Here is a 101,902-nt window from a genome sequence, read left to right as displayed (position 1 = left end):
GTTCAACCTAATCACGTGCTCTTGCACCAACTTACATCTAAAGACAGGCCTAGCCGGAATCCGATCCCACGCCCACGCTGTTGGGATGATCATGATTTGAGTTGTCCTTCAATCCCTCTCCTGTACTCTCCATTTGCTTCTTTCTCACTTGTGTATACAGTTTTACTGGTGCCTCTCCATCAAGCTCACCAAGTTGCCTGCATGGGGAGGCTAGTAATTGGGTTGTTGCTGAGTGGAAGGGGAGTACTTGGTATCACCTGCTGTGCTGTATGAGAGACTGTGGTGTCAACTCTGTCCAGGGTCCCCATCTTAGGAAGAAACTACAGGAAGAGAAAAAGACGATTAACTACAATGCATTCCCAAGATAATATCTTCAAAGTAAAGTAAGATAATACTTTGTGCATAATACAGCTACTTAGTATGAGTAGCCCAAAAGGAGGGGGCAAGCAGGGTGTGTTGGGAAGATAGTTGCAGAATGTTGGCATTGCACCTCCAAATTTGGCCTTGCGGATGCTTTCCACAGTTTCCCTCACGGAATGATGGCCATCTCTTTATGTGGATAATAATCCTTCAGGACTACAGGGCACAGCCCTTGTTATGGCCCATACTCCAAACAGGACACAGATAATCACCAGAGCAACTTCCCTAGGATATCATTTTGGCCTTTGCCATTCAGCGAGGTGCTGATCTGCTGAGTATTTCCAGTATTTTCCGTCTTTTATGCCTAGTGCCTTGCATTGCATGCGAGAATGCTGTGGAAAGGCTAACATGGTGTTCTATCCTGTATCCCCGAAGGGCTAGGGGAGTCTCGATTCCTGTGTGCACTAGGGTCATGGAGAATGGGAAAGAGAATGGAGAAAGAGAATTTCACTTCGTGTCATTGCTCATCTGAAAAGCCAAGCAAGCTGCACCCGTATGTCTGCCCAATGCTGAACCAGTGCTGAGCAGACACTCAGAGGCATATCAAACATGCAGTAGGTGAGTGAGTAATTGAAAAGAGAAAAAATACATTATGAGTTTCAGGTGAATACCGGGACATTTGAGTATCAGAGAGCGTGTAACAGTGGTGACAAGTAACTCGCTTACACATTTTCTGTTCTGTAAAAAAAACTTCCACCATTGAGATAAGGAGGTCACGAGGGGAAGAAAGTGGGAGGGATTTGCACCATGCTGTGCCATGGTGCGTGTTTTGATTTTTATATCCTGCCTCACCAGTTTTGGGTTTAGAAAGAGTCTCTTTGTCTCAATAAGCAGCCAGAGATGGCCCTCATTCTGTGAGGAAAACTGTGGAAGGCATTTGCGAGGCCAAATTTGGAGGTGCGATGCCAACACTCTGCAACTACCTTCCCAACACGCTCTGCTAGCCCCCTCCATTTGGGCTACTCATACTAAGCCACTGTATCATGCACACAGCCTGGAACAAGCTCCCTGAAAGGTGGAGGCGGATTCAATTGAAGTATTCAAAAGGGAATTGGATTGCTACCTGAAAAGAGAGAATGTGCAAGGTTACAGGGATAAGGCAGGGGAGTGGGACTAGGTGGAATGCTCTTTCAGAGAGCCAGTGCAGACTCAATGGACTGAATGGCCTCATTCTGAACTTCAACGATACTGTGATACTGTTATAGTAAGCAGCCACTCACTGAAACCTCTTTGGGCTGTTATGTGATAAGCTTACAGCCCAGCAGTGCAAACTTTCTCGACTCTTGAAGATAAGCAAAAAGAGTGTCTTGCCCCTTTAATTTTAAGCAAGTTTCCTTCGAATGTTGCCTGCTTGGACACTGTGGCGCCTGTTTATATTATTGCATTGCTGAATGACTAATCACATGCTAATATAACATAGCATTTAAATATACCCTGTCTACTCCTGAAACTCAATCTGTCAAACATAATATTGAATTCATCTACTATTTATTGGAACTCGAAGCTAACAAATTTCTCTCAATGTCTTACCATCAGCCTCACTCCATATGGAGTCACTAGGAGCATAATCAGTCCAGTTTACATTTCAATTTAGCAAGATCCCATTAACTATAAGCAAATTCCTCACTATGAAAACCTTCACTGCCATGTCCAGGGTATAATCAGCAGACATTGATGCCAAACTCAGAAGACTACTACTTGCAAAGTTGTTGGTATTTTTAACAATGCCAAATGGGTTTGGAATCTGGTAGTTATTGACATTGTCTGATTAATACAGCACATAATTTATGCATTATGAAATTTCAATCTGACTGTAGACTGGGTTCAAGCTTCACCAGTGACAAGTCCATATCGGTCGACGATTGCATCTTAAGCACAAGGCTTCCAAAAAATGTCAAATCCCCACCTAGAGATCTTTTATCCCTTCCCCCTTTACCCTATTATAGAGGAGAGATTGTTATTTATACTTTACTCCTAAAATAAATGAGGTTCTAAACATTGAAGCGAAGAGATCACAATTTTATTAAGCATTTAGTACATGTACTATATACCAAAACATACGCTGACAAAACCTGCCTAACTTAGCTGAGGTATTCAAACGCATCACAGTTTCAAGGTCGATCAGATGTTACCAAATTCAAATACTTAATCACAAACAGCCAATTTTTATACATTTCTTGCACTACCTTCGTGTGGCAATCTACATAAATCTGCATTGCAATGTTGGCTAGATTTGTACAAGTTAAAACCCAATTCCTTATAAGTAGAATTTAATTCTCAGGGCTCTTGGATTTGGTTTCTGGGATGTAGTGTTTTCTCATGAGTGATTATACCGAAGCCAACCAAGGCTAAATAAACCTGTACAAAGGTACCTGGTTAAGGAACAGGTGCTAGAAATTTTCATTGTATTTTTAGTGTTTCAGGACTGTAGTAGCCCTTTGGTCCAAGCAATAGCTCTCATGGGAGCAATATTAAACAAGTTATTCCAGCCTGTGCACGGACATACCAGAAGCTGTTAATCTAGCTGGCAGGACGGTCGCTTCGTTCTGCAACTTGGCAGACGCACTTTGTCCTTGATTAGGAGCAGCTATCAACTTCTGTAAATATCCTAATCCGTTTTAGTGACTGTCTGGAGCCGTGTAGTTCACTATGTGACCAGATTCTCCTCAATGGGCCTAGTGGTATGTCAGCACATCCATTTGAATTGTTGGATAGGAATTGCCTCTCATAGTGGATCTTCCTTGCCAGGTGGGGACTTAAAATACCACCGTTGGGTTCCCTACTGGTACAATATAGGCCTTTCGCTGATTGATAGTTACTCAGCACTAGCTGTTGATAATTTCCATACGTCAGACCAGAACCTTAGGATCACTAATGACTATTTCTATAGCACCATGGCTAGGTTTCAACGTAAAACTGATGCAGATCAGTTATATGTAAATTCCCTTTAAAAAGCATAAAGCCATTTTTATGCCCTAAAATCTTCCAGGAAACTCTGGGCCATTGTACAATTGACCGTTATGGGCTACAATTAGCTGTGTCTTTGTGTGCAGGGACATAAATAAACAGGCAGAAAGCAAGTATCTGGCATAAAGCGTTGAGGAAATTAAGATGTGTACGTAACATGTGCAATTAAGATATGCCCGAATTTTCTCCATCATTTGCATCCATTTATTAATCCCAGCACCTGAGCCCAATATAATTGCTCTATCCCAATGCCAAGGAGCCATACCCACAAATTACTTTGGTGAAAATGGAAGCATATTGTATTAATTCAAATGCAAATTAGATAGATTTATTTCAGAAAATAATAATTTGCATTATGTAATTTGGGCCATGCCATACACTAGGTGTAGCATGCTCAGGAGGAATAGGTGACTTTGGACCTATAGCTCCCAAAGCTCTCCCCAGTGCGATTGGCCTCACATCATGTCAGGATCTGATGTTCAGAAATAAGAACAAAAAACTGCGGATGCTGGAAATCCAAAACAAAAACAGAAATACCTGGAAAAACTCAGCAGGTCAGGCAGCATCGGCGGAGAACAAAGTTCTTCAAAACAGAGGCCCGAACAATCCCCATCCACCACTACTTTCCTCCGTCTGGCTGAACTTGTTCTCACACTGAACAATTTCTCCTTTAACTCCTCTCACTTCCTCCAAATAAAAGGTGTGGCTATGGGTACCCGCATGGGCCCCAGTTATGCCTGTCTCTTTATGGGGTATGTGGAACATTCCTTGTTCCAGTCCTACTCCGGCCCCCTCCCACAACTCTTTCTCCGGTACATCGATGATTACTTCGGTGCTGCTTCATGCTCTCGTCGGGACCTGGAAAAATTTATTAATTTTGCTTCCAATCTCCACCCCTCCATCATTTTCACATGGTCCATCTCTGACACTTCCCTTCCCTTCCTTGACCTCTCTGTCTCAATTTCTGGTGATAGACTGTCCACCAATATCCATTACAAGCCTACCGACTCGCACAGCTACCTCGACTACAGCTCCTCACACCCCGCTTCCTGTAAGGACTCCATCCCATTCTCTCAGTTCCTTCACCTCCGTCGCATCTGTGCTGATGATGCTACCTTCAAAAACAGTTCCTCTGACATGTCCTCCTTCTTCCTTAACCGAAGTTTTCCACCCATGGTCGTTGACAGGGCCCTCAACCGTGTCTGGCCCATCTCCCACGCATCCTCCCTCACGCCTTCTCCTCCCTCCCAGAAACATGATAGGGTCCCCCTTGTCCTCACTTATCACCATACCAGCCTCCGCATTCAAAGGATCATCCTCCGCCATTTCCACCAACTCCAGCATGATGCCACCACCAAACACATCTTCCCTTCACCCCCCCCGTTGGCATTCCGTAGGGATCGTTCCCTCCGTGACACCCTGGTCCACTCCTCCATCACCCCCTACTCCTCAACCCCCTCCTATGGCACCTCCCCATGCATACACAAAATATGCAACACCTGCCCCTTCACTTCCTCTCTCCTCACCATCCAAGGGCCCAAACACTCCTTTCAAGTGAAGCAGCATTTCACTTGCATTTCCCCCAACTTAGTCTACTGCATTCGTTGCTCCCAATGCGGTCTCCTCTACATTTGGAGAGACCAAACGCAGACTGGGCGACCGCTTTGCAGAACACCTTCGGTCTGTCTGTAAGAAAGACCCAAACCTCCCTGTCGCTTGCCATTTTAATACTCCACCCTGCTCTCTTGCCTACATGTCTGTCCTTGGCTTGCTGCATTGTTCCAGTGAAGCTCAATGCAAACTGGAGGAACAGCACCTCATCTTCCGACTAGGCACTTTACAGCCTTCCAGACTGAATATTGAGTTCAACAACTTTAGATCTTGAACTCCCTCCTCCATCCCCACCCCCTTTCCGTTTCTTCCCCCTCCCTTTTGTTTTTTCCAATAATTTATATAGATTTTTCTTTTCTCACCTATTTCCATTATTTTAAAATCTATACCTTTTATGCCCTTTTAGTCTTATTTCACCCCACCCCCACTAGAGCTATCTGTACCTTACGTGTCCTGCCATCCATTCTTAATTAGCACATTCTTTTAGATAATATCACCACCTTCAACACCTCTTTGTTCTTTTGTCTGTAACATCTTTTGATTATCTGCTCCTATCACTGCTTGCTTATCCCTACAACCACCCCACCCCCACTTCTCTCCCCCCACCCTCCCACCTTAAACCAGCTTATATTTCACCCCTCTCCTATTTTTACTTGGTTCTGTTGAAGGGTCATGAGGACTCGAAACGTCAACTTTGTTCTTCTCCGCTGATGCTGCCAGACCTGCTGAGTTTTTCCAGGTATTTCTGTTTTTGTTTCTGATGTTCAGCAATTGTTAGACATTGATTGTTTAGTCGACAACTCCATTATTGTTGTACCATGTGACTACCAGGATGGTAGAAGGAGAACTAGATGGACACATCCTATGGAGGGAGGCAGTGGCGTAGTGCTAATGTCACTGAACTAGTAATCCAGGGGCCCAGGCTAATACTCTGGGGACATGAGGAATGAATACTCAAGGGTAATTTTAAACTCAAGGGATTAAAAGATAGTCTCAGCAATGATGACCATGACAACTACTATTAATTGCTGTAAAACTCCATCTGGTCTATAGGGAAGGAAATCTGCCATCCTTACCTGGTCTAGCCTAGCCTTCATGTGGTTGACTCTTAACTGCCCTCTGAAATGGCCTAGCAAGTTATTCAGTTGTATCAGACCACTACAAAGCATATAAAAAAATAAATGAAACCAGATGGACCATCTAATATTAACCTAGGCACTGGCAATGGTAAACCCAGCCCTGTCAACACTGCAAAGTCCTCCTTACTAACATCTGGAGACTTGTGCTAAAATGGGGAGAGCTGAGCTGTCCCACAAAATAGTCAAGCAACAGCCTAACATAGTCATACTGACCAAATCATACTGTACAGACAATGCCCCAGACTCCATCACCATCACTAGATGGGTCCTGCCAGACAGCACAATCATCACTTCTGACTGAGCTGGCCAAATCCTAAAGGACATAGCTGCTAGACTGGGTCTGCAGCAGGTAGTGAGAGAATCAGCAAGAGGTAAAAAGCTACTTGACCTCGTCCTCACCAATCTACCTGTCACAAATGCATCTGTCCGTGACAGAATGGATAGGGGTGACCATCGAACAGGCCGTTTGGAGATGAACTCGTGTCTTCACATTGAGGATACCCTCCATCATGTTGTGTGGCATTACCACCTTGCTAAATGGGACAGATTTCAAACAGATCTAGCAATTCAAAACTGGGCGTCCATGAAATACTGTGGACCCTCAGCAGCAGCAGAATTGTACTTGAACACAATCTGTAGTGTCAAGGCCCTGCATATCTCCCACTCTACCATTACCACTAAGCCAGGGGATCAACCCTGGTTCAATGAAGAGTGCAGGAGGGCATGCCAGGGGCAGCACCAGGCATACCTAAAAATGAGGAGTCAACCTAGTGAAGCTACAACACAGAACTACTTGCGTGCCAAACTGTGGAGGCAGCAAGTGATAGACAGAGCTAAGTGATCCCATAACCAATAGATCAGGTCTAAGCTCAGCAGTCCTGCCACATCAAGTTGTGAATGTTGTTTGGACAATTAAACAACTAGCAGGAGGATGAGGCTCGAAAAATATCCCCATCCTCAATGAGAGGAAGCCCAGCACATAAGTGCAAAAGAGAAGACATTTAGGGGGAGGCAGTGGCATAATGGTATTGTCACTGGACTAGTATTCCAGAGGCCCGGGGTATTGCTCCAAGGCAGATGGTGAAATTTGAATCCAGTAAAAATCTAGAATTAAAAAGTCTAATGATGACAATGAAACCATTGTTGATTGTTGTAAAACCCATTTGGTTCACTAATGCCCTTTAGAGAAGGAAATCAGTTGTCCTCACCTGATCTGGCCTACATGTGCACCCATAGCAATGTGGTTGACTCTTAAATGTCCCCTGAACAAGGGCAATTAGGGATGGGCAATAAATGTTAGCCTGTAACGCCCAATGAATGAGCACAGAAGTGCTGAGTAGATGATTCATCTCAACCTGAGGTCCCAGCATCACAGATGCCAGCCATCAGCCAATTTGATTCACTCTACATGATATCAAGAAATGGCTGAAGGCACTGGATACTGCAAGGGCTATGGGCTCTGGCAATAGTACTTGTGCTCCAGAACTAGCCACGCACCTAGCCAAGCTGCTCCAGTACAGCTACAACAGTGGCATCTACCTGGCTATGCGGAAAATTGCCCAGATATGTCCTATCTACAAAAAGCAGGACAAATCCAACCCGACCAATTATCTCCCCTTCTGTCTACCCTCGATCATTAGCAAAGTGATGGAAGGGGACCTCAACAGTGCTATCTAGTGGCACTTACTCAGCAATAATCTGTTCACTGATGCTCAGTTTGTGATCTGCCAGGGCCACTCATCTCCTGGCCTCATTACAGCCTTGGTCCAAACATGGACAAATTAGCTGAACTCAAGAGGTGAGGTTAGAGTGACTGCCCTTGACATCAAGGCAGTGTTTGACAGAGTGTGGCATCAAGGAGCCCTAACAAAACTGGAGTCAATGTGTCCTGTGGAGGCAACCACTCCACTGGTTGGAGTCATACCTAGCACAAAGGAAGATGCTTGTGGTTGATGGAGGTCAATTATCATCAATGACCTTCTCTCCATCACAAGGTCAAAAGTGGGGATGTTTGCTGATGACTGCACAATGTCCAGAACCATTCACGACTCCTCAGATACAGAAGCAACCTGTGTGCATATGCAGCAAGACCTGGATGATATTAAGGCTTGTACTGATAATTGGCAAGTAACATCATACCAGGCAATGATCATCTCCAACAAGAGAGAATCTAACCATCTCCCCATAGCATTCAATGGCATTACCATTGCTGAATACCCACTATCAACATCCTGGGGTTAACCTTGACCAAAAACTGAACTGGACCAGCCATATAAGTACTGTGGCTACAAGAACAGTTCAGAGGCTGGGAATCCCACAACTCACCTCCTGACTCCCAAGAGCCTGTCCATCATCTACAAGGCACAAGTAAAGAGTATGATGGAATACTCTCCACTCGCTTGGACAAGTGCAGCTCCCACAACACTCAAAAAGCTCAACACCATGCAGGACACCCCATCCACCACTCTCAAAATTCACTCCCCCCACCACTGATGCACAAGATCTACAAGATACACTGCAGTAACATACCAAGGCTCCTTCGACAGCACCCTTCAAACTCACAACCTCTATCACTCGAAGGGCAAAGGCAGCAGGTGTATGGGAACACCACCACTTCCAAGTTCTCCAAACCACACACCATCCTGACTTGGAACTATATCGCCGTTCCTTCACTGTCGCTTGGTAAGAATCCTGGAACTCCCTTCCTAACAGCACTGTGGGTGTACCTACACCACATGGACTGCAGCGGTTCAGGAAGACAGCTGACCACCACCTTCTCAAAGAGCAATTAGGGATGGCCAATAAATGCTGGTCCAGCCAGCAACACTTACATCTCATGAAAGAATAAATAAAAATGTTCCTCTCCAGCTTTCCTCTTGCGCCTGCTTAACTATTGGCTTCTCTAAACAAAGAAGAATTATTTAAACAGATGTAAACGATTTAAGCAAGTGTTTTGAAAGGTGAGAAAGGATCCTTCAGTCCTCAGCTAGTTCTGAAATCACAGTTCATTAATCAGGCTGTACATGACCTAGTTTCACAGAGCAATTAAAATGACAAAACACTTTATTTAATAGCTAGGGACAATCAATCACATTTGGCCACCGCTATAACCTCCGCTGTGGGCTTGACTTTGTGATTTGCATGGAAACATGATATTACAGCACTTTTAACACTACAAGGTATCACAAGTCAAGTTATTAAATTCATCAAAGAGAGAAATCTGTGAATAACTTTATACGATCCCTCAATTACTATTTTTGTTTGGTGTGTGGGGGGGGGGCAAAGGGGAGGGAAATGTATCTTTACTTCTCTCTCATTTCCAAATGAGATTCCCTGCTCTCACCCCCACCTAAAAGTGCACACACTGGAAAATGTAATCCCATCTCTTTATAAACCCTTGGACAACGCCTTGAGCCATCAGTTACGAATACTGAACTGTTTTTTCCAGCTGCAATGTCTTCTTCTAAAGAACAAATTCTCTAAGTACGATATGCATTAGCTTACAGTCCTACACAGGACTTTTGAGTAAGGACAAATATATATATATTAACTGCAGTCAATTTTTCAACACCATTTTCTGTAAAATCAGATCATTTATAATACTGACTGGACACTAGAGGGTGCACATGACATGCAATCCATTTACCTCATGCAGTATATAACGCACAGCCAGTTGAGTAACCTGTCAGTGGTCTATTCATAAGAAAGAATCACTTTGTACAGACATTTCAAGGAGGAGAAAAAAATTAGATTCCGTCATGATCTTGCCCGTTCTAACAATGGCTCACTGGGACCAGGGCTTGGCAACCTTAATAACAAGAAGGGACATTTTTCAATTTAGTCAAAAACACAATAGACTGCAATCTCTCAAATCTGGAATGCTTGGAACTGGAATTTGGAATTCTTTTGGATTTCTGAATAATATTCGAGATGTACAAGATTGAGGGGCATGGACAGGGTGGATAGGGAGCAGCTGTTCCCCTTAGTTGCAGGGTCAGTCACGAGGGGACATATGTTCAAGGTGAGGGGCAGGAGGTTTAGAGGGGGATGTGAGGAAAAACTTTTTTACCCAGAGGGTGGTGACGGTCTGGAATGCGCTGCCTGGGAGGGTGGTGGAGGGGGGTTGCTTCACATCCTTTAAAAAGTACCTGGATGAGCACTTGGCACGTCATAAATTCAAGGCTATGGGCCAAGTGCTGGTAAATGGGATTAGGTAGGTAGGTCAGGTGTTTCTCACGTGTCGGTGCAGACTCGATGGGCCGAAGGGCCTCTTCTTCACTGTGTGATTCTGAGATTAGAATGCTTAACCATGAGTGTGTGAACCGGACATAAATATGTACCTGAGACATAAAACAGTGACAAAACATTATAAAGTAGCAATAAAGATTGTTTTATTTTTCCAAAACAGTGATGAATCATTATAAACCAGTTTCAAATTTCAACACTGTTCATCGCCCACACCAGGCCCAGCCAATGATCCCCTTCTATATTAACTATTCTTCTTACATTTGGAAGTTATTTCCACAATTATTTATATAAAATACTGCAAGCCTGTGTAGTACAAATATGTTTGTTCTATAAAGGGGGCTGGATTACAGATCTTGAAATATGACAAATCTAGCTAGGCTAGAAAATGCATTTTTTAACACTAAGGCTAACCATTGACTGAGCTTCCTTTAATGACTCAAAGTGTTATTACATTTCCTACTGTCAGCTGCTGATCTGAAAAGCATGACAATGTGTCTACTCCTCCTGGCCTCATTCAGGTGCATGGAATTCTAAAATGTCTTAGTGCAATCACCAGAAGGCAATGCTGTGATGGGATAATTCCTGCTACTTTGCACATTACAGTGCTACGAGTGGGCCGTCCTGGAGTTGCATGTGTGCAATTGTATCTTAAGAGCCACAGTGCTGTTATTCAAAATGCCATTAATAATGTAAAACAAGGCAGAGACGCATTTCAACAACAATTCAAATGTTTTTACAAAAAAACTTTTTATTAGACGAAAAGCATTGTTAATTAACCTGATACCTTCTCACAAATACAATGTTTATAATAATTTTAAAAAAACAAGCCATTTAATTACAACCAAATTGGGTTCAGTCGATCAAGGTTGGAGGCTGCACAAGTCCTTAATGAGTCACAGGTTACAAACGCTTCCACTGGGGCAATGGGAAATAACGTATTGTGACAGGCAAGGACTGGGAAATAAAATCAGAGACTCCCAAAGCAGCTGGCTTCATTGTCAGTCAACTGCAAAGCTAGCAAACTTCTCATTTCCCTCTTTATACCTCACACTCGGCCTTCACACTTCCCATTGTGTCACGGTCACCTTCAACCTTCAATGATCTTCTAAAGGAGACACAGGTTTGTGCTGAAAAACTATTACTTTTACCATTTTGATTGGATGAAAAACAAGACGGGTTTGTTAATGATTACATTTTTTCATTCCTGTCAAACTTTAAAGAGAATATATTATTGAATGAACCAATTCTAACTTTCGTGTAGGTTTTTCATAAAATGAATTTTGAATTCCTTTTCGATTAACGTTGTTTCCTGAATTTCATGCGATCTCATCCTTTAGTTAGAACCTTGGACTCCTGTTGCAGTTAATTCCATTCAGTTTCTATGGGCAGAATCTTGCTGTCTGGAGTAGAAGTGGGGAAGCGGGAGCGGAAATGAGAGTGATTGCTGCTCGGGGACAGAACGTCTGGCCGCGCGCCATCTCGCACTTGTCAGCCTATCAGAGATGCACGTGTGAGGAGCACGGCGAATCTTTGTGGGGGCGTGGGCAGGAAGTCAATGCCCCCTCTGCTTCCTCCTCAGCTGGACCATAGCTAGTGGAAGTGCAGGGTTTGCCTGATGCCTGAGGTGAACTGTGGACAAATTGCAGTGATCCATCTAGTCAGCATATTCTGTGAAGCTTTCCCTGCGGCCCTGGGTGTTTCACTCAATGGGAAGCCCTGTACCTATCATCAGTCTACCCCTGGTCTTCCCCTATTCCATGATAGGCCCCAGTTTGGTGGAGGAACACAAATGAGTTCTTCTCTTGTTCATACATCTATGTGCATGGAGATTGCAGCATTGACCAAGATAATGAAAGCCATGTACACACACCCTCCTTCGAATACTATTGTGCTTCTCTCCATCACCCTTGAGACACATTCAAGAGACCCTTGCCTTGCCATCATAGATGTACCACACACCCCATTATCAACCATGACCATCTACCCAGGACTCTCGAGGTTCTAAACCAGCACATTGTTGTCACCCCACCCCCTCCACTCCAGGCCCTGGGGAGCTAACCCCTCCCTCTAACCCTCCCTCTGTGACCCACCCCCCCGCTACTTGAGTTTCCCTTCAGCACAGACTTCACTGAAGCTCCTGACCTTGCTGAGATCTCGTTGTTATGAGACCCATGAGTCAGGGAGCAAACCTTCTGCCATGTGGGCTTCACCAGAGAGAGGGAACACAGCTGAGCACGGTCCTCATGCAGTTAACTCATGGCTATTGGGGTGTCCCTTTTCTCAGCTAGTTGTGCTCACCTTTAACCCCATCCACCCGAAAAGATCCTCCTCCCACCTGGAGGATTCACATGTACAGAACAACTGTGTTGTGAAGAAAACTCTTGAAAAAATAGTGCATGTTAACTTTCCAGGCATGCTCCATCACCTTCGACCCTGCCCCTGTCACCCACCAACTTCTCCCCATCACCCTTGACCCACCCAGTATAACCATTCCTCTCCCCTTCGTTACCCTTGAACCTTCCTCCATTACTCTTGAGCTTATCATCATCACCCTCCACATGCCTTCTTTCCCCTCTGAGCCTACACCCATTACCGCCCCCATGCCCACCCTGGCCCTGACCCCTCCCATTATCCACACCACCTGTTTTGCCTGTTTGCCGCCCGTGACCACCCTCATGAGACCATCTGCTACCCGACCATGACCCTGGACCTGCCACCCTACTGCATTCCACTCCCCCCTCTCACTGTGACTGTTCCGTCTGCCGCTCAGTACCCTCACTACATCCCCAGGACCCCACTGTAGAACACTGCTCTCGAGGACCATCTCTCTTCCACCATCCCTGCATGGAACCCACCGCACCCCCACCCATTTACAGGACCCTCACACACAACATGCAAGGTCCTTCCTTCCCTCCTACATCCCTCCACCCTCACCTTCTATCCCTAGTTCTGTCCTTGCCCCAGGCTCCTTCCCTCCATAGGCCAGCCTCCCCGGCCCTTAGACTGCCACCATCACCTCATTGAACAACGCTCCCCAAAGAGGGAAAAAACAGTGGCTGCTCACTCTAACTCCAGGAAAGTTGACTCCCATCTCTGCTGCTCATGTGCAGTTATAGTTCCTCAAGGTAGTGTCCTCAGCCCAGCCATCTTCAGCTGAATGAAAAGGGCAGAGAGAGAGGCGGAGACTTCAGTTAAAAAGGATGCGGACAGCGGGAGAGACTTCAGTTTAAAAAGGACACGGAGAGCGGAAGAGACTTCAGTTTAAAAAGGATACGGAGAGCGGGAGAGACTTCAGTTTAAAAAGGATACGGAGAGCGGGAGAGACTTCAGTTTAAAAAGGATACGGAGAGCGGGAGAGACTTCAGTTTAAAAAGGATACGGAGAGCGGGAGAGACTTCAGTTTGAAAAGGACGAGGAGAGCGGGAGAGACCTCAGTTTGAAAAGGACGCAGAGAACAGTGGGGACTTCAGTTTTAAAAAGCACAGATAATGGCTGGGACTTTAGTTTGGGTGCCTTGCTGGGAATCTGTGCAGAGCGGACATGTGGGAGACAGTCAGGGGCTGAGCAGTACCTATAAATACAGACCGGGGATTGGAGTGAGGAGCGCCTATAAATACAGACCGGGGATTGGAGTGAGGAGCGCCTATAAATACAGACCGGGGATTGGAGTGAGGAGCGCCTATAAATACAGACCGGGGATTGGAGTGAGGAGCGGATATAAATACAGACCGGGGATTGGAGTGAGGAACGGATATAAATACAGACTGGGAATTGGAGTGAGGAGCGGATATAAATACAGACTGGGGATTGGAGTGAGGAACGGATATAAATACAGACCGGGGATTGGAGTGAGGAGCGGAGCTGAGGAGCGGATATAAATACAGACCGGGGATTAGAGTGAGGAGCGGATATAAATACAGACTGGGGATTGGAGTGAGGAGCGGATATAAATACAGACCGGGGATTGGAGTGAGGAGCGGATATAAATACAGACCGGGGATTGGAGTGAGGAGCGGATATAAATACAGACCGGGGATTGGAGTGAGGAACGGATATAAATACAGACTGGGGATTGGAGTGAGGAACGGATATAAATACAGACCGGGGATTGGAGTGAGGAACGGATATAAATACAGACCGGGGATTGGAGTGAGGAACGGATATAAATACAGACCGGGGATTGGAGTGAGGAGCGGATATAAATACAGACCGGGGATTGGAGTGAGGAGCGGATATAAATACAGACCGGGGATTGGAGTGAGGAACGGATATAAATACAGACCGGGGATTGGAGTGAGGAGCGGATATAAATACAGACCGGGGATTGGAGTGAGGAGCGGATATAAATACAGACCGGGGATTGGAGTGAGGAACGGATATAAATACAGACCGGGGATTGGAGTGAGGAGCGGATATAAATACAGACCGGGGATTGGAGTGAGGAGCGGATATAAATACAGACCGGGGATTGGAGTGAGGAACGGATATAAATACAGACCGGGGATTGGAGTGAGGAGCGGATATAAATACAGACCGGGGATTGGAGTGAGGAGCGGATATAAATACAGACTGGGGATTGGAGTGAGGAGCGGCTGCTTCATGGTTCCAGCTGCTGTCCGGGAAAAAGGTAAAAAGTAACTGTGACATCACAGTAAGCTCGTAAGTTGATTGGCCGGTAAGTGCTCAGTCTAAGGGACAGTGTGTGAGAAACCAGCTTAGGACAGGTGAGTTCAAGTAGATCTATAAATAAAAAGAACTAAAGCTTTAAAATAATAAACCAAAATTTGAAAACTTTAAAATTAAATCAAACAATAAAGATTAAAAGAAAGCAATAAAATTAAACTAATTTAAACAAGCATCTCAAACACACATCTTGTAGTTAAGAAGCATATAACCTTTAGTTGTCAGTGCTACAATCATTCAATAAACACAGTAAATTGTAGTATACATAGGAAGAAAGTAATTAAAGTAGATTAAGTAAATAACAAGTTAGAATGGTGGGACAGGTGTTCTGTTGCAGCTGTGAGCTGTGGGAGCTTTTGGATGCCAAGTCGATCCATGACAAACACATCTGCAGGAAGTGTAAACAGCTTGAGGAATTCCGGATCAGGATTCTTGATCTGGAGCCGAAATGCAGACACTGCGCAACATAAGGGAGGGGAAGAAATACCTGGATACTTTGTTCCAGAAGATAGTCATACCGCTTAGAAGAGGGTAATTTGTTTTGGTCAGCAGTGAGGGACAGGAGGATGGGACTGTCAGTGAGACAGGTAAAGGGGCAGAGCAGACAGTAGGAAAGGAGCTTTAGGCTTTGCAATTGTCAAACAGGTTTGAGCAGCTCACAACCTGTGCAGATGAAAGCGAAGTCTGCAAGGTGGATGAGTTGACTGGCTATGGCACTGTGGTACAGGAAGCCGTTTAAGCAGGGGGAACAAACAGGAATGTAATGGTAGTAGGCGATAGTATAGTGAGGGGGATTGACACCGTTCCCTGCAGCAAAGAGCGAGAGTCCAGACGGCTGTGTTGCCTGCCCAGTGTCAGGGTTTGGGTCATCTGCTCAGGGCTGGAGAGGAGCTTGCAGTGGGAGGGGGAGGATCCAGTTGTCATGGTCCATGTAGGTACCAATGACATAGGTAGAACTAGGAAAGAGGTTCTGCAAAGTCAGCATGAGGAGCTAGGTACCAAATTAAGAAGCAGAACCTCAAAGATAATAATCTCTAGATTATTACTAGAGCCACGTGCAAATTGGCAAAGGGCAAGTCAGATTAGAGGGATGAGTATGTGGCTCAAAGACTGGTGTGGGGGAAGTGGGTTCCGGTTTGTGGGGCACTGGCATCAGTACTGGGGAAAGCGGGGGCTGTACCGTTGGGATGGTTTACGCCTGAACCGTGCTGGGACGAGTATCCTCGCAAATCGCATAACTAGGCAAGTAGAGAGGGCTTTAAACTAAACAAGAGGGGTGAGGGATCAAGCTTGGGCAGAGGTAGCAATTCAATGTGTAAAGTCAAGACAGGAGACCAATATAGTAATATGAGAAATTAGGTCAGAGAATGGCAGGAAGGGACAGAGTGAAAAAACCTAAGAATACATCAACAGTCAAGACTAGATGTTACAAAGGTAACAAAAAGACAAAACTGAAGGCTCTCTATCTTAATGCATGTGGCATTCATAACAAAGTAAATGAATTGATGGCCCACATTGAAGTAAATAAATATAATCTGATAGCAATTACGGACACGTGACTGCAGGACGACAAAGATTGAGTCCTTAATATTGAAGGGTACATGACATTCAAGAAGAATAGGAAGCTAGGTAAGGGTGGAGGGGTAGAACTGTTAATCAAAGAGGGCATTGGTGCAATAGTTAGAGATAACCTTGGTTCAGGAGATCAGGATGTAGAATCGGTTTGGGTGGAGATGAGGAATAGTAGGGAAAAAAGCCATTAGTGGGAGTGGTCTACAAGCCCGCTAACAGTAGCCACAGTGTAGGACAAAGTATTCAAGAGAAAATATTGTGTGCTGGTGATAAAGGGATGGCAATAATCATGGGTGATTTTAATCTAAACATAAACTGGAAAAATCAGATTGGCAGTAGCCTGGATGAGGGGAGTATGAGAGGAAGCTAGCTAGAAATGTAAAAATGGGTAGCAAGAGTTTCTACAGGTACTTAAAAAAGAAAAGAGTAAGTAAAGTGAGTGTTGGTCCCCTAGAGAGTGACATTGGGGAGTTAATAGTAGATAATAAGGAAATGGCAGAAGAAATAAACAAATATTTTGCTTCTGTGTTCCCCATAGAGGATACAAAAAACATTCCAATAATAGCTACAAGTCAGGAGGTGAACAGGAGAAAGTAACATGGTGAAATTGAAATCACTAGGGAAACATTACTGAGCAAATTGATGGAGCTGTGGGCTGGCAAATCTCCAGGTCCTGATGGACCACATCCTAGGGACTTAAAGAGGTGGTTAATGAAGTAGTCGATGCTCTGGTGTTAATTTGCTAGATTCTGGAAAGGTTCCATCAGACTGGAAAGTAGCAAATATAACCCTTCTATTCAAGAAGAGAGGGAGGCAGAAAACAGGAAACTATAGGCCAGTTAGCATGTTCTGGAACCAACCAGAGAGCAGGTTATATTATATTTGGTCTTGTGTAACGTGACAGGATTAATTAATGAATGAACTCAGAGTAAAGGCACTCCTAGGTAGCAGTGACCACAATATGATTGAATCTTACATCCAATTTGAAAGGGAGAAGTCAAGTGGCTGTCAAGTCTGTGATGGGGAAGTTATTAGAATCGATCATTAAGGAGGTTATTGCTGGGCACTTAAAGAGCTCAAGGCAATTGGGAAGAGTCAGCATGGTTTTGTGAAAAGAAAATCATGTTTAACCAATTTATTGGAATTTTTTGAAGGAGTAACATGCATAGTGGATAAAGGGGAGCCTGTAGATGTACTGTGCTTGGATTTCCAGAAGGCATTTGATAAGGTGCCACATCAAAGATTATTACGGAAAATAAAGGCACATGGTTTAGTGAGTAACATATTAGCATGGATAGAAGATTGGTTGGCTGGCAAAAAGCAGAGGGTATGCATAAATGGGTTTTTTTGATTGGCAGGATGTGACAAGTGGCATCCCGCGGGGGTCTGTACTGGGACCTCAACATTTTACTGTTTACATCAATGACTTAGATGAGGGGAGTGAAGACATGGTAGCTAAATTTTCAGATGACACAAAGATAGGTAGGAAAGTATGTTGTGAAGAGCACATGAGGAGGTTGAAAATGGATATAGATAGGTTGAGTGAGTGGGCTTTAGGGTGAAAGGGGAAAGGTTTAGGGGGAACATTAGGGGGAACTTCTTCACTCAGAAAGTGGTGAGAGTGTGGAACGAGCTACCATCTGACGTGGTAAATGCGGGCTCACTCTTAAGTTTTAAGAATAAATTAGATAGATACACGGATGGGAGAGGTCTGGAGGGTTATGAACTAGGTGCAGGTCAATGGGACTAGCGGAATAATATTTCGGCACAGACTAGAAGGGCCGAATGGCCTGTTTTCTGTGCTGTAGTGTTCTATGGTTCTATGGTTCTATGGACAAAGATCTGGCAAATGGAGTTTAATGTGGGGAAATACAAAGTTGTTCACTTTGGCAGGAAGAACAAAAAAGCAGGGTATTATTTAAATGGAGAGCGACTGCATTATTCTGAGGTACAGAGGGATCTAGGTGTTCTATGCTAGGAATCCCACAGTGAGTAACTCACCTCCTGACTCCCCAAGGCCTGTCCACCATCTACAAGGCACAAGTCAGGAGTGTGATGGAATACTCTACACTTGCCTGGAAAAGTGCAGCTCCAACAACATTCAACAAGCTCGAAACCATCCAGGGCAAAGCAGCCCACTTGATTAGCACCCCATTCACAAACATTCACTCCCTCCACCACCTCAATGTACAGTAGCAGCAGTGTGTGTACCATATACAAGATGCACTGCAGAAACTCACCAAGGCTCCTTAGGCAGTACTTCCAAACTCACGACTGCTACCATCTAGAAGGACAAGGGCAGCAGATAGATGGGAACACCACCACCTGGAAGTTCCCCTCCAAGCCAATCACCATCCTGACTTGGAAATATATCACCGTTCCTTCACTGTCGCTGGGTCAAGATCCTGGAACTCCCTCCCTAACAGCACTGTGGGTGTACCTACACCACATGGACTGCAGTGGTTCAAGAAGGCAGCTCACCACCACCTTCTCAAGGGCAATTAGGGATGTGCAATAAATGCTGGCCTAGCCAGTGATGCCCACATCCCAGGAATGAATAAAAAGAAAAATCTGAAGGCACGTTTTGCTCACTCACCGACAACTTAATTGGGAAGGGAACTCAATTCTGGTGAGCTGGTCTTTTAATGAGCATGCATGATATGCAGATGCATGCAAATGCACGTCCAAAAGTTTGCTGACAGGAAGTACAACTTGCCTTCAAACATCACTGAACTTCATTGCAAAAATACATCCCGCCATCGGGAAGCTGACTTTTGGCCTCCTGCTCAATTATGTTCCCCCGCCCAACTTGTTTCCCGCTCTTGGGAGCAGCACAAGATTCCGCCCTATAAGTGAGATGGGGCTGGTCTTTTCCCTTCCAAGTGCTCCACCTAATGGCCAAGCAGGCAGAGTATAAACCTCTGACTTTTGTACGTGCTTAGGAACATTATCAATCCATTGGTTTACTACAAGCTTTCCATGTGAAGGTCCTTCAACAGGTTTTCCTTTCCTCTGTGAAGCTCAATTGCTTGGTCTTGAGTTTTCTTGTAATTCAACAGAGTTTGCTTGGCTTTGTTCTCCACCATTCTGCTGTTCTAGGTAGTCTTCATTTCTTCATGCTGCTGAAGGGTTATGTATTCTATTTGCCTTGGATCTTTAAGGACAATCAGCTGTTCTTTCAAATGTTTATTTTCTTGTTCAGCTTTTGCCTTCTCACTCTGTGCTTCAGTACATTGCTTTGTTACTACTGCTAGCTCCAGCACAGCTTTTCATGAAGTAGTATAAGTAGTATTCAACATCTTTTTTTAAATTCCTCATGTTTTTCCAGGGGCATGTATGATGTGACTCTCTACATCATACTGTGGGCATACTGTTCTCCCATCCCACCTTAACCCTTGCTATGCTGAACACTCTTATACTACAGTATCAAGCACAGTTGGAGTCCTGTACTGTTAAGAACAGGTTGCTGGGGCATAACATATTTTTTCATAAACACAGATAACAGCAGCTGCAATTAGCAGCCCTCAAAGTTGCTCTGACTGCCTTTAGTGTTGTTGAGTGGTTGAGAAATCAAATCTTTCAACTTCTCACCCTCTACTGCGAGGGTAGGTTAACCTGAATGTGAATCCTCTCAATTGGATGACTGACTCCTTCCCTTTCTGAACGCTTATCGATAGTTCAAAGCCCCACCACTTTTTAAAGCACACCAATAGGTGAAAGAAGAGTTACTGCCAAAAGGTTGCAATTCTCCCAGTTATTGGCAATAAAATATTACACCTACATTCTCAACAGGTGCGGTCATCTTTGCACAAGACAGTTATAAACCAGTCTTCCATCCACATTCCCAGGTTACACCATGTACAAGGGGCCTCCTCCTCAACTCACTTCTGTCTTGGGAACTGAATTACAAAGAGCGCCTTTTCAGAGATGCCTTTTATGTCAAGCACAATTCACAGCACTTGGGCCAACTGGTCTATGCTGGCGTTAATGCTCCACATGATCCTCTACCCACTCGATGTCACCTCACCCCATTTTCCTCCTTTTTATTGAACAAGCCTCCCTAAGCTGCTCGCAAAATAGCCATCATAAGTCATGAAAGTAATGTGAAAATATTTTATGTACAATTAAAAACAAAGTAATGCACGAAGTCTGCCTTTTTTTGGATTGGAGGTGGCTCCCCTTAAATAAAATTGACAAATCATAAAACTGAATCCTGATCAAACTGAGGAAATAACTGGGGAGCAGGGAAGTATCTGGATGGAAGCAGCCTGGAGCTGGATTATATATTTTGTAAAACAGTTGCTGCAGCTGGTGCTGTTTGTGCTCGGAAGTAAGCAGTATTCTTGTTTATCGAAACAAGGAGTAAATTCTGGAAAGCGTAAAGCATTATTCAAGCTTGATGGGAGGTTTTGAAAAAGAGTTCTGATTTAAATAGGTAAATTTAAGTAGAATACCTTTGGTAACAAAAAAGAGCTAATTGCTGTTCCAAAGGTACTTAGTAAAGAATCTTTAGAGTTTTTCTTTCAACATTTACTCTGACACATCAGCAGTAAAAATGGTGCTGTTTCCCCAAATGACATGCAGAGTTGTATTTAATTATCTACATATAATCTACCCTCAAAAAAAAAACACTTAGCACATTGTCTCCAAATCCTAATTCCTGCAGTGGAGATGTGCACTCCCCTTTAGCATTTACCAAGCTTCTCAACAGTGAAACCTCTGACTCAGCAGAAGCATTGCCATTTTTATTTATGGGTTTGAACGTTTTCTACCTTTCTCCTTGGCATCATAACCTTCAAAACTTCATGCATTGATTGGACTTAAAAATAACTACACAATTATGGAAAATAACTGGATTTACCTGTAGGATGGGGGCTGTTTTAATGATAGAACTTCCAGGAGTCAGCGTTAGTCACGTGACTGCTCCTTTGTCTGAAGGTTAAGCCTGAAATGCCGCCTAGGAACTGAGGGCAAATTCTGTGTCTGTGGAAGTGATGCATTGTGATAGTTGCACTTTCTATCTTGCTCCTATGGGACTACAGCACCCAGGTAAAATTTAGGCTACAATTTAAACTGAACTATACACAGAGGACTGGAATACAAGGGGGTCGATGTCATATGACAACTATTCATAGCCCTAGTTAAAGCACATCTGCAGTTCTGGCCTGGAATTTATGTGCCCCTTTCGGGCATGTTTTCAGCAGGGTATGGGGGGGGGGTGGCGCATAAAATAGGGTGGGTGCCCGGCCCACCACCACCTTCAGCCCACGCCCGAACTCAGCCTCATAGCAGGGTAGGTGGGCAGGCACTGAAACTGGCAACCTGTCCGCCATATGTAAATAAATAGCTAAGGGTCAATTGACCCTGATAACGCACTGCCCATGCGATGATATGGTTAGCGTGGGCAAACAGGTGGGAGTGGACAGGCCGTTTCTGTAAAAATGTTTTTAAAAGGGCGGGAAGTGGCAGGGTTCTATCTTCAGGTTTGGGGGGATGTTTCGCTTTGCACATCAGAAGCCAGTGCCCCTAAGATAGTTCCACCCCCTCCCTCTCCTTTCTTCCTACCCACCTGCTCTCCAAAACCTACCAAAACCTACCAAAACCACCTCCCAAAGCTGGCCAAAACCTCCCCAACCAATACCCCAGACTTGCCTCACTCCGGGATCCATTGGGCCTTCTTGGGACTGGTTGCAGTCCCGGCTGTGCCCAATAAGGAGATCTTGGCGCTGCCGGGACTGCTAGAGCTGCCTCATTCGGGAGGGATTTTCCCCAGCGAGAGACTGAGGTCCCGCTCTCCACCAAAATGTCGTGGCTGCAGGGTGGGCTGGCATGGTGTCAGTCTGCTTCCTGCTGACTTTCTGTCCGGTGGGGTCAAGCCATCTGCCCCTCTGTAAAATGCAGCCCACTGTGTTCAGCTCCGGGCACCACAACTTAAGAAGGCTTATATTTGAGAGGTGCAACACAGGTTTATTCTAAAGCTCCCTGGACTCCAAGCGTTAAATTATAAGTCAAGAGTACATAAACTGGGGCGATTTGATGATGTTTTCAAGATATCCAATGGAATAGATAGTATGGACAGAGAGAAATCATTTCTGCTGGTTGCGGAGCCTAGGACTAGGGGGCATCGCCTTAGAGCCAAGCCTTTCAGGAGTGCAGCTGGGAAACCTTTCTATGTGCAAAAGGTGGTAGAAGCTTGAAACCCTTCTTCCATAATCCGCAGTTGACACTAGGTTAATTGTTAACTTTAAGTGATTGATACTTTGTTAACCAAAGGTGTTCAGGGTTATGGGGAAAATGCAGGACCATGGAGTTAGGTCATAGATCAGCCATAAACTCACTGAATGGTGGAGCAGGTTTGAGGGGTTAAATGTCCTGTGCCTGTTCCTAATTCCCTAAGCCATTAAGTAAAAATTCTGAGTTAATTTGTTTTTTGTGCGTGACTAAGAACGGCTTTGCATCAACTTCTGAGGGAATGTTTATGGAGTGCTCTCAGGCTGATGTGGGGTATTACAGCTGTGGTCAGCCAGGGATTCAGGCCTTGCTGAATGGGTTTATCTTATTGGGTCATTCCATCAGAAAGAGCTACATCAACCACAACTTCGGCAACAACTGCAGTTCCATCAGGGAAATGAGGGAGAGGCAAAATATCATAATCATGCAAATAATTGAAAAATGTGGCAAGATTTAGAGAGAAGTATTTCCATCTCAATCAAGGAATGCAAATCCAACCTAAGGAGAGCAGCTTAAAATGTTAATATAAATAATTGTAAGTAAATGAGGGACACAGAACAAAAAGAACGCCCATATCATAAGCAAATTTTCTAAAATGGTTGGCAAATGGTATAAATAATGTTAAATTGCCAATGATAATGTTCATATTAAGTTGATCAATAAAGGTTTAATGTTTTAAAATGTTGAGGTATTAAGAGGGAGGTCTTGTGGCACAGTGGTAGCTTCCCTACCTCTGGATTAAGAGCTCTGGGTTCAAGTCCCACTACAGAAGATGTGTCCATAACATGGGAACAGGTTGATTATCAATCTGAAAATCTTTCCAATGCACCTATGGAAGGCAATAAGATTGGGAGAGAGAAGGCAACAGCAAACCACTGCAGTTATGGTCATGGACCAAACACATGGAAGTCCATGGTTGCCTAATACCCTCTTAGGGCAAGGTACCTGAAAAGAGAAAGGGGCATTAAAAGAAAGGCTTTAGAAATGTGCGTCACAAAGCCACCTATTGGCCAGGACTACACTGACAGTAAAACTGAATGGGAATAAAAGCAAAGAACTGTGGGTGCTGGAAATCCAAAACAAAAATAGAAACAGAAATACCTGGAAATACTCAGCAGGTCTGGCAGCATCGGCAGAGAAGAGCACAGTTGACGTTTCGAGTCCTCATGACCCTTCAACAGAACTAAGTAAAAATAGGAAAGGGGTGAAATATAAGATGGTTTAAGGGGGGTGGGGGTTGTTGGGACATGAAGCCAGTAATAGGTGGAGATAACCAAAAGATGTCACGGACAAAGAGGTGTTGAAGGTGGTGATATTATCTAAAGGAATGTGCTAATTAAGGGTAGAAAGCAGGACAAACAAGGTACAGATAGCTCTAGTGAGGGTGGGGTGAAGGAGTACATAAAAGGTGGAGATAAAACAATGGGTAGAAATACATTTAAAAATAATGGAAATAGGTGGGAAAAGAAAAATCTATATAAATTATTGGAAAAAACAAAAAGGAGGGGGAAGAAACGGAAAGGGGGTGGGAATGGAGGAGGGAGTTCAAGATCTAAAATTGTTGAACTCAATATTCAGTCCGGAAGGCTGTAAGGTGCCTAGTCGGAAGATGAAGGAGGAACAGCACCTCATCTTCCGACTAGGCACTTTACAGCTTTCCGGATTGAATATTGAGTTCAACAATTTTAGATCATAAACTCTCTCCTCCATCCCCACCCCCTTTCCGTTTCTTCCCCCTCCTTTTTGTTTTTTCCAATAATTTATATAGATTTTTCTTTTCCCACCTATTTCCATTATTTTTAAATGTATTTCCACCCATTGTTTATCTCTACCTTTTAGCCTTTTTAGTATTCCTTCCCCCCACCCCAACCCCACTCGAGCTATCTGTACCTTGTTTGTCCTGCTTTCTACCCTTAATTAGCACATTCCTTTAGATAATATCACCACCTTCAACACCTCTTTGTCCTTTTGTCTGTGACATCTTTTGGTTATCTCCACCTATCACTGGCTTCTTGTCCCAACAACCCCCACCCCCCCCACAACCAACTTATATTTCACCCCTTTCCTATTTTTACTTACTTAGTTCTGTTGAAGGGTCATGAGGACTCGAAACGTCAACTGTGCTCTTCTCTGCCGATGCTGCCAGACCTGCTGAGTTTTTCCAGGTATTGCTGTTTCTGTTTTTGAAACTGAATGGGAATGTTGATATAGCAATTTACAATGGTAAATGTTGGAACAAAAGCAGTCTGAAAGTTGTGATAAATGCAAGATTTATGGATTGGATGTTATTTTCACAAGATTTTTATAGGTCACATCTGAGGGAGTTGTATTTATGTTTATTATTTCATGGGATATGGCCATCGCTAGATAGGCCAGCATTTATTGCCCATCCATAATTTCCCTTGAGATGGTGGTGGTGGTGAGCTGCCACTTTGATCGGCTGCAATCCATGCTTCACCCACAGTGCTGTTTGGGAGGGAGTTCCAGGATTTTGACACAGCGACAGTGAAGGAAGATATTGAAGAATCTTTCAATAACAGTAAGATGTCTAGTGGCTTTGAGTCAGTCATGGTGATTATTACTTAAGTTTGCTGTCACATTTAGGCTTCAATGTAGGCACGTACACACATGCACTGATGAAGGTGAGGCGTATCTTCCAATGGCAGAAGTTATATCACTTAATTGACCATTACAGATATTAATGCAAAGGCCATTCAGCCCAATTGGTCCATGCCGGTGTTCAGGCTCCACACAAGCCTTCTCCCACTCTGCTTCATCTCACCCTATCAACTCATACTACATTCCTCTGTGTATTATTTTTAGGGTGGCATTAACCTGCTTAAACAGATTCTAACCCTGCCTGAAAGTGATAGACAGAGGAGCATAGTACAAGCTTATTAAAAGGCTGTAGCAGAGCTTTGCTAATAAGCCCAGAATCATTTGAAACAATTGATTGACTGGCTTCTCTCTGCTTTGCCACCACCAGATATTGCTGTTGGGAATTTCAACTTAATGATCAGAATTTGTGAGAAATATTAGCATTGTGATAAGCCTGTCCTCTGTAACGTGATCAAGACTGTCCCTCATGAATGATACTTTGGGAGCTAAAATGCTGATTTTCGTTTTAAAATTGTACATTTGGCTCAGAGATTTTAAATTGTTAAAATAAATTGCGACAGTAAGGAACATAGTGATGCAAGAGAATTTGATTTCAGCAGGGTACAAGTATATTTATTGCAATGGGCAAATTACACAAGATGTGAGTGATATATTAACACTTGCTGTTTTATTACAGTGAAGAACACAAATTTTGACATGCTGCATGTATCTTGTTTGTACCACTCAATACCACACTCTTCCTAAAAAGACATACTTTTGTGACCAACAAAGTAATGAAGCATTTGAAATACTGGAGCACTAATAGATGATATCAGGGTGTGGAGGGATACGGGTTTCACTGCTCCAGACCATGGAGTTTCTGATCTTAGCTGCAGCGATAGAGGGGTGTGGATGGAGTAAGCGAAAACGAGGGAGAAGATAGTGAGATTATAAAAGCAAGAAAAGGAAGATAGTGAGATTTGCATTACACAACTCTTCGTATTTCTCATTTAGAATAGAATGGGAGAAACCAGATATCAAAATAATTACTGATCAAGCATCAAGACATCAAGAAGTTATTACTTCACCCTAGTCAAACAGCTAAATAGTGAACCTAGCTTTTCAACACTGTTCGAGGTCTTTTGTTAGAAAATGAGTAATGTTGAAAGCTTCAAGAATACATTCACATATCCAGTTTCTTTAGCCATTTAAAGACTAATTTTAAATCCTATCTAATCACAGGAAAATAAAACTACATTTCAACATTTCTAAAAAAAAATTTCTATAAGCTTAAAATTCAGGTGTCTGAATCTATCAAAGCTCATTTCGTTAGCTTTAAAGGCAAGATCAAAATAACAGGATACTCAGAATACTCCTAATCTTAACATTTTGAGTGTCATTATATATCTCAGCTTGTACCTGAACTCATTGAATAAATATTAAAATATATTAATTGCAGTTGAACTAGCAAGAAACCTTGTGAACATAACCCTCTGATTTATATGTGTCTAATCTTGTATTAAATTTTAAGCAAGCTATAGATCTATGGTATATATTATTTTATAATTTGTCTCTGTAATACTGTATGAATGCACTAATGGGCCATTAATGCTGTTAACTGACCCTTGCTAATCAGAAACACCACCACCCAATAAAGTTGCTGAGAAAATAAAATGTTAATTCACTTTTGACTGCCTGGATAATAGCTCCACCCCCAACACCACTCAATCCTCACCCATCCCCAACTCTTTGTTAATCTTCGCTCATGCCCTCTGTACCTGACCTCTGCTCCCTGGCACCATTCCTTTCCCTTTCTTGAATACTTCATTTTAGCACCTGCCGAGGCCCAAAATACATCCTTTCGCATCGAGCCTGATGGTCCACCTCCATTAATCCCCCCTTCACAACATTGCTGCCTCCAATCTGAACGCTCCATCTCTCTCATACCCACTCCCTCCTGCTGCAGCCAACCTTTCTCCAAAAGACTCCATAATATCCCCAAGCCCAATATATAAGTTATTTAAAAAGGAAATTACCATCAACCTGGTTAAATCAAGGTGAAATCCCAACAGCTCTGATGGTTTTACAAGTGTGCTAACCTGTACTTGGCATTTGCCTACATAGAACATAGTGTATTACAAGAAATTTCCCCTTAAACTGAAGCTCAAATGTGAGGTCTGTAGTAAAATTTAAGCCAGGATTTGAGAACTTCAAACTGTGAAGAATGGAATGTATATTTATTGGTTAAACATACTTTAAAGGCCACAGATAGTTAATTGATCTTTGCTAGAAGTGGTTTCCTTGCTATGGGCCACTGTGGGCTATGGTCAGATGAAGAATAGCCACTTGTATGAGGTACCAGAGGGTGATCATTGCACAGAGAACCAGTGTGAGGTATGTCTTGAGGGAAAGGGGGAGGGATTGGGCCGAATACCAGCAAAATAAAAACTCAATGAGTTGATGCTGTTGAGATTCCTTTGCATTCTCCAGCAGGCAGGAAGAGGAAATGACTCGTCTCCTGTAGAGAACAGGGTCGCTGTTCCAAGTACCTTTTCTTTTTAACTCACTTATGAGATGCAAGGGTCGCTGGAAACCAGCATTGTTGCCCATCCCTAATTGCCCTTGAGAAGGTGGTGGTGAGCTGCCTTCTTGAACCTCTGCGGTCTGTGGGGGTAAAGGGACCCACACAGTGCTGTTTTATTCTGATTATACTCACTCATGGCAGTTTGATACAGCTGAATGGGCTACCAGGCCATTTTAGAGAGCGGTTCAGATTCAACCACGTATAGGTCAGATCCGGTAAGGATGGCAAATTTCCTTCCCTAAGGGACGTTAGTGAACCAGATGGGGGTTTTGCAACAATCCAATACATAGTTACATGGTCACCATTGCTGATATTAGATTTTTGTTCCAGGTTTATTTAATTAACGGAGTTGTAAAGGGATTTGAACTCGCATCTCCAGATGATTCCTACCGACCTCTGGATTACTAGTCAATAAAGTATCTACGATGCTACTTCCCCCTTCTGTTGAGCTCATCAAATCAGTCAGCCTGAAATATATTCATTGCCACTCTAGTCACATACTTTATGGGCCGCGGGCAGGGTGGTGAGTGAAGAATAGAAAGAGAGGGGTTAGTAACTACAAAAGACAATATACGCAAGAGTCCAGCTGGATTGGCCAACAGTTAGCACAAATGTCTATGGAATGAAAAGAGAAAATGAGATGCCAGGATAATCAAACTATGTTTTAACAGGACACTTTTTGCTATAGCTTCGCATCAAATTTGTGAAGCTGCTGAAAGCACGATTGTGAAGACTGCAGTGGTTTGAATGGCTTCCGCCGTTCCCGAGCTCTGCCTCACCTTTAATTGGTCCCATAATTGTGCGCAACAATTTTTGCTCTCGTCAGATATTCTGGAGTCATGCAACATTAATAACGCCAGCGCTGGGAGAGCACGCAACTTATTTATACACACTAATAATTTAACGCAATGGGTGTACTGGTTTGATGGATGTGTAGCCAGCATCGGGGACGGGGGAGCGGTTTAAAGTCAGCGATGAGAATTTCATGTTCTGAGAAGAGACTTGAGATAGTGAAGTTATTTCCAGTGGAGCAGAGAAGGGTAAGAGGAGATTTATTAAGAGTTCTGATAGACAGAATACAGGAAGATTATGACGGAGCACAGAATGCCTTGCCACAGGGAGTGGTTGAGGCAAAGACCATTGCACCATTTAAGGAAAAAAAAAATCAATTAATTATTCAATGCAGAGGAAGATGCGAGTCTATGGGTACACAGCTGGGAAGTGGGATTGGTTTCGGATTGGTCCAGCAAAGATCCGACACAGGCACAATGGGCTGAGTGGCCTCCTCCTGTGCTGTAAACATCCATGGATCTGATTCTTCTACAAGGCCTTTGTTCAATCACGATCTGAGTGAAGACATTGTTGCCAAAAGCAACGTTGGACCACTGCCTGGACCTCAACGGAGAAAAATACAGCAGCTTCCATATTCCTGTAGACCCCTGTTCCTTTATATATGGGATATAAATTGTCACTGTACAAAATATCTCTACAGTATAAATACAGTATTCATAGACTTTTTAAAAACAGTTGCAAGGTCAGCAATTTTAACAAAAATAGATTTTTTTTAAGGCAAAATTATTAATTCTACCAAAAATAATATACCTTTTTCCCCAGATGAATTATACATATCTATAATTTAGAAATCAATTTCAAGATCTAAAGACAGCTAGAGGTGAGTGATACAGACACTAAAATACTAACACAGATGTGTACATTATTTGTGGATTAATAATATCCTGAAACACAGACTGAGGACACTTTTCAATATTAATCATCTTGCAGAACAACAAATGGCCAAGCCATCGGATGAACAATGTTACTCCCTTGGATAATTTACCAACGACAACAGGTTGGAGGCAGAAGATAATAATCTGGTGTCACTTTCCACTATTATTAGGCCTGAAATACAAAGGAACTTCTTTTCTCACACCCAAGTTCAGCTGAAGCACTTAAATTGTCAAAGGACTGTATTTGCACCCGAACAAAAAAAGGAATTTTACTTTGTTTCACTTCTTCAAAGTTGCCAAGGCATCTTAACCATCCTCCCATCTATCAGAACAGAAGACCCACTTACTGGGAGATCATAGGGTTGCATGAGCCAGCAGAGTCCGTAAGGATGGCCTACCAGCTTGGTGGAGCAACTTATCCAGTGGTTTATTGGCTCGGTAAAGAAGGTAGATTGGGGTCTTGGTGACATGACAGAAGTGACTGGTAAGAAGGCCCATCAAAAGAGGTGAAAGCAGTCAGGTGGGACATTACACCATGGACTAGGAGATGTCATGTTTAAAAATGCCTGCTTCTGCTACTATTGAATTGCCAAATTTGGGCTAGAGCAACACAGTATTACTGCGGTTCCATATGGTGCACTGCCGTCCCTGGAGTACAGGCCATACATGCCCTCAGAGGCTCTAAAGGGGGGCAATTACAATAAAAGTGGAATTTTTTTAAAAAAGGACCAGATGTACAAAATTGATAACTTGAGAGCATTCCTGTCTGAAATGTATATTGTGTTTTGAAACTTTTTGGAGCATCAGCACAGGAGTGTGATACTCGTCTACAACAAGGTCCTCTACGAGTGATCTAAAATCAACAAAAAAAAAGTGGTTGCTGCAATTAATACTAAACTTCCAAAGCTTTCCAAAAATGCATGACCCCGTTTACAAGACAGTGCACTGGTGCATCTCAAACCTTACAATGTGCCACAATCGAGCCATGTACTGGAGTACAACAAGGCTGCTGCCCATGGTTGGCATTGAAAGAGCTGAAGAAATGGTTAAAACAAGGCACATGTTACTGGTGATGAATCCCTACTGAGATTGGAATCGATTCAGAACAGTATGGCGTTGTGTTATGATTATGGGGTTAATGACTAAACATTCAGGTGTTTGGCACATCAACAGAGCACTTGCACCATAATCAATACTGGTTATTCGTCAACTTTCATCTGATTTTTCTTTCTGAATTGTTTTCCCGCCATTTAGAAAGTACAATTGGGGTTGAGACAAATGGACGAGACAAAGCCATGTTGTGTTTGCAATCAAAACTTTTTCTCTTCCAATGGGGGAATTCTGTGACAGGCCTAGTACCCGGGTCATTGCCAGCCGCACACTCCAGTTTTGAATGTGGGTGAGGTTCATTTGTGTGTCTCAGTGTATTTAGCTCTCGCCTACTCCTCCAAGCAGCTGGTAATGCACAGCAGCAGGCATACCCTGCTACCTCACCTCAGCTGATGAGCTAAACTAAGTGAGGGCATCATCGGCTTCGTCTGGTGTCGACAGGGGACGTCACCCCCTGCTAAGTTTGGAATGATGGAAGAGACAGAATCCTAGCAAGAGGACAACGGCTCTGAAGGCGGACACCAGCAAGATGTGTCACACATCCAGGGCACTCTGCTGATGGACAGGGCTTGTCAGTGACCTCGGCAAAAAGATTGGGGCCTTACTGAGTATCATCCCATAGTTAGGAGTGAAACCTAGGCGCAAAAAATGCCATTGCTTACAGAGAAAGCAACTGTGCAACATTGCACTCCATCCTTGGGAAGAGGAAGGAATCTGAAGAGAAAGGAGGATGATATTTTCTCCTTGTTCTTCCCAACTCACTCGGCGAGATGACCTAAGTCTCATGTTTCCGCCTCCTTCAGTTCTGTTGCTCGGACCAAAGTTTACAGAGGTGTGTGACAGGAGCCTGGGGATTTCCCCTTTATTTTCCTTATTCCTCGTAAGCAGATGTTAGACGACATATCGGCGAGTCACTGGAGAATAATACCCGGGTTCCCTGTTGGCGTGGGGACATGTTACACCATTGAATATTGTTAAATTTTTTAAAAGCTGCCTTGTCATTGCAAGTGCAAACAAAACCTCTCCCTCAGCAAGCAGGCTGGGCACAAAAGCTTGTGCAAGTTCACCAGTAGGTTATGGTGCAGACTTAAAAGGGCTTAAAAATACGGGCCCATAAAAATAACATTGTCACCCCCGCCCACTCCCACACATAAAAATCCAATACCAGATATTTTAGTAGAACATTTGGATACACCACTTTTACTACTACATTCATTTGGACCGGTTCCCAATGCAGGTCTTTGAAGATGCCAGGTGGCATTATTATTGCCCTTGGCCAAGTTACACACTACCATGGAGGGTGGGGTGGGGTGCAGCTGTAGACCTCCATGGGAGAATGGGCCACCTTGACCAAATAGCCTCCCTCACCTTTGTGATCCACACAGCATGGAGCTGGACTATGGCTGGCGATTTGGTGATATGCAGTGAAGGAGTTTGTTTAGGGGAATCCAAAAGCTTTACTCTTCTTCCACCTTGCTGAAATGGTTGCAGAGTTATACTTTCAGAAATATGAGCTTTGGTATTTTTCTTTTTAAAACGGTTATAGATTCAAATCTTACATAGGGGCTAGATAAGGAACCTATTTTTGAAAGACACATTAAGGAACAGGTATTCGAGTCCTTGTGTAAACAATGCAGGTTAGCATTTGAAAGGCTTTAAAACCCAAATTAGGATACTGTGAAATAGTTCTGAAATTTTGAGGTGTATGAATGGATTCAATTAGAAATTGGAATAGTGACAGGACTTGATAAGCAACAGATGTTTGTACATCAACACTAAATGAAAGCCATACAGTCTCCAATCAGTGGAGTAGATTCACAATCAGATCTGAGAGTTATAAAGCAATAAGAAAATCAACGACCCAATTATCTCTCCAGGTATCTGTATAAGTTTCTTTAACTCTACATTCTGGTCTTGGTTGACAATTGTTGTGCTTATAATATTGTGGTAAAACTCAATATCACTCACCTCCAACTGTTACACTACCCCATAGTAGAAAGAGCATCATCCCTTCATTACATCACACTAAATACTTTTCTAAATCATTTTTATCAAAAACTATTTTGGTTGCAAAATAAATAGCCACTGTCCCAAAGAAGGCCGCAGAGATCATGTAAGCAGTTACTGTCTGTGTAAACTGTACAATTGTTCCCATGAGTAGTGAGGGAATGACCTGAGAAAGAAGGAAGGCACTGTCCAGAATAGCTAGGTCAAGGCAAATCCCCCTCCCCATAGTTGACTGTTCACTGTCAGTAGACCCGGCAGCCACGACAATCTCACACTGAGAGCCACGACTCTGAGAGACGTTGCTTCTCTCTGGCAGCGGGCCTTTGGAAGACAGTAGAGGGGCAGATGTAATTAAATTTCCATTTTGATTATATGACTTATGATTCAAGATTCCATTTTGCAACGATGCCTTTTTCTCAATCTGGCAACCGCCATCTTCGCGTTCAGTAAACTTGTGTTTGCAAAAATATACCTAAACAGGAGGAAAAAAAACACAAAAACATGAGCAATATCGATCAGTGATGGAACACCTGTATAGAAACGGATGTACTGCAAACGCTGAAAACTGGAAATAAAAATTAATACCAATCACGCTGCATCTGAAAGAGAAAGACAGGTGATGGTTTCAGATGGGATACTTCACCAGAACACTTTGAAGGAGGGTTCACCCCAAAAGGTGAACTTGTTTTCTGTGTCTCCGTAACTCCTTCAACCCTACAACCCTCCCAGATTGTTTTGCTCCTCCAATTCTGGCCATGTCTGCATCCCTCGTTTTAACTGCTCCACGATTGGTGTCCATGCCTTTAGCTGTCTATACTCTAAACTCTGAAAATCTCTCCCTAAACCTCGCTGCCTCCATGTCTGCAAGTACATAAGAACACAAGAAATCGGAGCTGGAGTAGACCATACGGCCCATCGAGCCTGCTGTGCCATTGTGGGGTGGATCATGGCTGACCTTGGGCTTCAACTCCACTTTCCTGCCCCTTCCCCATATCCCTCGATTCCCTGAGACACCAAAGATCTGCCTATCCCAGCCTTAAATGTATTCAACAATGGAGCATCCACTACCCTCTGGGTAGAGAATTCCAAAGTTTCACAACACTGCCTCTTCCTTTAAGACGCTCCTTAAAAAAAAAACTCTCTCTGAACAAACTATTGGTCACTTGTCCTAATACCCGACTATGTCAAATTTAATGATCCTGAGAGTGTTTTGGGTGGCCTTGCAATGTTAAAGGTGCTTTATAAATCCAAGCTGCCGGTGTCCTTTTACCATGTATTGAATGGCCTGATACTCATTTCCAGTCTTTTCAGTTCTATACTGGAATAAAATTCATGAGATTAAAATTCAATAATCTGACCAAGGGGCATAAACGGCCATAAATCTGAAACCTAAAGTTGGATTCTGGCCTGGTTAGCATGAAACTTGGACCTGGAGATTCTGCTGTTTTGGGACTGTTGAATATTCCATGCCCTTGTCACATCACAGCATGTATTGAATGATTAAACTGCATGTTCAGTTGAAAAATAATCTGCAGCTCACTACTGGGAAATTTTATCTCTAGTTCAAGTTCCCTCCGTTAGAAAACTCTTGTCTACACACTCGTATAATCAGCCGACAGATCAAAGAGTAAGCAGTGTACATAACTTTTGCAATTATTGTCTAGACTCATCCCAGTCCTTGTGCATTACCTTTATGCATATTTCCCAATGAGATTACGTTGATGTGATCACGGTATAGAGTGTAAGGGAAGGGTTAAGTCTGCTAATATTATACTGAAGCCTGAAGTCTGCCAATATTATACTGCTATTTATTGGTCTTTGTATTGTAACAATAGTAACTTTCAGCCTTTGCCTGTTCAGCAGGGACATCTAAGTCAGTTTAAAGTATCACTGGGCCACTGATCCAGGGCTAATCTTAAAGCAATGGCCATGGTAACTTCAGTGACTCTAATTAAAAAACACGACACTGCAAACTGCAGAGAATTTCTGTCAGTTGACAGCACATGCAGGAAAAACAGTTTGTTTTGCAAAGGAAAACGCTTGGGTCGACCTGGTACCAAATGGAACTAAATCAAAGACACACTTATAATTAAAAGTTTCACTTGGTGGAATGGCAATTATATCTAACAAGAGTGAAACCAATTGATGAGGTACGAAGTAGGGGAGCCATGCTACACTGGAGAAAAAGGTCTAGCTAGAACTAAAGTTACTGATAAGGGATAAGTCAATTAAATGCTCCTCAAATGGAGTTGTATTTTAATACGTATATAATTATGCAGTGGAGTTGTGTGAATTTGTCACATGACAGGAGAAAGGGTAATGTATAAAAAATTGGTGTGAAGAGCATTTTGATTCATAATTTCCAAAGCTACCAAGGCAGAATTTTCACACATTTAAAACAATGAGCAACCTATTAAGTGAGTGTTTATGTCCTGCACCATGTACTGTGTGGGTGGTCTCGCGCCCGATCCAACTGAGTGTAAAATGACGCGTGATGATGTCGGGCCTATTAAGGCCATTAAAAAGGTAATTAGAAGCACCTCACGGTTGACGGGCAGGCGAAAAGGCCAAGCGCGGGCGGGATGAGGTTTCCAACATCAAACAAAAATAAAATAAAAACGTTAAAATTTATTCAATAACCATGTCCCTGCTCATGTGACAGAGGCACATGAGGGGGACACGTTTTATAACATTTTAAAATTCTCTATTTCCACGTCTTAAAACCCTTCATATCCTGCAGGCAGCTCTGTGCCTCAGGGAGATTTTCAAGCGCGCAGTCGCCCTCCTCCCCCCCCCACCACCCGCCCAGGCAGCGCTGAGCGCTGCTGCCCCTCACGTTTCCCGCTGGGTGGGTCCGAATCGGCCCACCGGCATGAAATTGCGGACCGGTCCGGATCGCGGGCAGGGGTCGTCTTCCCAGCCGCCCCCCAGCACCCCCACCACCGAGCCCGCCCGACAGGGGCAAAGTTTTGCCCTACGCTTTATAAATCTGTGCTACAATGTTCAACATAAGAATTTCATTGACCGGATGAATAAATTATAAACTGGAAGGTCTATCTTCTAGCAGAAAACATATTTAACTGAAGGGGGAAAAACACAGTCTCTAAGAGGGGTAAATTTCGAGTGCTAGTTTGACAGAATATTGCTCACTGACCTGTTTTTCCTTATGATAAAGGGAGTTCAACGTGTAGGGTAGGATTTGTAGAGTTGAATATGTAAACCCTGTTAGTGCAGACATCGCTGTCACCAGAACCACACTCTTCGAAAGGCATATGATGATGGCAGAAAAGGTAAAGAAGGCTATGCTGGCGAGGTATACTGCTTTGGTTCCAAACCCCTTCACCAGTTTGTCCATTATTGCTGAGCAGAAGATTGAGAATGCGCACTGTAGAAAAAGACCCATACTGCCCATTCGAACACCTGCAGGAGGGAAGGGTAAAAAAAGACACAGTTAAGATATAGGTACATCTTTACAGGAATACTAAAACTTTCTTGGAATCCCAGCATTGACAATGCAGAATCTGCAGTATGATTTTAGTTTTTGATTCCAACTAGTTATTTTGATGTCACCTATTACCAATTAAGTTGTTACATAGTATAATTTCTTGAGGTTATTGCCATCCAAGGCATTCCAAAAAAATATTCTAATTGACAAGTCAGGAGTGTGATGGAATACTCCCCACTTGCCTGGACGAGTGCAGCTCCCACAACACTCAAGAAGCTTGATAGTGTCCAGGACAAAGCAGTCCGCTTGATTGGCACCCCATTCACAAACATTCGCTCCCTCCACCACCGACGCACAGTAGCAGCAGTGTGTACCATCTACAAGATGCACTGCAGGAATTCAGCAAGGCTCCTTAGACAGCACCTTCCAAACCCACGACCACTACCATCTAGAAGGACAAGGGTAGCAGATAGATGGGAACACCACCACCTGGAAGTTCCCCACCAAGTCATTCACCATCCTGACTTGGAACTAAATCTCGCCGTTCCTTCCCTGTCGCTGGGTCAAAATCCTGGAACTCCCTTCCTAACAGCACAGTGTACCTGCACCACATGGACTGCAGCAGTTTAAGAAGACAGCTCACCACCAGCTTCTCATGGGCAACTAGGGATGGGCATTAAATGCTGGTCCAACCAGCGTGAGTGAATAAAAAAAAAACCATTAATAACTCCCGATTTCTATATTTCTCAGCTGGAAGATGGATTCTTCTATGAATTCTAGTCCATGTGTCTTTACGTTCTTGCTCATGAGGAGTTCACATAGGTTTACAGGGTATTGGCCCTTTCTGTGGAATCGCTGGCAATGTGTGATCACGCTGAACCTTTAGAAGCCATTGATCCTGCGTTTGACTTACTTCCACCAATCGAGGCAAACCGCGATAACTTTCTACCATGAGAAATGTCATGCTGTGTGCTTGACTATCTGCTTTTGAATGATCTGAGTTGAGTTACAAAGCCAGTTACCATCCCCACTAATTAGAGCGGCCCAAAGACTTGTCATCTGCTATTCCACCTTTACTCTGTTTGACATTTATTGTTTATACTCTTGCTTATAAATGTCCACAGCTTCTTCACTGATGGGTGCAAAGCAGGTTGAAAAGTTGAGAGAAATCTCTCCAAGAGAATTCCATTTGGGCTATAAAACGCTTTGGGACATCCCAAGGCCACTGAAAAGGCTCAGTGGGGAAAGGCCACTGTCCAAGGCCCTCCTATAGCACATCAAGGGGCTGGGACCTGTGTAAAGCCCCTCAGGCTGTATGCACCAGAAAACGTTTGACATGAAATGTAAATATACATTGTAAATATCGCCTATAATGGCCCCCGATTTCAATTTTTCTCAGCTGGTAGATGGATTTCTATTCCATGTGTTTTTAGGTTCTTGCTCATGAGGAATTCAGGTAGATTTACAGAGTATTGGCCTTTTCTGAGAGAATTGCTGGGCACCTAGCCGTGCTTCACTTTGTGTCATGTCAAATTGCAACAGTTTTATAACGTGCTTGTACATATTTTATAAATTTTATTTTGTGGAAAGACATCCTGAGGTAGTGAAGGCACTGTATTACCCACCAATTATCACCTGTGGGTGGAGGGGGAAGATTTCTCCTTCTCATGCTCTGTGTTGCTATTTTAACCAATGTACCCACCTTCCAGTTCTCAGCCCATGCATCATTCTCTGGGATAGAAACCGGTTGGCTGACTTGCTCCTTGTTCAATCACACCATTGTAAGTAACCCAGGTTCTCCCACCTTCACGAATACACTATCTCTATTAGAGCTCTCCAAGTCTTTCCTCGTCCACCTGTTCTCCTCCACCCCTCCCACCCAAATTTTGCCCCCCTTCTTCAAGGGCAGTGACCTGTTTCACCCTTATAGTCACATCAGAGATATTAACCCTCTGGTTTGTGACCCTAGTGCTGATTGCCTGTCTGATCCTAGACTCTATGTTGTTTGACTGTGAGGAGGATCACAGCTAAATCCAATCCTACTCTCAACCAATACTGAAACATGCATACTTTACACCCACGAGTCACTAGAGACTGTTTAATTTCACCCTCCTCAGCATATTCCACACCAGCACCCACACCCCCACCCCAGCCCAACACGTCCATGGATACAGCTCTCCTACTTTTTTTTCATTCATTCATGGGATGTGGGTATTGCTGGCTAGGCCAGCATTTACTGCCCATTCCTTAATGCCCTCGTTTAGAGGGCATTTTTAAGAGTCAACCACATTGCTGTGGGTCTGGAGGCACATGTAAGCCAGACCAGGTAAGGACAGCAGATTTCCTTCCCTAAAGGACATTAGTGAACCAGATGGATTTTTAATGATAATCAGAAATGGTTTTGTGGTCATCATGAGACTTTGAATTCCAGATTTTTATTATCAATATTGCCCAGGGACTAAACACATGACCTCCACAACTCAGTACCACACCAGGCAGTGCCTTAACCCAAGGAGGCATCGGGCAGTTGGTCTATATGTCTTTTACATAAATCATTTTGTGACAGAACCACTCCAAAAGACTTGAGCAGGTGCAGTACTGAAAGGGCTGCAGAGCTGGAGGTGTCATAAACAAAGAACAAAGAAAAGTACAGCACAGGAACAGGCCCTTCGGCCCTCCAAGCCTGCGCCGATCATATTGCCTGTCAAACTAAAACATTTTGCACTTCCGGGGTCCGTATCCCTCTATTCCCATCCTATTCATGTATTTGTCAAGCTCCCCCCTCACCCCATCTCCTCTCTTTGAAGAAAAGCAGGGGGAGTTCTCCTCAGCATTCACCAACGTCACAAAATCTCAAACTGATTATCTGGGCATTATCACGTTCCTGCTTCTGGGAGCTGGCTGTGTGCTAATTGGCTACCATTACAACAGTGACTGCATTTCAAAAGTACTTCTTTGGCTTTGAAGCTCCTTGGGACATTCTGTGGCGGGGAAGGGCGCTATAGAAATGCAAATTTTTCATATTGTTTCACCTGGAGCAGTGAGAAAACAAGACTGTTTGGATAAGGTATCTGAAAAACAGACTGTGCCTTGTGCATGCCCCGTGTTTCTACAGAAGGGAAGCATGAAACTGGGACTTTGCCTACTTCACCTTCTCTGCAAACGCGCACAGTAATCCTTTTCCTAAAAAATACTTCCTGATAAAGTAACCAAATAGATATGGGCTCCTTAGGGTTGTTGCTCAACACACTAAAAGCGCAAACTGAATGTGCGAACACCCTCCCACTGGTTACATAATTCGTACAGTATTAAGGTAACCAGTGATCTCATTTTACTAACACTGATATTGGCTAAAAAGAGCCAAGTTTTATTGAATTTAGACATCAGCTGTGTTTAGTGTAAATCTGACTAATGCTCAAATGTAGCTGCCGCTGCAGATTTTCTGAATAATAAAAAAAAAACCTGCTTTTCAACATTAAACACGTGCCCAACCACGCAGGAATATAACTCGGGCAGCAGTTACTCTGCACCAACATGTCTGCCCATGTATGGGAGAAAGGAGCAGGAGGGAGACTCTGCTAACCTCTGGTCCACTTGACGCAAAGCCAGGTCTTATTGTCTGGACTGAAGCCAGACAGGAGGAGGTTTCCCATGTAATGCTCTTTGAAAAGAACTATTGAACGCACAAGTCAAGAATCATGAAGATTCTGACATAAGCTGGGACGTGTCACGGGACTCTTTTGAACATTTATTTTTGTTTGGAACTTGCAAGTAATGAAAAATCAGAAGTTTTAGCTTCCCCCCACCCCCCGCCCCATGTTAGGGGGCAATTTGATAAATGATCGCACGGGCAATTGGAGTAACAGGGTCTTGGCTTACACCCCCTAATTCTACATTGTTTCTCCCCGCACCACCTCCACGACATTTTCTCAATGGCAAGACTTTCCCAGGGGGAGTATAGTCATTGGTGCTCGCAGCTCCCTAATGCTTGGTTTGAATAGTCATTTTCTCATGGTCTTGGTAGCTAATTTCATTGAGATAGGGGGTAAACAGCATTATAGCCACACTTGGTCCTGTTCTTACCCAAAGGCTACATTTACATAGAAGGCCCTACGGTCTACGTCAGTGTTCATGCTCCACACAAGCCTGCTCCCATCCTTCTTCATCTCATCCCCATTAAGCTACCCTTCAATTCCTTTCTCCCTCCCCTGTTTATCTAGTTTCCTCTTAAATACATCCACAGTATCTACCTCAATTACCGCTTGTGGTAGCAAGTTCCACATTCTAACCAGTTTCTGTGTGAAGTTTCTCCTGAATTCTGTATGGATTTATTAGGAAATATCATTTTTATGGCCCTTAGTTATGTTCTCTCTGTGACTCATCCGTCCAATACACTTTCCAGTGCACTAATTCACCTCGTAAGTGCGTCCAACACAGTAGCTAGCCCAATACACGAACTGACGGAATAACTTGTCAAAGTACTGATCTGATGAAGAGTCATACGGACTCGAAAGTTTAACTCTGTCTTCCTCTCCGCAGATGCTGTCAGACCTGCTGAGTTTTTCCAGCTATTTTTGTTTTTGTTTCAGGTTTCCAGCATCCACGGTATTTTGCTTTTAACTTGTCAAAGTAATTGGGTTGAATAACTCATTGCACAGCCTGACATAGCAACATCGCAAATAAGCTCCTTTGTTATTATATCACCGGCTCTGTTTAAGTAGAAAGATTTAAACACCAGAAGGTGTCAACCTTCACCCACGTAAAAAGCATTATTGCTGTTTATGTAAAAATATATAGAATTAATATACGTTTGTAACATATTTCTCTTGCTGCTATAAGAGGTACTAAATTGTATAAAAGAAAATGAGTCGACATCTCTGTTAAATAATGATGAGGAATCAACTCTTGACGGCAATTTCTAGGCTTATGTTTCCACGTAGAGATCACAGGGGTTTAATTACCCCTGAAAGTGTTAAGACAGTCTTTCTGCGCTATTCGAAATGCATTACCTAGCCTGTTTGTTTTAAAAATGCTCATCTTGGCCTCATTGGCAGCGCTTCCATTTCTGAGTCAGAATGGTTTTAGCACTTGAGGGCAAAATCTAGGTCGACTCTTCAATGCAATATGAAGTGCAGCCTCATCGGAGGTGCCATTTTGAGGTGAGCGGCTGGATTTTTGCAGAGACGGGCTGACTCTGGAGGCCTTATAAAAATGTCAGGCGGGACCTGGTTCCTGTCCTCAATGCTGGCGCCAGAAGCTTTTTGCCAGTGCAGGATAAGGGTGTGGGTAGTGAGCCTGCACACTGCACTCATGACCTGGTTCCACTGCAGGGATAAGCATCTCAAAACCCCACCCTCCCCACTGGCAATTTTTGTGGAGCCAGCCAGCCAGCCAGGTTCTCAGGGTTCACAGCCCCTCAGGTGAATTGTGAGTCAGCCTGGATATGGGAACCTTTAGAAAAGTATGTTTGACAGGTGATTCCTCCATGCCCCCTCCATACTCACTCACCCAGTATACACTATGTACAGAACCAATGAGCCATATAATAATGACAAGTCTTGAAGTGCTCATGAAAAAAAATCACCCATTCAGAAATCTGCTTTGAAAAAAAAAAACTGCTTCCTTTTACAACCTTATGAAAGTTTTAGTCAGGCAACTGCCATTCAGTTTCAGTAACAGAAGTTTTATCCCACTGCACCCCTCTTAATCTTGTCCAAATAAACATATTGACATTGAAAAACATACCAAAAACGAATAATTTACTTTAACCTCAAAAGATGCCAGTCAATCAAAGCTCTAACGTGCCACTTCATGCCCCTGCTGAGCTAATCCATTAGTGACCTTGGAGCTCAGCCATGCATTCATAATGAGGCCATCTGGAGAAATAGATGTCCACCCATCCGTTCCTGTTGATGCAGTTGTCAGATGGCCTCATTGTGATTGATTGGTTGGGCTCCAAGGCCCCCATGGATTAGTTCAGCAGGGTCTGTTTATACAGGCTGAAGTTGAATATTAGCTTTGATTGATTGATTGATATCTTTATGAGGTTATAATACGTTATTCTTTCTTTGAATTATCTTTTCAATGTCCGCATGTTTATTTGGACAAAATTAAAAGGTGTGAAGTGGGGTAAAGCTGTGGTTATTAAAACTATGAATGGCAGTGTCCGATTGACACATTTAAGGTGGTAGGAAGCAGCAGTTTTTATTGCAAGCAGATTTCTGAATGGGTGTTTTTTAATGAACATTTCAAGACTTGCTATTGTTATTATGTGGCTCTTTGTTCTGTACATAGTGATTATGGGGTGAGTGGGCATGGAGGTCACATGGGGCATGGAGTAGAAAGGAGGTGGCATGGGGAGTGGGTGGGGGATGAGGGGTGAGGGTTAGAGAGCCTAAGCCTTTAATACAACTGGGACAAAGTCCCAGAGAACTGAGGTGGGCCTTCTAACCAGACTGTCTCACCTGCCTCCATGGCTGCATCCAAACCCCTTCTGGGGTCAGCCGGCCCGACTTGAACCCGCCCCCATCTCCCCAGAGCAAAAAACACCATGTGCAGGGCCATTTGTACGGAGAAGGCTCTGCCAAGTTGGGAAATTTCCCGGGTCAAGCTTCCCATATTGTTGGCAAAAACCCGGCCTGATATGTTAGACCAAGGCCTCCTTTAGGTGACATGAAGGTCCCATGGCATTGTTAAAAGATGAACAGGGAGTTTTTCTGGTAACATTTCTTCTCGAGCAATACTGCCAACGCAGACTAACTGGTTAGTAATCCCATTGTTGTTTGTTGGACCTGCTGTGCTTCATTTCCCTACATAGCAACAGTGGCTGCACTGATTTAAAAAAAGATGAACCCGTGGCAATAAACCAAAATTGTAACGTTGTAGACGTTTGTATTTTCCAATTTAGAGCCAAAGCCAAAACCGATGAAGGCAAACGGATATATTCAGTCAGACTGATACTCTTCAGTTATGGTACACACTTTCTCCTTAATTTCTTACGTGCTAAAGCCACTGTACCTTCGTCATAACGTAGCCTGGCTTCACTCCCAGGATCTGCATTAGGGACACCGTGGTAGAGCCCCTCCCCCACAAAGTCTGTGTAGAACATCATGAACGTCATGAGGGCCATCCAGCTGTAGAATTCGGCTACAACCAGCTGACGGATCACCTTGGGAATGCGACAGTACAGGTGGTAGAGTTTGGGGATCAAAGTGCAACAGTTCCTCAGTACTAGAAGGTAGTGCCTTGTGCGCCAAAGCATACTCGTGGAGCAACAACAGTACCTTGCCAGAGGCTTAATGACTTCCTTTGGTGAGATGTCGACAAGTCCATCCACGTTACTACAGTTTTCCTCAGATACAAAGAAGGTAGCGAGAACACACACAATAAATATGGCAGCCAGAAGTGTGAAGAGACAATCTTCCTGCTCACCAAGGTAACTGGACAGAAAGGTCCTTTTCCAGTCAACTGCTGTCAAGAGGTAGCCAATGCAACCCCCGAGGCTGATCATAAAGGAATACATGGAGAAAGCTTGCCTGCAATCTTCAGCATCATGGAACAAGTCAGACAGCAAGGCCTCGAGGGGTGTGAAACAGACTTGGCCACAGAAGTCCAACATGCAGATCCCAATGATAAGAAAGATCACATCGACCGGGTAGTCTTTCAGGTTGAAGAAAGTGGCCATCTTGCTGGCATGAGGAATGACAAAAAGACTCAGGAGGACTCCGAGGCAGAGCGCCCAAATGAAGGGACGACGGCGGCCGTATCGACTTGTCCAGTGGTCACTTGCTGAACCGATCATTGGAACAAATACAAGCCCTAGGACTGGCCCAATGCCTGTGGAGACAAAGTAAAATCGATAAAGACATCCCACATACAATGTGGCCAAAACAATTTGCCATAAATGGACAAATTTTAAAAATTACATTTTAATGGCAATTTCTCCTTCAGAATGGTAAACTTACATTTAAGTAACTACTCAATTACACATTGAGAGATCAAATGTTGGGCAACCAACTAAGAGGTAGAACCCTGAAAATTGTAGCAATTCTCATTTTCGCTCACTTATATTTTATTTGGAAGGGCAGCTTGGGCAGCTATTTCAGACAGAAGCCTGCTCATGGAGGGCTTATAGGGTCCTATTAGATCTTAATTAGCATACATGTAGGCTCCAACGCATATGTCGTATGGTCAAACCTCCAGGGCATATCGGCAGTTGCCAATTGCTAGAGGTGAAGAGGCTGATTGTAGCTGCTTTAATGCAACATTGGTTGAGACTAAAAACAAAAAACTACTGCGGATGCTGGAAATCCAAAAAAAATCAAAATTACCTGGAAAAACTCAGCAGGTCTGGCAGCATCGGCGGAGAAGAAAAGAGTCATGAAGGATCATGAGGACTCGAAACGTCAACTCTTTTCTTCTCCGCCGATGCTGCCAGACCTGCTGAGTTTTTCCAGGTAATTTTGTTTTTTTTTATTGTTTGAGACTAGTTAATAAAGCATAGAACAGGAATCTAACCAGTGACCTGGCCTGCAATATTTGATTAGATTTGCACCTTTAACAATGAAGGTATGGGGACTAGGTATATGGAGTGCTTAGTAAATCTGGCTCCACTATTCAAACAGAGTTGATTCACATTGCCCAAATTACCTTAAGTCCATTTGAAGACTGGACAATTAAGTAGTGGCAAATTAACTTTAACATAGGTATTTGTGAGGTGCTGCACTTTTGGTAGGAATAATAGAAACAATCCTTGCAAATAAAGAAACTGACTGGGGTAGAACAGCAAGAGATCTAGGAATACATATGAACAAATCATTAAAAGCAGCATCACGGGTCTGCAAAGCAATTAAAAATAATTAAAACGGAACACTAGGATTTAGTAAAGCCCTGGTCAGGCTGCACTTAGAGTACTGTACACAGCTCGTTGGAAAAGCACCAGAGAAAGTACAAAAAGATTTGCATTGATCCCATCAGAACTGAGAGGTTAAAGCCATGTCAGTCAAGATTTATAATAAGTAAATACGACGGGAAAGCCAGTGGATAAGTCAAGACGGGAACTCAAACTCTGATGTCCATACTGTGAGCCCAATAGGTGGTTCATCAAGGAAAAACATTGGGCGGTAACTTCCTCGGAGTGGTAATCGGTGTCGGATCGCCCACTCGGTGCCCAATTACTTACTCTAAATTTATTCCGTGCCTGTCTCCTCCGGCCTTCCAACTCAGGCCGGGCGAGATCCAGGCAACCCAGTTGTCCCCGAGGCCCAGGGTCGCAGTCCGACAGAGTCAGATTGAAGAAGGACACGCCGCCCCCCTACCCCCACCCTCTTTTCTTTACAGCGCTAGCTGCTGTTAAAGGTCCTACTGAGATGGACAGGTCACGGAGAAGGTAAGTGTCTAAAGTAAGTGGATAGGATTTGGGTGGGGGGGGGGGCGGAGGAGATCAGTGGGGAGAAATCAGAGCTCGGTGCGGGGTGGATATCGAAGGTCGGGGGTGGGTTGGGAGGGTGTCCCCTGGGGGATCAGTGGTGTGGGAGGAGGAAGAGAAGGGTGGGGAGGGTGGGCCTGGGTCTTTATAGTCGTTAAAAGAGGGTTTAATTCTTCTGTGTGTAACACAGTCGGAACCATCTGACGTTTGTGATTTAAAATCGCATTTTTGGATGGTTCTCAGCGCAGGGCAATTGCCCAGGGGAAGTTTGCACTCTTCTGGGCCATTGCTGTGCAAAACTGAGAGGTTTCCAGACAGATTCCCCAGCACCTCTTTGGGGTTACCCCCACCTCCCGCCCAATCCGACACCGGGGAGCTTGGAAGTTACAGCCCATTGATTCTCAACTGGGCAACAACTGAGGCGCAGTCCCAAACACAGGCCACAAGACTCTCAGTGTTAACCAAATCTTGAATACTGGACATCAATGCATTTTACTGAAAATAGGAAATTCACTCTTACATAATATGTGTAAGTGCTGAGTCTAACACCGGTGTTACACAGGAGAACCTTCGGGAATATGATACTTAACACCTCACCTGACAACTAAACCCCAAGACAACATCCTGTTGCCTAGCAACAAATAAAAGCACTTCTAATAGTAGTTTGGTCGACCAGAATAACTTACAGTAGCTCTATTTAAAGAAATGCTTAAAAACTGACTACAATCCTGTGCATCATAGTTTAATTTATGGGGCAGGAGGCAGGCTTTAATATCCATGAGAGTGCTTTGAAATAGGCACAATCTGACCATTGTTTGCAGGGGTCACATACTGTATATTTGGACCGGGAGGCCTCCAAGTTCAGATCTGATCAGATTACCGCTCTCTTATCGCAGACATCCCTCAAATTACATTTGGAGGGGCCTCATTTGAAGAGATGCTATTTCTTTCGGACATTGAAATGATACCGCGCTTCAGTATCTGAATAAGCTCCGTTAAAGCCTGAGTGGCCGGTTTGAATTGGAAACTGCGGTTTACACTGGGGCAAAAGATTCAGAAAAAAAGGGGGACAGCGAAGTGGGAGCTTGCTTGCTGGTCGACACTTGCATTTCTTTCGCTATCCTCTAAACTGAAGCTTCACCGTAAGGTGCTTCACAGGGTATTTCTGTGACAGGATTCCAGACCACAGTCAGTCAATTATCTTACACGTCCACACAAATCTGTGGAGCTTTTAAGCAGCTCTCATTTCCTATTTGGAAGCACCATCATCAACTAATATAAAAATGAAATTCCAGACATTTTTCAGAGGGTCAAAAGTGGAGGTGACGGTGGGGAGGGGGGGAAAAGAGATTTTTCTTTTGTTTTAGTTTTGAAAAAATATCGAAACAGATGTTGACATGTGATAGCTGTAAGATTTAACCAGCCATCGTTTCCTGACTTCAACAATCAGCGTAATTACACCCTTTGCAATAGATTTAGTTAGAACACGTTCTATATTTAAAAGTAAGGAGGAAGAAAAAAGACCTGGGGCCACACAACAGCAGCTGAACAGAAAATCGCCACATCACACTTGCAGAGAGAAGCACTGAACTCCCAGCCACGTGAACCAGAACACAGACTCACAGGGGAATGTTTTCAAGGATGCTTCACTCTCTGTGTCCAGTATCTCTCAAGTTGAAGGCCATTTCTACAGCTTCAGTTACTTAAGTGCTGAAAGGGAAAACATTTTACAGGGCTACTGGAAAATAGCAATTGAGTGGGCTTAATTGGATAGCTGCACCAAAACGCTGGATGGAACAGGCACAATGGGCTGAATGGCCTCCCTCTGTGCTGTATCATTCACTGATTCTATGAACTGGATAACATCAGGAGCTTAACTGTCTCATTTATACCTCAAGCCTCATATTTTCTCAATGACTGTACTCTTAAGAACACACTCACACAAACACGCCCACACGCACACAAAAGGGCACTTCATATTTTGGACAGAAACTGCTCGCCCAAAAGTGGCCATTATCCATGCGTAACCTTTTGACACCTAGTGTTGGCAGTGCACAGGTGAGTCAAATACAGTCCTCCCATGGCGTCCGCACACATGCCTGAAGATCCTGGAGGGTGCACTGTGTAGTGATCATTGTCACTCACCAGTTAGGATTTTACATGAGGAATGCTCACTTTGGTACAGTGCTAGACAGTGTCAGGTCTCCACAGGACAGACAAGAGCCAGGGCTCTGAGGGAAGCAAAGAAACTTGTTAACATTACAATAACTTTCATCTTCTAAACAATTCTCTCTCTCCATCCCTCCTTCCCTTAACATTGCAGTAACATTTCAAGTAATAAGTTATTTCCCTTTGATACTGTGGAAGGAAAAGATTTGTAAATGGCATCTTGTTTAATCATCAATTGTGAAGTATTACACACTATCTTCCTTCCCTCTGGGATTTTCTCCCACAAGTTAACCCTCAGCCCCGGCTCGAACCTACTCAATCAAAAAGTGTTGAGCTGAAATATTACCTGTGGCCACACGTGGGTGGAATGTGGGTGCAGCTAATTGTTGGCACTTAGTAACAATTTTAGTGCAATGTTAGGTGATAAAACAGCTTCATAAACACAGATATTAAAGAAGAGATTTGTGAAGGTGCATAGATCTAAAAATCTGTATCTTTGCCTTGGGGCCAGGATTTCAAGGTGTGCGTTTTCTTAAAGGTTAGTAGGAAAGGTTTCCAACCACTGCCGTCAATCTCAATGTTATTTTGTTTAGTTGCACTAATAGGTAATATTGGACTTAGCTCACACACTTTGATACTGTGCAATAGACTCTATATTCTGTCATGCTGCTCCCACCAATATCACATGTGTAACCATCACCACAACCCCCAGGTGTTACAACCCAAGTTGGATAAAGCAGCATCTTCATTGCTGGACATTTTGGTACTGTTCAGGTGGTCATAGGATGAACTATTCACACACCCACCTAATGATGTCATTGTACTCACGAGCTTCCAAAACCTTCAACAAGCCTCCTAACGAATGTGGCCCCAAGCTTTGGAATTCCTTCATAAACTTCTCCCTCCTCCAACACGCTGCTTAAAATCTACCTCCTTGGCCAAGCTTTTGGTCACTTTCTATTTCGCTTCAGCTGTTTCCCCATGTGACAGCAAGGAACAACAGACACTGTACTGTAAACCCTCTTAGTGCTAATGTGTAAAGGTGGCACCTGATGTCGCACAACCCCATGTGGACCATGGTCCTCATTCATGCCTCAGTTGGCTGGTGTCAGCAGGGACAGGGGCTGGAGTATTGCAATTGTCCCAAGTGTCTCTAAGCTAAGGGGGGGGTGGTCAGCTAGAGTTCATGCCCCAAGTTGCTTTGTGGGTGGGGATGCTCGGTAGGCACAGGACTGGATCAACTGAGATGGCCTAGATGTGGCTAATAGCAAGATGATTAAAAACCTAGGTTTTCTGATTAGTGTTAGTCTAATGCTGCATTGAGCACTTGAGGTAAATGGGTTAACGACAATTGTTGAAAATATACTGTTGGGAGCGTCCTGGCAACATTCTTTAACCTCATTCATGAAGGAAGCCCACTTGGTTCAAGGGGCAGGAAGGAAGGCTAAGAGGTACACATGGAACTGTGGATGTGCAAGCATTAGCATTATCCAGGGGAGGGAGGAAGTGAAAAAAGGTCAGAAATAAAAGAAATCTTATAAAACACAGCTGCACAAGGAGCGTGCATGGTGCAATTGTACTTACCCAAAACCATAGTCATATATTTCTCCTGCACCCCAGCTTCCAACAGCAGTGGGGGAACAAAGGTAATTCCAGCTGCCACACAGATTTCCAGGCCACATGTCAGTGAGTTCAGCAGCAACAACTGGGACCTTCGTTTGTGGAAAAACATGTTGGATTGGGGTTTCTCCATCGTGACACTACGTCCTCTAATTCCGCACTCCGTCTCTGACGAGATCTAGAATTCCTTCACTCCACTTGACAAATGTGCTGCAGTTTTCGCAGTTTCTAACACCACAAATGTGGAGAGTTCTTCTCAACATTGCTCTTATGTGAAACTGTTCCATGTTCAAGCACCGAGAATCCAGGATTGGTCATTGCCAAGTTGCCGACATAAGCCGACCATGTTTCTAGCGAAATGAAGACGTTTATTTTCCCCCCAAGCTCAAGGTAGAGAAAGCATCAATGGTGGCAACTCTGGAAAAAAGTGAAGAGAAAGACATTTTCACTTAAAAGGTTTCATCAGTTATCTTTCCTCAGTTAATCATCATATCTCCCTGCAGTAGGTCATGGAGATTGCAGGTCAATGAGAAACACAAGTTTAACATGCTTAATCTATATTTATTTGTAAGTGCTGAGGCAAATTGCAAACTGCAGCTGAGAATGTAAATCAACCTTATGGGAACAAATGAAATTTAGACGCTGGTGATCTTAAACAGAAGCTGGAGACGCTGAGCAGGCCAGTTAGCCTCCTGGAGGCCACAGGAATCAGAATGGGGATGTGGGCCCCGATAAGGATCCACACCAGAAATGTCAAGCCACCCGCTCTCTCCACAGACGCGGCCTGACCAGCTGAGACTGGCCACATCATTTTCAGCTTTTGTTTCATTCAGAATATTTGGCAATTAACATTGCCAAAACCATCTTTCATGTCTTTGTAACCTCTAGACTTGACTAGACCAATGCCCACCTGACCAGCCTCCCATCTTCCAACCTCCACAGATGTGAACTCATCTAAATCTCCGCTGCCTGTATTCACAACTTGCACCAAGTCCCATTCACCCATCACTCTGGTGCTCGCTGACATACATTGGCCCTTGTCTAGCAATGCCTCAAGTTTCAAGTTTTCATCCTGGTTTTAAAATTTCTCCATGGCCTTGGCCACCTCTACCTCTGTAACCATCCCCAGCCCTTCAAGGTCTCTGTGCTCTTCCAATTCTTGCCTCTTGCACATCCCGATTTCAAACCTTCCACTTTTGGCAAATCTGCCTTCAGCTTCCTAGCCCCTAAGCTTTGAAATTCCTGCCCCATCCATGACAGAACCGCCTGCTTGATTGGCACCCCATCCACATAATTCACTCCCTCCACCCCCAACGCACAGTAGCAGCAGTGTGTACCATCTACAAGATGCACTGCAGCAACTCACCAAGGCTCCTTCGACAGCACCTCCCAAGCCCACGACCACTGCCATCTAGAAGGCCAAGGGCAGCAGAGACACAGGAACACCACTGCCTGGAAGTTCCCCTCCAAGCCACGCACCATCCAGACTTGGAAATATGTCGCTGTTCCTTCACTGTCGCTGGGTCAAAATCCTGGAGTTCCCTTCCTAACAGCACTGTAGGTGCACCTACACCACATGGACTGCAGCGGTTCAAGAAGGCAGCTCACCACCACCTTCTCAAGGGCAGTTAGGGATGGGCAATAAATGTCAGCCTAGCCAGCGACGTCCACATACCGTAAACGAATTTTAAAAATCTCTACATCCTCCTTTAAGAGGCTCCTAAACCTCTGACCAGGTTTTTGGTTTCTTGTCCTATTATGTCTCCATGCAGCTCAGTGTCAACTTTAGCTTGATAATCTCTAAAGTGCCTTGGGACGTTTTACAATGTTGAGGTACTATATAATTGCAGGTTGTTGTATAGAAGAAGCATTTCACAGAATATTATTAAATTTCCCTGATTTGAAAATTCATCAATCCCACGAGTCCTGCAGAGATCAACACGCAAAGGGAGAGGCCAAAGACTGAGCTATATTACTGTAGCGCCAATTCTCCCACGCACACTTGCTTCCATTTCAAACTCTCCCTGCGAGTGCTGCATTGGTGAATTTACCATCAGTGCACTGATATGTAGACTGAAAAATACTCTGACCAACACTGTCCCCTTAACGCCTGGTCCTGCCAATTTAACCCACATTGTGTCTTACTTGGAACGAAAAGAGCAAAATACTAATTTTAACTTTGATTTCAGAGGAATTTCCAACAGGTTTTAATCCACACAACTAAATGAGCAAGCAAGAAACTTTTATATATTTTTTAAACTTTCCCAGAATATTAATGTTTCCATCTTGTCTGATGCAGAAGCTCCTCACCACCTTCAGCTCTATTTTATAACATATAAGTTTTTAAAACTCAAGGTCCTAACCACTACTTGCTGATTTCATTTTGCCGTCTTAGAAGATCATAAGAATTGGGAGGAGTGGGCCATTCGGCCCCTTGAGCCTGTTCTGCCATTCGATAAGGTCACGGCTGATCCGATTACGGCCTCAACTCCACTTTCCTGTCGTCACCGCAACCCCCACCCCACCACCCACCGCCCCCCCAACAACCCTTGACTCCCTTGTTGATCAAAAATCTATCTCAGCCTTGAATATATTTAATGACCCAGCCTTCACTGGTCTCTGGGGAAGAGAATTCCACAGATTAATAATGCTCCAAGAGAAAAAAAAATCTCCACATCTTCATCTTACATGGGGGGGGTGGGGCCTCTAGTTTTTAAATTGTGCCCCCCTAGTTCTAGGCTCCCCCACACTCTTGTCTCAGGCTCCAACTGTTGGTCCCGCATTTGGACATTGAATAACCTAGGTGAAGAGCCAATTTAAAGAAAACAAATACTTATCATTTCACAAAAGGAAAATTCAGCTGCTATTGGCAGGCTGCATTCTTGCTGCTGCAGACCCTCACATGAGCAACGGAGGACCTGTTGTGTTGGAGCACGCTAGTTATTCACACATCACTGCAAAGGCCCGAGTTCTTGGTCGAACATGTGCTAACTAAAAATATTTTATAGCGTCTTTTACAATGTAACATAGTCTCTTGGAATAGGTTTCAAGTAAACCACCCTCAGGGACCCAACCATCCCCAATAAACCATGCATGAATTACTGTTCACACATCAGATACGCCACATAAAACACCCGCTCAATGCATCAAAAGCCTACTGTACATAACTGTATGGCTTTGAACATGTAACATGAGGAAGGCTGAGTCAATCTCAGAATAGATGGCACTAGCATATTGTGCTGCGGTTAGGAGTTATCAATGCAAGCAGTAAAATACCAATACTGCGGCTTGGCTCTCTAGCTTATTCTCTGCCTTTCACCCTTGCATTTTGCATCCCTTGCATCTTCTGTTGTGGCATATTGTGCACAGAACTGTAAAGTGCAACTAGGCTCAACTTCACTCAGTCAGTGCCAATGACCAATTTCTCACGTAAGGTTTGGAAACCATACTTCAGAGTATAGAGAGACTATTGACATGACAAGGGGGCCCATTCTGGTAAACTGGAACTGTGGTACTCTTATTAGTCACAGGTCTTTCAGTTTGATCGTTGTATATTTTCACCAGCTCTAAGCTTTTCAGAGGAGGAGGATTACACATGATAAAGAGCAGATAAGGGTTAAAATCCTGGAACTCCCTAACAGCACTGTGGATGTGTCGACACCACGTGGACTGCAGTGGTTCAAGAAGGCAGCTCACCGCCACCTTCTCAAGGGACATTTAGAAATGAGCAATAGGGGCCGGTCTAGTCAGCAACACTCACATCCGCTGGATAAATAAAAGGGACTGTGGGAGCAGGGAAAGAAAGAAATTGGGAGTTGGAAAAAGGGAGGAAAGGCAGGAAAAAAAACACTATGATCACAGTTTTTATATAAAATAAGCATGTCATGAACTGGTAACACTATAATCTTGAAACTCTCATTTTAGACTCTTACAGCCTATCATTTTGAAATGTGGAGAAGCAGGTTTTTTTTTATACTCAAAATGGGATCATGAGCGCTTGGGATGAATTTCACTGGACTGGGTTCTCAGGCTGGGTACATCTGTTAATATTATCATCAGCAACTTCTACAATCTGTCAGGATTGTGAAAAGGGCATCTAAAGCAAATATACGAAGTTTTCTACTGATTAGGCAGTCCTGTTTTTCAAGGATGAAAACCTTGGCTCACTGTGGACTAATATTCTTTCCAGCTTAATAAAGCAGGAGGCTGATGTCTCCAAAAAATGTTCAGGCACGTACAAGGTCTGCAAAAATCACACAATGTTATTGTCTGTACAGTGCAAAATGAGAGGGGGGGGGGAAGAGGGGGAATGAAGCAGTTGCATCTCCAAATCACGTGAATGTATATTTGAAGACCTATATGCCTCTTTTCTTGTGATGGTGCATTGGGATGGCACTGCCAAGTTCAATGTGTTGTTTTGCTTTCAAACCATTTACAAAGAATTTACAGCACAGAAAGAGGCCATTCGGCCCATATGGCATTTGCCAGCGTTTGTGCTGAACACAAGCCTTTTACCACCTACTTCATCTCACGTTGTCAGCACATCCTTCTCTTCCCTTCTCCCTCGTTCAGCCACCTCTTTAAATACACCTGAACTGTTTGCCATGTTGGAGCAAGTTTCACATTCGAACTGCTCTCTGGGTAAAGAAGATACCTCCTGAAATCATTCCATGTTTTCTCTTTTTGGATGGCATCCTTAAATCCCACGCCGCACCATCGCGCTGGAACAGGTAACGCGAGCGAGATGCACGGTCCTGCTATCCTTTAGCAAAACACATAATCAACTCCGAATTAAAGCAAACAACCCCCACCCCAGCCCACCCCCCCCAACCCATTTTGGTCTGGGTCGGGGGGGGTCATGGTCGGGGACTTGGGTTGAGGGTCCGAATTGGAGGTTGGGTGTTGAGGACTGGCCCAGGGTCGGCAGGGGGCGGTGGGGGGGGGAAGCCCGTTTTACTTTGTAGGGCCAAATTTTGTGGGTGAGCCATTGTGATTTGTGGTTGGGGTGGGGGCTCCTGTCTGGCCATGTTGCTGGCAGCTGGGATGAGAATGCACAGTTCTCTCAGCTCGAAGGTTCAACATTATCCTGGAGTGGATACAGCAAGGCATCAATGTAATGCTCCAAACACAGTCTGCAAAACTATAAATTCTACAGGCACATGTTCTGACAGGGCAACAGCTGGAGTATTTTTTTGTTAAAATATGGAGCCATTCAATAAGAAGGATCTTGTGATAGATCATATCAATGGTATTTTTCCACAGCAACTTTTATTTATTACCATCAGTGTTATTCAGAGGTCAGATCTGAAGTATTACAGAATTCCAAGGGCCTCATGCACAGTGCACAACTTGAAGCCAATCCCCAGGAAACTGCCGAGGAATGTGGGAGCTTTCCAAGACTGAGAGTCATTTTTGTTAAGGAACTTGCAAGGAGGGGGATACTGTAAAGATAAAAGCTAGAAAGATAAAAAAAAAGGTAAAACTGGAGGTGATAACAGAACTGGATCAAGAACTCTTCGGGCCTCAGGCAAAAAACATACTGCCAAATCACAAGCAAAGCCCCCAGATCCTTCACGCTAGGGTAGTACTGGTTTTATGAATCTGTGTTGCATCCTAATGTGCACTTGTCACTCGGATCATGGTTTCATAAAGTCAGGGCTCCTGAGCATGAAGGATCTGAACTGATATCACTCATTAACTCTCAAAACCAATCCGATGTCTAGCCTGAGGGCCGCCCGCAGCTAGGTTTCTAACAGCAGGGATGGGTTGGCTGGGTTAAAGACCAAGGTCGCTGGTGTCAGCCGTGGCTCAGTTGGTAACACTCTTACCTCTGAGCCAGGAGGTTGTGGGTTCAAGTCCCACTCCAAGGCTTGCGCATGAAAGTGTAGGCTGATACTCCGGTGTAGTACTGAGGGATGTTGCACTGTTGGAGGTGCTGTCTTTCAGATGAGACATTAAACCCAGGCTTCATTCACCCCTCCAAATAACACTGATGGTAATAAATAAAAATTGCTGTGGAAAAATGCCATTGATATGATCTATCACAAGATCCTTCTTATTGAATGGTTCCATATTTTTAAAAAATACTCCAGCTGTTGCCCTGTCAGAACACGTGCCTGTAGAATTTATAGAGTTGCAGACTGTTTGGAGCATTACATTGATGCCTTGCTGTATCCAGTCCAGGATAATGTCGAACCTTCGAGCTGAGAGAACTCTTGGTTGCAAAATATCCCATGGCACTATTTTGTAGAGCAAGGAAGCTACCCTGTGTGCCCTGGCCAATATTTATCCCTCAATGAACATCACAAGAAACAGATTATCTGGTCACTATCACTGTACACAAATTGGCTGCGCATTTCTTACAACATTTTACGGCTAAACTTTAAAAGTCCATCGTTGACTGTAAAGTGCTTTGAGATGTCCTGTGGTCATGAAATGTGCCATATAAATGCAAGTCTTTTTTCTTTTATTGGAATCATATCCCCGCAAATGTTACAATACACTTACCGGGGTGGGGGGGGTTTGGCGCGGGAGAGGAAAAATAAACAATGGCCAGGTAATATATTGAATTTTATAGCTAATAATATTAGATCCAGGATGGTGTTATGAGCACAGCCGGTGCTAATTGCTGCCCAGATCAAATCCCAGAGAGAAACTTGGCTTACAGGACACACCTTTATTTTTGTATTCTGAAAACAAGAAGATGATATGCCGATGTCAGCAGTCACACTTTTGGGATTTTAAAAATGAAGTAAAAGTTCTATTAACAAAAATAAAAGAAAACTTAAGCGCACACGGTTACAGTTGCATAATTAAGGTTAGTCTTGCAGGCAGTTCCTCCAAAAAGACTCTTCACTTGGTCAGACTCACAAATAAATAACTTCCAGGCAACACTCTCTTATACATGTTTAACAATAAGAAATCTAGTATATCACCCAAGGTAAACTGCTGGAGATTCAATAAAGGCATTCCTGTAACTTGCTTCCACTCTGCTGTGGAAACCAAACTTCAGAATAAAACTGTTTGTTGCAGCCAAGACTTTTCTGGTTTGAGTGGAGGGCTGGTTCAAACGGCATCTTCTCCCAGCCCAGAGCTAACATCTCCCAATTCAACAGCTCAAACAGCTCCAGCTGCTCATCTCACAGCTCAAAGTGCAGCTCCAGCTAAAGCTATCCCCCAGCTATCCTAAGCTCCCCACAATAACTCTAAAAAGACTACTTACTTCCTCCTTTCATCTCTGGTTCCGTTGTTCTCACACCTCTTTGAAACCCAAGCCCTTCCAAATATAAGATATTTCATGTTTCCATCTTGTTTTTGCTTTTGGGCCAATAAAATATATCCCCACTTCTTGCTTACCTGTGGAACTCCTGCAAGATGCAAAGATGTTTCTTGACACCTCTTGACTCCCCTTTGGTAACCAAACAAACTCTCAACTTATCTAAAAATGCAAATGTTAGATCTAACTTATTGACTTGTACCTCAAACTAACACATCCATCCTTTTCATGTTTTGGAGCTCCCCAGGAAACCTGGCTCCTATTAATCTCTGCCCAGTTTAATTAAATCAGACACACACAAACACACCCTTTTTCCACAGAATAACACAATATTCCCAAAAATATAAAAAAAAATGTTTCTCACAATGATAAAGCAAAGATTAGGATAATTTTGAAAAAGTACGGTGTTAATGCTTTAAAGAATGGTGGAAAATTTGTGCTGCTTTAGAGAGAAAGGATGGTCACCACAGTGAAAGAGCAGCAGAAAGATGACGCCCAGCTAAGGAGGGATAACAGCTGAAACCCAAACTTCCACTGACATTGGAGACTATCTTGGGGTCGGATTCTCAAAATGGGGTTAGGAATCTTGACACCTGGATGAACTCCGGGTCCCCACCCCATGTCACCTCTGCGCCTTTCACGCAATGCTATTTTGAAATGTAAATGCTCCAGTTGGACAGGAGGCTAGCTCAGCACCCAATGAGAGGCACCAAGTGCCCTCTGGAGGCGAAAGCTGCCTACAGAGTACCAGGGACGAAGGCAGATGGCAGCAATGATAGGGCCTGCCCTTACCATTGCCAAATAGAGCACGCAGCTCCCTAGAGGGCCAGTCTTAAGGCAAAGGAAAATGGTCATTCAGGTAAAATAAAGGTAACGTGCTCAGCTCGGCGTAAGGTGCTTCACGAACTGACATTTCATTATCTATTAAAAACAAACACCCCACAATGACAGTTGGGCATGAGCATGCACCAACCAGACAGAGTGTTTGCCAAAATCACCATTGAAAATCCTGCCCTCTTTCTCCCCAGCTAGTTAACAAACTCCTCGTAGCGCTTAATGGGACATTAATTAGAGGTGAGCAGGTTCCCCGCTTCCCCCCCCACCCCCCCCACCCCCCACCGCATCATAGCCCTTCATTTCAAAATCACAACCTTCACCCCTCCGGGGTGTGCCCAGAGACAACCTCCGGGAAGGTGATTTTCCAACTGAGCGCCCGATCCCGATCCCGACCCCGCTGACTACTGAAAATCCAGCCCTTGCTCTCATTGGATGAGCGACTGCCAAATCCTCAGCTGAACCACTAGATGGGGCACTCTGCCCCCGGCAACATGACTGTCCAGCTCAGAAGCTTCAAGTCACCATAAAGGATTCAACCCTTAATTCAACCCAGGTTCAAGGTTGCCCACTTAACTGAGAGAAGAAATGCAGTGGCCAGAGGCAGCGGCAAGACTAAACAAGGGTTTAGAATTCAACTCCGTCAGTAGCTCTACAAATGACAAAATAATAAAAGCAAGGTAAAACTCTTAAAGAGATAAAACATTCCAATGATGTCCTTCTCCCCACACAGATTATTCATTTGTGTATATGCTGCAAATCTGTGCATCTCTGATGACCCAAATGTCTCCCCTTAGACATTTTCTTTGCAATCACTTAACAACCAGCCTCCAATCCTTTGAAAATGTTACCCCAAAACATCTCCAACCTTCGGGCGAACCTGACTCCCATTTGGAATCATAAGCACAGCACCAATACAGGCCATTTCAGCTGGTCAGATCTGCCTGTGTTTATCTCCTTGTGAACCATCTACTCTAATGTTGCGCTTCTGCTCACTCCCCATGCCCTTTAACATTCCTCTTTTCCAAGCAATGATTTAATTTCCATTTGAATTAATTCAGGAACACTACTTCAGCAGTGGTATTTGAAGTGGAGAATTCCACATTCCCAAAACCAACCTTTTGAGTCAAGTATTTTCTTTGCTAATTAACTTCCTCTTTAACCTTTTCCCATCCAGCAAGCATTGCGTAACCTGCTCTTATTAAAGCTTTTAATGATTTCTGGTTTAGTCAACCGCTGTCCGTGATGAATCACTTTCTTCGAAAATGGACTGAACGGGTCTGTGTCTCACTCCCAAACAGTGCAGCAGGTGTGGGAATGTGCCACTGAATGGAACAATCAAACCTGGGGAAGTTTGCAGTATGGGAAATTATTAACCAGCCTTTTAACATTCCCTTTTTGTAAACATATGTTTTAAAAAGTTGCAAAGTGCAAAACATACTCACTGGTATAGATAACGCACAAACAAATATTATATACACTATAACCTGTTTCCACCACTCCCCGCCCCCTTATTTTTAATAGCCTCTGGTTGCTGGGTCCAGATCCTGGAACTCCCTCCCTAACAGCACTGTGGGTGTACCTACACCACATGGACTGCAGCGGCTCAAGAAGGCAGCTCACCACCACCTTCTCAAGGGGCAATTAGGGATGGGCAATACATGCTGGCCCAGCCAGCGAAGCTCACATCCCCTGAATGAACTTTTAAAAATAGGTTCAGTTTAATTTTAAATGAGACACAACAGCTCCTCATTTTATTACTGACTCAGTTAACGAGGTACAGGGGGTCTGTGAGGAAAGAACGTTGTTTTTTTTAAACGCAGCGAGTGCTAATGGCCTGGAACTCGCTGCCTATGGAAGAGCAGAGGATCAACGGTTTCAAAGGGAAATCGGATGGGCACTTGAGAAAAACAAAGCTGCCGGGCTGTAGGGACAGAGCAGGGGAATGGGGCCAGCTGGATTGCTCTATAGGAAGCTGGCATGGACTCGATGGGGTGAAAGGCCTCCCTCTGTGCCGTAATGACTTGATGACTATATTCCTATCGGAACTTTTTATTCAAATGCCACCTGGCAATTGTCCCCTTCAACCATTGAGAGCCAATGCTGGGTTGGGTCGTGTGATTCTGTGGTCACCGACAGCTTACATGTATTTCATGCAAGTGAATATTCATCATGTGTGAACCTAGGACAATGGGCAGGCTATTTGACTGTGGAAGGCACTGCAGATGTTTCCTTCCAGAACAGAACCACATGCACTTGGACTGATGTCTTCCCTTTCCCCCCTACATCAAGCCCAGGCGGGGGTGTGATGTTTATTGTAAAGTTCGACCCAGTAATCCATTCTTACACCTGTCCTACTGCTAGTGAGTGATATACATACATTCTAAAACAGGGGCCATTAATATTCCAATACAGAGAGAACGAATGCCAGACAAATGCCAAAAACAAGTTCCTATATTCGCACCCTGAATTTCACATGAATTCCCAATCCTGGCCATCTCAACTTGTTGGAAATTAGAAGGTGAATGTCAGATTCTGTTTTTTAAACTTCCTTTTAAAATCCCCCTTCACTACTCCTCTCCTGAGGGTTTTGAAAGTTTGTTTCAGTAAAATCCATATGGCTCTGGTCTCCCTCTGTGGTCAGTATTCATTTGTGTGATTAGGTGCTGAGTAGTGAAGTGAGCTCTTGTCCCCAGACATGCCTTTGACTTTTTAAAAAATTCATTCATGGGATGCGAGCGTCGCTGGCAAGGCCAGCGATTGTTGCCCATCCCTAATTGCCCTTGAGCTATGTGGCTTGTGAGGGCAAGTTAAGAGTCAACCATAGCGCTGTGGGTCTGGAGTCACATGTAGGCCATTCCGGGTAAGCATGGCAGATTTCCCTAAAAGACATTAGAGAACTGAGTACTGATATTGGACTCGAAACATTAACTCTATTTCTCTCCCCACACATGCTGCCAGACCTAGAGTTTTTCCAGCATTTTCTGTTTTTATTACATTAATGAACCAGATAGGCTTTTTACAACAATCACAGTTTACATAGTCACTATTACTGAGACTAGCTTTAAATTCCAGATTTATTAATTGAATTTAAATTCCTACTATGGCAGGATTCGAACCATATCCCCAGGGCATAAACCAAAGTCTCTGGATTACTAGTCCAGTGACATTACCACTGCACCATCATCTCTTCTTCCCAACAGCCACTGGTCTGTAGGCCAGGGTGCCCACTGGGTCACATTCCAGGTTTGGACTGCGATGAAGTATTGCTAGGTTATCCAACCACGAGGGAGTCACTGCTGCCCTCCTCCGTGTGCACTCCCAAGGAAGCGACATTGCTGTAATGGGGAACCGGAACCATATCTGCTCTCCTATCAGTTTTTCTAATCTTTGCACCAGGCATCATGTTCTGACAGTACAGCGGAGAGAGAAAGGGGTGAGCAATAGTCTGCAGTCAGCCAAGTTTCGTTGTACTCAGCCTTGGGCACATCCAGTTACAAGGAGCATGAGCTGGATTCCACTATTCTGCCAAGTTCATAGGATCATAATCGCACAGAAAGGAGCCATTTGGCCCACCATGTCTATGCTATCTTTGAAACAGCTATCCAATTAGTCCCACTCCCCTGCTCTTTCCCTATAGCTCTGCAATATTTGCTTTTTCAAATACTTATCCAATCCTTTTTGAAAGTTATTGTTGGATCTGCTTCCACCATCATTTCAGGCATTGCATTGGAGGTCATAGAGACTTGCTGCATTTGAAAATTCTCCTCAACCCACCTCCTTTTGGCAATTATCTTAAATCTGTGTCCTCTGGTTATTGACCCTCCCACCAGTAACAGTTTCTCTTTACTTATTCTTATCAAAACTCTTCATAACTTTGAACGTGTGTATTAAATCTCTCCTTAACCTTCTTGAATCTAAGGGGAACAACCTGAGTTGCTCTAGTCTCCCCAGAACTAGGTCTCTCACCACTGATATCATTTTACTACAACAGATGTCGGCGTATAAGTTGACCTTTGAAGTCTCGAAAAATCCCTCCAAAAAATGGGGATTGACTTATACGACGAGTATAAAAGTGAGTCACCGGCATAGGTGTGGGCGGCCATCGTTTCGAAATTCATGGGTGTCCGATGTAAAGAGTGGGCATGTCTTAAACTCCCGGGCATGTCTTAAACTCCCGGGCATGTCTTAAACTCCCGGGCATGTCTTAAACTCCCGGGCATGTCTTAAACTCCCGGGCATGTCTTAAACTCCCGGGCATGTCTTAAACTCCCGGGCATCTTTGCAACACAGCCTGTATTGCCTGCTTGATCTCTTGGGCCCAGTTATAAGCTACAGGTAAGTAACCATGCCTTTGTGCGGTTAAAAACTGAGGCTGACTACTCATGCAGGTATAGTATGTCATGGCTGAAGGTGGGGGCAACAACTTATATGCCAAATATCTGCAAAAACATGATTCTTTGGGCCAGGAAAACAGGGTCATCTTATATGCCAGTCGAACTATTCGCCACAAAGCCTTGACATCCTTACTTAAGATGTGGTGCCTAGAATTGCATTTGAGGCCTAACTAGAGCTTTTATAAAGCTTTAAAGAAACAATGTTGAAAGGAATTATAAACTACCAAATGCCCACGCACAAAAAAGGTATTCCTCTTACCCCCCTCTTGCAACACTAAGCCGCTCGTTATGAAGTTCAGTACTTACTGCTCTGGAAGACAAGGGGTTCCTTTCCTTTAGTCCTGCTGCCTGGAAGGTGCTGCACTCAGTACCCAGTACAGTCTGCACTCAAAGTGGTCATTGTTCACATGTCAAACCCAAGTGTTAATTCCCTTAAAAACAAGGCTGACACATTCACTTGCCAGCGACCACTGAGACTGTAAACCACAAACACGTGGTGAATGCTTTAGGGACGACATCACCCAGCTGCTGAGAGAGCCTCATCGTGATCATTATCAACAAGTTACTGCAGCGAAACAAAAGCATGAACCAGATGATGCAATTCTCCACCCTCACCCCACTCCCTCGTGGTGTATATTAGACGGTTCTTGTAATTTCATTGTAATCTTCAATCTGATTTAAACTCACTCCCCAATGTCCCAGTGAACAGGATACACAATGACTTTACAGATCACTGTCGCTCCCTGCAATTACTCCATCTCACACTCGGGACAATACAGAAATGTTCTCTCTTGGGGAGGAGATGGTGGGAGGAGGAGGAGGAGTTTGGGGAGGATGAGGAGAAGAAAGAACAACAAATTTGCATTAATATATAATGCCTTTCACAATATCAGGGCTTCCAAAAGCATTTTACAGCCAATTAAGTACTTTCTTGAATTGTAGTCATTGTTGTAAAGGTAGAAATGTGATAAGTAATTTTAACAAAGCTAGGTCCTACAAACAGCAATCGGATAAACGATCTGACTTTTGTAAAACTGAAGTTCATTAAAGGGTAAAAACATTGGGCAGGGCACTGGGAAGAATTCCCCTGATCTTCTTAAAAAAAAAGGCCGTGGGAGATGTTTAATGTCTCATCCAAAAGGTGCCACCTCCCACAGCACTGCGCTGACGTGGCTGTCCGAACTATGGCTTCAAGTCTCTTGTGTAGCACTTGAGCCCACAATTTCCTGACTACCATTGAGCCAAGGCGGTGATAAATCTAGGATGCGACACTGCATCTAAAAAAGGTGAGATTCTATTCTATATTCATCAGCAGATAACTTTTCCCAGGTGGTCCTGTGGTGCAGTCCCTGTCTCTGAGCCAGAAGCTGCAGGATCAAGTCCCACTCCAGGACTTGATGGCCAAGGAAGGTGCATTTATAACACAGCATAATAAATCCTTCCAACGTTCGCCAATGCCAAGTGGGAACAGTGGAAGAGATTCCTGGTCAGCCATATCGGAGCCTCCACCGTCACTATCCATAGCTCCGGGATAAAACATATGAACATACAAATTAGGAGCAGGAGTAGGCCACTTGGCCCCTCAAGCCTGTTCCGTCCCACTATTTCAACAAGGTCATGGGTGATCCTACTCCAACCTCAACTCCACATTCACACTTACCCCTGATAACCTTTCACCCCCTTGCTTATCAAGAATCCTATCTATCCCTGCCTTAAATTTATACAAAGAACTCTCTGCCTCAAAAGGTGGTGGAAGTCGAGTTCCAAAGGCTTGCTAACCCCTGAGAGAGAATTTCTCCCCATCTTGGTCTTAAATGGGCAACCCCTTATTTTTAAACAGTGACCCCCTAGTTCTAGATTCTCCCACAAGAGGAAATATCTTTTTCACATCCACCCTGTCAAGGCCCCTCAGGATCTTACATGTTTCATGCAAGTAAAAATATACGTCACTACAAACACTTGGGGGAGCGGGGCGGTCACTTGGCTGGACGGCTGGTGTAGATCAGATTGGTGCCAACAGCATGGGGTTCAATCCACGTTCTGGCTGGGTTGGTTTCAGGACCTGCCTCCTCGGCCTACCTATGACGGAGGTCACAGCGCTGTGGGTCGGCCTGCCTCTGGGCAGAGAACTGAAGAAGAATTTTTCCTAGTAATTAAAAGTCTTTTATGTACAATTGAAATAGAAACCTCGTGATGCCCCAAGCCAGGCAGGTACTGCACTCCATGCACAGATTTTCATCTGAAAACTTACTTGCATAACATTTTCTTTCCCCTCCAGGAGTCAAGTTTCAAGTCATTAGTTCCTTTATTTTACAAAATTACTCAATCAATCAAATCAGATTTGCTGCCATTCAAAACAACCCAAGTTTTGAGAGCTCAGCTTAATAGGAATGAACTCACAGTATAAAGGGAAGCCATTAAAAATGGAACTGAAACTTCAAAAGGAAGGGAGCGATTAAGAGTAAACCCACAACACCACTTAAAATGAAACTTTGGTAGTTGGGTAATAGCATGAGACACAACTTAGCGAATTGAAGACTCGTGAGAAAAAGTGCTAAAGAGTGGTCAATATGCAGAATGGAACTTGAGGCAAAAAAATCCAGATACTGGCCGGATGGCGTGGATGAGTGACACAGAGCTGGAGGCTCTTTCTAGCTGAGCTCAAATGGGTCAACTGACCTTCTTGGCCAACGTCCATTTTGTAAACGAAAGGGCCGCATGAATCAACAGCGCTCTGTTATCTTCCGATCGTAATACCCCTATCCTTTTTACATTGTTTCTCAAGCTCCCATTTACACTTCAAGAAACGCTCTTGGCAAGATAACATTCTTGAGATTGGTGCAAGTGGAGATAGAAATTATCGACTGAATTATGAAACCACAATGCATTCAGAATCAAAATACATCAGATTATGCAAGTCAGTCACACTCCATGAAATCCCTAGGATTAGAAAAGTTCTGCTGTTCTCATTATCCTGCCAGTTTTCCACCAGTCTGGAGCTCAAATTTCCAGTAATCTGATTTTACCAAGAAGATCCAGTTATTATTACCACTTTTATGAGTATTGGGGTCAGCAACAAATCCTGAAAGGTTGCTCATATATGTACAAAAATTTAGAAGAAAGGTTGAAGGGAAGAAAGGAAATTTGGATGGAAGGACTTACATTGATTTAACACCTTTCACAACATCAGGACATCGCAAAGCAATTCACAGGTAATGAAGAACTTTTTGAAACGTTATTACTGTCGTGATATAGGAAAGTGTAGTAGCCAAATTGAACATTGCAAGGTCCCACAAATAGCAGTTAATTAAATGGCCAGATACGCTATGTTAGTGACGCTGGCCAGGACACCAGGGAGAACTCCCCTGCCTTTATTCAAAAAGTGCCAGAGAATCTAGCACATCCACCCAGAAGGCAGTCAGGGCTTTGGTTCAAAGTCTCATCTGAAAGTCACCACCTCCAACAGTGTGGCACTCCCTTGGTACTGCGTGTTAATAGTTAACAGGCTCAAGTTTCTAGAGTGCGGCTCAAATTTAAGGCCTTCTGATGCTGAGGCAAGCGTGCTACTAAATCCACTAAATCCACCTTAATAACCTGGAGCAAGGCATAAACGTATTTTTCCTGTGCTTCCTTAGAATTGAAAGGGCAAATGGACAGCTTGTTATTAAATGCCACATATATTACTTCCGTCAACTTTAACAACCACTTGTTATTCTTGTGCTGCTCAGATACTGGACAGCATCTTTGAGCTTTGCATTCAGGAGAAAAACACCGACAGGAAGTTGAGCAAAGGGGGACTTGCGCAGAATAGAGAGGATCCAAGCAGAGAAAGCAAAAGACACCGGTCAAAATAAGGATTTTGAGGAGATTTTTGATGTCAGGGAGGGGGGCGGGGGGGGGCTAAGTAGAAAGCAAGGATGAAGTGGCTGAGCAAATGGTTATAAAACAGCGAAGTTGAGGGCAAAGAGGGTGATTATTAGAATAACATCACCTTATTGGGGCAGGATGGGCTACATATCGAGTTTCTCGTGGTGCATGCGTAGAGATTCAGGGGTATCAATAGGCATTCACTGTAGCTGGCACCAGGCAAGGTCACCAAGGTTGTCTTGCGTATATCCACTCAGACAAGTTTGGCAGCAAAGGTTTGAGAGAAATCAATTTCCATTCAGAGCTGTCTTGAATTAAATTCACAATTGATTCACTTCATATTAGAAGCAGGGTAAAAAGCCAGTTCTGTTTGGCCGATTTCTTTTTAAATAGAGCTCCTTTCTGCTCCTGTCCCAGGGGAGTCTCTGCTCCACAGCAGTCTCCCAGGTAGATCCCCGCCTAGCTCCACTCCTACTGACCTACAAAGGAGCCTCTAATAATAATAATAATAATAATAATAATGCTGCACCCACTATGACACTTCTCACAGTCCCCTCTTGCTATCTGCTCCATTCCCCTCTCAAAGAGTCTCTCAGCCTTCTGAATCCCTCCTAACCACTCGCAGCCACTATTCCTTCCAAATCCCCTCCAGCTCTCCCCAGTTCTATTCCCATCCTGAGGGGTCTCTCTGGCTACACTTTTCTCTTGAGCCCTGAGGAGACTCTCTTTTCTGTCCCTGCCCAAAGGAGTCTCGCTGGCCGACTCTATCCCTGGTCCAAATGCATCTCTCGAGCTGTCCCTCGACCATTGCAGAGATCTCGGAAGGCTGGAGGATTGGACGAGGTTATAGAGATAGGGAAGGACAAGGTCCCTGAAGCCTGTTAGCTTGCTTCCATTCCCCCCGACATTGGAGTAACTCCACAGCCAGATTGTAAAGTTGGCTTTGGGGAGGGAATTCCAAAGCCTGGGCCCCACGTGTCTGAAAGCGCAGCTGTCACAGTGAGCGTAAAAGGAGGGATAAACAACAGATGTGTTGCATTTATGTAGCACCTGCAGCATAGTAAAATGTCTCAAGGCGCTTCACAGGTGCATAAATGCTAAGGAGATAATGGGTCACTGCATATGGAAAAGCTCCCGGTAGAGAATTCATCCCTGGGGGCTTCAATGTGCAGTGAGAGATAACTGGAGCAGCTCAGACTCATTCTTGGCTCAGGGAAGACACCTAATTTTGCAACCCAGCTCCCTGGCTGATTGCAGTCAATGCCTCCTTATCTACGTTACAGTTCCCTCTTAACAACAATCCATGAAGGATTTAAAAACAAGGGAAAGAATGTTAAACTCGAGACGTTGCTCGACAAGGAGCCATGTAGGTCAACGAGCAGAGGGGTGATGGACATAAGCTTGTATCCCGTGTGAAGATAAACAGCACCTACGGCACTGAAAAAAAATAATCACTGAAAAGGACTCAGTAACATCAATGACATGTCAATTTAATTAAGTCATTTTATGTGCGTATTTTTAACTCGAAAAGACGAGCTCCGGGGTGTCGTAACTGGCGGGTACCCCAAAGATGCGCTGGAGAGTGCCAAGCCAGAAATCCCCAGCTAATGGTTGCTTGGCAATTGCCCGGCAAGTTCAAACTTACGTTGGCTATTACCCTGCAATCGGAACCATCCGAAAGTACAATTTAAATCGCAAAATTCAATGGTTCCGACTGACTTACAGTAATAGTTACCCAGAAGGATTAAAACCACCTCTAACTCCTGGGTAACTACAATACTGACCCACCCAGACCCCACCCCAACTCCCGCACCAACCCACCCCTCCCCAACCACCAGCCCCTCCCCGACCCCCCATGCGAGTTCTCCGCCCCCACCACCCGACCCCTCATGGGACTGCCCCCATCCCCACTGACTACCCGATCCCTGCTCCCCCACTGACCACTGCTCCCCCACTGACCACCCGGCCCCCAGCCCACTGACCACCCGGCCCCCAGCCCACTGACCAACCGACCACCATCGCAACCCCCACCCACCAATCCTACCACCTACCTTACAAACTTACTTTCTCTCTGGCTTCTCAAGTGGCTGGACCTTTAAGCCTACCCGCTTTATGGCAGCTAGTGCCGTAAAAAAGGGGGCGAGGCTTCCTTACCTCCAACTTTCCTGCCCTCAACACAAAGCCTCGGGTACCCGCTGAACGAGGCAATTCTTGCTCAGCCTGAGTTGGAAGGTCAGGCGAGAGAGGAGTGGCTGGATTTTAAGGTAAGAAACAAGGGGCAGAGTGGCTGTTTAAGCTTCAGAAGATCAGACAAGTTGTTTCCAGCTGTCTTTAAAATCCTAGGATCTAACGTCTGAAAATCCCAGTGAGAACCACTGGTCATCCTTCAAAATTCAGCTTCCAGTCTGGGTGAAGTGACAGGCACATTCAATCCCACACTGGAGCACAAAAATCACCACCGATAGTCAAGTGCAGAGGTGAAGGAGAGTGCTGCACTGTTGGAGGTGCTGTCTTTTGGATGAGATGTTAAACCGAGACCCTGTCTACCTCTCAGGTGGATTAAAAGATCCCATGGCACTATTTTAAAGAACAGGGGCGCTATCTCAGATATCCCGGCCAATATTTCTCTCTCAATCAACATCACAAAAAAACAGGTTATCTGCTCATTATCACATTGCTGTTGGCTGTGGGCAAATCGGCTGCTGTGTTTCTTACATTAAAATGGTGACTACACTTCAGAAGTACATTATTGGTTGCAAAGCACTTTTGAATGTCCTGAGGCTGTGAAAGGTGCTATATAAATGAAAGTTTTTCTTTTCTTTTTAAGGTCAGAGAGAGGGAGGATACGCAAACAGACACACACACACACGCACACACACACACACACAAGGACAAGACAGAGACACATGCACGCACAAGAGAAACACACATGCATATCGAGAGAGATGCGCACACACTAATCCCTATAGTTTCTCACTGAAAAACTGAGATAGCTCCCCTTCTTATAATGTTAAATGAATCCAAACTGCACCAATTCTCCATAAATTGTCTGTCGCCTGCAAAGCTTTTACCTTGGGAAAGCTACACCTGCACAAAAGATGAGGAGCCAATTTAAGAAAATTCATAATCCATCTCCTGTTGCACCAGCAAAATACATACCAAACGGCACCAGCTTTCCCCAGACCGGATCACCTTCACTTTCAGTAATCAGCACCATTAGGCAGCAGGTGCTTGAAGAGGTGTTTTTTCTCACCTCTGAAAGACAAGTCCTTATCTACCAAACACATCCACTTCAAACCTCTAATCCTGTTTTACAGTAACAAGGCCCACATTCCTCTCCTGCTGAAGCTCCTGTGTGAAACTGAGCCTGTCTGCCTACACGGCCGGCTTATTGTTGAAATGGGAGGCGGCTACGTACCTGAGAAATGCCTCCCGCCCACCTTCTCTCTTCCACCCCCTCCTCCTCCCCCTCCCCCAGAGAGAGGGGCAGGCTTCACAATAATGAACCTGTGGGGTGGTTACAGGGCAAACGAGTTACACCAATTCCAGCGTAGCAAGCCTGCCTTCAGGAGGAGGTCACTTCTTAAAGAACAACAAACAGGATTAGTGACATTCCACAATATAACGTGGAGGGGGCTGCACTGTGGCAACGTGCTGCAATCGAGACTGAGAGTAGGCACATGGAAGATTAACCTGCACCATTTTAATGCTTGTAAAGCCCACTAGAAGGTGGACGCTGATGTTCCAAGTACAGAACATGCCAGCAGTGTTTTGTAGACAAAAGGAGCTGCCAGATTAATGGATGGGACCCGACGGTCACCAGAAAAACATTTCACAAACTTCTTGTAAACCTCGTTTTGCTCGATGACATCATCAGGTGTGATGCACCCAACATTTAATCACATGGTTAATGTCAGAAGAGCAAATGTTAAGAGGGAAAGTTATTTTACAAGTACATTAAGAGTAAGAGGATAACTAGGGAAAGAGTAGGGCCCATTAAGGGTCATTTGTGTGTGGAGCCGGAAGACGTAGGCAGGGTTCTAAATGAATACTTTGTGTTAAAAGCAAAAAGCTAAAAGCCACTGCGGATGCTGGAAATCCAAAACAAAAACAGAATTACCTGGAAAAACTCAGCAGGTCTGGCAGCATCGGTGGAGAAGAAAACAGTTGACGTTTCGAGTCCTCATGACCCTTCGGCAGAACTGAAGTATAGTTAGGAGAGAGGTGAAATATAAGCTGGTCTAAGGTGGGGGGGCGGGGGGGAGAGGGAAGTTGAGGGTGGGTGGTTGTAGGGATAAGCAAGCAGTGATAGGAGCACTTTGTTGGTGTTCACAAGTGAGATGGATGACGTGGGTATGGAAATCAGGCAGAAGGACTGTGATATAATTAAAGAAATTAGTATAGGAAGGGAGGAGGTTCTAAGTGGTCTGGCAGGCTTAAAAATAGATAAATCTTCAGGCCCGGATGAAATGTATCCCAGGCTGTTGAGTAGGCAAGGGAGGAGATAGCAGGGGCGTTGGTAATAATTTTCAGTGCCTCTCTGGCCACAGGAGAGGTGCCAGGGGAATGGAGGACAGCCAATGTGGTACTGTTATTCAAGAAGGGAGGAAGGGATAAACCAGGGGACTACAAGGCAGTCAGTCTAGTCTCAGTGGTAGGGAAGCTATTGAAAGCAATTCTGAGGAACAGAATGAATCTACACTTGGAGAGGCAGGGATTAATCAAGGACAGTCAGCATGGTTTTGTTAAGGGGAGGTCATGTCTGACCAATTTGATTTAATTTTTTGAAGAGGTGACCAGGTGTGTAGATGAGGGCAATGCATTTGACATAGTCTACTTGAGCTTCAGCAAGGCTTTTGATAAGGTCCCGCATGAGAGTCTGATAATGAAGGTAAGAGCCCATGGGATCCAAGGCGATTTGGCAAATTGGATTCAGAATTGGCTGAGTGGCAGGAAGCAGAGGGTGATGGTCAAGGGGTGTTTTTGTGACTGGATGCCTGTGTCCAGTGGGGTTCCACAGGGATCGGTGTTGGGTCCCTTGCTGTTTGTGCTATACATAAACAATTTAGACTTGAATGTAGGAGGGTTGATCAGTAAGTTCACGGATGACATGAAAATTGGTGGGGTGGTAAATAGTGAGGAGGATAGCCTTAGATTACAGGAGGATATAGACAGGCTGGTCAGATGGGCTGATCAGTGGCAAATGGAATTTAATCTGAAGTAGTGTGAGGTGATGCACTTGGGCAGGACAAACAAGGCACGGGAATATATGATGAATGGTAGGACCCTGGGAAGTACCGAGGATTAGAGGGACCTTGGTGTGCATGTCCACCGGTCCCTTAAGGTAGCGGGACAGGTAGATTAAGGTGGTTAAGGCAGCATATGGGATACTTGCCTTTATTAGCTGAGGCATAGTTAAAAGCAGGGAGGTTATGCTGGAACTGTATAAAACGCTGGTTAGGTCACAGCTAAAGTATTGTGTGCAGTTCTGGAACCCACATTATAGGAAGGATGTGATTGCACTAGAGAGAGTGCAGAGGAGATTTACCAGAATGTTGCCTGGGCTGGAGAGTTTTAGTTATGAGGAGAGATTGGGTAGACTGGGGTTATTTTCCTTGGAGCAGAGGAGATTGAGGGGGAACATAATTGAGGTGTATAAAATTATGAGGGACATAGATAGGGTAGACAGGAAGGAATTTTCCCCTTGGTGGAGGATCAGTAACCAGGGGGCATAGATTTAAGGTAAGGGGCAGGAGGTTGAGGGGATGTGAGGAAGAACTTTTTCACCCAGAGGGTGGTGGGAATCTGGAACTCACTGTCTGAAAGGGTGGTAAAGACAGAAACCCTCATAACATTTAAGAAGTATTTGGATGTGCAATTGCGATGCCATGGCATACAAGGCTATGGGCCTAGTGCTGGAAAATGGGATTAGAGTAGTTAGGTACTTGTTTGACCAGCGCAGACTCGATGGGCCGAAGGGCCTTTTTCTGTGCTGTAGACCTCTGTGACTATGACTCTATGGACCTGTAATGTAGATAAGGAGGCATCGACTGCAATCAGCTAGGGAGCTGGGTTGCAAAATTAGGTGTCTTCCCTGAGCCAAGGGCGAGGCTGAGCTGCTCCAGTTATCTCTCACTGCACATTGAAGCCCCCAGGGATGAATTCTCTACCGGGAGCTTTTCCATATTCTCTCCCGTACCCATTATCTCCTTAGCATTTATGCACCTGTGAAGCGCCTTGGGACATTTTACTATGCTGCAGGTGCCACATAAATGCAAGTCATTGCTGTTGTTTATCCCTCCTTTTACGCTCACTGTGACAGCTGCGCTTTCAGACACGTGGGGCCCAGGCTTTGGAATTCCCTCCCCAAAGCCAACTTTACAATCTGGCTGTGGATTTACTCCAATGTCGGGGGGAATGGAAGCAAGCTAACAGGCTTCAGGGGCCTTGTCCCATCCTAACAGGCTTCAGTGGAAACACTCTCGCCACTAGCTCAGCTGTTTGTGAGGTCAAGCCTCACTTGAGTGGAGTGCTCATGGAATGCTGGATTATAAAAACAGATCAGACATTAAAACAAGGCCCCGTCTGCCCTCACAGGTGGATGCTGAAGGTCACATTTTCACCACGCAAAGAGCAGGACCTGGGCCAACATTTAACTGCCAAATAAAATCGCAGATTCATTTATTTAATCCGTTGTTCATGGAATTTTACTGCATGCAAATTGACCCCTCAAACCTGCTCCGCCAGTCAATAAAGTCAGGGCTGAACTGATGTGGCCTTAACTCCACTTTCCTGCCTGTCCCCCATCACCCTTGACTCCTTTAATCAATCAAAAATCTGTCCAACTCAACCTTGAATATATTCAATGGCCCAACCTCCACGGTCAATGTGGAAGAAAATTCCAAACACTAACAACCTTAAGAGACGAAATTCCTCCTCACCTCTTAATGGGAGCGCCCCATATTTTGAAACCGTGCCCCCAGTTTTAGGTTCCCCCAAGACGGGAAACATCCCCTCAGCATCCACCTCATCAAGTCTCCTCAGTATATTTCAATAAGATCACCTCTCATTCTTCTAAACTCCAATGAGCATAAGCCCAACCTGCTCAACCTTTCCTTAAAAGACAATCCCTTCATCCCAGGAATCAGTCTAGGGTATCTTCTTTGAGCTGCCTCCAATACAAGTACGTCCCTCCTCATGCAAGGTAAACTGTCTGCAGTACTCTAGGTGTGGTCTCACCTATTCCAGTACAGTTATAGTAAGACTTCCCTACCTTTATACTCCAGCCTGCCCCTCTTGCCCCTTCCAATAAAGGCCAACATTCTATTTGCCTCTTTAATTACTTGCTGTATCTTCATGCTGCCTCTGAGATTAATGGACAATGACACCCAGATCCCTCTGTATTGCAGCATTCCGCAGATTCTCTCTATTTAAGTAATATTCTGCTTTTCTATTCTTCCTGCCAAAGTGGACAAGTTCACATTTTCCCACATTATACTTCGCTTGCCAAATTTTTGCCCACTTAGCCATCCATATCCCTTTGAAGACTCTTTGTATCCTCCTCACAACTTGCTTTCCTCCTTATCTCCTACCTAGTTTACCTACAGTACAGCAGCAATGATTCATTAAAACGAGTTCATTGGTTGTGAAGCACTTTGGGATAGCCTAAGAACATGAGAGATGCTATCCAAATGCAAGTTCTTTTCTAAACAACGTGTCTATACCCAGGGCAAAATGGGGGCCTCAACGTAACTGGCAACCGTTTACTTTCACTGTCCAAAGGAGATAGAGCAAAACCACTTTTGCAACGTTCTGCTTTGTTTCTTAAATATAGATGGAATGTGGAGTACCACAGTTTTGGGGCAGGAGTTACACAGCCAAGGTACTTCCCAAGACAAGGCACTTTTTCCTTCCTTACAGCACTGTGGGTGTACTTGCCCCACAGGGACTGCAGCGGTTCAAGGCGGCAGCTCACCACCACCTTCTCAAGGGCAATTAGGGATGGGCAACAAATGCTGGCCCAGCCAGTGACGCCCATATTCTGCGAAAGAATGAAAATAAAAGGGTGGAGGTTGGTGGTCTGTTGACCAATCACCTCCAGGAGTGCTTAAGAATACCCTTTAATCTAGAGATATTTTACACAATACCCTATTATTTCGAACAAATAGGCCTCTTTTACCTGTCAATATCTTATTTGCTGCAGACGCTGAAATGAATTGGACCATTCCAGGGCTAATTAGTGGAAGCCTGGTTTCAAGTGATTTATTTCCCTTTAAAAATGACAGTACACAAACACTGACTGAGACAAGATGGTCATCTTCACTCCAGCTGTGCGCATCCAACAGTACCTTCCCTTCATGATTGAGCGACGGGCACGCCACTGCAGCCGGTAGCCAAAGCCACACGAACAAAGAGGCTTTTAGATGAATTTACTTTTGAAACAAAAAGCCTATTTTGATAAATCTGTGCAGTCCAGTGCAGTGCCAAGCACAACTGCCATGTGCTTCTGGGCAACCGAGCAGAGCGGCCCAGGTCGTGGAGCTCTCTGACGCGCGAGCTCCGAGAATCTGCACGCGGGTCAATCGCCGCCACACTCTGGCCGCGGTGTCGTGGACGGCGAGGCACCTGGGGGCACGAAGCCCCTTTTACACAACTGCAGGACCACAAAACGTACTTGGAGCGCCCGATTGTGACCTGGGTTAAGAAGATTCCTTAAAGTTTATAAAAAAACAAAAGGAATAATCTGGCACGGACCAGGGTCATTTGAAATTCAGGGCAGGGGCCAAGTTAAGGAACAACACATCATGGCAACAGCATATGTGTTGAATCAGACCGATGAATCTGAAAACATCACCAAGCTCAGGGAACCATTGCATGATGCAGTCAAGCAACATGTCCCCCTTGTCATTCAAAGCACTACACAAGTAATGAAGTACTTATTGAAGTGTCGGCTTTGTGGTACAGTGGGAAATATGGCAGCCAATTTGCAAACAGAAAGCTCCCACAAACAGCAATGTGTTAGTGACCAGGTAACCCGTTTTAGTGATGTTAGTTGAGGAATTAAATATCGGCCCAGAGACTGGGAGAACTCCTTTCCTCTTTTTCTAACTGGTGCCATGGGATCTTATGCATCCAATCAAGTGGGCAGGTGGGTCCTCGCTTGAATGTCTCAACTAAAGGGCACCTCCAACACGATAGCACTCCCCCCATACTGCACAACTTACTGGTCCAAAGTAAGCTAACTAGCGTTAGCCATGGCTATACACCAGATCGTGGCCGTAATCATAGCCAATTTCAATGGAGCTCAAGTGCTGAATTTTGCACATTTGCGCATCGATTGGTACAAGCATTAATACAGAATGCAAGATACAATACCAGCTATAGCTTGAACAGAGTCAAGGGATAATGGTTGAAAAGACACACGGATAGCAACCAAAAGCTTAACAGGACACTCAGCTTGCTGCCACATTCAGAGTACAGCCCAAAGGATTTGGAGGAGAATAGCAGAGAAGCAACAAAGAAATAAAGAAATGAGTATGAGAGAATGCTTTGTTAAGGATTCAGTCAGAGAATGCAACGCTTAATGTCAAACAAAGCCACATATATCATGAAGGCCCTCAGTTTTAATCCATCTCCTGTGTTAAATTAGCTAATCTTGACCAAGCACTTGTAAAGGAAAATGATGTGCATTTATATAACGCCTTTCACAACTTCAGGATGTCCTAAAGCGATTTACAGCCAATGAAGCACGATCGAAGTGTGTCACTGCTGTAATGCAATCTCATATGCAACATCTGCAATCATGGGCTGAATTTTACATGGGGGGTCAAGGGGAGGTGGGGGGGGGGAGGGGAGGGGGGGGTGTGGAAGGTAGTATTGTTCACCACCCCCACCCCAGAAGAGATTTTGGACACCAGCTGACCCACGTTAGACAAGACCGCTCTATGGCAATAACATGCTGCGGGCAGCTATATAGCAGTCCCAGCCGCGCCAGCACTCAGCAGTGGGGGCTGCCACACCTGTAAGTAGGCCATAGGTGAAGAGGACATGGCCATGGGAGAGAGGCAAGTCTGGGGTTTTGGATAGGGCAGGATCAGGAAGTCTAGGGAGAATGGTGAGGAGGGTGGGCAGGTTTTGAAGAGGAGGAACAAAGGAGGTTATCATCTTAGGTTAGGAGTGCCCTGATGCGCACAGGACATCCCTTGCACACAGGACACTACCCCACTTCATTCCCACCTATTAAGCATTTTGCTTAAAAAAAGGGGCCTTCTCACTCGCCTATGCAGGCCAACCACATTATGGTGTGGGCAGTGTATTATTTGGGTCAATTGACTTGGTAACAGGCTCAATTGAACCCTAATTATTTATTTTAAAATGGCAGGTGAGCTGCTGATTTCGGAGCCCACCCACCTACCATATTACGTGGGACAGCTCAGGTGTGGGCCGGAAGGTGGTTGGTTTGCCACCTTTCATATTTCACGTGCCCCCTCCATCCCCACTGCCAAAAACACGCCTGGGGGGGGAGGGGGGGAGGGGGGGGGGCTTGTCCATAAAATCCAGCCCCACGTATAAAAAAAGAGCCCTAATGTGGAGAACTGGCTCACATGTGTGGAAGAATAAGACGACGAGAAAACCATTCAGCCCCTCGAGCCTGTTCCACCATTCAATCAGATCATGGCCGACCTGTATCGTAACTTCATTTACATACCCTGGTTCTGTAAACCCTCAATACCTTTGCCCAACGAAAATCTATCCATCTCAGTTTTGACATTTACAATTAGCCTATAGCCTCAACAGCTTTTTGGGGAGTTCCAAATTTCCATTACCCATTTCTTGTGCACGTGTAACACAGTTGCGACATCTCAATAGGTTTATATGATGAGGCTAGATGAGCCTCTGTGAAGTAATCCTCTCACCTCCTTTATTTTATAGCTGCTCAACAATCGGACAGTGGAAACTCTCGCACCCTCACGGGAGATATAGATCCGGAGTTTCCTCTTTGTTTATGCATGCTTAGGGAGTGACAATTGTGGAGAGCTTCTCTACTAGCTCCTCAATTCCAGCTGCTTCCAGGATTCTCCACTGGAAGGGATGGCACAGTTGAATACCCACACAGGCCTATGTAGAGTGGAGTAGAGCAGCAACAGGAATTGCTATGCAAGACGTTGTAGAGGCACCTCAGCAATGCAGCATGATCGATTGCCGTGAAGCAACTTGGGGTGGGGGGTACAACACAAACAATATTTTTTTCTTGGAAGCTAGGACTCTTTTCCTCTTCAAACTCCCTCCAAAGAACTGAGCCCCAAAAAGACACAGGTAATAATAATAATAATTTATGTTTTAATCATCTTGAATCTCGGGAAAATTTCACAAGAGCACAAATAGAGTCAGACAACTGGGCAGAATTCCAACACCCCGCAAATCTAGCACAGGCTATGCCCCTGAACATTATTGAGGTCGTAAATCCTCAAAGGGACACTCGACAGTAAAAACCCTTTAACAGACTTGATTATTGGAGAGAAACATAAGTTAGAAACTAAAGGTAAAAATTGGTTAAGTCAAAGATACACCAGTGCAATGGCTTTCTTTTCCATGGTTACTTGAACTTAGCTCCGTTCCCATGACTACACCACTGAAAGTCATGAGCAATTGGCCAGGTGCTGGAAACAGAGGAAGATGAAAAAAAAAACTTACCTTCTTTAGTGGACAATAATTAGGAGGCTGGTCATTAGGCAGTTAGATTCAGACAAGTTCACTTAGAACAGAGGTTTAAAGTGTCCAATTCTGGTCACTGCACTTTAGGAAGGAGGTTAAGTGCCTTGGAGAGGGTGCAAAGAAGATGTACTTGAATGGTACCAGGGACAAGTGCTTCAATGAATTGGAGAGTCTGGAGAAGCTGGGATTGTTCTCCTTACAGCAGAGAAGGTTAAGAGGAGATTTAGTAGAGTTGTTCAAAATTATGTAGGGTTTGGTAGGGGAGTTTGGGAGAAACTGTCTCCATTGACAGGAGGGTCAACAACCAGAGGACACTGGTTTAAGATAACTGACAAAAGAACCACGAGGGAAGATGAGGAGAGCTTTTTTCCTCGATACAGTAAGTTATTATGATCAGGAATGCAATGACTGAACAAGTGGTGGAAGCACATTCCATACTAACTTTCATATAGGAGTTGTGAATACATACATGGAAAGAGAAAATAATCTGTGGAACCCTGGAGAACAAGTGCATGGGAGATGGACAAATTAAATTAGTTCTTTCAAAGAGACAGCAAAATCACAATGGGCAGAATGGCTTCCTTCTGTGTTGTAAGATTCTAGGAGGGTACAACATCACACTAGGGGATTGAGTGGGGTACATTGCGGGCCCCAGAAAATGGAATGACTGGAATAGTCAGGGGTCCAAAGTTGGACCAGTCATAACGTGGGTGGTGGGAAAATTAATTTGGATAAGTTTGGATGGTTATAGAATACTCTATTGACATCAAAAACAAAAACAAGTAATATTGCTAAGGATCTTTGCTATCTTGGAGCGTTCCTTTTGGAGAAAGTGAAGTTAATATCACTCCAAACGTTTTGAAGAGTTTCAGCACCTGTCTTTGCGGTACAAGCTAACTCTTTGTGTTTTAATGAAAGCAAAATGCTTCAATTTACATGAAAACCACAAAAACTTGCCTGAAGGAAACTTTAAGTTAGGCTGAACTCAAATTGTAAAATTTGGAAACAACAGGTACTGAGGAACGCAAAGTGTTGATCATCTGCGCTGGAATTCAGGCTTGATACAAATTTATTGGACTGTTGCTAACCCTATGCCAAGTTGATCAGTATTACAAGTCATTACATGATTTGCCTGCAGTTACCAAACAAAAAAATGGCTTGAATTTCAGATGTTCTGGAGGGGAATAACTAACTGTGGAAACACTACCAAATCTTAGCAGTAACTTACCGTGAAAAATCCAACTGCTACCTCCTTCCTCCAATACACCTACACTGTCCAAGATGGCATTTTACTGTCTGAGCCTGTACAAGATGATGCAATCCATTAGCCTCAAGGAAATTTGTTTCAGAATTAATGACTCATTCCAAAGATGGAAAAGCAAATGCAGCCAATTAGAGGTGCTTTCAATACTTTAAACAAATGTCATTAATTTCACTTGTGCCTATGAATAGAATATATCATACATTACTTTGAAAGCTTCCTCAAATCTTCGTTTGATAACTTTATTACGAGAGGGATTGAACATAAGAGTAAGGATTATGCTTCAGTTATACAGGGCGTTGGTGAGACCGCACCTCGAATACTGTGTGCAGTTTTGGTCTCCTTATTTAAAGAAGGATGTAAATGCGTTGGATCTGGTTCAGAGGAGGTTTACTAGATTGATACCTGAAATGAGCAGGTTGTCTTATGAGGAAAGGTTGGACAGACTGGGCTTGTTTCCACTGGAGTTTCCTCTTGTGGGTGAGTCCAGAACTAGGGGGCACTGTTTTAAAATTAGGGGTCACCCTTTTAGGGCAGAGATGAGGAGAAATTTTTTTTCTCTGAGGGTTGTGCGACTTTGGAACCCTCTGCCCCAGAAGTTGGTGGAGGCGGGGTCATTGAATATTTTTAAGGCAGAGGTAGATAGATTCCCGTGCGTAACAAGAATCTAAGGTTACTGGGGGTAGAAGGGAATGCGGAAATCGAAACACAAGATGATCAGCCATGATCTTATTGAATGGCGGAGCAGGCTCGAGGGGCTGAGTGGTCTACTCCTGTTCTTATTTCTTATGTTATGTGGAGTGAGCAGAAAGGTGACTTGCTGCCAAACCCTGTGGCAGGCATCTCCTGGCTGTCGCTTCATCCACGTGCATGTTTTTTCAGCACTGGATGACAATCAGGTGCAGGAACCTGTTGAAATTTTCCCTTTTTTTTTCCTTTTCATGGGATGTGGGTGTCGCTGACAGGGCCAGCATTTGCTGCCCATCCCCAGTTGCCTTGGAACTGATTGGCCTACCCGACCATTTCAGAAGGCAGTTAAGAGTCTGGCTGCGGGTCTGGAGTCACATGTAGGCCAGGCCAGAGAGATTTCCTTCCCTAAAAGGATAACAGTGGATCATGTGGGTTTTTACAACAATCGATGATAGTTTAATGGTCACCACCACTGAGGCTAGCTTTATATTCAAGGTTTATATTCAAGGTTTATTAAATGAATTCAAATTACAGCAGCTGCCGTGCTGGGATTCGAACCTGGTGTCACCAGAGCATTGATGGGCGTCTGGATTACCAGTCCAGGGACAGTACTGCTACATCACCATCTCCTCCTAGGTCAAGAGCAGCGATTATAGCAACCATATCATCAGCTCACGTGAGGGCAGAGAAGCCAGCACAGATTGGAGATCAATGTTCTCAGGTCTGTAGGCCGCCACTCGTTTTAAAATGGCAGCAGACATAATCACGGGTGCAATAACACGATATCTGCTATGCCGTTAAACAGGAGTACAAGATGATGTCAAAAACAAAAACAGAAAATCAAGCAAAATGTGCAGGTGTGTAGCCACTTCAGCAACACCTCCTCAGGATATTCCAAAGCACTTCACAGCCAAAGAATTTTTGAAGTGCGTTTACCTTTGTAACATAAGAAATGCAGCAGCCAATTTGTGCACAGTGAGCTCCCACAAGCAGCAATCTGATAATGACCATACAACCTGTCTGAATGACGTGGAGGAATAAATATTGGCCAGGTCAATGGGGATCTTCTTCGGAATAGTGCCTGGCACAGGATGTTTCATGTGCACCTGAAAAGGGCAGGTGGAAGCCTCGGTTTACCATTTCATGAAATGCAGCCTCTCCGACAGGACAGTGCAGCACTCCCTCAGTATGCACTGAAGTGTCAGCATTTGTATTCTGGAGTGGGGCTTGAACTCACAACCTTTTGACTCTGAGGCAAGAGCGCTACCAACTGAGTTGGAGCTGCCAAACTAAAGACTGTAACAAGAGAAATAAGATCAAGAGCATTTACATGCTGACCATAATGTACATTTCTCGACTGCTTCATTACCCAAAGGTTGTACTCCGAGGTATGCTCACTGCTTGCTTCATATCTCTAAGGACTTACCCAATCCACATATTTGTGAAAATGTGTGTGTGGGAAAGCAATGGCATACATAAAATTATTGGGTCACAAATAATTCATCACACTTAATTGCAACCATCAAATTAAACCGAATAAATCTCAAAACATCAAAGCGAAAGCTTTCTCTGAGAAATAAGAACTTCCTGGAGTATCCAGTACTGGATGGCAGGCGTTCAGTCTCAGAAGCAATGGAGTGCAGTGACCTCAATACCAAGGACACAAAAAGCTACACTGCTACTACTGGGGTCAAAACACGATCCACGGTAGCCTATTCTGCTCTGTTTGCTGTTAAATCGGCTTCTCCATGGCCACTTCAACACAACAGTGAAGGCCAAAGGTCAGCTATTTTCTCACTTGGAAGCGAAAAGACCGATTTTGTTCAACATAGCCACACAAAGGCTTCTTCATACTGGTACAGCTGCATGTTTAGCAACAGTGAGAGGAAAAGCGGTGATTAAGGCCATTCAGAGTGGCGAGTTGGCGGAGTCAGGGCAGTAGTGAAGACACCCCAAATGGCATTTGTGCCTGTGTAAGGCCCCCCCCCCCCCCCCCCACCCCGCCCGAGGGCAATTGGAGGGCCTTCCTTCAATCCTGCTCTGGTTAATGGTCGATCAGCCAACTTGGCTTTTGTTACTCACCTTCTCTAGTGTAGCCAGCACATGTTGGGAGATGCAGAAAGGCAACATCAGCCAGAGAATCGCGCTAGAAAGTACGTGTGGTTGGGCATCAGGCGAGAGCCCCGGGGCCTCTCTTCCCTCTGCCCAAGGTAAAATGGCCGACTCACACTCATCATCTCGAGTCCTACGGCATTTCAGGTGAGGTACTGGGGACGTGCCAATCTCTTGGGAGTCTTAGCAAAAGACGCGTCATGAAAGGCAGAGCAAGAACACAGGCAGCAGTTGATTCACCCGTTTAATTTTTTTTCTAAACTATTATTATTTTTCATGTGCCAATGAGGTGTGTGACATTTTTTAAATTCAGGCACCCAGTGTCAACATCGAAACACACCCAAGCTGGGTGTGGTACGCCTGGATACAGATTCGATCTCTCTTCAAACAACGAACTACAGTCTCAGAACCTGACATTAATTTCCCACAGCAGGCACCCTGAGGCTTTAAAAGGGCAGAACTATCAACTTAGCGGTCAATCGCGGGGCAGCTTTGTGGAATGGATCCCACTGTCACCAATAACCGAATTCTGACCACCACAATGCATTTCACTTTGCGAGCCTAGTAATCACCAAATTGAGAGCCTTTCACCCCATCAACCCCGATTTCAACTACGGGTGAAAGACCTGCAGCTTACTTGCCGCATCATTCTGCCTCCAGTGCTTCAACTTGTACTGGAATTTATTCAGCCAAATGAACAAGGAGCCCCGAGTGCTTGTTGCTTAAACTCAGCGAGATATATTCTTGTTCCACTGGCCTGCAGTTAGATTTAACAATAGACTTTAGCGTGCCAAAAAAAATCAAAACAAAATTAAGGTTTACCGAAAGGCAATTATTACAGTTTATATGCATTGCTGCTAATCATAAGGTTGTTTGAAAAAACAGGATAAAGCAATTGGAAGTTGAAGTTTATTATAGATTTGTAAAACCAACTTCTCATTTGATAGTTAGCTTTTCATTACGTAGTAGCAAACACAAGTTGAAAATAAAACAAAGCTTGATGATTTTGCCTCCATCTCATTGCTATAAACAAATGAGTTACGCTGACCTTCATTAACTCCCAATCTGGCAACGTTTCACTTTTAAAATTCTCATCCTTGTTTTCAAATCCCTCCATGACCTCATTCCCGTCCCCATCTCTATAACCTCCTCCAGCCCTACAACCCTCAGAGGTCTCTGTGCTCCTCCATTTCCGGTTTTATCACTCCACAATTCGAGACTGTGCCTTCAGCGGCCTTGGTCCTAAACTCATAATTCCTTCCCTGACCATCTCTGCCTCTCATTCTCTCTCTCTCTCTCTCCTCCTTTAAGGCGCTCCTTAAATCCTCTCTCTTTGATTAAGCTTTTGGTTATCTTTTAATATGTAATACATTTTATGGGGCTTGGTGTCAAATTTTGTTGAATAATGCTCCTGTGTAATGTTTTGTTAGGTTTTTATTACACTAAAGGCTCGATATAAATGCAAGTTATTGTTATCCCAAATGGGAGGTATAAGTGAGGGCCACCATTTTGGTAAGTATTCTGAATTTTGTAAAAATAGAACTCCTGCTGGAATGTTGCAAGGTATTAAACTTCTAGCAGCAAATGCCAGCTCTCATATTTCCTGTTATTCAAGGATTTTGAAGGGTCCTACATTCAGAGGGCAATTTCCCCTGCTTTCTTGTGACATGTATTTATCAATTTTCCAATAGAAAAAGACAGAGAGAGAGAGAAACAAGAATGATTTCAGGGATAAGGGACTTCAGTTACATGGGATAGATTGGAGAAACTGGGATTGTTCTCCTCAGAACATAGGAGCTTGAGAGGAGATTTGGTAGAGGTGTTCAAGATCAAGAGGGGTCTAGACAAAGTAGAAAGGGAGAAACTATACCCATTGGCAGAAGGGTTGAGAACCAGAGGGCACCTGAAAGGCGAGTGGCAAAAGAGCCAACAGTGGCATTAGGAAAAGCATTTTTAAGCAGTGTGGGGTTAGGATTTCACCCCTCTCCTATTTTAACTCAGTTCTGTTGAAGGGTCATGAGGACTCGAAACTTCAACTTTGTTCTTCTCCGCCGATGCTGCCAGACCTGCTGAGTTTTTCCAAGTAATTCTGTTTTTGTTTCATATTACTAGCTACGCCTCCCCTACCTGAAAAACATTTGCTCAATCCTATTCTTTGCTTTCGATCTTTCAGCTATCCTGCTATCCATTTCACCACTTCAGTCTTTGCAATAAGTATCTTGAGGCACTTTATCGAGTGCTTTCTAAAGTCCTGATAAACCACTTGAACTGTACATACTGATTATATCAATCTCTTCCTCCCATTTAAGTTTTACTTATTTTGATAAGTAATAGTGCATCTTATCCATTTGAACTGACTTGAAAAGCTTGCCTAGGGAAAAGTTGGCAAGATTGTGTTGGTTTTTGCTTTGAGCACTTTATATGCCAAATTTATTTCTGGGATAACAGGGCTGTCCAAGAGGAGAGATTCACTAGAGTATGCCTAATTTTCTAGCGTTCAGAAGAATGAGAGGTGACCTTATTAAAATGCATATAGTTATTAGAGATTTTGACAGGGTAGATGCTGAGGAGGCTGTTTCTCCTGGTTGGAGAGTCTAGAACTAGGGGGCAGGGTCTCAGGATAAGGGGTCAGCCATTTAGAATTGAGTAGAAATGTCTTCAGAGGTTTGAGAATCTTTGGAATTCTCTGCTATGGATGGTCAGTCACTGAGAATATTCATGAATGAGGTCGCTAGATATTTGGACACTATGGGAATCAAGGGATATGGGGATATGTGGGAAAGTGAATATGACATAAAAGTTCAGCCATGACCGAATGGCAAAGCAGGTTTGGAGGGGTCGTGTGGCCTACTCCTACTTCTTATGTTCAATTCAGCAAGATGAGAAAACCAATTGGACATACGATTGAAACAACATTGCATACAACCTCCCATCTTTTAGACTGACTTCCAGTCTGAATCTAACTGGGTGCTGAATTACAAATGTTGTCACAGGTGCTTACTGAGGTGTCTGAATTGTCACACCCAAACCAATACACGACAAAGAGATGGGCAGGTCGGCAGTAGCTCTGAAATTTCCCCCCTCCGTTCATTTTCCTACTGGCGGAGCTGGCCCATTGCATAAATCAAACAGTTTCTCCAGTGAGAGAGAGAGAAACTTCTAAAGGAGTCAGGCGCATTAGGAAGCACATCTCAGCATTGAAGTTAGGCTTCCAAAAAAGCAGATGAGTTATTACTTTTAGCACTTTTTGATCTTAATCCTTCTTTACCTGTGTCAAAAGTATTCATGTGTTTGGAAATCAGAGTGGTCCAGATAGAGATCTATGGGGCATGCCGCTCGCTACATACTGTCAAGGTAGAAACAGCCATTTAATTCTAATCCTCAATTTCTCTCTCTCTCCTTTACCCTGTCCCTTATTCATGCCAGCGTGTTACCTTTAATATCAAGGGCCTAAATGTTCACCTCTGGTTGCACTTTAACTAAAGCTTTAAGTCAAATCACATCCATTGCATATACAGCAGATATGCAGATTTCACTGCCTCTCTCTCTCTCTCTCTGATTAGATTTTTTAAGAACTATTTTGACAAGAAAACAATACAAAGTATATCAAGTTCAACCCGTGAGGGGTCATTCGGACAGGAGCTGCCAAGCAACGGTGCATTAAATAGAATAACAGATACAGAAATGTAGAGCAGAAGCAGGGGTGAGAATTACAATGGTTACAATCACCCAGACTCCTACTTGAAATCAATGTCTAAAACGCTAAGGGGCCAAACTGAGGGATTCTATGAAATCGGAAGGTACTCCAGAATTACATTGGATTAAAGATTATCTAACATTATGGCTCAACATAAGTTTTCACTTGAGTACTCACAATGGACTATTGCCCAACTCTGTGCAAATCATTAACTGTGAAACTGGGTCCACACTACCCAGTGGGGAAAAAAAAACCTTGGATACAGGGAAACCCGGCTCTATCTTTCAGAGAAAAGGGCGAGGGTTTTACAGCCCTGCCGCGGTGTGTCTTCCCCACCAGTGGACGCGGTGAGCCATTTAAATCTCCATTCAGTTCTGCAGGACCGTAATAGCCCGTCAGGAGGGAGGGGCCATAAAATCCTGGCCAAGGGGTTAATTAACCTCCAGAAGGCCATTTCCTCCTGGCATCTACCCAAGTACTACATAGCCAAGGTCAGCGTGGCGTTCTTAGTCATTGTTCATATTCAGTCTGCATCTTGCCTGCCTTAGTTATGAATTATTGTGTTCCAAGTTGTGTCTTTGGTTTATCTGACTAATAATCACAAGAGCAATCCAGTCTAATAGATCAGCGGCCGTGAACTTTTGCATCAAATGGCCATGTTTCTGTGTTTTACCAGATTTTTTTTTTTTAAGGTCAATTTGAGGCTTTGTTGCATATTTTAGAAATGTATTAGGCGGTACAGCAAAATTAAATCTTGGATTCCTAGGTTCAAACTCAGCCTGAAAGTCATCCGAATGTTCGAGAAATGGCAAATACAGCGTTTTAGCTTCACAAAAAATGGGTCCTTAGCTATTGTGTGTGACACGGCCTCATGAGAAACTACCGCGAATTTGGTCTCAAATACTGAAGTTTCGCCACATATTATTGGGGCAGGTCCATTTTGGAAAGTGTTCTCCAATGGGTAGATCTGCAATTTGATTGTTTGAGTGGTAGTCAACACGTGTTCAGCTACTCTCCCTCCCTCACCTGCAGGGTAACAACATATTTAGTCGGATTGAGCTACAACATTTCAAGTGCATTTAACTGAATTGCTTTACTTTTCTCACAACACAAATTTTCAGCTTTAGGGCCAAACTTGAGATCGCTGGAGGGGGCAGTACAGAAGGAGGCCACTCAGGCTATCGAATCTGCCCCAGCATTCTCGAAGACTAATCCAGCTAGGTTCACTCTGCTCTTTCCCCATACCCCTGCAATCTTTCTCCTTCAAGTGTTTGTCCAATTCCACTTTGAAGACTACCATTGTGAAACTGTATCTGCCAACAGTGCATTCCAAATCCTAACCATTCATTACTTAAAGAACATAGGACATAGGAACAGGAGTAGGCCATTCAGCCCTTTGAGCCTGCTCTGCCATTCAACAAGATCATGGCTGATCTGGTTATGGTCTCAACTCCACTGTCCTGTCTGCCCCCCATAACCCTCAGCCCCTTTGTCTATCAGAAATCTGAGTAACTCAGCCTTGAATAAATTTAATGACCCAGCCTCCATTGCTTTCTGGGGAAGAGAATTCCACAGACTAACGACCCTCAGAGAAAAAAATTTCTCCTCATCTCCGTCTCAAAAGGGAGGCGTCTTATTCTAAACTGTGTCCCCTAGTTCTAGTCTCCCCCGCAAGAAGAAACATCCTCCCAGTGTTGACCCTATTGAGTCTCCTCAGGATCTTGTGTGTATCAATAAGGTCGCCGCTCATTCTTCTAAACTCCGATGGGTATAGGCCCGATCTGTTCAACCTTTCTTCATAAGATAAGCCCCTCACCTCAGGAATGAGTCGAGTGAACCTTCTCTGAACTGCAAAAAAGCTCACGTCACCTCTAGTTCTTTTGTCAACTAATTGATTCTGGCTATTGACCTTATATATGTAAAATTGTAGAGCACAGGAGGTGGTAAATCTCATAACCATTTGACCAGCCAATTGCCTGCACAATGAGGATCCTGTATTGGTTTAGCTTGCTCCGGTCTAAGGCAATTTTGAAAGGTTAATTAGTGAACACTTGATTGTATTTCATATGCACTCAAAGGTATTCCCATCCCTAGTGTGCTGTATAACCAACAGCAATATCCTGAACATATTGTAATGCTATTCAGTCTGTAAGGAACATTAGCAGTTACCAAAAGGGATGAGTTTCCCTCAAGGAAGTGAACTTTTGGAGAATGAGGTGTTAAATGAATATTTTACAGAACTACCCTGAGTTGGACACATTTAGTGTGCGATGACAAGAGAGGACGTGAAAAGTTAGGAACGTTTTAAATATCGTGTCACTGTTCTGTCTAAAAACTGCCCCTGGGTCCAACTTTCCACCCTCCCCCCTGACTACAACAGTGCGACTCCTAAAGTAAATAGTGGCTGATTAGTGGAGCCATCTGGCTAACTGAATAAAACGTTTTTTTTAATTCACTTATGGGATGTGGGCGTCACTGGCCAGGCCAGCATTTATTACCCATCCCTAGTTGCCCCTTGAGAAGGTGGTGGTGGGCTGTCTTCTTGTACCGCTGCAGTCCGTGTGGTGTAGGTCCACCCACAGTGCTGTTAGTGTGACACATGCTCCACATTATGGGAATCCCCAGGGCTTCTGGAGGGACCAAATCCAGTATACTGCAGATCACAGTGGTCATAGAGTAGAGTAGGTGACCAGAAACCTTGGCCCACTGTGTAACTTCTGTGACACAATGTTTATTTGATTCAAACTGCTCTATTTGGTTTTGTACGGTATATTTGCACAGAGCATGGCACATGTCCTGGGTGTGTTTAGCACACATTACTATTGCATGTGAGTCTGAATAAGACCATCAGTTTTTTTCATATAAAATGTTAATACTGTTATAAAGAATAAAGCTTGTGTTTAACCATGGACAGGAACTTTGGTACAGGTCAACACCACAACAGCCTTTTGTTCTTGTTTCCCTGCCCTCCGTTTCCATCCTTTCCTCTCCTTTCCACAGTACACACTGGGTCTTCCAAACCCAACTTCCTCTGCCCAGAAGGGAGGAGGTTCACAGCTCATCTTCCAAAAGCTCAAACTTATTTTTCCAAGTCACAACGAATTCATTTAAGCAACTCCCTATCCGATTGGTTTAAAATGAAACAGTGGGGCGGGACTTAATCCAGGTGATGGATCTTACCTGCCAAGCTAATCAGAGCCCCGGGTCTCCTCTGTTGGGGTAGGCTGCCATATTAAGAGGCCATCAGGCACTTACTGGCCAGTGGCAGGCCTTCCCCAAGGACCTTGGAATAAAGAAATCCCCCCCCACCAACCCCACACTCACCCCTGAGAGTGCTGGCCTGACTTCCAATCCTCATCAGTGCCACCACTCTGGCAATGCACCTACCGCAGACTCAGGATCAGTGAGGGACTCAGGTCACGGGTGAGTGAGAGGGGAGATGTGAGGGGACGCAGGGAAACCAGGAGAAAAGGGAGGGAGGGAGGGAGGGAGGGAGGGAGGGAGGGAGGGAAGGTGGCTCTCAGTGGCCCCCTCCTGCCCACTTCTTGATGTCGGGTCCCAGGCACCGAGTGCCTTTGAACAAGGAGCCCCACAGGAACCTGAAAGCAAACCAGACAGGGGTTACCTTTTGGGCTTCTCGAGTAGCTAGTCTGCCACCCGCTGCTGGGTGAATACCAGCGGCAGTGCAATAAGGCCCTTAAGTGGGCATTAATTGCACCCTTATCAGCCTCAATTAGTGTCCAGGCAGGAAGGCCACCCACGCGCCATCCCAACCTGGACTTAATTGAGTGGAGCTGGGAAAGTAGTGGGGAACCCACCCCGCACCCTCCCATCCGATTAAATGTCCCCCCCCGCTGACCCCCCGTCTCCAAACTCACCGCGGGGTGGCGACGAGGGAGGGGAGGGAAACCATTAAATTCCGCCCAACGGGTCTACTGAACCTGAGAGGGAAGGTCTGCAAAGTCCCCATCACATAAGGTTTGTGAGGCAGTGAAGAGAGAGCAGAAAAGTGAAGATAATTGCAAGGAAAATCACAAGGACAGGTTACAAAACAAAAACTTGACACAGATGGTGGTTAAAATGTGGGATTGTCAAAGGGGAGTCCGGAAACAGATGAGGTAGGTGCTTGAAAAGGAATCTGAGGAATGGAGCAGCAGAGTGGGATTATACTCTGCGGCTCATGTGAAGAAAAACATTACAGACTTAAATGGCCCCAAGTTTCTGTGCTGCAACATTCAAGTCCACACAAGTGTCAGTGACTCAGATGGTGCCACAAAGTAGGATGGTGCCTGCTGGGTAAAGCAATGAAAATTCTCAACAGACTCATTGTGGAAACATGTTCTGGGAGGCTTCTTAGTCAAACAAAACTAACTTTATTTACATAAGAGCTTACATGGCTGCTTGTATCCAGCCAGCCCCACATACAGTCACCTTTTTCCCCTCGGAAACCCCTCCCTCGCTAGCCACACATTGGCTGAACAGACCACGTGACTCCTACTCAGTCGAACCGATCTTAAAGTGACAGTCATCAAACCCATTTACAGGTGCGGGCAGTTTGACCCAGGCACAATAGCTGAATTGTAATCAAAAAATATTAGTAGATACTTGGGAGGTAAGGCAGCCTCTGTTGAGAAAACATTGAGAATGGGCCTCTTATTTTTTGGATACTGAAATTGTGACAGAAGAAGGAGCATGCACACGTGTGCACTAACAAAACAAGCACAAAAGTTAAGTCTTCATGACTCTCAAACCAACTGCTCTAATACTGGGTGCAGCGTTTGGTTACAGATCTGGTTGTAAGGCGTGTGAGATTCAGTTCTTTGAATGTCACAACCTTGTGCCATAACACCAACATTTTGATTAATTTGGCTGCAACACATACAATGGGTCAATGTAATCTGCCATTGATTCGGCACGATCACAGTATCTTTACAATGAGCCATTCGGCCCATCGTGTCCGCACCAGTCAACAAAGATCTGACTACACGAATCACATTTTCCAGTGCTAGGCCCATAGTCCTGGAGGCTATGGCAATGCAAGTGAATATCTAAATACTTGTTACTACTCCCCTGCCTTGTCCCCGTAACCATGCACAAGATACAGGTGTGTGCCCACAACCCTACATCAAGAATTACCCACTTCAAATCGTTCATCGAGGAATGGCACCTTGCACAGATCAGACCTCTCCCCACACGAAGGGGAATAATTTTGATAAAAAAGGAGTCAACCATGCACAAATAGCCTTAAAGCAGTAAAGCAGTTGCCAGGGTAGAGTTCCACTGGTCAGGGACAGGAAATAGAGGGAAAAGAAAGGCTTAAGAAGCATCCCTCCTCCATTGGAGTTCTCACCCTTTCAAAAGAGACATGAAATATTCTTGAACAAGATCTCCACTCTTAAGTCCTACCAAAAGGTCATGATCATGGACAGGGAAAAGGGTCGAGGTTTTTTTTTGAGGGAAGAGAAAGGGATGTGTGTTATTATATTGATGAATTATTTATTGTGTTTTTAACTCAAACTATATCATTGCATAGTAAGTTTAAAGTACATCGTGATTTATTGCCTGGATGAGTGCAGCTCCAACACTCAAGAAGCTCGACACCATCCAGGACAAAGCAGTCCGTTTGATTGGCACCCCATCCACAAACATTCACTCTCTTCACCATCAACGCACAGTAGCAGCAGTTTGTACCATCTACAAGATGCACTGCAGGAACTCACCAAGGCTCCTCAGACAGCACCTTCCAAACCCGCAAACCATCCAGGAGGACAAGGGCACAGATAGATGGGAACACCACCACCCGGAGGTTCCCCTCCAAGCCACTCACCCATCCTGACTTGGAAATATAATCGCCGTTCCTTCACTGTCGCTGGGTCAAGATCCTGAAACTCTCTCCCTAACAGCACTGTGGGTGTACCTACACTACATGGACTGCAGCGGTTCAAGAAGGCAGCTCACCACCACCTTCTCAAGGGGCAATTAGGGATGGACAATAATTGCTGGCCCAGCCAGTGCCCACATCCCGTAAATGAATAGAAAAACAACCATAAGCATGGTTTTCCTTTATAAACTCCCGCACAAGTCTCTAATTATCCAGCTTCCCAATTACTCATTCAGTGAGCTCATTGACCTGGGGGCCAGCCCATGTTGTATGCAAACTGGTCCCATTTCCCTTTGTAGCCTCACTCGATAGGAGGCGCCCTTTGAGAATTTCTACACCTACCAACAATGAAACCCTATCCAATAAGCATTAATCTAAATGCAAGTGTGTTCAAAATGAAGTTAAATTCATCAGCGAAAAGAATGGGAAGTCACCATTACTGAACAAAATAACCTCTGTAAGGGCCAAAGTCACACATCCTGCACTGTGCTGTTGGAGCTTTGAGCCAGGAACGAGGATCAATAGAAAGTATGTTTTCCTAGTTAGGGGCCAGAGAGTAGGAATGAGGACAGCCCAAATTTGCTGAAAATACACGGGAGTCGTATAATCAACTCTTCAAAAGAAATTGTGAAACAACCGCTTGGGCTGCAAACCTAACGATTGGCCAACCTATAAACACGAGGATTGAAAGGAACACAAACAAAAGAACGCATTTTGGACAGCAAAACTTACTAGGTACTGTGTGCAATCAGTTTGATTCCATGCCACAGCCCATACCCTACACAAAAGGAGTGGATGATCAATTCGTTGATTCTGTCGAGTTTGAAACTCTCGGGCCAGGGTTTTCCGGTCGTCAGGCGGGCTCGGTGGGAACAGCCGCAAAACGGACCTCCACCCGCAAATCAGGCCCCGAACGCGATTTCTCGCTGGCTGGCCAATTTACCGCCGGCCAGTGTGAGTCACGCCATTTTATGTGGGCGGGCCAATTAAGGCCTGCCCAGCCTGACGGGCGCCCAGCGCTACCTGTGTGGGCGGGGGGCGGGGGGAAGAGTCGGGGCCTGCGCAGAAATCTCCCCGAAGCACAGAGCTGCCTCAGGGAGATGAACTTCAAGTTTAAAGTTTAAAATAAAGAAAGTTAAAAATCATTTACACACGTTCCTCGTGCGACATGAGCTGGGACATGTTTATGAAATGTTTAAAAAAATATTTATTAACTTACTAAAACCTTATCCCCGCCCATGGGTGAGGTTTCGAGAAAAACACAAGGCCGCCTGGGCTCTTCGCCTGCCCCCCAACCTGAAGGTTGGACAGGTTGGACGGGCAGTGTTGATCGAGTCCTTCAATTGGTTTTTTTCATGGCCTTAACAGGCCTTTGACAGTTTGGTGAAATGCCGCGCGGTGACGTTGGGACGCACGCCCGACCTCACCGCCCGTTGGCGTGCAGGACCCGCCCACCACACAAGCCGAAGAGAAGATTCTGCCCACAACGAATTTCAGCCTCTTCTCATCCAGCTTCTTGCAATTCGTTCAAAAACACGGGCCTGCTGGGCAGCGGTCATACAGGAATCAACCCCATTTCACTGAAAGAGAAATGATTTTACATTCTCACTTGTCGTGACGTGGTCAAGCTCGTCACAAACTCAGCGCCGGCCCGGTCAGACAAGTGGAATTCAAGCTGTGCCCAATCTTGCCAGGGTGGTCTGTAAATCTGACTACAAAGAAATTAGGGCACAGGTGTGACAACTCAGACGAGGTTTCCTCAGTTACATAATTTTGCTTCAAAACATACTTGAGTGCTGCCAGAGCAAATTCAACTCTGTTGCTGACAGAAAAGCTAAGCTACGGGGGGTAAACTTCCAGTTTTCAGTTATAAGTAGACCTGCATTTATATAGCACTTTTCACAACCACGGCGCTCAACAGCCAATGAAATATTTTTTGAAGTGTAGTCACTGTTGTCATGTAGGAAACGCGGCAGCCTTTATCTGCACAGCAAGCTCCCACAAACAGCAGTGTTATAATGAGAAAGTAATCTATCGTCTGCGATGTTGATTGAGGGGTTAAATATTGGGGCAGGACGCCAGGGATAACTCCCCTGCTCCTCTTCGGGATCTCTCGCGTCCATCCGAACAGGCAAATGGGCCTTAGTTTAATGTTTCGTCCGAAAGGCTGCACCTCTGACAGTGCAGCACTCCCTCAGTGTCAGCACTGGAGTGTCAGCCCTTCATTTTTTAAAAAAAAAATAGATTTTGAACTGTTTTAGCCACAGATCCATTCCAAATCCAGCAGAGCAGGCTACTGGGTTACAGCTCATGTGTCCAGGTTAACAAGACCTCGGGAGGCAACTCCTACCACACAGTGGAAAAATATGTTGCACTGCAATCAGGCCCTAGGGTACAAGAATCCTGCACATCAGCCCACGACGCAGTGGTCAGACAGGAAAATGCTGGAGCTCATGTCTTCTGATATTATCACTTTGCAGCTGAACGAAACATTCCTTTCGAATGCGTGCAGTCAAAAAAGTGAACAAAAGCAAACTACCACCATAGGCAAGATGGCCTTCAGTCATAAAGAAACAATTTGCAAACAGGGAAATAGTTTGAATAGCTAGCTGAGATCAAACAACCAGATCATACAGCAAAAATATAAATGCTGAAATGCTCTTCTTCACAATCTTATATCTTGTAAACATGTTAAAAGTGATAGCGGTTCCCCTGAGCCAGAATGCTTCAGGGCAGGGTGGATTTACGCCGTGACATTAGTCGTCTCAATTTTTCTGCTCCTCTCACCCATTCTAACCTGTCTCTCTCTGAACTCACTGCACTCCGTTCTCTCAGGTCCAACCCTGACATTGTCATCAAACCCGCTGACAAGGGTGGTACTGTTGTTGTCTGGCGCACTGACCTCTACCTCGCGGAGGCTGAGCGTCAACTCGCAGACACTTCCTCCTACCTCTCCCTGGACCATGACCCCATCACTGAACATCAAACCATTGTTTCCAGGACTGTCACTGACCTCATCTCCTCTGGAGATCTTCCTCCCACAGCTTCCAACCTGATAGTCGCCCAACCTCGGACGGTCCGCTTCTACCTCCTACCCAAAATCCACAAACAGGACTGTCCGGGCAGACTGATCGTGTCAGCCTGTTCCTGCCCCATGGAACTCATTTCTCGTTATCTTGACTCCCTTCTCTCTCCCCTTGTCCAGTCCCTTCCCACCTACATCCGTGATTCCTCTGACACCTTACGCCACATCAACAATTTCCAGTTCCCTGGCCCCAACCGCTTCCTCTTCACCATGGACGTCCAATCCCTCTACACCTCCATCCCCCACCAGGAGGGTCTGAGGGCCCTTAGCTTCTTCCTTGAACAGAGGCCCGAACAATCCCCATCTACCACTACTCTCCTCGTCTGGCTGAACTTGTTCTCACACTGAACAATTTCTCCTTTAACTCCTCTCACTTCCTCCAAATAAAAGGTGTGGCTATGGGTACCCACATGGGCCCCAGCTATGCCTGTCTCTTTATGGGGTATGTGGAACATTCCTTGTTCCAGTCCTACTCTGGCCCCCTCCCACAACTCTTTCTCCGGTACATCGATGATTACTTCGGTGCTGCTTCATGCTCTCGTCGGGACCTGGAAAAATTTATTAATTTTGCTTCCAATCTCCACCCCTCCATCATTTTCACATGGTCCATCTCTGACACTTCCCTTCCCTTCCTTGACCTCTCTGTCTCAATTTCTGGTGATAGACTGTCCACCAATATCCATTACAAGCCTACCGACTCCCACAGCTACCTCGACTACAGCTCCTCACACCCAGCTTCCTGTAAGGACTCCATCCCATTCTCTCAGTTCCTTCACCTCCGTCGCATCTGTTCTGATGATGCTACCTTCAAAAACAGTTCCTCTGACATGTCCTCCTTCTTCCTTAACCGAGGTTTTCCACCCACGGTGGTTGACAGGTCCCTCAACCGTGTCCGGCCCATCTCCCGCGCATCCGCCCTCACGCCTTCTCCTCCCTCCCAGAATCATGATAGGGTCCCCCTTGTCCTCATTTATCACCCCACCAGCCTCCGCATTCAAAGGATCATCCTCCGCCATTTCTGCCAACTCCAGCATGATGCCACCACCAAACACATCTTCCCTTCACCCCCCCGGCGGCATTCCGCAGGGATCGTTCCCTCCGGGGCACCCTGGTCCACTCCTCCATCAACCCCTACTCCTCAACCCCCACCTTTGGCACCTCCCCATGCCCACGCAAAAGATGCAACACCTGCCCCTTCACTTCCTCTCTCCTCACCATCCAAGGGCCCAAACACTCCTTTCAAGTGAAGCAGCATTTCACTTGCATTTCCTCTAACTTAGTCTACTGCATTCGTTGCTCCCAATGCGGTCTCCTCTACATTGGAGAGACCAAACGCAAACTGGGCAACCGCTTTGCAGAACACCTGCGGTCTGTCCGCAAGAAAGACCCAAACCTCCCTGTCGCTTGCCATTTTAACACTCCACCCTGCTCTCTTGCCCACATGTCTGTCCTTGGCTTGCTGCATTGTTCCAGTGAAGCCCAGTGCAAACTGGAGGAACAGCACCTCATCTTCCGACTAGGCACTTTACAGCCTTCCGGACTAAATATTGAGTTCAACAATTTTAGATCATGAACTGTCTCCTCCATCCCCACCCCCTTTCCGTTTCTTCCCCCTCCCTTTTGTTTTTTCCAATAATTTATATAGATTTTTCTTTTCCCACCTATTTCCATTATTTTTAAATCTATAACTATAATACCCTGTCAGTCTTTCCACCCCACCCCCACTAGAGCTGTAGCTTGAGTGTCCTGCCATCCATTCTTAATTAGCACATGCTCTTAGATAATATCACCACCTTTTACACGTCTTTGTTCCTTTGTCTGTGACATCTTTTGATTATCTGCTCCTATCACTGCTTGCTTGTCCCTACAACCACCCCCCCCCAACTTCTCTCTCCCCCCCCACCTTAAACCAGCTTATATTTCTCCCCTCTCCTAACTTTACTCAGTTCTGCTGAAGGGTCATGAGGACTCGAAACGTCAACTCTTTTCTTCTCCGCCGATGCTGCCAGACCTGCTGAGTTTTTCCAGGTAATTCTGTTTTTGTTTTGGATTACTAGTTCACCTCTACTCTGTATTGTGTCCAACAGACAGTGTGAGAACTAAAAGTTCATGTCTGCAGTTCACAGGAGCAGGCTGCTTGGATTAAAGGACCCAAATAGGTAAACAAGTGTCAAACCACCATGATAACCTGTCACACAATGTTATGCAGTGTATGGGCTTCCATCTTTGTTCCAGCCCCATTACTTCAACATCTAAATAAAACCTACGAGGCAGAAGCTTCGGTCTAATCAATCTCCCAATGGTTTAAGCCGGTATATATATCCCTTCAGATCGGAATGAGCACTGCTAGCCTGTGTGGCGTTTAGCATAGAGATACTAAAAGATTTTCCTTCAAGCTAAAACGCTCATTATCTACCTGCAAAAGTCAATCTCGTATCGTAGAGCACTACTCCCAGGAACGCATAATTAATACGGTAAGTTTGGGACAATATAGCGTGAGAAGCTGCCATTGCAGCCGGTGGGTAAAATGTCGTTTTACCCACCTGCTATCGCACTTAGTACAAATTTGGGATGACTCTGACCTCAGATTTTGCTAGCACCTTTTCATTGGTAGTGTGACCTGTCCAGGATATCCTCAATATTTGCCTCAAAAGCCACATCTCTGCAGCCTCAATTCTGCTCTGCACTGAATTTTGCTGATCATCCAACGCTCACTTCTGTTTTTTCAAAATTGGTGTGACGTAGCATTCCAGGATTCTCAGCTTTGTTTTCATGGCTAATTGTGAGTTGATCATAATCTTTTCTCATTTTTCGAAATGCGTCTTTAGCCATTCCAATCCTTCGTTTTATTTCTTTGTCACGCTTTCTGCCTTATGTTAACATAGTTCCTAGCTAACAAAATTTGTCTACCCATTTGATGTTTTCTTCCTTCACAGTGATCGTGCGTTCTGGCTATGATTTTCTTTTAGGACACTGCTGATTGGGTAAATAGGCTAAAAGGTATGGCTATAAATAAACAGTGGGAAACATTTAAAGAAAGAATTCAAAACGTTTGACCTTGAAAAACTAAAGCTCAGCCCAGTAAGAGCCATCCTTACTCAGGAAATTAAGGATATTATTAGATTAAAAGAAGGAGGTTTATAAGGTTGCAAAGAATAGTAGCAGGTCTGAGGATTGGATGTGTTTTAGAAACCAGCAACGAGATACCAAAAAGTTGATAAAAAAAGGGAAAAAAATAGAAAATGAATAGCAAACTATCCAGGGAATATAAAAACAGATTGTAAGAGCTTTCACATGTATATAAAAAGGAAGCTAAAGTGAACAATGGTGCCTTAGAAGCAGGAGTCAGGAAAAATTATTATGGGGGATGAGGAAATGGCAGAGACATTGAACAAATTTATGCGTCTATAAGAACACAAGAAATAGGAACAGGAGACCATTCGGCCCCTCGAGCCTGTTAAAAAAGAAAGTTTGCTCATGTCACTTCTGCTTCTTTTACCAATTACCTTAAATCTGTGCTTTCTGGTTACAGCTTCTCTGATGCTGGGGAAAAACTCATTTATGCTATCAAATCCCTTCACCTTTCTGAACAGGTCTTAAACTCAAGGGAGGCAACCTGGCTTCTGTAGTCTCTCCAAGTAACTGAAGTTCCTGCATCACGAGTACCATTCTGGTAAATCTCATTTGTGACCTCTCTAAAGTGTGGAACCCAGAAGTGGATGCAATTAGGTTTAACCACTAATTAATGAACTTCTCTCACCTCTAGCTTTCAACTTCTTTCTCAGTGTTAAGGTCTTGTTGCTCGGGGCTTTATCAATGCCACTAAGTTCAGTGTTCCGCTTGTGCCGCCCAAACTGAAAGTACTTCCTCCTACGTGCAGTGTGTTGAACTCAAGGATCTTTGGTCACACGCCCTCCTACTCCACCTTATTTTGCCTTGGGCCTCACAATTGTGCAACTCCTTACGTTGCTCAACTTTCCTCCTCCTAGCCATAGGATTTAAAAATCAATAAGTTTTCCCCAAAGCAGTACTCTGTCAGAGATGCCAGGCTTCGGGTCAAACGTTAACTAAGGTCCTGGGTCAATGCAAAAGACCCGGTGGCGCTCGCTTAAAGAAGAGCAGGGGGGGTTATCCTCAAGTGTCCCAACCAACATTTCTCTCTCAGCCAAAATTACTAAAACAAATGATCTGGCCTTACCAGTATAACCATTGTTGTAATGTAGGAAATGAGGCAACCAATTTCGGCACAGCAAGCTCCCACAAGCAGCGATGTGATATTGGCCAAATCATTTATTTTACTGCTGTTGGTTGAGGCAAACATTGGCCAAGATACCAAGGAAGCACTTTGGAATGTCTAGAGGCTCTGAAAATCATTATATAACTGCAAGTTATTGCTTTCTTTACTTCCTGATGTAGTAAATCTTCTCTTTTCAAACTTGATGTCTTGTACTATAGGCCTCACCCTTTCAGCTTCATTTTGCAATTTTAAAAAGTATTTGTTTTTGGGCTTATTTTGCTCCATGATCTACAAATTCAGATAAATTCAGGACATCAAAATCGGTTAACATTTTTGATGCAGGTACAACAGCAGCAATGTGCTTTTGTACGTTAAAAAGCACTAAACAAAATAAATATTTAGTTCTGACGTGCAGTCTGTATCCGTAAGGGTTAACTCACCTCGTCTTCTTTTAGTATGTGATGTGTATTTCCAGGATTTTCTGTCTTTAAGATTAACAGCAAATCAAGCTGGCTGGTGCTTCCATCTTTCCTAAAATCTTCATTCTCCTCACCAACTTACCATGTGCAAGAGTTTTTTTTATAAAGCAACTGGAGAGCTTGCACGAGAATCAAAAGTATTACACTTCTGCATTGGGCGAAACTGCAGTCAAAGACCTCCTCTGGCACTTGCAGTACTTGCTCCCGGGCATTCTGGCCACTGACCCGGGATTGGGTCATAGCACATTGACCCAACAGAAGGCAATGGAAATCCTTCTTCCTTGGTTAAAGCATTAGAGAGCTCAAATCAGAATCGCCTGCGCTTATTGCAATTTCATTGCTGATTTGTTGATGCAACTGTAAACAATGAAATCATTCTTACTTATCATCATCCTTTTGCATTTATGTAATGTCTTTAATGTGGGAGGCCACCCCAAGATGATTTGTTGAGGTGCTTGTGGAAAAGAAAGCGGTCATCAAGTGACACAGGGGTTATTAAGAAAGGTGAGCACAAATTTGTTCAAAGAAGTTGTGATTAAGAGGACACTCATACTCGGGGGGTGGCGGAGGGGGAGAGGAGGAGGAGGAGTAGAGGCAGCAGCGGTTGTAGTGGCGTAGTGGCACTGTCACTGGACTATCCAGAGACCCAGGGTAATGCTCTGGGGACCCCAGGCTTCAATCCCACCACAGCAGATGAAGAAATTTGAAGTCCTTTAAAAAAATCTGGAATTGAAAGTCTAATGATGACCATGAAACCATTGTCGATTGTTGTAAAAAAAAAAGCCCATCTGGTTCACTAATGTCCTTTAGGGGAGGAAATCTGCCGTCCTTACCCGGTCAGGCCTACACGTGACTCCAGACCCACAACAATGTGGTTGACTCTTAAATGCCCTCTGACATGGCTTAGCAGGCCACTCAGTGCTCAAGGGCAATTGGGGATGGGCAATAAATGCTGGCCTAGCCAGCGATGCCCCTGACCCATGAACAAATTTTTTAAAAGCTACAGCATTTCAATAAGCTGATAACTAAAAGGACTGACACACAGCAGAAAAACACCATGAAAAAGGCCTGGACAAGAGTCACCACTTCAACGCAATTGAATAATTAAAATTCCTTTTCATTACATTAGATTTCTGGAATTTTTTGATTAGTGTTTTGGAATGACATTCCACAAGTAAGTTTATTTTCCCTGAGAAAATGGAAACCCAGTGACTTATGAAAAATAATTAACAGAGAGGAAGCAACAAGCCGTGGACTGGCCAGGACTCTCAGTGCAGCTAGACCCAGAATATCAGTTGTTATATAAGACAGGAAGCAAAAATATACAAGAAAGAAAGAAAAATAATTTTCATTTATATAGTGCCTTTCACAAACTCAAAACGTCCCAAAATGCTCGACAGCCAATGAAGCACTTGTAAACTCTTAGAGTTAGAGAATTATGGAATGATACGGTGCCCATCCCATCTGCTCCTTCAATGTTGCCAGGGCTTGACACTTGCAGTTATGAAGAAAGATTGGATAGGCTGGGGTTGTTTCCCTAGAACAGAGGAGGCTGAGCGGTGACCTAATTGAGGTGTACAAAATTATGAGGAGTAGGGTAGACAGGAAAGAGCTGTTTCCCTAAGCTGAAGGGTCAATCACCTGGGGGAGCGTAGATTTAAGGTAATTGGTAGAAGGATTAGAGGGGACATGAAGGAAATCTTATTCACCCAGAGGGTGAAATTCACTGCCTAAATTGGTGGTGGATGCTGAAACGCTCCACATTTAAAAAGGTACCTGGATCTGTATCTGAAGTGCTGTAACCTGCAAGGGCTACGGACCAGGTAGTGGGATTAAAAACGAGCGGCTAGTTTCTTTTTTCTGTTTTTTTTTTGGCCGGTGCAGGCGTGGTGGGCTAAATGGCCTCTTTCTATGCCATAACTTTTCTATGGGGAGAATTTTGTCCCCACCGGTGGGGAAGCTGAGCGGGAGCAGGAGTGGGCGCAGGCAGGCGTGATCGGCTCTGCGCCGCCATTTTACATGGGTGGGGCCAATTAGGGCGCGTCTAGTGTGACTCGCACCCGGAAGCGCTGAGCGGTCCCTGTGTGGGCGAGGTGGGGAGAAGACTGAGTCTGTCTTTCACACACGTGTGTGTGCAAAAGGGCGCAGAAATCTCCCTGAGGCAGCTCCATTTTGTTGACATTGAAATGAAACTCCCTGAAGCAGCTCCGTGTCTCAGGGAGTTTAATTTCATTATCAAAAAGTCAACAGAAGATTTTTTAAAAATTATTCGGACACGTCCCCTCATGTGACAGTGTCATGTCTATGGGACATGTCTATGAATTATATTAAAAAATTTTATTAAAGTTCAAAAACCTTCATGAAACCTCATCCCGCCCGTGGATGAGGTTTCATGATAAATGCGAAGGCCGCCTGGGCTCTTCACCTGCCGCCCCCCCCCCCAACCTTAAGGTTGGACGGACAGCTTTGTTAATTCTTTTAATTGATATTTAAGTGGCCTTAATAGGCCCTTGACAGTTCAGCGGGTGTGCAGCCAACTCTGGTGCGCGCCCACCAAACGGAAGATCTGAATGACGCGCGGTGACGTCAGGACGCACGCCCGATGTCACCGCGCGTCATTTTACACGTCAGCAAGTGGGGCCCACCCCCACTCAGGCCTATGGCTCTATAAGTACTCTCAGCTCTGGCAAAGGGTCATTGACCTGAAATATTAACTCTGCTTCTCTATCCATAGATGCTGCCAGCCCTGTTGAGTATTTCTAGCATGTTCTGTTTTCCATTTCTGATTTTCAGCATCCGCAGTACTTTCTCAT

At 44.4% G+C, this 101,902-nt stretch overlaps 1 protein-coding gene across 6 annotated transcripts; it reads right to left on the bottom strand.

Moving 5' to 3' along the window:
• Positions 1–26,075: 26,075 nt before the first annotated feature.
• LOC144683386 (solute carrier family 45 member 3) lies at positions 26,076–92,995 on the bottom strand. Of its 6 annotated transcripts, none has more exons than XM_078546339.1 (5): positions 92,890–92,995; positions 49,523–49,975; positions 43,360–44,178; positions 36,052–36,317; positions 26,076–33,369 (listed from the first exon to the last, which is right to left on the bottom strand). In XM_078546339.1, exons 2-5 carry the CDS (start codon positions 49,689–49,691, stop codon positions 32,911–32,913), a joined length of 1,713 nt encoding a protein of 570 aa, XP_078402465.1. In that variant the 5' UTR covers positions 49,692–49,975; positions 92,890–92,995; the 3' UTR covers positions 26,076–32,910. The 6 variants fall into 6 exon arrangements, with proteins under 6 accessions (XP_078402465.1, XP_078402471.1, XP_078402466.1 ...); XM_078546345.1 differs by lacking the exon at positions 92,890–92,995 and adding an exon at positions 80,275–80,294; XM_078546340.1 differs by lacking the exon at positions 92,890–92,995 and adding an exon at positions 69,092–69,301.
• Positions 92,996–101,902: the final 8,907 nt, after the last annotated feature.

The sequence above is a fragment of the Cetorhinus maximus genome, chromosome 8 (genome assembly GCF_964194155.1).
Source record: "Cetorhinus maximus chromosome 8, sCetMax3.hap1.1, whole genome shotgun sequence".
Lineage (NCBI taxonomy): Eukaryota > Metazoa > Chordata > Chondrichthyes > Lamniformes > Cetorhinidae > Cetorhinus > Cetorhinus maximus.
This window is presented reverse-complemented; position numbering and strand designations above follow the sequence as displayed.

Excerpts from the sequence above, each read along its gene's own strand:
- LOC144683386 (XM_078546339.1), bottom strand. The coding sequence starts at position 49,691 with ATGGAGAAACCCCAATCCAACATGTTTTTCCACAAACGAAGGTCCCAG. Across the intron at positions 44,179-49,522 it reads ATATATGACTATGGTTTTGG|GCATTGGGCCAGTCCTAGGG; the intron begins GTAAGTACAATT and ends TTGTCTCCACAG. Across the intron at positions 36,318-43,359 it reads CAGGCTACGTTATGACGAAG|GTGTTCGAATGGGCAGTATG; the intron begins GTACAGTGGCTT and ends TCCCTCCTGCAG.